The sequence below is a fragment of the Triticum aestivum genome, chromosome 6A (assembly GCF_018294505.1).
Source record: "Triticum aestivum cultivar Chinese Spring chromosome 6A, IWGSC CS RefSeq v2.1, whole genome shotgun sequence".
NCBI classification, from domain to species: Eukaryota; Viridiplantae; Streptophyta; class Magnoliopsida; order Poales; family Poaceae; genus Triticum; species Triticum aestivum.
The window spans coordinates 448,822,675-448,966,853 of record NC_057809.1 but is presented as its reverse complement, the minus strand read 5'-3'; positions in this window follow the sequence as shown (position 1 = coordinate 448,966,853).

Genomic DNA, 144,179 nt, shown 5'->3' with positions numbered 1-144,179 from the left:
AGATCCATGATCTAGCGCACAAGCTCTCAGCATATCCTCCAAAATCTGATTGACTCTCTCGGTCTGTCCATCTGTCTGCGGATGAAAAGCTGTACTGAATTCTAGCCTGGTTCCCAAAGTTTCGTGCAACTGCTTCCAGAACTTTGAGGTAAACTGGGTTCCTCTATCTGATACGATACTCCTCCGAACTCCATGTAGACATACTATTCTGGTCATGTATATTTTTGCCAACTTAGCACTGGTATAAGTGGTCTTTACTGGGATGAAATGAGCTACTTTCGTCAATCGATCGACTACAACCCAAATCGAGTCATAGCCTGAACGAGTCCTGGGCAATCCCGTAAAAAAATCCATGCCTAACTTATCCCACTTCCATTCGGGTATCGGCAATGGTTGTAACAATCCTGCTGTCTTCTGATGCTTTGCGTTTACTCTCTGGCATACATCACAAACTGCTACATACTCTGCTATTTCTTTCTTCATTCCGATCCACCAGAAAATATCCTTCAAATCCAGATACATATTGGTATTCCCTGGGTGAATCGAATAGGGTGAATCATGGGCCTCTTGCAGAATTAACTTCCTGATCTCCGGGTCATTGGGCACATAGACACGGTCTTCAAACCATAGGGTATCGTGCTCATCCTCACGAAATCCTTTAGCTTTTCCTTCTTTCATTTTCTCCTTTATGGAAGCAATCTCCTTGTCAGTCTTCTGAGCTTTCCTGATTCTGTCCATCAAAGTTGACTGAATTTCCAACATTGCTACATAGCCTCTCGGAACTATTTCCAAACATAGTTCACGAAGATTTTCTGCTAACTCCTTGGGTATTTCTCCCGTCATTAACGTATTGACATGGCTCTTGCGGCTTAATGCATCAGCTACTACATTAGCCTTCCCGGGATGATAATGCAATCTCATATCATAATCCTTGATGAGCTCCAACCATCTCCTTTGTCTGAGGTTCAACTCCTTCTGTGTGAAAATGTACTTCAAACTCTTATGATCCGTGTACACCTCACAATGATTTCCGATGAGGAAATGTCTCCATGTCTTCAAGGCATGCACTACGGCTGCTAACTGCAAATCATGCGTAGCGTAATTCAACTCATGGGGCTTCAGTTGTCTTGAGGCATATGAAACAACTCTCCCTTCCTGCATAAGCACTGCTCCAAGTCCTCGACGTGAAGCGTCGCAATACACCTCATAATCCTTGGTCTGATCTGGAAAAATCAACACTGGCGAGGTAACCAAGCGTTTCTTCAACTCCTGGAAACTAGCCTCACATTGCTCAGTCCATTTGAACTTGGTATCTTTCTTCAACAACTCCGTCATAGGCTTCGCAATCTTTGAAAAATTCTCAATAAACCTCCGGTAGTATCCTGCGAGTCCAAGAAAACTCCGGATCTCTCCAACGGTAGTTGGGGCTTCCCACTTGGTCACGGTATCAACTTTAGTGGGATCAACAGCTATACCTTCTCCATATATAACGTGTCCGAGGAATCCTACTTCCTTCAACCAAAACTCACATTTGCTGAACTTGGCATATAATTGATGTTCTCTGAGCTTTCCAAGTACCAAACGCAAATGCTCCTTATGTTCCTCTTCATTCTTTGAATAAACCAGGATATCATCAATGAACACTACGACGAACTTATCCAAAAACTCCATAAACACTTTGTTCATCATGTTCATAAAATAGGCAGGCGCGTTAGTCAGACCAAATGACATAACGGTATACTCATACAGCCCATACCTGGTGGTAAAAGCTGTCTTCGGAATATCCTGTTCTCGAATCTTCAACTGGTGGTACCCTGATCGCAAATCGATCTTGGAAAACACTTTAGCTCCTTGCAATCGATCAAATAGATCATTGATCATTGGTAGCGGGTACTTGTTCTTGATTGTTACTTCATTCAATCCTCGATAATCAACAACCATCCTTAACGATCCATCCTTCTTCTCTACTAATAGTACTGGTGATCCCCAAGGTGAAGAACTTGGGCGAATGTAACATTTATCCAGTAACTCCTTAATCTGTTTCTTAATTTCCACCAAATCCTTTGCTGGCATCCTATATGGTCTCTTTGATATTGGCCCTGTGCCTGGCAATAGCTCAATCAAGAACTCGATATCTCTATCCGGTGGCATGCCTGGCAACTCCTCTGGAAATACATCAGGGAATTCCCTTACCACTCGTACTTCCTCCTGCACAACTCCTGTTAATGAATTTACTTGTGTCTTGTTTGGCGCATGCCGGGATACATACTTGATCCTTCTCCCTTCTGGGGTGGTAAGCAAAATTGACTTACTAGCACAATCGATGTTTCCTCCATACATCGACAGCCAATCCATACCAAGAATCACATCCAGACCTTGAGATTCCAGAATAATTAAATCTGTTGGGAAAACATGCTGTCCTATACTTAATGGCACTTGAAAACATCCTTGACTGGCCATGTACTCTGCTCCTGGTGAGCTTACTAGCATAGGTGTTTTGAGAACCCTAGTGGGTAGGCTATACTTTTCCACAAATCCCCTTGATATGTATGAATGCAATGCACCAGTATCAAAAAGAACGAGTGCAGTAAATGACTTAACCAAAACTTACCTATTACTGCATCGAGCTGAGCTTCAACCTCCTCCACATTAACGTGGTTCACCTGTCCCCTGTTGAAAGGGTTCGGCTTCTTCCCAGAACTTCCATTGCCGTTTTGGCCTTCAGGACATTCATTGGCATAATGTCCGGTCTTGGAACACTTGAAACAGGTGACTTGACTCAGATCTCTCTTGGCTGGGGTTGATGGGGTGTTGCGGTTCTGGCCATTGCTTCCTCCATTTCCATTACCATTCTTGGTGCCATTGTGATTGTATGAGCTACCTACTCCATGGGTATGCTGAAAATGTCCTCCCGGTCTAGGGGTAAAACGTGGCTTCTGCTGAGCTCCTGAATTATACTTTCCTTGTCCATACTTCCTCTTGCGGTTCTCAATTTGCTGCTGCTTCCCTTCAATCATAAGAGCACGGTCTACCAACTCCTGGTAGTTGTTGAAGGTGGCTACCATCAACTGCATACTCAACTCATCATTCAGTCATTCCAGGAACTTCTCCTGCTTAGCTGCATTCGTAGCAACGTCGTCTGGGGCATAACGTGCTAGCTTACTAAACTCCTCCACATACTGGCCAATTGTCCGTCCTCCTTGGAGCAAGTTATGAAACTCACGCTTCTTCATGGCCATAGCTCCTGCTGAAACATGGGCAGTACGGAAAGCCTGCTGAAATTGATCCCATGTGACAGTGTCAACTAGAAAGGTGGCTGTGAAATTCTCCCACCATGATGCTGCGGGTCCTTCTAACTGATGTGCGGCAAACTTCACCTTCTTCGCATATGTGCATCCTGCTGTGGTCAACTCCCTAGCTGTCTTGCGGAGCCAATCATCTGCTACTATCGGCTCGGTGCTACTGGAAAACACCGGCGGATTCAGCCTAAGAAAGCGGGCTAAGTGGTCAACAGGTGGTGGTGGTGGTGGGATGTTATCGTTGTTCCCCTGATTCTGATTCTGGACTAGCAACTGCATCAAGGTGTTCTGCTGCTGGATCAACTGGGTGAGCTCCGGCGGAAAGGCAAATCCGGGGTCACGTCTCGGAGGCATCTGAGGTTTAGAAGAGATGAGATATAAGAATAGAGGGGGTCTAAAGAGAAAACACTACCCATATGCACATGAGGCAAAAGCAAACAATTCACTTCATTCAAACAAACAAAGGCATACAATCGATCTAACTGTCGCAAAGTCTCAGACTACTATATTTACATGGTGGACTACTACTACTGATGAGGTGGTCTACTAGAAATATTCTATGGTTGTAGACTCCATGATATCTGCTCCTGCTTCATCAACATAATCATCATCGCTACTATCTGCTTCCGAGTCGGTGCCGTCGATGATGATGTAGTCTTCCGGGCTAATCTCCTTGGGTTCTTCGTCATTCTTCTTGATCAGGTCGTCATTCTTCTCCACCAATACTTCAATTTCTTCATCATAATCTTCGCGTGTAGCCTTGAGTTCTTCCTCTAGTTCCTTGATTCTAGTCTTAGCCTTCTTCAGATCTATCATGTCAGCGCACATCTAATTCTCCTGTCGTCGAATGTGCTGTTTTAACTCTTGGATAAAAGCTGCAATTGATCTATCTTTCCTGGTGTTAATCATCTCCCAGTGTTCATCTCGGCGCCCGCAAATCTGGTAGATAGTATCCTTGAGATCCTTGTGGTAGACTTCTCCAATGCGTCCCATGGCGATGTGAGCTGCCATGCTCTTTCCTAGACTCCAAGTTGGTGCATCAAAAGAAAACTCTATGGGCTCAGTGACTGGCATGAACGTCCTTCCTGGGATTTGAACTTGAATCATCCAGCGCTCTTCTTCAGGTAAAGTGGCGTTGTAGGTTCCTCTGAAGCTTGGTACTCCTATGTTCAGGTATCTAGTGACTTCCTTTAAGTGGCGTCCAAAGGGTGTATCTTCATCCGGTTGGGTGAACTTGCTCCTTGCATCCGCCATCCTAAAGAGTAGAAAGGATGAGAGGTCAGAAGAGAAGAGAGTGAGTAGTGATCTAGGTCTTTAGCTTAGTGGTCGTGTCCTACAGTCAACGTGTGCTCTGATACCATCTCTATAGCGACCAGACCTCAAACAGTCTGATCTCTGTGCTCCGGTGTCATCCCCGTATCAGTAATGCTGACACCACACACTACTCGGAGGATTTATAGCAGAGTAGCAATCACACACTTATTACATCGAGTGTCTCAAAAGAGAACTTATTACAATAAATATGGCTTAAGGCCATCTAATAATAATAACAGCGGAAGGCTTGGAAGATAAGTGAGTCCATCAACTCCAACGGCATCACTGAGTATAGAACCACGACCTAAAACTCCTTAATCGTCGTCTGAAAAGTCTGCAACATTAACGTTGCGGCCCGAAAACGGGTCAGCACATGGAATATGCTGGCAAGGTAACACATAGAGAGTAATGGAATGCAACAACTATACTATATGCATATTTGGCTGGTGGAAAGCTCTATGGTTACAGTTTTGCATAAAGCCAATTTTCCCTACTTCACAAGGAATAAATTTAATTATTATCATGGTGGTTGTTAAACATTGAGAATGGTTGACAACATTCTCAATCCCAATTAAGCATCATCATTAACCCAACAACATTAATTTTAGAGTAACATGTTGAGATTCAGATGATAATCCAGATACTAGATACTCAAGATGTCCATAACCGGGGACACGGCTAATCATGATTAGTTTATTACACTCTGCAGAGGTTTGCGCACTTTTCTCCACAAGACTCGATCGCCTCCGTTGGATTTCTCGCACTACATGGTGTTTGAGAAACGGATGACCGAGACACAGTCTTTCAGAAGCGCTAGCACCATACGATGGATAGACCGGTACACCTACTTTCCCCTACATCTGCTAGTCTACCCTGTAAGAGTTCGCATGACTTAGTCAACTATGCCAGAGCCCATAATGGCTTGTGGCTGCACACTGAAGTTTCTAGTTTGAAAAGTCTCATGATCCCTTTGAGCCTGGGTGGCGGTCCAAAAGAAAACAGGCAGGTCCTGAAATACCCAGGTGCCTCAATCCACCCAGATGTGTGTTTAAGTTGCCACCTTAGATAAACCATTAATTATCAATCTCACATCTATCATGGATTTCACTCACCCAATCCACGTCTACTAGCATAGCATGGCATAATAAGCAAACGTAGAAGTAACTCCCAAAGGTTTGATAATAAACAGGTAATAGGTACTACCTCATCTACTTCCCATCTCACAGTTTAATTAGATCCTAATCATGCAATGTGTGAAGATTGATCTAATGCAAAAAAACTGGGTTGTAGAAAAGGTATGATCAAAGTGTTACTTGCCTTGCTGATGATCCGTGAAACCTAATGATTCGAAGTAACAGGCGGCACACTCCGGGTACTCTATCGCAGGCAAACAAACAAGCATACAATAAGTACTCATCTAATGCACAGGTAAAACTCAAATAAGAGATCTAACCAGAAGGTTCAACTTAAGAACTCCGGTTGGCAAAAAGAATCAAATCGAACGAAGCAAAGAAAGTCAAACGACGAAAGAAAACAACTTCGTTCTAGTAATCTGAACCTAAGTCAAATTTTACAGTAGCAAAACTTGTTTAAGTTGATTATTCGGATAGAGGGTTTCGAGATGAAACTCCAGGCGCTTGAATCGCCTGATTCCGATAAACGAGCGAAAAGTTAAACTAAAATGAAAATCGGATCAGAAATCGCGATCAGAAAAATAACCGCGGAAAAATCCGACGAAAAAGAAAAACAACGAACGGAATTTTTTTTAAACGACACAGATTTCGAGGTGCGGCGAACCTCGGGTGACGCGCGGCTCCGGCGGATCGGCGGCGGGGCGGCGGCGGCTGGTGGCTAGGGTTAGGGTTCGGCTAGGGTTTTGGGGCGGCTGGGCCTTCGGGCTTGCTTGCCCCGGCTTATAAAGGCCCCGGCCAGGAGGAGTCCTGGCCGATTACGGCCCATAGTCGGTTCCGCTTTTTTTTCGCTCGGAAGAATTAAAAAAATACTAAACGGACTCCAAAAATACCGAAATAATTTTTCCCGGGCTTCTAAAATCAAGCCCGACAAAGTGAACATTTATTTGGGCCCTAAATGCAATTTTTTTAAACGCGCATTTTTCCTAATTCAAATAAAAACAACAACAAAAAAAACTCCAAAATAAAACTATGTGATTTTTTTATTAAATCCTCAATATTTCTATATTTTGGGAAAGTCATTTTATTCCCTCTCTCATATTTTTGTAATAGAAATAATTGATGATAAAATAAATAAAATCAAATGATCCTATTCTCAAAATTTGAGAAAAACTCAAATATGAAAATACCAAAATCCCCAACTCTCTCCGTGGGTCCTTGAGTTGCTTAGAATTTTCTAGGATCAAAACCCAAAGCAAATAAAATATGATATGCATGATGATCTAATGTATAACATTCCAAATTGAAAATTTGGGATGTTACAATTTTTTACGGAATATATGTGATTCTTGGGAGAAAGAATCAATGCAAGACGGTGCCCGAGGGCCCCACAAGGCAACGGGGCGCATCCTACCCTGTGGGTGCACCCTGATGTCTTTTGGGCACCTCATAGGTCGGTTGATGCCCTTCTTTCACCTCAAGAAAGATAATTTCCGGATAAAAATCACCTCAAAATTTCAGCCCAATCGAAGTTACGAATCTCGAGGAATATAAGAAACGATGAAGGGCTCCGAAAACAGTAGTGACAAACAGAATACAACAGGGAGATCCAATCTAGGGGAGAACTCCCTCTCTCCCTGGAGGGGCAAGGAAAAAGAAGAAGAAGTATGGGGCCCCTTCCCCCTCTCCTCCGGTAGCACCGGGACGCCGCCGTGCACATCTCCTCCATCACCATCACCACCAACTTCTCCTCTGTTCTCATGGTGATGTGTGATTGGGTCATCCTCGAGGCTGAGGGTATGTACTAGTAGCTATGTGTTTGATCTCTCTTTCTCTCCCCCCCCTCTCTCTCTCGCGTGTTCTTGATATGGCACGATCTTGATGTATCATTATCTTTGTTAATATAGTTGGATCCTATGGTGTTCTTACCTCTATATCTTTGTTGTGATGAATCGAGTCTTGCTCTTTGAGGTTCCTTTATGTTGGATTGAATATTGGATTTGAGATCACTTGATATATGTCTTGCATGTGGATACCCGTGGTGACAATGGGATATTCTATTGAGTCACTTGATATACTAGTAAGGTACACGTGCATTGCACGCATGAGATTTGGCAACCAAATTATGAATAAATACCACACTATAGCATGTAAGCTTTGAGTCATATATGCATGATGTAGATGTTCGTTTAATTCTTATAGTTCATCTTATTCAAAATCAATTATTTTTATAAAAAAATCTATTTTAAGATTCATGGAATTGTGCATGTAAAACATAAAGTAAAACCAAATAATGGAAATTCATTTAGAAAAAAGGAAATTATGATACGGCTTGTGTTTTGAGGTTTGAGCATTATGCTTTAGTTCAACCATGGAGTCTTCTAGATTATACATGTGGCAGAATCTGGTGGAGTGTAGATGATATCCAATGGCCAGTAGTGCTCGGATCTGCCATCTCTGCACCATCGGATTGCCTTCATCCAACGACCATTTTTCAAAGTTATTCGCACACTATATAGGGGGATAGATGTTTCGGTAATCAACATAAGGATTCCCCGTGGTGACATTGGGGTAATCTAGGCATAGAGGTTGATGCACGTTTTTGACCTTGTTTCTCTAAGAGGAACTTTGGAGTGATTCTTTGTCGCACATTGAGGGATTGTTATATAATTCAATTATGTTAGCACTATTGATATATTCCACTAGTGAAAGTATGAACCCTAGGCCTTGTTTCTAAACATTGAGACACTATTTTTATTCACTTTTGCTACTTGTTACCTTGATGTTTTTAGTTGTTCAGATTACAAAAACTAATTTCTACCATCCATATTACATTTGTACCACCATCTCTTCGTTGAACTAGTGCACCTATACAATTGACAATTGTATTGTATGTGTTGGGGACACAAGAGATTGCTTGTATTTGATTGTAGGGTTGTTTGAGAGAGACCAACTTCATCCTACACCTCTCATGGATTGATAAACCTTAGGTCATCCACTTGAGGGAAATTTTTTGTTGTCCTACAAATCTCTGCGCTTGGAGGCCCAACAGAATCTACAGGAATAAAGTTGCATAGTAGAAATTAAGCTATTTTTGGCCCCGTTGCTGGGGAGGTGAGTTGCTTGAAGGTATATCTTTAAATCTTTCAATTGAAGTTTTTAGTTTCTTGATAATATCAAGTTTCCTCTCTATGCGTTGAAATTTTTGAAGTTACACATGGTTTACCTTCCTATGCTAGTTGACTCTTGCTCCAATAAAAAATTGCTTACAAAATCCATATGCATAGTAAGTGGGGTAGGCTTAAATATGCTTGACATATGATTCATGATGCTCTCTTATATTTTTCAGTTACTATTCTCACGTGAGCTTCATTAAACTAATCATGCCTAGCTACAAAGGCATTAACAAGCTTCAAAATATCGGATACCGGGTTCGTATCAGTTTGGCTGCGAAATATCGGATGTCGGATATCGGGTGATATATCGGACGATATGTAGATATTCCAGAGAAAATACATGTAGTTTTTTTCATTATTCTTGTTAAAAACAATTATTTATAGTAACACAAACTGTATGATGTCAATACTTGAACATAACACTTCCAAATTCCTAGTTTATTAAATTGTTGATTAAGAAACTATTAAAGAAATATTCGTAAAATATGTACTCTATGAATTAAAAAATACGATCTATATGCCTTTGTACGAAACATTGTGCATGACTTTGATAATATATCATGAAGTCATAAATTCCTAATCTTATTTCACTATTTTCTAATAAAGAATTGTTGTCATGTACATATCATCATATATCAGTCGGCATATCGGGCTAGATATCGGCCATATCTGTAACACCCCAAAAATTTAAACATGATATGTTTATTAAAATTTTGCCAAGAAATTAAATCTTTCATTTTCTGGATTTTCTTTGATTTCAGAACCATTCTTTTCTTTGATATTGTGGAGTTTCTACCAAGTGGAAACTTTCCAAATGTATTGTTGGGCTTGTAAACCCTCTCAAGAAAAAACATTTCCTTTATCAGTAGAATTATTTATACAATTATTTCCCCCTGAGTTTTATTTCTTTAAAAATGACTTTTCATAAGTTTTAGAGCCTCTTTTGCACTGCAACCCTATGATAAATTTATTTAAAATTCCAACCAAAATTTGGGGATGTCATGTGATGTTTTTAAATCACTTTTATGCAAAAATATCTTCTATTCATTGGAGATTTTTAGCTCTACACCAAATTTTCAAATCTGGTCCAGTTTGCAATTTTGCACTACAACCTATTTAAATAATTCTGTAAATTTCTTTCTTAATGTTTGGAGATGACAATAGATACATATAATTCATATTTATGCAAAAACCCACTGATGTTCTTTGTAAAATTTGAGTAAATCATCCTCATCTTCATTCTGGTCCAGCTTGGTGATTTGTACTGCAACCATATTTTAACTTGCCCTTTTTGCTGTGATTCCTTTTCCTGCTTATAGACCACCCTACCAAACCCTGAAGTCCAAGAGGTTGGACCCATTGAAGCATTTTTGGTACATGAAATAATACCATTTTCTTTCTGTCCAGATTTGATTTTCTCAAGAACTTGCACTAACAAGTTTCTAGCTTTGACCAACTAACCTTGCCACCATCACCTACATCTAAAGAGACCCCAGTCTGGAGATTTTGCCCACCCCAAGAGATGCCTAGATGCCCTTGGCATTTCATCGAACAGGTTAGGAGCATGGCCAGTTTTGGCATGCTTTTAGACTTGCATTAGGATGATGCTCTAATGACCTTACCAACATGTCTATTAGCTACCTTGTGATCAATAACCTAGTTTTGTTTAGTTGCAGGGGCATCAGAGAGGCCTAGGGCGCGTTGGCATAGCGTCGAGCACCTGGCGTGCGTGCTCTAGGCGCGCCCAGAGCACACGTTTTGCACGCGCGCGCACCGGGCCGCCGCGTCTTGCCCCTGGCCTTCGCGCGCCCGCAGAGCCACGCCTCATTCCCGTCCACTCACCAGAACCCTCCAGGCCACCCTGGCGCCCTACAGTGTCGCCGTTAGAGCCCCCTTGGCGGCACGCCGGAGTCCACAGCACACCCCTGCCGTGGACGGCGCCGCCCGAGCCATACACGCGCGCCAGCTCGCCCCCTTGAGCAGTAGGGAGCTCGTCAGGATGCGCCGACCAGCCCCAACCGCCTCCACGTCGCCCTGCTGCAACAGAACGGCGGTTTGCTGGCGTTCTTATCCACGGCCACGGGAACCGACCTCTCCGGGCTATATATAGCCCTCCCAATCATGCCTAAGCTCGTCAGCATCCTCGTTCGAGCAGCAGGAAGCCTCCCCTCCTCCCCAGCTGGTCAGAGGCCCCTCCCTTCCCCATCTCCGGCAGGTTCGGCCGCCGCCACACTCTGGTTCAATTAGTCGCAAGCAGAGCCTCCCCCGCCCATCCAGTGCCACCATCCTCTTCCCCTGGACCTTGCGGAGCCGCCCAACCTCTCAAACGCGATCGGGAACCACCGTAGTTCAAACCCCCAATCCCTCCCGAAGCCATCTCCGTCGCGAAGCTCGCCGCCGGCGACTCCCTCCGTCCCCGCCGACAAGTCGACCACCGGAAGGACCGCCCTGAACCAGCAGATCCATCCCCGCCCTCAGAACCCCGCGGGGAGCCGCCGTTCGTCGACGGCGATCGCCGGAGCTCCGCCTCGGCTCGGCTAGAGGAGAAAGAGGGCGCGGGCGACTGGTCAAACCTGACCAGTGGGCCCAAGGGACCCACTGTCAGTGACCCCGAGCCGGCCCGCGCTGTTTTAAGTGGAGGCGCATTTCACCAAATACGCCTTCGCTAAGAGAGAAGCGTAAGCCCCCCCGATACGTTTTCTTTTCTGAGTTTTATTAAAAACTGATTTTGACTAAACTTTGACTGGCTATAACTTTTTAAATATAAATCCAATTGACTTGATTCTTTTTCTGTTGACCCTCAAATTTGATCTAGTTTATTCTCATATTTATTTGAAAAATTTCTAAACAACTTTTTTGTACTGTTTTGAAACTATGTGTTGATTTCAAATTTTCTTAAATTGGATTTTTGAAGAAGGAAGAAAACTTTCAAAAGTTTTGGAATGCACCCTGCCTATCCACAACTTGAAGGCAAGCATCCTGAACCCTGGCATAATATGTTGTGTGTTGTTTGGCAACGGTTATACACCACCTTGACATGGAGCATTCATCATTTGTTTTGTGATGATATAATCATACGCATGGGTTCATAATGTAGATCCTTTGCTGTTGGAAATGGATATGCTTGTGATAGTAATCACCCTCGTGTGCCTCTCATGCCTACCGGAAGGAAGCCGAGAGAGTCTCTGTCTTGGGTAGACACGAGCTTATCCCTAGTTCCCAGTCGAGACGGTTGTGTTCGATATGGCATGATGAGGTATGCGGACCGGTGACTCTGTCTGTTGGTTGATATATATATTTGCTATGCTAATCATGCATGGAATACCTAAACCTCCTGAGTCGACCATAGATCGAGTCTTGTTCCAGTAACCCCCATACTTGTTTCGTACTGCCACTTGTCCCTGCCACAGGTAGGGTACAGTTTAGTAATTTGTCAACCCCTTCCTAGCACACACTGTACAGAGAGGTCATGGTGGAAGATACCGGCTGCATCCAGTAGGCATGCCACCTGGTCCGGGGGCATGGGTGTTTCGGTTGGAGCCAAAGGGGGTAGCTCCCCTAGTTTGCGCGCGTTATAAATTTTGTGATCCCATGCTAGTCGAGGTTGTAGCCTCCCCACTTAGAGTTTCGCTTAATGGGTGTCGTGGGTGATTCCAGACACCGGTAACTTAATTAGGCTGGTGTGTGCAGTCAGGTGTGTTTTCAATTAAAAATCCGTAGACGGAATTAGTCCCAATGGACTAAAGGAATCAGTTACTCGTGGGTAAAGAGTACACCCTCTGCAGAGATTATATCTATTCGAATAGTCGTGTCCATGGTTAAGGACTACAGTCTGGGATGGGTCAAGTGTTGGTCTTAGTGTCAGTCTTCGGAGGAAAGATGGCTAAATGAAAACATTGATCATGACTGGTGACTTATGATGGTTATGATTATGATTACTGTGGACTAACCATTTGTATTATTTGGATTATTGAGTATCCCTGGGATGGTTCTACCTCCTGGATATTCACTGTAACTATTCTTATATAAGCCCTTTATGTGGTGTCGCTCAGACGCCCGACTGGGGCATGCTTGTTATTTAATTTACTTATGAGCCCTTTATGTGGTGTCGCTCAGACGCCCGACTGTGGCATGCTTGTCATTTAATTTACTTATAAGCCCTTTATGTGGTGTCGCTCAGACGCCCGACTGTGGCATGCTTGTTATTTAATTTACTTATAAGCCCTTTATGTGGTGTCGCTCAGACGCCCGACTGTGACATGCTTGTTATTTAATTTACTTATAAGCCCTTTATGTGGTGTCGCTCAGACTCCCGACTGTGGCATGCTTGTCGTTTAGTTTACTTATAAGCCCTTTATGTGGTGTCGCTCAGACGCCCGACTGAGGCATGCTTTATATTACTATCCTTTCGGGGCATCACTTCAGACACCTGATCGATGCATTCTATTTCTACTCTCTGATTGCATAGTCATATTTGACATGAATAACCTGCTTGCATGCATCATGATTTCTATTTATGACTGACGTTGTGATCATAGAGAATTTCAGAGCATGTTTGTCTTTTGCTATATTATACCCGTGTTCATGATGTTTGCGAGTACATTCAAAGTACTCACTGGCTAGTCCCTGGCTATTGTCTTGGCCAGATTTCTTGCCTGGAGAGGAGCGTTGCGATGACAGCCCCGGAACATGCGCAATGGTGATAGCAGCCTCGTGAAGATAGGAGTTATCCTGGTCAGCTGTTCTTGTGGGAAATGGAGTGTTGGAAATATGCCCTAGAGGCAATAATAAAAGTATTATTATTATATTTCTTTGTTCATGATAATTGTCTTTATTCATGCTATAACTGTATTATCCGGAAATCGTAATACACGTGTGAATACATAGACCATAATATGTCCCTAGTAAGCCTCTAGTTGACTAGCTCGTTGATCAACAGATAGTCATGGTTTCCTGGCTATGGACATTGGATGTCATTGATAACAGGATCACGTCATTAGGAGAATGATGTGATGGACAAGACACAATCCTAAGCATAGCGCAAGATCGTGTAGTTCGTTTGCTAGAGCTTTTCCAATGTCAAGTATCTTTTCCTTTGACCATGAGATCGTGTAACTCCCGGATACCGTAGGAGTGCTTTGGGTGTACCAAACGTCACAACGTAACTGGGTGACTATAAAGGTGCACTACAGGTATCTCCGAAAGTGTCTGTTGGGTTGACACGGATCGAGACTGGGATTTGTCACTCCGTATGATGGAGTGGTATCACTGGGCCCACTCGGTAATGCGTCATCATCATGAGCTCAAAGTGACCAAGTGTCTGGTCACGGGATCATGCATTATAGTACGAGTAAAGTGACTTGCCGGTAATGAGATTGAACGAGGTATTGGGATACCGACGATCGAATCTCGGGCAAGTAACATACCGATTGACAAAGGGAATTGCATACGGGGTTGCTTGAATCCTCAACATCGTGGTTCATCCGATGAGATCATCGTGGAGTATGTGGGAGCCAACATGGGTATCCAGATCCCGCTGTTGGTTATTGACCGGAGAGTCGTCTCGGTCATGTCTACATATCTCCCGAACCCGTAGGGTCTACACACTTAAGGTTCGGTGACGCTAGGGTTGTAGGGATATGTATATGCAGTAACCTGAATGTTGTTCGGAGTCCCGGATGAGATCCCGGACGTTGCGAGGAGTTCTGGAATAGTCCGGAGGTAAAGAATTATATATAGAAAGTGCTATTTCGGCCATCGGGACAACTTTTGGGGTTATCGGTATTGTACCGGGACCACCGGAAGGGTCCCGGGGGCCCACTGGGTGGGGCCACCTGCCCCGGGGGGTCCACATGGGCTGTAGGGGGTGCGCCTTGGCCTACATGGGCCAAGGGCACCAGCCCCAATAGGCCCATGCGCCTAGGGTTTCCAAAGGGGAGGAGTCCCACTAGTGGAAGGCACCCCTAGGTGCCTTGGGGGGAGGGAAACCTCCCTTGGCCGCTGCCCCCCTAGGAGATTGGATCTCCTAGGGCCGGCGCCCCCCCTTGGCCCTCCTATATATAGTGGGGGAAGGAGGGCTTTTGAGCTATGCCTTTGGTTGCCTCCTTCTCCCTCTCCAACACCTCCTCCTCCTCCATAGTGCTTGGCGAAGCCCTGCCGGAGTACTGCAGCTCCATCACCACCACGCCGTCGTGCTGCTGCTGGAGCCATCTTCCTCAACCTCTCCTCTCCCCTTGCTGGATCAAGAAGAAGGAGACGTTACGCTGACCGTACGTGTGTTGAACGCGGAGGTGCCGTCCGTTCGGTGCTAGGATCTCCGGTGATTTGGATCACGTCGTGTTCGACTACATCATCCCCGTTCTTTGAACGCTTCCGCTCGCGATCTACAAAGGTATGTAGATGCATCCAATCACTCGTTTCTAGATGAACTCATAGATGGATCTTGGTGAAACCGTAGGAAAAATTTTGTTTTCTGCTACGTTACCCAACAGTGGCATCATGAGCTAGGTCTATACGTAGTTTTTCTTGCGCGAGTAGAAGACAATTTGTTGTGGGCGTAGATGTCGTCAACTTTCTTGCCGCTACTAGTCTTATCTTGCTTCAACGGTATTGTGGGATGAAGCTGCCCGGACCAACCTTACACGTATGCTTACGTGAGACCGGTTCCACCGACTAACATGCACTATTTGCATAAGGTGGCTGGCGGGTGTCTGTCTCTCCTACTTTAGTTGGAGCGGATTCGATGAAAAGGGTCCTTATGAAGGGTAAATAGAAGTTGACAAATCACATTGTGGCTTGAACGTAGGTAAGAAAACGTTCTTGCTAGAACCCTAATTCAGCCACGTAAAACTTGCAACAACAATTAGAGGACGTCTAACTTGTTTTGCAGCAAGTGCTTTGTGATATGATATGGCCAAAGTTGTGATGAATGATGAATGATCTATATGTGATGTATGAGTTGTTCATGCTATTGTAAAAGGAATCACGACTTGCATGTCGATGAGTATGACAATCGGCAGGAGCCATAGGAGTTGTCTTTATTTTTTGTATGACCTGCGTGTCATTGAGAAACGCCATGTGAATTACTTTACTTTATTGCTAAACGCGTTAGCCATAGTAGTAGAAGTAATAGTTGGCGAGCAACTTCATGGAGACACGATGATGGAGATCATGATGATGGAGATCATGGTGTCAAGCCGGTGACAAGATGATCATGGAGCCCCAAGATGGAGATCAAAGGAGCTATGTGATATTGGCCATATCATGTCACGTTTATTATTTGATTGCATGTGATGTTTATCATGTTTTGCATCTTGTTTACTTAGAACGACGGTAGTAAATAAGATGATCCCTTACAACAATTTCAAGAAGTGTTCTCCCCTAACTGTGCACCGTTGCTAAAGTTCGTCGTTTTGAAGCACCACGTGATGATCAGGTGTGATAGATCCTTACGTTCACATACAACGGGTGTAAGACAGTTTTACACATGCAAAACACTTAGGGTTAACTTGACGAGCCTAGCATGTACAGACATGGCCTCGGAACACAGAGACCGAAAGGTCGAACACGAGTCGTATGGAAGATACGATCAACATGAAGATGTTCACCGACGATGACTAGTCCGTCTCACGTGACGATCAAACACGGCCTAGTCGACTCGGATCGTGTAACACATAGATGACTAGAGGGATGTCTAATCTGAGTGGGAGTTCATTAATAATTTGATTAGATGAACTTAATTATCATGAACTTAGTCTAAAAACTTTACAATATGTCTTGTAGATCAAATGGACAACGTAGTCCTCAACTTCAACGCGTTCCTAGAGAAAACCAAGCTGAAAGATGATGGGAGCAAGTACACGGACTGGGTCCGGAACCTGAGGATCATCCTCATAGCTGCCAAGAAAGATTATGTCCTACAAGAACCGCTAGGTGATCCACCCGTCCCACAGAACCAAGACGTTATGAACGCTTGGCAGACACATGCTGATGACTACTCCCTCGTTCAGTGCGGCATGCTTTACAGCCTAGAGCCGGGGCTCCAAAAGCGTTTTGAGAGACATGGAGCATATGAGATGTTCGAAGAGCTGAAAATGGTTTTTCAAGCTCATGCCCGGATCGAGAGATATGAAGTCTCCGACAAATTCTTCAGCTGTAAGATGGAGGAAAATAGTTCTGTCAGTGAGCACATACTCACTATGTCTGGGTTACATAACCACTTGACTCAGCTGGGAGTTAATCTCCCGGATGATGCGGTCATTGACAGAATCCTCCAGTCGCTTCCACCAAGCTACAAGAGCTTTGTGATGAACTTCAATATGCAGGGGATGGAAAAGACCATTCCTGAAGTATTTGCTATGCTGAAATCAGCAGAGGTAGAAGTCAAGAAGGAACATCAAGTGTTGATGGTGAATAAACCACTAAGTTCAAGAAGGGCAAGGGTAAAAAGAACTTCAAGAAGGACGGCAAGGAATTTGCCGCGCCCGGCAAGCAAGCTGCCGGGAAGAAGTCAAAGAATGGACCCAAGCCTGAGACGGAGTGCTTTTATTACAAAGGGAAGGGTCACTGGAAACGGAACTGCCCCAAATACTTAGCGGACAAGAAGGCCGGCAACACCAAGGTATATTTGATATACATGTAATTGATGTGTACCTTACCAGTACTCGTAGTAACTCCTGGGTATTTGATACCGGTGCCGTTGCTCATATTTGTAACTCACAGCAGGAGTTGCGGAATAAACGGAGACTGGCGAAGGACGAGGTGACGATGCGCGTCGGGAATGGTTCCAAGGTCGATGTGATCGCCGTCGGCACGCTACCTCTACATTTACCTACGGGATTAGTTATAAACCTCAATAATTGTTATTTAGTGCCAAGTTTGAGCATGAACATTGTATCAGGATCTCGTTTAATACGAGATGGCTACTCATTTAAATCCGAGAATAATGGTTGTTCTATTTATATGAGAGATATGTTTTATGGTCATGCTCCGATGGTCAATGGTTTATTCTTAATGAATCTCGAACGTAATATTACACATATTCATAGTGTAAATACCAAAAGATGTAAAGTTGATAACGATAGTCCCACATACTTGTGGCACTGCCGCCTTGGTCACATTGGTGTCAAGCGCATGAAGAAGCTCCATGCTGATGGACTTTTAGAGTCTCTAGATTATGAATCGTTTGATACATGCGAGCCATGCCTCATGGGCAAAATGACCAAGACTCCATTCTCCGGAACAATGGAGCGAGCGACCAACTTGTTGGAAATCATACATACTGATGTGTGCGGTCCAATGAGCGTTGAGGCTCGCGGAGGATATCGTTATGTTCTCACTCTCACTGATGACTTGAGTAGATATGGGTATGTCTACTTAATGAAACACAAGTCTGAGACCTTTGAAAAGTTCAAGGAATTTCAGAATGAGGTAGAGAATCAACGTGACCGAAAGATAAAGTTCCTACGATCAGATCGTGGGGGAGAATATTTAAGTCACGAATTTGGTACACACTTAAGGAGATGTGGAATCGTTTCACAACTCACACCGCCTGGAACACCTCAGCGTAACGGTGTGTCCGAACGTCGTAAACGCACTCTATTGGATATGGTGCGGTCTATGATGTCTCTTACCGGTTTACCGCTATCATTTTGGGGATACGCTCTAGAGACAGCTACATTCACTTTAAATAGGGCTCCGTCTAAATCCGTTGAGACGACACCGTATGAATTATGGTTTGGGAAGAAACCTAAGCTGTCGTTTCTAAAAGTTTGGGGATGCGATGCTTATGTCAAGAAACTTCAACCTGAGAAGCTCGAACCCAAGTCGAAAAAATGCGTCTTCATAGGATACCCTAAGGAAACCATTGGGTATACCTTCTACCTAAGATCCGAAGGCAAGATCTTTGTTGCCAAGAACGGACTCTTTCTGGAGAAAGAGTTTCTCTCGAAAGAAGTAAGTGGGAGGAAAGTAGAACTTGATGAAGTATTACCTCTTGAACCGGAAAAGGGCACAACTCAAGAAAATGTTCCTGAGGTGCCTGCACCAACTAAAGAGGAAGTTAATGATGATACTTCTGATCAAGCTCCTGCTGAAATTCGAAGGTCCACAAGGACACGTTCCGCACCAGAGTGGTACGACAACCCTGTCTTGGAAATCATGTTGTTAGACAACGGTGAACCTTCGAACTATGAAGAAGCGATGGCGGGCCCGGATTCCGACAAATGGCTAGAAGCCATGAAATCCGAGATAGGATCCATGTATGAAAACGAAGTATGGACTTTGACTGACTTGCCCGTTGAACGGCGAGCCATAGAAAATAAATGGATCTTTAAGAAGAAGACAGACGCGGATGGTAATGTGACCATCTATAAAGCTCGGCTTGTCGCTAAGGGTTATCGACAAGTTCAAGGGGTTGACTATGATGAGACTTTCTCACTGGTAGCGAAGCTGAAGTCTGTCCGAATTATGTTAGCAGTTGCCGCATTCTTCGATTATGAGATATGGCAAATGGATGTCAAAAACGGCATTCCTTAATGGTTTCCTTAAGGAAGAATTGTATATGATGCAGCCGGAAGGTTTTGTCGATCCTAAGAATGCTGACAAGGTGTGCAAGCTCCAACGCTCGATTTATGGGCTGGTGCAAGCATCTCGGAGTTGGAACATTCGCTTTGATGAGATGATCAAAGCGTTTGGGTTTATGCAGACTTATGGAGAAGCCTGCGTTTACAAGAAAGTGAGTGGGAGCTCCGTAGCATTTCTCATATTATATGTAGATGACATACTTTTGATGGGAAATGATATAGAACTTTTGGACAGCATTAAGGCCTACTTGAATAAGAGTTTTTCAATGAAGGACCTTGGAGAAGCTGCTTATATATTAGGCATCAAGATCTATAGGGATAGATCGAGATGCCTCATAGGTCTTTCACAAAGCACATACCTTGATAAGATTTTGAAGAAGTTCAAAATGGATCAGTCCAAGAAAGGGTTCTTGCCTGTTTTGCAAGGTATGAAATTGAGCTCAGCTCAATGTCCGACCACGACAAAAGATAAAGAAGAGATGAGTGTCATCCCCTATGCTTCAGCCATAGGATCTATTATGTATGCCATGCTGTGTACCAGACCTGATGTAAACCTTGCCGTAAGTTTGGTAGGAAGGTACCAAAGTAATCCCGGCAAGGAACACTGGACAGCGGTCAAGAATATCCTGAAGTACCTGAAAAGGACAAAGGACATGTTTCTCGTTTATGGAGGTGACGAAGAGCTCGTCGTAAAGGGTTACGTCGATGCTAGCTTCAACACAGATCTGGATGACTCTAAGTCACAAACCGGATACGTGTATATGTTGAATGGTGGAGCAGTGAGTTGGTGGAGCTACAAGCAGAGCGTCATGGCGGGATCTACATGTGAAGCGGAGTGCATGGCAGCCTCGGAGGCAGCACATGAAGCAATATGGGTGAAGGAGTTCATCACCGACCTAGGAGTCATAACCAATGCGTCGGGGCCAATCAAACTCTTTTGTGACAACACTGGAGCTATTGCACTTGCCAAGGAGCCCAGGTTTCACAAGAAGACAAGGCACATCAAGCATCGCTTCAACTCCATTCGTGAAAATGTTCAAGATGGAGACATAGAGATTTGTAAAGTACATACGGACCTGAATGTAGCAGATCCGTTGACTAAACCTCTCCCTAGGGCAAAACATGATCAACACCAGAATTCCATGGGTGTTCGATTCATAACAATGTAACTAGATTATTGACTCTAGTGCAAGTGGGAGACTGTTGGAAATATGCCCTAGAGGCAATAATAAAAGTATTATTATTATATTTCTTTGTTCATGATAATTGTCTTTATTCATGCTATAACTGTATTATCCGGAAATCATAATACACGTGTGAATACATAGACCATAATATGTCCCTAGTAAGCCTCTAGTTGACTAGCTCGTTGATCAACAGATAGTCATGGTTTCCTGGCTATGGACATTGGATGTCATTGATAACGGGATCACATCATTAGGAGAATGATGTGATGGACAAGACCCAATCCTAAGCATAGCGCAAGATCGTGTAGTTCGTTTGCTAGAGCTTTTCCAATGTCAAGTATCTTTTCCTTTGACCATGAGATCGTGTAACTCCCGGATACCGTAGGAGTGCTTTGGGTGTACCAAACGTCACAACGTAACTGGGTGACTATAAAGGTGCACTACAGGTATCTCCGAAAGTGTCTGTTGGGTTGACACGGATCGAGACTGGGATTTGTCACTCCGTATGACGAAGAGGTATCACTGGGCCCACTCGGTAATGCGTCATCATAATGAGCTCAAAGTGACCAAGTGTCTGGTCACGGGATCATGCATTACGGTACGAGTAAAGTGACTTGCCGGTAACGGGATTGAACGAGGTATTGGGATACCGACGATCGAATCTCGGGCAAGTAACATACCGATTGACAAAGGGAATTGCATACGGGGTTGCTTGAATCCTCGACATCGTGGTTCATCCGATGAGATCATCGTGGAGTATGTGGGAGCCAACATGGGTATCCAGATCCCGCTGTTGGTTATTGACCGGAGAGTCGTCTCGGTCATGTCTACATATCTCCCGAACCCGTAAGGTCTACACACTTAAGGTTCAGTGACGCTAGGGTTGTAGGGATATGTATATGCAGTAACCCGAATGTTGTTCGGAGTCCGGGATGAGATCCCGGACGTCGCGAGGAGTTCTGGAATAGTCCGGAGGTAAAGAATTATATATAGGAAGTGCTATTTCGGCCATCGGGACAAGTTTCGGGCTTATCGGTATTGTACCGGGACCACCGGAAGGGTCCCGGGGGCCCACCGGGTGGGGCCACCTGCCCCGGGGGCCCACATGGGCTGTAGGGGGTGCGCCTTGGCCTACATGGGCCAAGGGCACCAGCCCAAATAGGCCCATGCGCCTAGGGTTTCCAAAGGGGAGGAGTCCCATTAGTGGAAGGCACCCCTAGGTGCCTTGGGGGGAGGGAAACCTCCCTTGGCCGCCGCCCCCCTAGGAGATTAGATCTCCTAGGGCCGGTGCCCCCCCCTTGGCCCTCCTATATATAGTGGGGGAAGGAGGGCTTTTGAGCTATGCCTTTGGTTGCCTCCTTCTCCCTCTCCAACACCTCCTCCTCCTCCATAGTGCTTGGCGAAGCCCTGCCGGAGTACTGCAGCTCCATCACCACCACGCCGTCGTGCTGCTGCTGGAGCCATCTTCCTCAACATCTCCTCTCCCCTTGCTGTATCAAGAAGAAGGAGACGTTACGCTGACCGTACGTGTGTTGAACGCGGAGGTGCCGTCCGTTCGGTGCTAGGATCTCCGGTGATTTGGATCACGTCGTGTTCGACTACATCATCCCCGTTCTTTGAACGCTTCCGCTCGCGATCTACAAAGGTATGTAGATGCATCCAATCACTCGTTGCTAGATGAACTCATAGATGGATCTTGGTGAAACCGTAGGAAAAATTTTGTTTTCTGCTACGTTACCCAACATGGAGTCCCATGGCCACTGATGAACCTCAAACGCTTCCGCCATCAACCACCAGAAACCATCTGTCGTATTCATAGGCTAGAATATCCTTGTACTTCAAACTCTATACTTTGCTTGGAGTTTCTGTATCAAGTTGGTGCCTCATCAGCTAACAGTAATCCTGGGGCTGGTGAGCACAAGGGCCATTTTCTGGGAAATTAATATCCCGAAAATCCGGTCCTGACAATATCAGGCTAGATATCGGTCCATATCAGATGATATGTTTAATCGGTCCATATCAGATGATATGTTTGAAAATGATATTTATAAAATGATATGTTATGCTTATATCAGCACAGGCCCAAAAGTGATATATCGGCCTATATATCGGTCGTATCAGCCTATATTTAAAAGCTTGGGCATTCAAGAAAAGCGCTTGTTGGGAGACAACCCAATATTTATCCCTACTGATTTTGTGTGTCAACATGATTAAGCTACTTTAGTAATCAAGTTTTGTATATTTTATTTCAATAATGTGCCAAGTAAAGCCTTTGGGATTGTGTGGATACTAGTTGAATTGATTCTGTGCAAAAACAGAAACTTTTGTGCCTAGTGCAGGAATTTTCATTTTTACTGGAACATAATGTTGGTCAGAAATTTTTACACGGTATTTATATACAAATTACCTATGTTGTCCTAATTTTCAGAATTGTTGGAGTTGCAAAAGTATGGTTTTAATTCAGATCATTACAGACTGTTTTGTTTTTGACTGATTTTGTTTTCAATGCATAATTTGATTGTTTTATAGTTTCTGTGACTTATATTGGTCAATACAAATTGTAGAAATAATAGAGTACAGTAGGCATTATGTAAGAACAATTATGAATAGAGTACAATAGGCATTATGTAAGAACAATTATGAATCTTGTCTTGATAGTATCAAAGTGAATAATTTATTCTTTATCATACTAACCTATCTCACGAGTTCCGTTAAGTTTTGTGTGATTGATGCTTTCAAGTTTTGGGTGAGATATTGATACGAGGAGAATAAGAGGTGGCAGGACCCTAAGATTGGGGTTGCCCAAGGCACCCCAAGGTAATATTCAAGAAAGACTCAAGCGTCTAAGCTTGGGTATGCCCTGAGGCATCCCCTCTTTCGTCTTCAATCTATCGATATACCTCACTTGGAGCTATATTTTTATTTGTCACATAATATGTGTTTTTCTTGGAGGTGTTTTTGTGTGTGCTGTTTAATAAGCTCATTAGATCTTAAAAAATAGTCGGAGCAAGTCTTTACATAACTACCTATTTACTTTAACTACTCATTGAACTTCAATTCTATCTTTTTGGGAGTAGTTTGTCATTTACTCTCGTGCTTCACTTATATCCTAAGAGTAAATGTTTGAATGAATTGAATATCATAAATCTAAAATTATACATGCTTCATATGCTTAGTGGTAGCTTCACACTGGGTTTAGTAAGTAAAATCTATTGAAGTTTTTTTTGCGGGTGAAAATCTATTGAAGTTTGACAACACAATATTGGTCATACAAGCAATTCATGAAAGATTAGTATAGGAAGAGAAATTTCACATACAAATATATTATCTTGGAAATATTTTATGGTTGTGAATACCCATTAACTATTTTCAAACTTGATCAAATAAGTTGAAGTTGGACAAGGAAGAGAACGTAATGAGTTATGTTTGGGTGTATTTGCATAGAAGTTATATTGTCATAGATCCTCCAACATGTGGTGCTTGTTTATAATCTTGGCTAGCCAAAAAAATTGTACTAAGCGTGACTACTGCTTGTGCATCCAAATACACTTAAACCAAGTTTCTTCCACAAGTGTCCACCATATTTACATATATACGGTATTGCCTTGTTGGTCCAAGTAAATTTGCATGTGCCATCTTTAAAATCTTCAAATGAACATCTATTTTGTGTACCCGTACCGCTCATGGAGCAATGGGGTAGTCAATATCTTCCATGCTAAGTGTGTTTTACTCACCGACGAGAGTTTATTTACTCATTAAATTTGAGGGAGGCTGGTAAAAAGGATGCCCACTCCGGAATTATTTATAAAAATACTCCTCTTGGAATGTTTAAAGTTGGAGGCACCCTTGGATTTGGCTAGCCATGGTTTGTGTTGGTATGGTGAAGAAGAGAGTAAAACTTTTGCATGGGAACCTCCATTAACATGTTTAGCATGGAAGATATTGGAAACTTTGTTGTAAAACTATTGAAGCAAAATTACACCTCTTAAATGAAATTATCTCTGTTTTAAGCAATGAGCTCTAGCACATTAGCAAATCCATGCTTCCCTCTGTGAAGGGCATATATATTTACTTTTCATGTTGAGTCAACTTATTGTTCCAACCTCAGCTATTCTCCACTTGGCAAGCATCATGTGGTGGGGAAAGATCCAGGCACATATATCTAGTCAAATATATTTGATCATGAGTTATTATTGTTGACAATTATCTGTATGATAAGTAAGTTGGGAGGCGAAACACTAAGCCCCTATCTTCCTCTGTGTTCGATGGATGTTGTTTGTTACAAACATATACTTTGAGTACTAGCTATCATAGAAGACTATATTATAATTGTGTGTGTGGAGCTCTTACTTAGACTTTTCTAAAATAAGTTGAATTGTGATTGGCTGATGACTAAGGACATGGGTTGTTAAGTTTCAAGAGAATGCATTGTTTAGACCATAACATGTGAATTGGTTGCTACTTTATCGTGATGAGTTTTATGAGAATGAACTATTGTTTATGATATATAATGATGCTAGAAAAGGTGATTAGATTTATCACTGGTCAAACTTGTGCACTATTCTAGCATTCACACTTCATAAATATTTCTTTTATCATTCACCTACTTGAGGACGAGCAGGAATTAAGGTTGGGAATGTTGATACGTATCCAACGTATCTATAATTTATGAAGTATTCATGCTATATTTATATCAATCTTGTATGGTTTTGGTGCACTTTTATATTATTTTATGGACTAACATATTAATCTAGTGCTCAATGCCAGTTCATGTTTTGTATGTTTTTTGTTTCGCAGAAAAACAATACCAAATAGATTCCAAACGCAAAAAAATACAAAGATTTTTTATGGAATATATGTGATTTTTGGAAGAAAGAATCAACGCAAGACGGTGCCCGGGGCCCCACAAGGCAACATGGCATGCCCTACCCCCTGGGTGTGCCCTGATGTCTTGTGGGCACCTCGTAGGTTGATTGATGCCCTTCTTTCACCGCAACAAAGATAATTTCCGAACGAAAATCCGCTCAAAATTCTAGCCCAATCGGAGTTAGGATCTCCGGGAATATAAGAAACGGTGAAGGGCTCCAAAAACAGTAGCGAGAAACAATAGACAACATAGAGATCCAATCTATGGGAGAGCTCTCTCTCTCTCTCTCTCTCTCTCTCTCTCTCCTTGGAGGGCCAAGGACGAAGAATAAGGATGCGGCCCCTTACCCCTTTCCTCTGGTGGTGCCAGGACGCCGTCGGGCACATCTCCTCCATCACCATCACCACCAACTTCTCCTTCGTTCTCATGGTGATGTGTGAATAGTTCATCCTCGAGGTCGAGGGTATGTGCTAGTAGCTATGTGTTTGATCTCTCTCTCTCTCTCCCTCTCCCTCTCTCTCTCTCTCTCTCTCGTGTTCTTGCCATGGCATTATCTTGGTGTATCATGAGCTTTGTTAATATAGTTGGATCATATGGTATTCTTCCCTTTCTATCTTTGTTGTGATGAATTGAGTCTTGCTCTCTGAGGTTTCGTTATGTTGGAGTGAATATTGGATTTGAGATCCCTTGATGTATGTCTTGCATGTAGATAACTTTGGTGACAATGGGGTATTCTATCGAGTCACTTGATATATGTTTTGGTAATCCACTTGCGGATTCCCGTGCTGAAATTAGGGTAATCTAGGCATAGAGGTTGATACATGTTTTTGTCCTATTTTATCTGATAGGAACTTTGGGATGATTCTTTGTCACATGCCGAGGGATAGTTATATGATTGAATTATGTTAGAATTGTTGATAGCTTGCACCAGTGAAAGTATGAACCCTAGGCCTTGTTTCTGAGCATTGACTGTTTTGATTCACTTTTGCTACTTGTTACCTGATACGTCTCCAACGTATCTATACTTTTTTTATTGTTACATGCTATTATATTATCAATCTTGGATATTTTATATGCAATTATATATCATTTTTTAGGACTAACCTATTAACCCAGCCAAGTGCCGCTTGCTGTTTTTTGCCTGTTTTTGGTTTTCCAGGAAATCAGTAGCAAATGAAGTCCAAACGCTATGAAACTTTTTGACGATTTTTGTCTTCATCCCCTGGAAACGCTATGAAACGTATTTGTATTGTTGCTATTAAGGGGGAAATGACAGGGTTTATACACATTGATTGGATTTACTTTATCTACGTCATGTCATCTTGCTTAAGGTGTTACTCCGTTGTTATTAACTTAATACTCTAGGTGCATGCTGGATAGCGGTTGATGGGTGGAGTAATAGTAGTAGATGCAGGAAGGAGTTGGTCTACTTATCTCGGATGTGATGCCTATATACATGATCATTGCCTTGAATATCGTCATAACTATGCGCTTTTCTATCAATTGCCCAACAGTAATTTGTTTACCCACCGTATGCTTTTTGTTCGAGAGAGAAGCCTCTAGTGAAAACTATGCCCCCCGGGTCTACTTTTATCATATATAAATCCAAAAATACCATGTTGTAATTTTATTATTGTTATTTTATTTTTCATTTTATTTTATCTATATATCACTACAAGATTTGATCCTTGCAAATAACCGCCGAGGGGATTGACAACCCCCTTGATCGCGTTTGGGTCAAGTATTTGCTTTTGTGTCTATAGGTGTTGTTAACAAGGTTTCATGTGGTTCTCCTATTGGATTGATAACCTTGGTTCTTAACTAAGACAAATACGTATCTTGATTGGACTGCAACATCCTCTCCTCTTGGAGGAAATCCCAACACATCTCACAAGTAGAATTACCTTGCTGTTTTTAATTGTTCAGATTAAAAAACCTATTTCTACCATCCATATTACACTTGTATCACCATCCCTTTGCCGAACAAGTGCACTCATACAATTAACAACTGTATTGGGTGTGTTGGGACACAAGAGATTGCTTGTATTTGATTGTGGGGTTGTTTGAGAGAGACCATTTTCATCCTATGCCTCCCACGGATTGATAAATCTTAGGTCATCCACTAGAGGGAGATTTGATGCTGTCCTACAAAACTCCGCGCTTGGAGGCCCAACAAAGTCTATATGAATAAAGTTGCATAATAGACATCAAGCTATTTCTGGAGCCGTTATCGGGAAGGTGAGTGCTTGAAGGTATATCTTTAGATCTTGCAATTGAATCTTTAGTTTCCTGTTTTTCACTAGTTTGCTTTTATAAAATAAAACTACAAAAAATGGAATTGAAGTTGTGCCAAATTGCTTATCTTTATAAAGTATTTCTTGAAATGATGGATTGGAAAATTGTGCCAAATTTTTAGAATAAGAATTTAATAAAATGTATGGCATGAAATCTTTTAATGATAAGCATGATTTCAATGATATTATTATGAATTCTTTGAATATCTATGATGCTAATGATATGCAAAGTCATAAGCTTGGGGATGTTATGTTTGATGAAGTTGATCTTTTTACTGCCCCTACTTTTGATGAGCAAATTTATTATGATGATTGGATGCCTCCTATTTATGATGATTACAATGATGAAAGTGGGTTTGAAAGAGTGTCAACTTTATGTAATAATGATCCCACTATTTTGGAGGGTGTTGAATCTTATTGTAATAAGAGGTCATGACTTTATTTAGTGATGATTCCACTATTTTGGAAGAGCTTTCAATTGATTATGACAACAAAGTTGTTATCTATGATGATTATTGTGATGACATGTATGTTATTAAGATTAATAATAACCATGAAACGTGTTATTATGATTTTAGTCAAGTATCATATTATAGTTATTTCATTGAATTTTCTCCCACTAATATTGATGAGAATAATTTGCTTACATGGAGAGTAATAAAAATTCTATGCTTATGGCTCATGGAAAGAATGCTTTATGCGATAGTTATATTGTTGAATTTGTTCATGATGCCATTGAGCATTATTTGAGAGAGGAACATATGCTTGTAGGTATCTCAATAATATCAAGTTTCCTCTCTACGCATCAATTTTTTTTGAAGTTATGCTTGTTTTGCCTTCCTATGCTAGTTGATTATTGTTGCAATAAATTATTGGCTTACAGAATCCCAATGCATAGGTGATACATCTCCCACATATCTATAATTTTTTTATTGTTCCATGCTATTATATTATCAATCTTGGATGCTTTATATGCATTTATATGCTATTTTTTTGGGACTAACCTATTAACCTAGTGCCCAATGCTAGTTCCTGTTTTCTTGCGTGTTTTACCTTTTCAAAAAACCAGTACCAAACGAAGTCCAAACAAGATGAAACTTTATGATGTTTTTTTCTAGACCAGAAGGGATCCTAGAAGGTTTGGGAGGAGGCCAGAAGAGTTACAGGAGAGCCACAAGCTCACAGGGCGCGCGCCCCGAGCTTGTGGGCCCCCTGTAGCACCCCTTGACCTAATTACACCTTTATAAATTCAGAAATATTTCCAAACCGACACAGAGCCACCCGAAACACTTTTTCCGCTGCCTCAAGCATCTATTCTTCCCTGATCTCATTTGGTGGCCTTTTTTGGTACTCTGTTGGAGGGGGAATTGATCATGAAGGGCTTTTACATCACCCTTGCTGCCTTCCAATGATGCATGAGTATTTCACCACAGACCTACGGGTCTATAGCTAGTAGCTAGATGGCTTCTTCTCCCTCTTTGACATTCAACACAATGCTCTCCTTGGTTTTCTTCGAGTTCTATCCGATGCAATATTCTTTTGTGGTGTGTTTGTTTGGATCCGATGAATTATGGGTTTATGATCTGAATATTCATGAGAAGTAATTAAGTCTTTTCTAAACTTTATTATGCATGATTGTTATAGCTTTTTATTTCTCTCCAGTCTATCTATTTGGTTTGGCCAACTAGATTGATTTATCTTCAACGGGAGATGTGCTTTGTGATGGGTTCAATCTTGCGGTGCTCTATATCCCAGTGATAGAAGGGACAAGACACATATTTTTATTGTTGCCATAAAGGGTAAAATGATGGGGTTTATTCATATTGATTGGGTTTACTTTGTCTGCATCATGTCATCTTGCGTAAGGCGTTACTCTATTTTTTATGAACTTAATACCATAGATTCATGCTGGATAGCGGTAGATTGGTGAAGTAATAGTAGTAGATGCAAGCATGAGTCGGTCTACTTGTCTCGAACGTGATGCCTATATACATGATCATTGCCTTGAATGTTGTCATAACTATGAGATTTTCTATCAATTACCCAACAGTAATTTGTTCACCCACCATATGCTATGTGTTCGAGAGAGAAGACTCTAGTGAATACTATTCCCCCCGGGTCTACTTTAATCATATTGTAAAATCCAAAATACCTTCGCTGCAATTTTATTCCTTTTATTTTACTTTGCAATTGATAGCTTCTACTTCTTGAGCTTGCATTGGTTTTTCCCTTGAAGAGGAAAGGGTGATGCATCAAAGTAGAGATAAGTATTTCCCTTAGTTAAGAACCAAGGCATCAATCCAGTAGGAGAAGAACGCACAAATCACCAATACCTACACAAACAAACAAACAAACAAACACTTGCACCTAATGCGATAAAGGGTTATCAATCCCTTCACAGTCACTTGCAAAGGTGAGATCTAGAAGAGATAGATAATTAAAACTAAACAAAAGATAAACTATTTTTGGGTTTTTTGGTTTACAGATCTGAAAATGAAATATTGCAAAATAGTAGATCGGAAACTAATATGAAGGAAAATAGACCCGGGGGCCATAGGTTTCACTAGAGGCTTCTCTCTTGAAGGCAAATAATACGGTGGGTGAACAAATTAGTGTCAAGCAATTGATAGAAAAGTGCAAAGTTATGACGATATCCAAGGCAATGATTATGTAATATAGGCATCACGTACGTGTCAAGTAGACCGACTCCTGCATGCATCTATTACTATTACTCCACACATGGACCGACTCCTACCTGCATCTAGAGTATTAAGTTCATGAAAAATAGAGTAACGCTTTAAGTAAGATGACATGATGTAGAGGAATAAACTCAAGCAATATGATGTAAACCCTATCTGTTTATCCTCGATGGTAACAATACAATACGTGCCTCGCTACCCCTACTTTGTCACTGGGTGAGGACGCCGCAAGATTGAACCCAAAGTTAAGCACTTATCCCACTGCAAGAAAAACCAATCTAGTTGGCCAAACTAAACCGATGGTTCAAAGAGAATCACAAAGATATCAAATCATGCATATAAGAATTCAGAGAAGATTCAAATAATATTCATAGATAATCTGATCGTAAATCCACAATTCATTTGATCTCGACAAACATACCGCAAAAGAAGATTACATCAGATAGATCTCCAAGAACATCGAGGAGAGCATGGTATTGAGAATCAAAGAGAAAGAATAAGCCATCTAGCTACTAGCTATGGACTCGTAGGTCTGGGGTAAACTACTCACGCTTCATCGGAAGGGCAATAGAGTTGATGTAGATGCCCTCCATGATCGAATCCCCCTCCGACAGGATGCCAGAAAAGGCCCCAAGATGGGATCTCACTGGAACAGAAGGTTGCGGCGGTGGAAAATTGTTTTCGTGGGTGCTTCTGGAGGTTCAGGAATATATGTGAATATATAGGAGGAAGAAGTAGGTTAGGGGAATCACGGGGGCCCACAAGGTAGGGGGGGCGCCCTCCACCCTTGTCGCCCCCTTGTGGCTCTTCTGACTTGCACCCCAAGTCTCCTGGGTGTCTTTTTGTCCAAGAAAAATCATCGCGGAAGTTTTATTCCGTTTGGACTCAATTTGATATTCCTTTTCCGCGAAGCTAAAAACAAGGAAAAAATAGAAACTGACACTGGGCTCTAGGTTAATAGGTTAGTCCCCAAAATAATATAAAATAGCATATTAATGCTTATTAAACAGACAAAACAGATAATATAATAGCATGGAACAATCAAAGATATGGATACATTGGAGATGCATCAAGCATCCCCAAGCTTAATTCCCGCTCGTCATCGAGTAGGTAAATGATAAAAATAGAATTTATGATGTGGAATGCTACCTAACATAGTTATCCATGCAATTTTCTTTATCGTGGCATGAATGTTTAGATCCATAAGATTCAAAACAAAAGTTTAATATTGACATAAAAATAACAATACTTTAAGCATACTAACAAGGCAATTATGTCTTCTCAAAATAACATGGCCAAGAAAGTTATCCCTGCAAAATCATATAGTCTGGCATGCTCCATCTTCATCACACAAAATATTCAAACCATGCACAACCTCAATGACAAGCCAAACAATTGTTTCATACTTTTGGTGTTCCCAATCCTTTTCAACTTTCACGCAATACATGAGTGTGAGCCATGGACATAACACTATAGGTGGAATAGAATATGGTGGTTGTGGAGAAGACAAAAAAAGAAGGAGATAGTCTCACATCAACTAGGCGTATCAACGAGCTATGGAGATGCCCATCAATAGATATCAATGTGAGTGAGTAGGGATTACCATGCAACGGATACACTAGAGTATAAGTGTATGAAAGATCAAAAAGAAACTAAGTGGGTGTGCATCCAACTTGCTTGCTCATGAAGACCTAGGGCAATTAGAGGTAGCCCATCATTGGAATATACACGCAAAGTTCTATAATGAAAAATTCCCACTAGTATATGAAAGTGACAACATAGGAGACTCTCTATCATGAAGATCATGGTGCTACTTTGAAGCATAGGTGTGGAAAAGGGATAGTAACATTGCCCCTTCTCTCTTTTCTCTTATTTTTTATGGTGGGCTTCTTTCACCTCTTTTATTTTTTGTAAAGTCTGGAGACTCATCCCAACTTGTGAGGGAATCATAGCTTCCACCATCCTTTTCTCACATGGGACAATGCTCTAATAATGATGATCATCACACTTTTATTTACTTACAACTCAAGAATTACAACACAATTGGTTCGGGAATATATGTGAATATATAGGAGGAAGAAGTAGGTCAGGGGAGTCATGGGGGCCCACAAGGTAGGGGGCGCCCCCCTAGGCCACGCTCACCACCCTTGTCGTCGCCTCGTGGCTCTTCTGACTTGGACTCCAAGTCTCCTAGGTGTCTTTTTGTCCAAGAAAAAATATCGCGAAAGTTTTATTCCATTTGGAATCCATTTGATATTCCTTTTCCGCGAAGCTAAGAAACAAGGAAAAACAAAAACTGACACTAGGCTCTAGGTTAATAGGTTAGTCCCAAAAATAATATAAAATAGCATATTAATGCTTATTAAACATCCAAAACAGATAATATAATAGCATGGAACAATAAAAAATTATAGATACGTTGGAGACGTATCAATAACCCACAAGTATAGGGGATCGCGATGATTCTGAGGGTAGTATGTCACCCAAATTTATTGATTCGACACAAGGGGAGCCAAAGAATATTTAAAAGTACTAGAAGTTGAGTTGTTAATTCAACCACACCTTGAGAACTAAATATCTGCATCAAAGTGATCAGTGGCACTGAAGTAGGATAGTTTGATAGTAGTGGCTATAGTAGCAATAGTAACTGTAGCGGTTTTGTAGTGATTGTAACATCGGCAGCAACGATAATAACTTAGCAAAGATAAATATGCGAATAGCGTAGGAATTGGATTAGTAATGGATATTTGTGTTGGATGATATTCATCATAACAGGCACAACATAGAGCGATACATGGTAGCTCCAATTCATCAATGTAATGTAGGCATGTATTCCTTATATAGTCATACGTGTTTATAACAGGAACTTGCATGACATCTTTTGTCCTACCTTCCTGTGGCAGTAGGGTCCATATGGAAAGTAAGGGATATTAATATCTCCTTTTAATAGAGAACTGGAACAAAGCATTAACACATAGAGAGTACATGAACTCCTCAAACTATGATAATCATCGAAAGAATCCCAATCATTGTCACCTTGGGGTATGCGGATCATAACACATAATAGGTGCATACAACTTGCAAGATAGAATCAAGAACTCAAATATATTCATGAAAACATAAAGGATTCAGATCTAAAATCATGACACTCAAGCCCTAGGAAAAGCATTAAGCATAGCAAAGGCGTAACAACATTAATCTCAGAACATTTTGGATACCAGGGATCAAGCCCTGACAAATTGACTTCATTACATAACAAATCTCATACAAGTCCATCTACTAAGGAATTACTCACTCCTGGTGGTGAGCATCATTAAATTGTTGATAGAGAAGGGTTGATGATGACGATGGCCACAAATTCCACCCTTTGGAGCCCTGAACAGACTCCAGATCAGCCCTCCCGGTGAAGAACAGAAGGTGGTGGCGGCTCCGTGTCGTAAAACGCGATGATTACTTCTCTCTAGTTCCCCCCACAAGCTTGCTAGGCATGCCCTGGGGCAGTGGGCGCGCCCCCTAGGCTTATGGCGCCTGGGTAGCCCCCCTCTGATAATTTTTCCTCAATATTTTTTATATATTCTAAATACATTCTTCGTAAATTTTCAGCTCAATCCGAGAACTTTTATTTCTGAACAAAAATAACACCATGATAATTTTGCTGAAAACAGTGTCAGTCCGGGTTAGTTCCATTCAAATCATGCAAATTCAAGTCCAAAACAAGAGCAAAAGTGTTTGGAAAAGTGGATACGTTCGGAACGTATCAACTCCCCCAAGCTTAACTCATTGCTTGTCCTCAAGCAATTTAGTTGACAAACTAAAAGTGATAAAGTAAAACTTTTACAAACTCATTTGTTCTTGTTGTTGTATATATGCTTAACTAACATTCAAGTTTACAGCAAAGATTATGAACTAACCATGTGCATGATAACACTTAGGTATCAAATTTACTCATACCAATGTCATAACCAACTAGCGAGCAATAATAAGATATCTCAGATGCCAACAATTTGTCAAAACAATCATCTATAATATGATAACATGGTATCTCGCTAGCCCTTCCAGAGATCGCAAAACATAAATGCAGAGCACCTCTAAAGTTCAAGCAGTGACTAAACATTATAATTCGTGGTAAAAGAGATCCAGTCATGTCACACTCAACATTAAATATACTAAGAATGAAAATAGTGCTCTTTAATTGGTGCTGGAATGAGAAGTTGATGACTCAATAATAGAAGTAAAATAACATAAAAGTAATATATATATGCCCTTCGCAGAGGGAAGCATGGATTTGTAGAGGTGCCAGAGCTCAAAGTCTAAAATAGAGAGAAATATAATTTTGGGAGGTATGCCTTTCCCGTCAACGTCACGACTGAGAGTTTTCAATATCTTCCATGCTAAACACATTATTGACAGTTCCCAAGCGGAAAGGTAAAGTTTTCTCCCCCTCAACCAACGAACACAATCCATGGCTACCCGAATTCACGAGTGCGCTCTGTACCAACAACTTTCTGGGGGAGTTTGTTTCATTATATATATTTTCAATTTTGATTATAGGACTGGGCATACCAATTACCAGCCTCTCTGGTGCAATGACAAGCGAATAAACACCCATTGTGACAATAACCCACTTAGCATGGAAGGAAGATACTGACTTCCCCCTGTCACTCCTTGAGCGGTACGAGAACATAAAACAGATGCTTATTTGAATATTTAGAGGTGGCACATGCAAATTTACTTGGAACGATAGGGTAATACCACATATAGGTAGATATAGTGGACTCGTCTCGAACAACTTTGGGTTTAAGGAGTTGGATGCACAAGCAGTATTCCCTCTTAGTACAGTCAAAGGCTAGCAAATAGATTGAGAACCGGAGAGCAAAAATGTTCATAAGCATGCATCGAGAATAATTAACGTTGAATACGAGCATGTGTAGGATATCAAACACCATGAACATAAATATAATGGAGGCTATGTTGGTTTTGAATCAACTACATATATGAACATGTGCCAAGTCAAGCCACTCGAATCATTCAGAGGGAGATACCACACTATCATACTACATCATAACCATTTTAATGCATGTTGACACTCAAGATAAACCATTATACACTCCTAGTTGTTTAAGCATGGCATTTGCAACTATAATCTCTAATTGTCAACACAAACATGTTTACTCATAATATGCTGAATCAGGAACGATGAGCTAAACATATTTACAAAAACAAGAGGAGTTCATACCAACTTTCCTTTACCGCAATCACTTCATCAAAATCATCGTCATTATTGCCTTTCACTTGCACGACCAAATGATATGAAAATAATAATAGTGCAATATGTCATGGACTAAGCTGGAATCTGCAAACATTTTATTCAAAGGAGAAGACAAGGTAATATGAGCTATTTGTTATATCAACAATAATGCATATGAGAGCCACTCAGCATGTTCATCGTGGTCTTCTCCTTAAGAGAACTCAAAGAAAAGAATTTCAGAGAAACACACTAAAATGTTTTTAGAGTTTTTAGTTTTTCTAAAGAAAGGAAATTAACGAAGGAAAAACAAAAATGAGAAAAACTATTTACATGGGAAAGCTCCCAACAAACAAAAGAAGAGTGAGAAATCTTTTGGGGTTTTCTTTTTAATACCACAAACTAATTAAACATGAAAGAAAACTGAAAATAAGTGAGAAATATTTTTGTTTTTTCGAAGTTTTTCAAACTCACAAGAAGAAAACGGAAATAAAACTAACATGGATATGCAATGAAAAAGGATGAACACTGACAACTGGAATGAATGTGTGGTACATGAATGTAATGTCGGTGAGAAATATGTACTCCCTCAAGCTTAGTATTTTGGCCTAAGATGGTCTACAACCACGGGTCAAAATATCCTCCTCCGGGATAATACTGGGGCTCCTAAGGTTCCATTGATAGACAGGGTCCTACGGATCCCACTGGTAAACAAGCTTTGTGGCCGGCTTGGGCTCAGGTGTTGGGGGATATGCCAGGCCCCAATAGGCATAAATGTCCTCTGGCATAATATTGTACCTGCCTGAGGAGAGATCAAAAAAAGAAGGTGTGGGCAGGGTAATAATCTCATGGGTGCCCTGACTAAATACTAAGTTATAATGAAATCACGCGGGCTCTTCATTATCAAGAAAGTTATGCCCAACCATGCTATCATAATCAAGGTGTCTAACGGGTAAAAGTTTCTCATCCACCTCCTCATGTCTAATCAGAATCTCAAAGTGTTTAGCGAGGCGAGATGCATTAATACCATCGTAGATAACGCCCTTCGGATGATTTGTGTGCAACCGTCGGGCAATCATAGCACCCAAACTAAAAGTTCTATCATGATAAAGAGCATGGTGCAAAATAGCAAGGTCAGGTGAGCTGAGCGTTCCACTCTCCCATCGTCCAGTCAAACATCTCCCCACAAATAATGAGTAATAACACAAAACATGAAAAATGTAAACTAGCGACTCTAGCCTTGGAAACTCCTCTCGACTCCCCCACAATTACTTCGAATATGAAATCCGCAACATCACTAGGATGTGGCTCTAGGGGTGCTGCCCTCATAAGGAATCATGCAAAATTCACAAAAATGATCAAGCATCATCTCTCTAGGGATATCATATAGGTTGAATGAAACCGTAGGTGTGTCTCTCCTAGGATAGAAATAAAAGTTTTGCACAAAAGTATTTGTGAGGAGGAGGTACTGGTCAACTTATCTTCGGGGAAGGGAATGATGCCGGCATTGTTTGCCAAATGATAGAAATCGTTAAAAATTCCAGCATCCCTCAAAAACTTGTTACATGACCATTCACACGGCCGTACCTTGGCCGCTCGAGGAAGGTTGTACTTGGGCTTTAGAGCTTCCTTAGGACTCCGGCTCGAAGAACCTCTCAACCTCCACTTGAGCATTTTATTTTTATGAAATTTTCTGAAATTTTTAGTGACTCAAAATAAAAGTGAACAAAACTCAACAAATGCATGGACAACACAGCAGCAAAAATTTGCAAAACATAAAGCACATATACGTCTCCAACGTATCTATAACTTATGATTGTTCCATGCTATTATATTATCTGTTTTGGATGTTTTATATGCATTAATATGCTATTTTATATTATTTTTCGGACTAACCTATTAACCTAGAGCCCAGTGCCAGTTTCTGTTCTTTCCTTGTTTTTGAGTATAACAGAAAAGAAATATCAAATGGAGTCCAACGGAATAAAACTTTCACAATGATTTTTCGTGGACCAGAAGACATCCACGAAGCTTCGAGAGGGGGTCAAAAGCTTCCCGAGGGGGCCACAAGCCTCCTATGCGCACCCATGGGGGTGCCTTGAGGGCTTGTGGGCCCCTCGGGAGTGCTCCAAGCCTAGTTCTTGCGTTATAAATTCCCAAATATTCCCAAACCACCAGAGGCATCCACCAAGATAATTTTCCGCCGCTGCAAGCCTCTATTCTCGTGAGATCTCATCTTGGGGCCATTTCCGGCACCCTGCCGGAGGGGGATTCAATCACGAAGGGCGTCTACATCAACCTTGCTGCCCTTTCGATGAAGCGTGAGTCGTTTACCACGGACCTAAGGGTCCATAGCTAGTAGCTAGATGGCTTCTTCTTCTTCTTCTCTCTCTCTATGATATTCAATACCATGTTCTCCTCGATGTTCTTAGAGTTCTATTTGATGTAATATTCTTTTGCGGTGTGTTTGTCGAGATCCGATTAATTGTGGATTTATGATCAGATTATCTATGAATATTATTTGAGTCTTCTCTGAACTCTTTTATATCTAGACCCGCGGGCCATGGGTTTCACTAGAGGATTCTCTCATGATAGCAAACTAATATGGTGGGTGAACAAATTACTGCCTAGCAATTGATAGAACAACGCAAAGTTATGACGATATCTAAGGCAATGATCATGAATATAGGCATCACGTCCGTGTCAAGTAAAACAAAACGATTCTGCATCTACTACTATTACTCCACACATCGACCACTATCCAGCATGCATCTAGAGTATTAAGTTAATAATGAACAGAGTAATGCATTAAGAAAGATGACATGATGTAGAGGAATTAACTCAAGCAGTATGATGAAAACCCCATATTTTTATCCTAGATGGCAACAATACAATACGTGCCTTGCTGCCACTACTGTCACTAGAAAGGACACTGCAAGATTGAACCCAAAGCTAAGCACTTCTCCCATTGCAAGATAAACCAATCTAGTTGGCCAAACCAAACCGATAGTTTGAAGAGAATTACAATGATATCAAATCATGCATAAAATAATTCAGAGGAGATTAAAATACTATTCATAGATTAGCTGATCATAAATCCACAATTCATCGGATCTCGACAAACACACCGCAAAAAATATTACATTGAATAGATCTCCAAGAACATCGAGGAAAACATGGTATTGAGAATTAAAGAGAGAGAAGAAGCCATCTAGCTACTAGCTATGGACCCATAGGTCTGAGGTAAACTACTCACGCTTCACCGGAAGGGCAATAGAGTTGATGTAGAAGTCCTCCGTGATCGAATACCCCTCCGGCAGGGTGTCGGAAAAGGTCCCTAGATGGGATCTCACGGGTACAGAAGGTTGCGGTGGTGGAAAAGTGTTTTCGTGGATGCCTCTGTTGGTATGGGGATATATGGGAATATATAGGCGAAAGAATTAGGTCAGGAGGTGCACGAGGAGCCCACAAGGGTGGGGGCGTGCCCTACCCCCTAGGTGCGCCCTCCATCCTTGTGGCCTCCTCGTGGCTCCTCTGAATTCATCTCCAAGTCTCCTGGTTGTCTTTTGGTCCAAGAAAGGTCATCGCAAAGGTTTTATTCCGTTTGGACTCTGTTTGGTATTCCTTTTCGGTGAAACTCAAAAACAGGAACTAGCACTAGGCTCTAGGTTAATAGGTTAGTCCCAAAAATAATATAAAACAGCATATTAATGCATATAAACCATCCAAAACAGATAATATAATGGCGTGGAACAATAAAAAATTATAGATACGTTGGAGATGTATCAGTGATTTGGGTGCTAGTGTTTCCACTATCCTAAAAACTTTATGTGATGTGCTAGGTTTCCATAAATTTGATGATTGTTCTTTGAATTTGCATCTAGCGGATTCCACTATTAAGAAACCTATGTGAAGGATTAATGATGTTCTTATTATTGCAAATAGGAATTATGTGCCCGTAGATTTTATTGTGCTTGATATACATTGCAATCCTACATTCCTATTATTCTTGGTATACCTTTTCTAATAACGATTGGTGCAATTATTGATATGAAAGAAGGGATCATTAGATTTCTGAAGGAAATATGCCCCTAGAGGCAATAATAAAGTTGTTATTTATATTTCCTTATATCATGATAAATGTTTATTATTCATGTTAGAATTGCATTAACCGGAAACTTAGTACATGTGTGAATACATAGACAATCAGAGTGTCCCTAGTATGCCTCTACTTGACTAGCTCGTTAATCAAAGATGGTTAAGTTTCCTAGCCATGGACATGTGTTGTCATTTCATGAACGGGATCACATCATTAGAGAATGATGTGATGGCCTAGACCCATCCGTTAGCTTCACACTATGATCATTTAGTTTATTGCTATTGCTTTCTTCATGACTTATACATGTTCCTATGACTATGAGATTATGCAACTCCCGAATACCGGAGAAACACTTAGTGTGCTATCAAACGTCACAATGTAACTGGGTAACAAGATTGAACTACGTATGATGATACCGACGATTGAATCTCGGGCAAGTAACATACCGGTGACTAAGGGAACAACGTATGTTGTTATGCGATTTGACCGATAAAGATCTTCGTAGAATATGTAGGAACCAATATGAGCATCCAGGTTCCACTATTGGTTATTACCCGGAGATGTGTCTCAATCATGTCTACATAGTTCTCGAACCCGTAGGGTCCGCACGCTTCATGTTTGATGACGATTTGTATTATGAGTTATGTGATTTGATGTACCGAAGAATAGTTTGGAGTCGCTGATGAGATCAAGGACATGACGAGGAGTCTCAAAATGGCCGAGACATAAAGATTGATATATTGGACCATGTTATTTGGACACCGGAAGTGTTCCGAATGGTTTCGGATAGAACCGGAGTGGCGGAGGGGTTACCGGAACCCCCTGCGGAAGTAATGGGCCTTAGTGGGCCTTAGGGGAGAGAGAGGGCAGCAGACAGGAGGTGGCGCCCCAAGGGGAGTCCGAATAGGACTAGTGGAGGGGGCGCGACCCCTCTTTCCCTCTCCCCTCCCTCTCCTTCCTTCTTCTCCTACTTGGACTAGGAAAGGGGGGGGGGCGATTCCTACCTGGAGTATGATTCCCCCCTTGGGCGCGCCCCTTGTGGCCGGCCGGCCTCCTCCTCCCCTCCTTTATGTACGGGAGAGGGGGGAACCCCATAGACACACAAGTTGATCTTTAGCCATGTGCGGTGCCCCTCTCCATAGTTTTACACCTCGGTCATATTGTCGTAGTGCTTAGGCGAAGCCCTGTGTCGGTAACTTCATCATCACCGTCGACACACCATCGTGCTGACGGAACTCACCCTCGGCCTTAGCTGGATCGAGAGTACGAGGGACGTCACCGAGCTGAACGTGTGCAGATCACGGAGGTGCCGTGCGTTCGGTACTTGATCAGTTGGATCGCGAAGACGTTCGACTACATCAACCGCGTTACTAAACGCTTCCGCTTTAGGTCTACGAGGGTACGTAGACACACTCTCCCCTCTCGTTGCTATGCATCTCCTAGATAGATCTTGCGTGATCGTAGGGAATTTTTTGAAATACTGCGTTCCCCAACAATGGCATCCGAGCCAGGTCTATGCGTAGATGCTATATGCACGAGTAGAACACAAACAATTGTGGGCGATAATAGTAATACTGCTTACCAACATGTCATACATTGATTCGGCAGTATTGTTGGATGAAGCGGCCTAGACCGACATTACATGACCGCGTTCATGAGACTGGTTCTATCGACGTTCTTCCCACACAGGTGGCTAGTGGGTGTCTGTTTCTCCAACTTTAGTTGAATCGAGTGTGACTACGCCTGGTCCTTGTTGAAGGTTAAAACATCACACTTGATGAAAAATCGTTGTGGTTTTTGATGCATACGTAAGAACGTTTCTTGCTAAGCCCGTAGCAGCCATGTAAAACTTGCAACACCAAAGTAGAGGACGTCTAACTTGTTTTTGCAGGGCATGTTGTGATGTGATATGGTCAAGACGTGATTATATAAATTGTTGTATGAGATGATCATGTTTTGTAACAAAGATATCGGCAACTCGCAAGAGCCATATGGTTGTCGCTCTATTGTATGAAATGCAACCGCCATGTAATTGCTTTACTTTATTACTAAGCAGTAGCGATAGTCGTGGAAGCAATAGTTGGCGAGACAACAACGATGCTACGATGGAGATCAAGGTGTCAAGCCGATGACGATGGTGATCATGACGGTGCTTTGGAGATGGAGATCAAAGGCACAAGATGATGATGGCCATATCATATGACTTATATTCAATGCATGTGATGTTTATCTTTTATGCATCTTATTTTGCTTAGTACGGCGGTAGCATTATAAGATGATCACTCACTAAATTTCAATGTATAAGTGTTCTCCCTGAGTATGCACTGTTGCTACAGTTCGTCGTGTCGAGACACCACGTGATGATCGGGTGTGATAAGCTCAACATTCACATACAACGAGTGCAAGCCAGTTTCGCACAAGCAGAATACTTTGGTTAAACTTGACGAGCCTAGCATATGCAGATATGGCCTCAGAACACTGAGACCGAAAGGTCGAACGTGAATCATATAGTAATATGATCAACGTATTGATGTTCACCATTGAAAACTTCTCCATCTCACGTGATGATCGGACATGGTTTAGTTGATATGGATCACGTGATCATTTAGATGACTAGAGGGATGTCTATCTACGTGGGAGTTCTTAAGTAATATGATTAATTGAACTTTAATTTATCATGAACTTAGTACCTCATAGTATTTTGCATGTCTATGTTGTTGTTGATAAATGGCCCGTGCTACTGTTCCTTTGAATTTTAATGCATTCCTAGAGAAAGCTAAGTTGAAAGACGATGGTAGCAACTACACGGACTGGGTCCGTAACTTGAGGATTTTCCTCATTGTTGCACAAAAGAATTATGTCCTGGAAGCACCGCTAGGTGCAAAGCCCGCTGCAGGAACAACACCAGATGTTATGAATGTCTGGCAAAGCAAAGCTGATGACTACTCGATAGTTTAGTGTACCATGCTTTATGGCTTAGAATCGGTACTTCAACAATGTTTTGAACATCATGGATCATATGATATGTTCTAGGAGTTGAATTTAATATTTCAAGGAAATGCCCGAATTGAGAGGTATGAAGTCTCCAACAAGTTCTATAGCTGCAAGATGGAGGAGAATAGTTCTGTCTGTGAACATATACTCAGAATGTCTGGGTACCACAACCACTTGACTCAACTGGGAGTTAATGTTCCTGATTATAGTGTCATTGACAGAGTTCTTCAATCACTGCCACCAAGCTACAAAAGCTTCATGATGAACTATAATATGCAAGGGATGGATAAGACAATTCCCGAGCTCTTCGCAATGCTAAAGGCTGCGGAGGTAGAAATCAAGAAGGAGCATCAACTGTTGATGGTCAACAAGACCACCAGTTTCAAGAAGAAGGGCAAAGGGAAGAAGGGGAACTTCTGGAAGAGCAGCAAACAAGTTGCTGTTCAAGTGAAGAAGCCCAAGTCTAGACCTAAGCCTAAGACTGAGTGCTTCTACTGCAAAGGGACTGGTCACTGGAAGCGAAATTGCCCCAAGTATTTGGCGGATAAGAAGGATGGCAAAGTGAAAGGTATATTTAATATACCTGTTATTAATGTGTACCTTACTAATGCTCGCAGTAGCGCCTGGGTATTTTATATTGGTTCTGTTGCTCATATTTGCAACTCGAAACAGGGGCTACAGATTAAGCGAAGATTGGCTAAGGACGAAGTGACGATGCGCGTGGGAAATGGTTCCAAAGTTGTTGTGATCGCGGTCGGCACGCTACCTCTACATCTACCTTTGCGATTAGTATTAGACCTGAATAATTGTTATTTGGTGCCAGCGTTAAGCATGCACATTATACCTGGATCTTGTTTGATGCGAGACGGTTATTCATTTAAATCAGAGAATAATGGTTGTTCTATTTATATGAGTAATATCTTTCATGGTCATGCACCCTTGATGAGTGGTCTATTTTTATTGAATCTCGATAGTAGTGACACTGGTGCGCGTCGGTCCTAAACAACCGGTTTTTAACCCCTTTCCATGACAGCATTTGGAACCGTCGCCAAGTGAGTGTGGGCGATAGGGGGGCCTTCCCACATGACCCAGAAACCGTCGGGGATATGCCCTCCTGGCACGCACGCTCGGCAAAATGAGATCGTGTGCAACCGACGAGCGCTCAAATATGAAAATACATACAGTACAGCTAAAAAATACAATTATCTGGCGAAATTGTTTCCGGTCGCAAGTACATCCCACACAGTCAGTCCCCGCCAATTGTTTTTGTTCGTATGTACATCCCACACAGTCGCTCCAAGAAAAACGTTTCCGTTCACAGGTACATCACAAACATGTTTTCCTGTTAAATCGTTTGCGTTATTGAATGTATCACACACGGTCCGTAGAAGAAGCTGTGTGGCAAAGGCTCTCCATCACACACAATTTTTATGAGGTAAACGTTTGCGCATGGTGGCCTAACGCAAACAGTTTTCAAGAGAAATTCGTGTGTGATTGTTCATTGATCCAACACGGTTTATTCCTAGAAACTGTGTGCGTTGCCTGAGGTCATCACCCACGGTATTTTTTCAACAACCGTTTGCAATAGCAAAACCCAATTAGCAGGCTGATTATCCGATTATTCATAATCCATTTATTAATCTAGTTAACATTTCATATTGAGCACACAATATATTTCATTTCCATATTAAGGAAGCAGTATTTCATAATTGAAATACATCAGAGTACAACATGATATAGCTTCAGCACTCAGCTACCCCATTATACAACTGCACCAGCAGAAAGTTCCACATGCAACATGTAGAATCTTTCGAAATTAGCATCATAGATGGTATATAGACAGATGCATCTCATTTGGAAAACTGCTGAAGCAGAAGGCGAATATTGAGCCTTCATTCATGTTGAAGGTCTTTGCAACTTTAGGCCAGTGCCCATGGATGATTGACCGCCCGTCCTTCGTCCTCTTCAGGAACACTTCAATATTGAACCGTGTGTGTTGTATGAATACTTTCCTCGCCTCCTGACCATAGAGGTGATTTGAGAGGTAATCATCAGTGAACTGCTTTGGAAAGGCCTAAAAACAAGGATGTGCATAAATATCTTCTCTATATTGGAAATGGGGCAAATGGATAAAAAAGGCAAGGTATAATAGTTAGTACCATCTTGTAGTGAACTGATGTCTTCTTCATTGTGCTGACAAAGATCTTGTTGTTTTTTGTCGCTAATTTCTTTATCCTAACAATCTTTCTGAGTTTCTTGATTTGATTGATATTCATGGACAACTCGTTTCCCCATATGCAAAAAGGGTCGAACAGTGGGTCAAAACCTCTGACAGCAGGACCTACATGTGCAAGACCGAATTGTTAAAAACCAAAATATTAGAGTGGTTCCTGCAATTGCCCAATAATGTGCTATTAGAGTATGGACCATGCACATGCTAACCTCGATTGTAATCCTCAGTGCTTCTCATTGTTTCCCTGCAACACATATAAGGTAGTTAGTCATCGGGTTAAGTAAGGGTTCACATGATATCAGTAAAATATGTTCATGAAAAATAAGCACATTGCAGATTCATCAAATTAATTCAAGCCACACGGAAAACCCATTTACCCAAACCAAGCATGATTAAGAACTAGGAAAAGTAGCACTTGTATATGTTTCTCATGTATTAAGTGCATCCAAATTTGATTTATTCCTCACATGCACAACAATACAAAATTCTACCCACGACAATTGGACATCGCATTGCAGAATTGAACCAAGCAGTTAACTAAACATCACAACAAGTGAACCAAACATTAACTAAGCACCACATTGCACAAAATAACATACTCCTAATAGAAGATCAGACAGTTAACCAAACAGTTAACTACAGCCAATTGTAGCAATTGTATTTGTTTCTCATGTATTTACTACAGCCAAATTCAATTTATTCCTCACATGGTATACAATAACAGAATGGACCCACAACTATTGAACATCGCATTGCCGAATTGAACCAAACAGTTAACTAAACACCACTACCCAAATGAACCAAACGTTAACTAAGCACCACTTTGCACAATGTATAACAAAACCAAGCATGATTGGCAACTTGGAAATATAGCAATTGCATTCGTTTCTCATGTATTTTGTAAAGATAAATTTGATTTATTTCGCACATGGAAGACAATACAAAATTGCAGCCTGAAGAATTGAACATCACATTTGCAGAATTGAATCAAACAGTTAACTGAAGACGACAACTAATTAACTAAACAGTTAATAAGTGAGCACCACATTGCACGACATATAGAACATATAACACTAGAGCAACAGATTGCATGGTAAAATTAGATAGCACAATTCACTAGAATTTGTGAAGGAAAGGCAGGAGAAGCACACACAACAGGTAAACTGAGCATGCTTAACAGGCGTAGCTAGCAAATGGCAAGGTGCTCCTCCAAGATCTGGGGGGCGGCACGAATGGCAGCCATCGCGACCTCATTCGCGCGTGCGGCCGCGATTTGCTTCCCCGCTACCAAATGCTCCTTGAGATCCTGGCTATACTACGTGCACCATGGCTTAGGGCGGCGCGTATTTGGTGGAGGGGTCAGTGATTTGGGTGGAAGGTGTCGCGCAAAGTGTCATCAGACACGGTCCCTTATTCAGAACTGTGTACGATATGGGGGAGGGGGCGGGGAGGTAGATATTTCCGCGGAAGCTGAAAATTTGGAATCACTTCAGCCAAAAAACTAGCACGCAAAGTGTCACCAGACACGGTCCCTTATTCAGAACTGTGTACAATATGTGGACATCACAAACTATTCAGATAGCTTCACCCGTGTGTGATGAGTTTGAACGTTAAAAGTTTTGGTTCGAATTTCCATGGTTACAGTGGTCATCCACGTCATTGCATAATTTGGGTACACAAAGGAGACTACAACACACCTACACTTCTTAATCAAGCAAGTTCAGCAATTAAACAAAGCTAGCTGACCTAAACATTACTCTAACAAATTAAAGACCGACGCTCTTAATTAAACAAAACAAAGGGTACTACTACGGCTGGTGCTCGTCGATCTCCTCCGCCGCCTCCATGTCCAGCTCGCGCCCGACGGTCTCATGGGGTAGGGGCTCCATGGCATCCATCGCACCATACTCGGCAAGCATCTCGCTATCTGTGTCCACCATCTTTTTGGAAAAGGCCGCCACGAGCTGGGCATGGGCGGACGCAATCTGGGCTTGGATGTGCTCCATCATCGCAAGGTATGCGGTGGAGGAACAGAGGGCTGCTCGAACGCTCTCGGCGATTGCCAGCTCTTCGGCCGTGGGTTGCCGACCGTTGTCGGAGAAGCTTCGTTCGATTGGTGCGGTGACCGCCAGGAGCTGGGCATGGGCAGCCTAGGCATGGTCGTGGGCGGCCTCCATTAGGGCTAAGGCCGCCGCTGCGGAACGGATAGCTGCTGTGCCGCTCTCACCAGTTGCTATCCCCGAGGCAGATGTTGATGCCACCACCTGAGAAGCAACAGCGGCCATTTGGGTTGCCTTTGCTGCCTGGTCATAGATTGCGGCCGCGCTCATGCACCTTGTTAGCACGCGGATGGCGGCTGCGGCCGCGCTCTCATGGTAGTGGGCTACCAAAGTTGCCCTCACGACGCGGATCCACGTGCCCATCTTTCACCGACGATGATGGAACAGTGAAATTATATTTGGGGAGCGAGCTAGTGTGCTTGAGACACCAGCTGTGGACTGTAGCCGATGCACCTGCTCGCGTAAGCCATCGGCGTACTAGACCTTTTATCTGGAGTGACCATGCAACTATATGTGTGTCGCAAAATAATTGGAATTATTCAGGGTTCGTTTGAACATTTTATACATTAAATAGGTTTTCTAGCCATTTCAGGTGCATAATTCAAATTTGAACTACATGCACATGCTCCGGTGCATATAAATTGGTTGAAAAATCAAATATGTGTCCTTGGGTGCATGCTTAGGTCCCATGCAAGAAATGGGAATGAATTTCAAACACCAGGGCACCATTGATTGCCGGAAAAAATTGAGATGCCTGGTTTTTAAATTCTAGTAAATACAAAACCCGTCTGAAATTCATGAAACTTGGCATGCTATCATGGAGCGGCATCAACATGCCGTGGTAAAATTTTTGTCCCGTTCAGGGCAGGTTTGGGTATATGTTTCTCACAAACCAGAGCTTCTCACAACAAGCATCATGGTTTCGGTAGGGAACGTCCCACCTTTGGAGACGAAACGATATCCACTGCTTCTTATTGCTTCCAAAAAATTTCTCGTGTCAACATAGAACAACAAGAGTGTTGTGTCAATTTTTTTGTGATTTTTCAGGGTTCCTTTGGACATTTTTATGTATTAACTGAGTTTTCAATGCATTTACGTGCATAATTCAAATTTTAACTACGTGCACATGCTCCAGTGCATATAAATTGGTTGAAAAATCAAATCTTTGTCCTTGGGTGCATGCTTAGGTCCCATGCAAGAAACGGGAATGAATTTCAAACTCTAGGACACCGTTGATTACGACAAAACATTGAGTCACCTGGTTTTTAAATTCTAGTAAATCCAAAACCCGTCTGAAATTAATGAAACTTGGCATGCTATCATGGAGCAGCATCAACATGCCGTGGTAAAATTTTTGTCCCATTTGGGGCAGGTTTGGGTATATGCTTCTCACAAACCGGAGCTTCTCACAACAAGCATGATGGTTTTCGGTAGGGAACGTCCCACCTTTGGGGACAAAATGATATCCATTGCCTCTTATTGCTTCCAAATTTTTTCTCCTGTCAACATAGAACAACAGGAGTGTTGTGTGAATTTCTGTGATTTTTCGGGGTTTGTTTGGAGATTTTTATGCATCAAGTGAGTTTTCAATGCATTTATGTGCATACTTCAAATTTGAACTACATGCACATGATCCAGTGCATATAAATTGGTTGAAAATCAAATCTGTGTCCTTGGGTGCATGCCTAGGTCCCATGCAAGAAATGGGAACGAATTTCAAACACCAGGGCATCATTGATTGCCGGCAAAACATTGAGATGCCTGGTTTTTAAATTCTAGTAAATCCAAAACTCGTCTGAAATTCATGAAACTTGGCATGCTATCATGGAATGGCACCCGACATGTTGTGGTATTTTTTGTGTCCATTTTGAGAGAAGGTGCACTTGAATAATGACAGCCAACAAAGGCATTTTGAAAAAATAGCTGCCACTTTAATATCTCAAATGTTTGTATAATACAAACCGTGTGCATTCTGTTAACCATTCATGTGATGCCACGTGTCTTTGTTTCAATGGCTGTAGGAGGTGTCGTGCGGACAACTGCTTGACCTTGACTGAATGGGAGGCGTGCGAGCGCCGTCCGGTGTGCAGGCTAACCGAGAGACGTGCAAGCTGTCCTCGAACGCGCAGGCTCACCGGGAAGTGTGCAAGCTGTACGCTGCATAGGCTCACTAGGAAGTGAGCCCTATGACTTCCATGGCCGGCCGCCTTGCTCGCATCCTCTCCATTAATGGCGCCCAAGCCACAGTTTAATTCACTTTTTAAATATAAAACAATCATCGCAAACATTTTAGTTAGAACACCCGTATGCAAACCGATAGCTTCCCCAAGAAGCCAAATGAAAATGTACCGAGCAGGATTTCTCCTGCTCTTGATCGCAAACGTTTTAGATAGAACACCCCTATGCAAAGTGAGAGCAGCATAGGATTTGTGCATCCCTTCAACGCAAACGGTTGTTTTGGATGACCCGTGTGCAACCACGTACAAATAATTCGGTAAGTACTACTGCGGCATGTGCCGCGGCCATGGCGGCGGTAAGGCTCTTTGCGTGCTCGATGAGGCGCTCCTCCTCCTCCCGCAGGAACTCAGTGTAGCGCGCAAGGCCGCTGATGCACATGCGGGCATCCACCTCCGCCTCCCACATTCGGGCGGCGGTGGCGGAGCGAGTGATGACCCCGGCGGTCAACGGTGGGCTGGCGGCCACGACGGCCGATGATGGGGTGGCGGCCACGGCCACCACCTCCCGCCTTCGGGCCGCGGTGGCGGAGCGGGTGATGGCCATGGTAGCTAGCAGTGGGGTGGAGGCCTCGACGGCCACCTCCTGCCATCGGGCCGCGGTGGCGGAGCGCACGATGGCCCTGGCTTTCGACGGTGGTGTGGAAGCAACGACGGCCAGCAACAGATGCCGACGGGCACCGGCGGCGGAGCGTGTGGTGGGTCTTCCACGCACATCCAACAGGGACGCCACATGCACTACACTACTCCGGGGATTACGCTGCCGTCGTGGTGTAGCTGGAGCTGTCCTCTGATGATGGTGGAGTGGCTGAGCGACATCGACAGACCGGTGCCATTGGCGATTGTGGGAGAAGCAGATGAGATAAGCTACAGGGAGGGAGGGGAAAATGCGACGCGGGACTCGCCGGCCATGACGGTTTCTATAGCAGGCCGGTAAGCATTGGGATTTTGGGGGATTTCACCGAGTCGGGAGGGAAGCTTGCGCGGGAACCTACGAGGTTGCGCGGGAATGGGCTCACCGACGATTCATTGGCGCCACCGTTTGGCCAAAAGAACGCCCACGCGCCCTGCGCAAGCTTGCGCTGTAAGCCGTCTGCGGCAGCGGGGTGACAAGACATGCGAGAGGAGGACGAAAGGCCACATACAATACCGGTGTGCTCAACCTCTGGGCAGTCTGCTGAGATTTTTGGAAGTGGAACCCGGTCACGAGTGTACACATTCACAAGTTCCCACTCGTAGTTGGACCCAATGTAAACAACCCAATCTCCATTTGCGCCCGCCCAAGCCTTGCCCTCAAGTGATGGCATCTTAACATCATACGTATCATTATCAAGCGGCATCAACTGGCACAGGGCGAGGCCTCCGTCGTGCCGGCGCCAGTCATCAGGGTCACGGCGAAGAAGATAGGGGAGATCAGACCGTTCCTTGACTCTTGGGTTCTTTGTAATGATGTTATTAGTTGAGTCGAGAATGGGCTTGAACGAACCTGCCATGCTAGCCGAGGTGATGACGTCATCTTTCAGATCGGGGCAAGAATAACTGGGTTGTTTCCGGCCTGTTCCCTCCATGGAGAAGACGATCGAACAATGGCAGAAGAAAGGGTGAAGGGCCGAAGGAAAATGGAGGAGGGAGAGGAAGAGCATGCGACAGCAGTTCCAAATCGAGAGGGAAAGGCGAAGAGTCGGTGGACGGTTGCGAGTTTGCCACGGTTCACGAAGAGGCGCCCCGGCCTACATGTCCGTTCGGAAATACTCCTACTACTCGCCGTCGTCTCACTGATATGTTGGAACGGGACCACATGTCAACTAAACATGGTGTGTAATTTCTCATGCAAAATGCGATCTGGTCGTGTTGGCCTGAGGTGCCGCATTAGTTATCGACTTATTTTTTAATGGTGTGCCGATCAGTTTTGAAGCACAACTAACTGGTACTGTACGCAGAGAAAATATAAACTAGTCTACCACTACTCCACCTCCAGTACTAGTAGTATAAAAAAGATATATAGGCTGGAGCTTGAGCGCTTTCTTGCTAAGGGCTGCCCACTTGCTTCTCACACTACCACCCTCTCTCCAGATCTAAAAAAGACGGCCCCACTCTCCCTCCTCACCGGTGGTCACAGATCCGCCGGGGAAGAAAAGGACGTGCAGCATTGACACACTCGTCGTCGGCGAGCGAGGTCACACACTGACGACAAGGCCGTCCTCTCAGACCTAGCGCCCGCGCGGGATGGCCTCCGTCCCCAAGCTCGCTGCCATAGTGTGTGCGGAGGACGACGACCACGAGTGAAGCCACTTCCCGCCAACCCTCAGGTACGCTACCTCTTTTCGAACCATAACCTTGTTCTATTACCCCATCTGCCACGTCGTTGCATGTGGATCTTTTTCCACTCCACCATCTTCCCAATTTGCTATCCTTTGCTCTGCTGGCCACGCAGACGAAAACCATAATTTGCACTATTAAAGGAAACCCTACTTCATGCAGACTAATCCATGTCTGGGTTGAATAAGGAAAGGAAGGGAGACTGTATTGTCCAAGAGAGTAGGCATCGAACCCGCATCTAGGTTTAAAAGGGGAAAATCAGTAGCTAAGGAACGAGTCTCGTGTCTCTTGGTTGAAGAAGGGTAGAAAGGCATGACAACGCAATAGATAATGACCAGGTCGATTGGTTTGTTGTCCTCGCATAGGAAAAAGGTGGCTAAAGAGAACAAAAATGGGACTTAATCCACATATGCTGCCTGGATATTTGTTGCTCTGGGCAACTTTATCTCCCTCACCACTCTGCGTCCGTGGAGGTACATCGTACTGGTGCGCCCACTGTTCGAATGGGCCTCCCATGCTCTTATTGCCACTTTTTTTGCTGTTAGTATAACGCCAGCAGTCAAGTCAAGCAATGCTACTGCTAAAGTGATGCCACATTTAACTAATGCCACTCTCAGTCTAATGCCACCGATAAATTTAAGCAATGCCATTTAATGTCACTGGATTATTTCAGGGTTCGCTGTTGATTGTGGATGTATTAAAGATTTTTCAGCTAAGGCATTCTAATGCTGTTGCACGGCCAGTATACCAACAATTAAAACTTTTTACTACCTTCAGATTTTTGCAGTGTTAATGCTTATAGATTACATACCTCACTTTTATGAGATAAGTTAATTTTTTTGTACAGTGTCACCAAAATGCCAAGGCGCTGATGTCATTTTATTTGGTTAAACTGCATAGACAATTATGAAGACAAGAGGAAAGGTCAAGAGTGGGCACCTCCTTCTCCGGCTGTTCTCTTGATTCGTTCGATCAAGTTTTTATGTTTGATCGATTATCAAGATTGGGATATCAATTTTTAAGGTCCCCCAACTTCGAAATGATATTTACCTTGGAGGTACATGGTTTGAATTTTTTTATACTGTCATTAGTTAATAATGCTAGTTACCTTCAGACTTTTGTATTTGGTTTAATGCTCATGCACATCTAGTATACCAATGCTGAAACTGGTTACCTTTACATTTTGTATTGTTAATTCTTATAGAAACCTTCCAGTGCTAGAGTTTATTGAAATCTGTTCAGTAAAACCATTGTATTGTACCCTGTAATAAACTAACTACTCTACTGTTGCATTAGCCACTGGATTAGTGTATATTTGTAGTATTCGAATGGTGTTGCATTAGTGTATGGACATAAATAAAGTGTGGCAAGCTTTCCCGGATATGTGCTGAAGAAAACTACTACCTGTTTTTCTAAATACTAGACATTTGGGTACTTTAAATTGAACCGCGAAAACATCTTATATTAAGGAACAAAGGGTGTAGAGTTCACTCAAATTATCCCGGTAAAGCTAGTCACACCTTTGTTAAAATTAATGTTCATTATGTTATCGGAGGAGGTCTGTATGTTTGTCTCTAATGCCTGTCGACTACATACCTGACATCATGATGTAATGTTAAGTCATTTCCTTTTGTACAGTGTCACTGAATTGTCAAGGCGGTGATGGCATTTTATTTTAGTAGAACTGCACAAAATTTGCTTAAAAGAAGAGGAAAGGTCAGGAATGGCTTAGTTTTTCAGAAAAAACTATGTATGCCTTCCTGACATCAGCCGTTGTTGCTTTATTTATTCCTTCAAACAGGTGGTTAGAAACGGTCTTGCTACCTTTTCGCATTAAGAAATTAGAATGCTTATATTTGTGAGTCTATGGTTCAACTAGTGCCACTTTTAGCGTAATCACACTTTCAATATCTATGCAAACAGGGATGCTCGATTTTAGTGGAACTGCACAAAAAGTCCAACTGGTTCAACATTAGGAGCATGTTTTTTTCCAAACCTTTATATCCAATTGGTGGCACTATGAGCTGTTCATTATGAAGGTACATGGTTTGCTACTATCTTTCTACTCTTTTTGTACTGCCATTAGATAGTAATACTACTGGTTTGCATGTGAATTTATTGGCAGGGTGGACCTACATTGGAGGTGCAGGACAGGATTCAATGATTGGATGCTCAATTTCGGTTGTATCGATTTCACCTCTTCCATCACTGTGAACATGGATATCATTGCTCTGATGAAGAATAGGCGCTATATTTCTGCTCTGAACCAGCAAATCAATTCAGTATGAAATTGTCCAGGGCAAAACATAACTGTATCAGATTGTCCAGTGCAGAACATGATAGTTGCTAAGCGGAAGAGACATGTTTAAACCGAAAATACAAGGTGTGGTATATGTTTACTAGCTGCTTCATATTTGTATAGACAGAGATGTCTGCTCGTTGCTATTTGGCAAACAAACAAAGTGTCCACAATTTTGGTTGAACTGCACAAGTGAATAGTATAGTCACTGCATGCAGTGCCATTTGAAAATAGACACAGAAAGATTGGATAGTCACTTCATGGACTGCAGAAAAGTAGTATTGTACTATTTATTGGCCAACACTAGGTGCTTCATTGCTTTGGTCTGATTATACAATGGGCATCATTTTGCCGAAGTTAAAGTTTGTATTCCGAAAATAGTCTCGCGGTGTGATCGAGAGAAGACCAAATCATATTGCAGTGGATGTTCCTCCATCATGTGTGGTTCATTCTCATGGTTCCAGCTGTTGGTGAAACCACTTACGTTTGCAAGAGGAATTGTAGACTTCACAAACAAATTTGTCTTTCAGTCTGTACTGAATGTTGGCCAAGAGAAGCATCCATGTTAGTAGGAAGAACGGATGTTTTTTCTAGATCTTTGCTTTTGGAGCTACATATTTGTATATGATATGTGAATCATTGAGATGCATTAACATGTTGATCTTATGTATGGGAATCATACTGGTTAGTTTTAGTTGCGATGCAAGATCCGAAGTGGCTGATCTTTGCTTTTGGAGCTACAGATTTGTATACGATCTGTGAATCATTGAGATGTATTAAAACTTACTTATTTATGTTCGCTCAGTGTTTACAAGTTACTGATCGATCACTAGCTAGCCTACAAATGCACTCCTGGCAGTTTTATTTGCGATGCAAGATGCAAAGTGGCAGTTTTTTGAATAAAAATGCCTACCTCTGAAGAAACTGACAAGCTACACTATCGATCCTACACGGATAAAAATGCCTACCTCTAAAGAAGTTTAAGCCTAATTAATTCTGTGAGCAAAGCAGCAAGACCAAGGCATGGCAATAATTAAGGGCATGCAGAAGTTTAAGCCTAATTAATTCCAGCAATTTAAGTGGCTGCATGCGTGCCCTCGGCTGCGACTCGTTGCATGCCGCTTCGCGTACTGCCTGCGAGCGATTCTGAGTGCCTGCATGCAGCCAGCCGTAATTAAGGCAGCTAACTGATGCGAAAAAAGATACGCTTTAATTGTTGCAGACTTTTTAAATCCGTGGAATCATTATTGACAAAGAGGGAGATGATTCGAGTGCACTCGTTTGACCGCCATGCCGGCATGCGACCCAGACGGGACGGGACGACACAGTCATAATATCAGTTTCTCTAGTTTTCCACGGCAAGCTGGCGCGCTAAGCCATTATGCATTGAATTCCGATGACCATCGCGCTACCTTCCGCCTATAAGTACTGCTTCCCGGCCTTCTCTGGTGCCACCGTGACCCAACCCGACGTCGTTCGCCATGTCCGCCATGCCCCCGCCCGTCCGCGGTAGGCGACACCGGAGGCGGTCACCGCCGGAACTAGTGTTCGGGTTTTCACCGAAAAGCAGACAGAGGGAGGAGGCATTCTATTTGTCTTTAGATGGCAATGCGAAGATCGAGGAGTTGTTGGAGCGCGACCGCATGGCGGAGGAGCAGGAGTTGTTGGAGCGCGACCGCCTGGCGGAGGAGCAGCGTATCGCCAATTTGCGCCGCCAGTGGGACATGGAGCAGCAGCGCACCGATGCTCTGAGTCACGAGCAGAGCACCCGCAACTGGGCCGACTACGTGGAGGCCGGTGCTCGGCAAATAGCCCTGGAGGCTGTCGGGCACGCACATGTTCACGACGCCGATTTTTACTACAAGCTCGTCAAGTGGGTTTTCCGCTTGGAAGCCGAAGCTTCGATGGACCACGCCGGCATGGAAAGGGCCAACGCGCGCGAGCAACGCGCCCTATCGCACCTCTTGCAAGTCTGAGGCGAGGCACACGATGCCGGTGCCGGCGTTTAGCATGTACCACAGATGGCGGTCGGCATCGTCTAGTTAGCTAAGAGTAAGTTAGTACCTGTACGCTACTAGAGTATTAGTGGGAGTAGATAGTTAACTTGGCTATGATGGTTGTCAACGTGGAAGTTCAGTAGTCTATATGTGGATCAGACCTGTTACTTTGCTCTGAATGTCGAACTTTCTGTTTGAACGTATGGAATGGGCTGTTATTTTTTTAAATGGGTTGTATTTGTCCTCCACGGGTTTAGAGGCTGACTTGTGGGCCTAGCAAATTGACGCGTACACAATCAGGAGATGATTGTGCGTGGAGAGGATGACAGCAGGGAACTGCCAAGGTCATGGCAGTACGCAAGCACGTGCCTCCTTATTTCAAGCCAATAAAAAAATATCGGAGTTAGTGGCTTTTTCCTTTTTGTTCCTTTTTGTTCCAGGGAGGCGACTCGGAGGTGACTCGGAGGCGATGCCGCACGAGCGGGGTAGCGCGGCGCCTGCCGTCCCCGCCCCCGGGGAGGACGCGCTGATGGACGCGAGGTGTCCGATGGAGTGCTCTGGTTCCGACGGGAGGTGTTGCGCATCGTGCTTCTAGACGAGTGTGGATGCACCGTCGATGCTCGCTTTCTCCGAGAAGGTGAGTCCGTAGACATCAGAGATATCATCTCGTTCCCGTGCCACTTCGCTAGGGTTCGAGACCGAATTCCGGCGCCGGTCGCCGGCGTCGTTCGCACGGTGGAAGAGACTCGTGTAGAGAGGCCCGTGGCGCGCGGCGTGGGTACGCTTCATCCGCCCCTGGCAGGAGGGCCAGGGCTGCTGCGCCGTGGACCCGTCCACCATGGCCCTGATGGTCGACACGTGGGGCAGACGAGATCGGACCGCCATGAAACACCCGACCCTAGGGTTTCCCTATGCGCCGCGAGTATAAAACCAAATCCTGCGCCCCATCCCCTCACTTTCGATCTGAGCGAGTTCTTGTCTCACTTCTGGGACGCGCCGCCAGGGGCTAGATCTAGGGTTCCTCAATCTTTTGGCTGGTGGGAAGGAAAAATTCGTGGAGACATTCGCTCTTTTTCCCAAGTTGTGGCATCCCCCCACTGATTCCACCACTCGATCCGGTTGACAAGAGCAAAATCACCATGAGGGAAGAGGGATTTGGTGCGGGGCGACATGGTCATGGGGCTGGGCGCTTCGATCGCGGCCGGGGACGCGGCCGCGCCCTTGACAACCACGTCTGGAAGCGCAAGACGGAGATGGGAGACTCGTCGACACAGAGAGCTTCGGGATCTCGAGATGCTGGATCGGAGAAGTGGGACAAGGTGGCCGGAGGCAACCAGGCTGAGCTACTGCACCGGGAGCGGTGGGGAGCGGACGAGGGGGACACGAGCATGGTCCGCAACCATGGGAAGAACACCACCCTACTCGCGCGCAAGATCCTCCTGCACACCCTGGTAACATTGCTCCTCGCCCTGAACCATGTCAGATCTGTAATCTGACTGGTCATGTTACTGCTAGATGCCCGCAAGCTGTGTGTGATAGATGTAAGAAGAAAGGTCATTTGCACATGGTGTGTGCTGAATTCCTGCTGTGGGAGTGTTTTCCTATGATGTGTGCGTTCCAAGGCAAGGGGCATGGTTTCTTCTATATTCCTGATTTTAGCATTGATAGGCAAGCCAGGGAGAGGATCTTTAACGTGATTGTTACCATCACTGAGGGGGCTGCTCCGACCAAAGATATAGAACATGAATTAAGTATCTATGTGGGGCAGGGTTGGAGATGTTCTGCTAGGTTTTTTGCACCTCAAAAATTTGTGATGAGGATGCCTAACCCTAGGGAAGTGGATCGTGCATTATTTGTGGAAAATGTGAGACTGAAGCAGTGTGGAGTTTTGGTTAAGTTCTCTCCATGGTCTGAAGATATTGAATCTGAGGGCCTGTTGGAAATTGCTTGGGTTCGGATTGGGAAGATCCCTCCGAACAAGAGATGTGATAGGACTGTGGCCTATGCGGGTGGATTAGTGGGCATTACCCTTGAGGTAGATATGTCTACTATAAATCGCTCCTCCTCTGTTAGAGCCAAAATTGGATGTCGCTCTATTGATCAGTTGCCTGCTACGTCAGAAGGTGTCCTGGGGGGTGTTTTTATAAGTTTACTTATGAGGTGGAAGAAGTTCTTGTCAGGGATCCTGCGAAAAAAGACGCTAAAGGTGTGGAAGTGCAAAATGCACCTGCTAAACCTGATCAGACTCCTAAACGTAAACGAGCTCATCAGGAAAAAGAAGAAAAGCAAGCTGATTTTCCTGAGAGTAGCAGAACTGGTGCTGGTGCTCGTGGGGGCAAGACCTGTCATCTGTCACCACAAGACCATGACCTCTCAGAATCGTCTAATAGTGAAAATGATACATCTTTGCTTATTGAAACACTAGCAAAAGAACATGAGATGGCTGGAGGAGGAGCAACTCTGGATACTTCACGCTGGATAGTGGCTATAAAAACTGATATACACAAGGCCCCGCTGGAACATGAAATTGAGTCTAAAGATGTGCAGGTAAATGATGTATTTGTAACTCGTCGTTCGCTGTCTTTTGATGTTACGGGGGATAACTCTGCTCAGGTTGTGGAGGTGGACGATGATGTGTATCCAGATCTGAAGACCTCAAGTGACTATATGGTACAACTTCCTCTTTCTGATCACAACGATGAGATCATTCTCACACCTCCCCTTGCACCTGAAGTGAAACTAAGATTCAGCAAGCGCAATGCGCAGGGGGGACAGGAGCACATGGAGGCCAAAGCCATTAATCTGGCTCAAAAGAAGAACCTGGAAGGTAACATCAATCTCCCCTGCAATAATTCTTTCGATGCTCTTTCAGATAAAGAATTAATGTATAGAGCCACTTGTATGGGGGTCAAAATACCTGATAATGATTTTGCTTGTGTGAATGTTCTTAGAGAGCTTGATAGGGTGAAAGAAAATCTAGATAGTAAAAAGAACATTGGGGACAGTAATACTGATATTGAGGATGATATTTTAGTCACCAATGGGCTAGGAAAATCTATTCCTGTTAATTTGACTTGGCTTGACCAAGATGAGTCTGTCTTTGAACAAAAGTTTATGGTAAACAGAAGAATAGCAGATCAAGAAAGAAATCTGCCGTTAAGCTCTCTAGGCCTGTGACTAGGAGCCAGAATAAGGCAGTATCCTCTGAAGATGTGTGCTGTAGTTCTGCATTGCTTCCTGGCAGGACTACTAGACCTTATTTTCACAAAAAACGTTCCAAATGAGAAGGCTCATTTGGAACTGTAGAGGGGTAGGCAAGAAAGGAATGGCCACCTGCCTCTCAGACATGATTAGTGACCATTCTCTAGATTTTATTGGTTTGCGAGAAACTATGAAGAATTTTTTTTACTCCTAAATGCATTAGGATAATTGACCCTTTTGGTCTATTCCATTGGGAATGGATTCCATCTGTTGGGAAGTCTGGTGGCATTTTAGGAGGAGTGAGGCAAGATACTATGGAAATCACTTCTTGTACCAAAAGGAAATATGTTTTGCAGTTAAACCTGCATGATAAAAGAAGAAAGCTGACTGGGGCCTGCTGGTGGTCTATGGGCAGCCCATGAGGAGTTTAAAGAGGAATTCTTAATAGAGCTTGCTGCTAGTTGTAGTAGCATGATTGTACCTTATATTGTGGGGGGTGATTTCAATGTCTTGCGCCATGGTGATGAGAAAAACAAAAAGATGCAGAATAATAGAGCTACTGACATCTTCAACTCCATCATCAATGCTTTGGCCCTTAGAGAGATATATATCAGTGGGGGGAAATACACTTGGACTAACAACAAAGCCCATCCTACCCTAGAAAAACTGGACCGCATCTTGATGTCTGAAGGTTGGGAGGATCTTTTTCCTATGGTCTCTGTCGGGAAATTGGTTCGGGAAATTTCAGACCACAACCCTTTGCTTGTCTCTGACGGGGAAGAGGGGCATGAAGCTCCTAAGCCCCGTGAGTTTCGTTTCAACCTATCCTGGGTTAAAGATAAAGATTTCCTTCCCACCGTGAGTACGATCTGGTTGAGGAAAGTGCATTCCTCGGACCCTATTGATATCCTAAATATCAAACTTAAGAGATTTAAGACCTACTTTAAAGGGTGGGGGTCCAATAAATATGGTCATGACAAGAGAAGGAAAGAAGAGCTCAGGTTGGAGTTAGCCTTGCTAGAAGAATTAGAAGAAAATGGCCCCCTGTCCCCTGAGATGTATAGCATCAAAGTGGATGTTAGTGCGGAATTGCATAAGATTTTGGTGAACGAAGAGATCTTTTGGTTGCAGCAGTCTCATGAAAGATGGCTGCTGAAAGGGGATCTTAATACTGACTACTATCATAAGATTGTGAGCGGGCGTAAGAGGAAAAACACGATCCATTCTCTGAAAGCTGGGGATGTGGAAATAGAAGGGACTAGTAATCTGATTGCCCATGCGACAGAGTATTACAAAAACCTTTTCGGTCCTGCACCCGGCAATGAGTTCCATATGGATCCTGATACTTGGACCACTAATGGAAAACTTGATGAAGAGGATAATGCTAATCTGTGTCGGGCCTTTACGGAGATAGAAGTTAAGGAAGCTCTGTTTGCTATGGCACACAATAGAGCGCCTGGGCCGGACAACATTCCTATAGAGTTCTATCAGGTGTGTTGGGATATCGTGAAGGATGATATTATGCTCCTATTTGAACACTTTCATAAAGGGGAATTGGATGTACAACGTCTCAATTATGGAGTGATTACTCTCCTCCCCAAATCCGCGGACGCAGACAAGCTTCAGCAATTCCGGCTGATTTGCCTCCTGAGATGTCCATACAAACTTATTACTAAGGTCCTAGATAGGCGAGTTGAAAAATATGCTGATAAGCTCATAAATAGGGCCCAGAACGCTTTCGTGAAAAAAAGGAACATCATGGATGGTGTGATGTCTTTGCATGAGACCCTTAACAACACTCATGTGAAAAAGTGGGTGGGTGTAGTTCTCAAACTTGATTTTGAGAAGGCTTATGACAAAGTCAACTGGGACTTTATTCTTGAATGTCATAAGCTTCGAGGCTTTAATGAAAAATGGTGCGGGTGGATTAGAAATATCTTGCATAATGGGACTGTGAGCATTAAGTTGAATAACCAAGTTGGCCCCTACTTCCAAAGTGCGAAAGGGGTTCGGCAAGGTGATCCCCATTCCCCTTTCCTGTTCAATCTAGCTGTGGATTGTTTAGCAAAACTGATTACAAATGCCCAAAAAAGTGGCCTGATAGTGGGTCTAGCCTCTGATCTAATCCCTAATGTAGTAGCAGTTCTCCAATATGCGGACGATACCATCATATGCCTGGAGCATGACATCGACAAAGTTGTTAACTTGAAAATGCTTCTTTATATGTTTGAATTGATGTCAGGACTTAAGGTGAATTTCCAGAAAAGTGAGATTCTCACCGTGGGAGGTGATGATGATGTGGTGAATATGTATGCAGACTTATTCCATTGCGAAGTGGGTAGCTTTCCCACTAAACATCTAGGGATGCATGTCAGCTACACCAAACACAGAAACTCAGATTGGGAATTCATCATTGCTAAATATCTGAATTTTTTTGAAGCTTGGATCGGTAATGCAGCCTCGATGGGGGGAGGCTGACCTTGCTAGATTCGGTAGTCACCCAACTATCCTTATATCATATGTCTATGTGGCTCATGAATAAAACTTTCATCGAGCATTTATACAAACATAGAAGAAAGTTTTTCTGGCAAGGGTGCAATAAGAAGAGGAGGTACCATCTGGTTAGATGGGATAGGATCTACAGATCTAGAGATAAGGGTGGCCTGGGTGTTAAAGATTTACACAAGCAGAATGTTAGTTCGATGGTCAAGTGGTGGTGGAAACTAGAGACCCAAACGGGTATGTGGCAAGATATTGTTCGGGCGCGCTACCTGACTAACAAATCTGTGACGTCGGTTAAGCCCAGATTTTCTGATTCCCCTTGTTGGAAAGCCCTGCTTAAAGTCAAAGATATCTACTTGGTAGGTAGAAAAATCCATTTGGAATCTGGCGACCTCGTTAGAGTCTGGATAGATTCCATAAACGGGCTGAGTCCTTTTCAGACCCTTTACCCTTCGTTGTTTGAGATCTGTAATAATCAGGATTGCACTATTGACAGATTCAAGTTTGTGGATGTCCACTCTTTCTTCAGAAGGAGACTCACCCCTGAAATGTCCCACCAATGGGGGAAATGAGTAATACGATTAATAATATTCAGCTGAGTTGGGTGGGGACCGGGTCTACCGGGGGCTTAATAGTAATGGCAAATTCTCCACTAAATCTGTGTATAAATGGCTTGAAAACCCTCTTAGTGGTTGCCATTATAGATGGATTTGGAGAGCTAAGATCCCTCTCAAAATCAAAATCTTCCTGTGGCAGCTGTCTCAGGACGCAGTGCTCACTAGGCAAGTAATGAGAGCGAGGAAATGGACTGGGAATCCCACATGTTCTTTCTGTAACGAGTTGGAAACCTCCCAACATCTGTTTTTTACTTGCCCTGTGGCTAAAGTGATCTGGAGATGCGTTGGGGTAGTACTGGGTACTGAGATGTGCCCGAATAGTTACTGGCAATATTTTGTTTGGTGCCACACTTTTCTCCCTGATGGACAAAAGTACTATACTGTGGGATTGGCTGCTGCTTGTTGGGCCATTTGGCTAGCTCGAAACCGAGCTACGTTCGAAAAGAAGCTTATCAAAACGCGTTTTGAGATTGTTTTCTCCATGTGTTCTTTCCTATTGTACTGGACAGGGCTGCAGGAGGAGGAGGGCACCAAGGAGCTGCGAAGCAGTGCTGAGATGATCAGGTCGAGCACGATGCACATGATGGAAATGTGCAATGCGGTGAGGGTGTCGATCGGGGGAGATTGAAGGTCTACAAAAATCTCGTTGGCTGGAGCTGGGCAATCCTACGATCCTGTGACGGCATTTTGGTTCTTTTGTGGATGTCTCATGTCTTTGCGTGTAGTAAAAACTTAAGGGTGTTTGCTATGGATATTCGGTGCTGTCTAGGTTTTCGCCCCATGGCATTCGTTTCGATGGCGAGCGAATGCAGTGGGTTTCCTGGGAGTGCCCGGACTCGCTTTACTTCTTTCCCTTCTCCTGTCATGTTTCTGAACTTTGTATATCCGTTCATTTGCAATGGAAAGGGGTATAGCCCGGTTCGGAAAAAATGGCTCCTCCTAATGGATTTCTGACATCTGGGTCCCATGCCATTGTCAATGTAGTCAATAAACGAGAGAATTGCACAACGGGCGGCTGACACCAGGGACCCAGCAGCTCACCCAGTTATTTTTGTTTTGGGTTAATTTGATAAATGCCAATCCTAATCTGGTGTATCCGAGAAATGCCACTGCAATTTCCAAACTTTGAAAAATTCCATTTCATGCCATTTCTAGTGGCATTTTTCGAAGTCCGGAGTGGCGTTTTTCAAAGTTTGCAAACTGTAGTGGTGTTTTTCAAAGTTTGCAAAAATTGCAGTGGCATTTTCCAAAGTTTGGAAATTGTAGTGGCATTTTGATGAATCGCCATAATTGGAGTGGCATTTATCTAATTTGTTTTTGAGACAGAAGCAGGGTGTCAACTGGGCTCTGCGGACACTCTGACCTGTCTAGACAGCCTTTTCTTTTATGTTTACCACAGACCAGCCCAGTAGTTTTTTTCTTTCTGAAAATGGTAGCCCAGTTTTTTTGTGATTTGTCAAGTAAGTTGCTTTATCAGGCCTATTGGACTGGAAATCTTTCAAGACGAGGAGAGCTTCATTCGGCTGGCCGAGAAAATGGCCTATCAGTAATGAGAAATGGGTTGTACATTTTTAAAACACATCAAACCGGCAATTAGTTTCAAATATCTTTTTTCATTTCGAGATTTTAAATTTCATTAATTTTTATGCGTGGACAATTTATTAGATTTTATATTGATATACATTTATTTTTAAAATCAGTCTGAATGTGACTCGAAATTTCGGGATTAAAAACAGTTCAGACCGCACCGACATATGCAAAATTTCGTATAATTTTTTAACCGTGGCCACAATATGGGCTGAAATGCTAACAAAAAGAATATGGGCTCCAAAAAACCCCGTAAGAATTACAAATGAGCTGTAAATTATTTGAAATACTGGCAGATGGGCTGTATGCTGTTTTCCACAGATTTGAGGCTTTCCACAGATGGCATGTATACTATTGGATGTCCATCCAACGGCCGTCGTGCTTCTTCAATCTCTGCTCTTCCTGCTCCAGCCGCTCAAACAAGCGTCGGCGGGACTGCCTGCTCCCTCCTCCCTGCGGCTGGCTGTGCTGCCGCGCAGGCCTCACCGCCCCATCATACTCCCATCGCTGGCCTAGCCATCCCTCTACTCACCCACACCTGCTCTTATTCTCTGGCGATGGCAGACGAACCAGTAAACCCTCGTACAGTCGTACTCCCCTCCACGTGGGAAACAAAAACAACTGCCGAGTCTTCCCTGCCTCAGTGTCGTTCCCTTCCTAGGCCTCGCCATTTTCCACCGCCCTTGTGCTCTCGGTGTGGCATGGTCAACGTGGTCAACGACTGACATGCATCTGAAGTGGACTGTACGTGGAGAGGCTGACAGCTGGGTCCACGGCCGCACGCAAGGAAATGCCTCCTTATTACGCGCAAAATAATGATTCCTCCACCTGACATCTGGGACCCACCGAAAGGGCCTCTTTATTTCGCAATAAAAACGTTACCGCCGCTGACAGCTCGGACCCACCAGCTATATCTTTGCACACAAGGAAGTGCCTCCTTATTACGCACAAAAAAAGAATACTCCCCCTGCTAGCTGGGACCCAGTATAGTGGCCCTACTAAGTTGACGGGGACGAAGGGCTTTGTCAACTTAGTCAATATGCACGATTCTAGCTCGACTGACCATACGATGTCCATCCAACGGCCGTAGTGCTTCTTCAACCTCTGGTCTTCTTGCTCCAGCCGCCCAAAGCAGCGCCGGTCGTGCCGCCTGCTCCTGCCTCCCGTGGCCGGCTGTGCTGCCGCGGAGGCCTCACCGCCCCCATACTACTCCCACCGCTGGCCAGGCCATCCCTCCACTCCACTCACCCACACCCTCTGTTATTCTGCGGTGATGGCAGTGCAGCCAAACCAGTGAACCCTCGTAATCCTCTCCGCGTGGGCATCCACTGCCGCGTTTTCCCCGGCTCCGGGTCATCCCCTTCCTAGGCCTCACGTCGTCCACTGCCGTGCTGCTCTCGGCGCGGCGTGGTCATTGTGCTCAATGACCGAATTCCATCGGAAGAATACTGTACGTGGAGAGGCTGACAGCTGGGTCCATGGCAGCCGCAAGGAAGTGCCTCCTTATTACGCGGAAAATAATTATTCCTCCACCTGATAGCAGGGACCCACCGGACGCCCACCAGTATTTTGTGAAAAAAACGTTTGCCCCTGACTTCTGGGACCCACCCGAGGGCCACCGTATTTCGCGAAAAAAACGTTCCCCCTGCAGTCAGCTCGGACCCACCGGAAGTGCCTCCTTATTACGCACAAAAAAATGAATACCCCCTGCTAGCTGGGACCCACCTTGGTGGGAGGCTGACTTGTGGGCCTACTAAGTTGACGGGGACAGAGGGCTTTGTCAACTTAGTCAATATAAACGATTCTAGCTCCAGTGACCGTACGATGTCCATCCAATGGCCGTAGTGCTTCTTCAACCTCTGGTCTTCTTGCTCTAGCCTCCCAAAGCACCGCCGGTCGTGTCGCATGCTCCTGCCTCCCGTGGCTGGCTGTGCTGCCGCGGAGGCCTCACCGCCCCCTACTATTCCCACCACTGGCCAGGCCTTGTGGCGACGGCAGCCTCACACCACAGCCGAACCAATGAACCCTCATACTCCTCTCCGCGCGGGCTTCCGCTGCTGCGTCTTCCCCGGCTCCCCGTCGTCCCCTTCCTAGGCCTCGCCGTCATCCACCGCCCTGGTGCTCTCGGCGCGGCATGGTCAACGTGGTCAAGGAACGACTTTCATCGGACGTGGACTGTACGTGGAGAGGCTGACAGCTGGGTCCACGGCCGCAGCAAGGAAGTGCCTCCTTATTACGCGGAAAATAATGATTCGTCCACCTGACAGCTGGGATCCACCGGACGGGCCACTGTATTTCATGAAAAAAACGTTTCCCCCTGACTACTGGGACCCACCATCTACATCTTCGCATGCAAGGAAGTGCATCCGGGCAAAAAAACAATTCGCCCCCTGACTGCTGGGACCCACCAGCTACATCTTCGCACGCAAGGAAGTGCCTGACAGTCGAGACCCACCTGGCCGAAGCGTACGTAGCGTTGTCATTCTGGTCGTGAACGTGTACGTACATATATACTGGTGGATGCAGAGGCGCGCATGTGTTATAGTAGAGGCGCGTATGTGTCGTAGTAGAGGCGCGCACGTAGCATGTACACGTACGTATAGCGACCAGGGTGCAAGAAAGAAAATACGGCCATGTATGTGTACATATGGGCAGGGTCTCGAACGCCTACTCGCGCATACGTATGGCCAGGCCTCATGTACATGGCTGGGTCAGAACGGAGAAACAGCATCGTCGTCGTGTTCAGGGGAGGCAACGGAATGCGTCGTGTTCATTAGGAGGCAACAGAACGCGTGGGAGTCAACCGGCTAGGTCGGAACGGAATGCGTGGTCGTGTTCATCAGGAGGGCTTGGACGGAACAGGCGATGGAAACGAGGCCTGGCATACCGCACAACGGAGGAAATGGACCTCCTACATTCGAAACGGGGTCCTATTGATCGGGAGGGGTCTGGCGTACCACAAAACGGAGGAAACGAACCTCCTACGGTCGAAACGGGGGTCCTGTTGATCGGGAGGGGTGTGCCGTACCGCAAAACGGACGAAACGTACCTCCTACGGTCAAAACGAGGGTCATGTTGATCGGGAGGGGTGTGGCGTACCGCAAAGCGGACGAAACGGACCTCCTACGGTCAAAATGGGGGTCCTGTTCATCGGGAGGGGTGTGGCGTACCGCAAAACGGGACTCCACGGGATACTGTTCATCTCCACCATCGACCTCCTCCAGCCTCCACGGGCTACCGTCGACCTCCTCCAGCCTCCACGGGCTCCTGTTCGTCCAGCCTCCACCGCGCGCTACTCCACTGGCTACTGTTCAACCACCCCTCCACCGTCTACTGTTCATCCAGCCCTCCACACCATGGGGTCCTGCTCAAGGCACCCCTCCACCGTCTACTGTTCATCCAGCCCTCCACCACACCACGGGGTCCTGATCATCCAGAGGCAACGCCACCACTCACTGTTCATCCAACCCCCCCCCCCCCCGCAACACTCACTGTTCATCCCAGAGGCAGCATCGATCGGCTTTAGTTAGCAGCAGTAGCGAAGGAATCGCTCGATCGGGTTTAGTTAACAGCCATCAATCGATCGCTCGGGTTCGATAACGTGTAGCCTGCAGTCAATCGCTCGGGTTCAGTTAGAGCCCAACGCCTTGCTCGGGTTCAGTTAGAGCCAACGCCTCACACACACGCGCACACGTGTACGAGAGAAACATGCATCGCTCGGCCCCCGACCTACCACCTTAACCGGGAACTCCCCAAAATTTTCCTCCCCCTCGCTTCTACCACAGTTTTTTCCGTTATGGACGGCCCAAAGAATGTAATGCAGCTGCGTCTCCGGCCCGCCCAGGACAAAAAGCCCAATTTCTGTCATGATTTTTTGTCATAGAAGTAGAGCCCACCACATCTATGATGATACCGGGTTTTCTCACAATTATCGTCGTAGAAGTGTCATATGTATGACAGAATTTTTTTTCGTTCGGCCCAAAATGTCACGGATGTGTCTTTTTTTGTAGTGGGGGGGACAGAATAACCGCACTGCGCCTGTCAAACAAGCGCACTACTGCGTTAGCGCGAGGACAAGCCGGGGGGAGGGGGTCAGGACCCCCCACCCCCATCCTGGCGGGGCCGAGCCAGGAACGAGCCGTAGTAGGCGACGACACGGCGTGCCGCAGCGTCTCATGCGGAGGCGAGTCCGTAACATGACTTGCCCCCACACCGCACCGATGGGCATAGTTGTACTGACACATCTTCCTTGTATGGACTTGCCCCCATTATCTATCTTTAGGGGTGTGTGGGTGCGTGTGGGGGCAAAACAGAATAACCGCATAGTGCATGTCAAACGAGCGCACTGCCGTGTTAGCGCGAGGCCAAGCCGGGAGGGGAGGGGGGGTCGCGACCCCCCTCTCCCATCCCGGCGAGGCCGAGCCAGGAACAAGCCGTAGCAGGCGACGATGCGGCGTGTCGCGGCATCGCATGCGGAGGCGAGTCCGTAACATGACTTGCCCTCGTACCGCACCTAGGGGCATAGTTGTACTGACACATCTTCCTTGTATGGACTTGCCCCCATTATCTATCTTTAGGGGTGTGTGGGTGCGTGTGGGGGGAAACAGAATAACCGCACTACGCCTGTCAAACGAGCACACTATCGCCTTAGTGCGAGGCCGAGCCAAGGGGAGGGGGGGTCGGGACCCCCCCCCCCATCCCGGCGAGGCCGAGCTAGGAACGAGTCGTACCAGGCGACGACGCAGCGTGCCGTGGCGTCGCATCGGAGGCGAGTCCGTAACATGACTTGCCCCCGCACCGCACCGCACCGAGGGGCATAGTTGTACTTACACATCTTCTTTGTATGGACTTGTCCTCATTATCTATCTTTTTGGGGTGTGTGGGTGCGTGTGGGGGGAACAGAATAACCGCATTGCGCCTGTCCAACGAGCGCACTGCCGCGTTAGCGCGAGGCCGAGTTGGGGAGGAGGGGGGTCAAGACCCCCCTCCCCCATCCCGGGGAGGCCAAGCCACGCATGCGGAGGCGAGTCCGTAACATGACTTGCCCCCGCACTGCACCGAGGGGCATAGTTGTACTGACACATCTTCCTGGTATGGACTTGCCCCATTATCTATCTTTTGGGTGTGTGTGGGTGCGTGTGGGGGGTGGGGAAATGGAATAACCGCACTGCGCCTGTCAAACGAGTGCAGTGCCGCGTTAGCCCGAGGCCGAGCCAGGAACGAGTCGTAGCAGGCGACGACGCGGCATGCCGCCACGTTGCATGCGGAGGCGAGTCCGCACATGACTTGCTCCCGCACCGCACCACACCGAGGGGCATAGTTGTACTGACACATCTTCCTTGTATGGACTTGCCCCCATTATCTATCTTTTAGGGGTGTGTGGGTGCGTGTGGGGGGGGGGAACAGAATAACCGCACTACGCCTGTCAAACGAGCGCACTGCCGCGTTAGAGTGAGGCCGGGCCGGGGGGGATCGGGACCCCCCTCCCGCATACCGGCGAGGCCGAGCCAGGAACGAGCCGTAGCAGGTGACGACGCGGTGTGCTGCGGCATCACATGCAGAGGCGAGTCCGTAAGATGACTTGCCCCCGCACCACACCGCACAGCACCGAGGGGCATAGTTGTACTGACAGATCTTCCTTATATGGACTTGCCCCATTATCTATCTTTTAGGGGTGTGTGGGTGTGTGTGGGGGGGACAGAATAACCGCACTATGCCCGTCAAACGAGCGCACTGCCGCATTAGCGCGAGGCCGAGTCGGGGGGGTCGGGACCCCCCTCCCCCATCCCGGCGAGGCCGAGCCAGTAATGAGCCGTAGCAGGCGATGACGCAGCGTGCCGCGGTGTCGCATACGGAGGCGAGTCCGTAACATGACTTGCCCCCGCACCGCACCGCACTGAGGGGCATAGTTGTACTAACACATCTTCCTTGTATGGACTTGCCCCCATTATCTATCTTTTAGGGGTGTGTGGGTTCGTGTGGGTGGGGAAACAGAATAACTGCACTGCGCTTGTCAAACGAGCACACTGTCGCGTTAGCGCGAGGCCGAGCCGGCCCATCCCGGCGAGGCTGAGCCAGGAACGAGCCGTAGCAGGCGAGACGCGGCGTGCCGCGGCGTCTCATGCGAAGGCGAGTCCATAACATGACTTGCCCCCGTTATCTTATCTTTATTTCTTAGGGGAAAAACCAGCACCGTGATGAATTATTATTTCATTGTACTTTTTTGATAATTTTTATTGTACTGTTGTGAGTTATTATTTATACTTTAGCTGTTTGTTTTCTCCCTCTATATTTTTTTGTATTTAATTTTTTATTGTATTTAATTTTTGCTATTATCTTTGGTAACTGCCCAGAGATAGTGGGCTTCGCCATGGTTGTTGGCTTTGGCCGTCGGTTTTCTCCCACTCACCTTTTAACCTCCTCTCTCCCCGGTTCTGCTATGCTCCCCTCCCCAAATCGATTCCTTCTTCGTTCCCCTCTTCTTCTCTTCTCGCAGAGAAGGTGCTTCTCCCGTTTCGCCGCGAGAGCGTCGGCTGGTGGGTTGAACCCCAGGGGTGGAGATCTGGGTGCTCTATTTTCTCCTTTTGCTCTGCCATCGACTTCCCTTGCGTCCTGTTATGTGCAGATTTTCCCTCTATTTCTAAGCTATTTCTCTCTTGCTATCTCAGCCTGGATTCGCTAGGGTTCTTTTGGTCATGAACGAGCGGTTGGCGACGGTGATACTGGATTTCGTGGTGGATTATGTGTTTTGCTGGTAAGAGTTTTGCTTTTGTATGGCGTGCTTCGTTTCTGAAATAGGTCAGAGCCCTAATTTTTCTTCATGTGTCTTGCAGTTCTAGTTCGGCAGATTTTAGGTCTGTAGATCTCAATGGGTACATCATCCAGCCCGGACAAGTTGAATGCAGGTGATTTCCCCTGTAATTTGGATGATGCTTTAACATATCTAGTTTTTATGTTGTATAGGTGTTGTCGTATCGACTTTATAAGTTGTGTGTATTTTGATAGCTGTTAATTTTGCCCTAGAATGTGTGATGTGTATAGTTTTTGTGGTTGGTGTGACATGCAGACAGGTTGTAGTACTAATCACCATGTGTAGTTTGAACTGATGTCCTGGCATTTGAATAGGTTGTAGTGGTCAGTGAAGAACTATTATGATGTTGAAAGAGTTGTCATTCTGAAGTTTGTTGTGCGAGTGGTGGGTTGATATTGTTTTGTTGAGTGCACTTGTAGTGTTCATATAGTTGAACTGATTGCTTGCTCATGTACTTTTTGCTAACTATGATGTTGTTGCAGATGTTGGAGTGCCGGTGCCTCCTGATTCTGACAAATCAGAATGCTTTCAAGATCTTGTGAATGTTATTTTTGATACACCAAATCCTCTAGAAGAACTTGCGAATGTTGTTGGTGTTTCCCTTATGTTTGCTCTTTTTTATCGGCCTTGAATACATAAATATGCTTAGCTACATCAGTTGTTCCTTTTCTTTTGTGTCTAATGCTATGCACTTTATTTATCTTGTCTCTGCAATGTTAATTGTGTTTTAATTTTATATGTGCGTGCTTATGTTATTTGTTTATGCAGTTAATGACAGTCATCGTGCTCCTGAGGACATTGCTAATGTTGTCAATGATATTAATGATGGAATGTATTCTCTTAACATTGATGATGGTGATGGCAGCTTGCAGTTGTCTGTTACTCAGTCGCAGAGTGTTGATGGCACTGAGCCTGTTACTCAGGCTGAGGATGTTCCTATGCAGTTACAGCTCGAGGATGAAAGGATAAGAAAGAATAAGTTTGATTTCCATAGGAGAAAGGAGTTGGAACGGCATCAAAAGGCTGGTTGTGTGCAAGGAAGTGATGGGGATGTTGCTGAAGCTCCTAAAGGTGTAGGTGATGAAGGTGGTGACACGGCTTTTTCAATTGTTGATGCTGGATCTCATGGCAGTGACATGCATGTCAAGACAAACCTGATGCAAACTCATTTGACGCAAGTGTTTACTCGTGATTCAGTTAAGGAGAAGAAAGTTGTTTTGAAGTGGAAGATGTCAGATCGAAATCCTGATGGCACACAGAAGTGTAGCCCACGTGTGAAAGCTGGTTCCCAACCTGGTAATAGCAAAGCTGATGGGGATAGTGTTGCTGTGAAGATTGGTCCAAGCACACTTGGTGGCTCCGCTGTTCATCGGAGTCCACGAGTTTTGACAAATAATAAGCCTTCTTCGTCTCCTCTTCCAAAGCGCTCTTTGTTGAAAGAAAATAAGAAGCGTAAACTTGCTCCTGCGAAGGTGAACAAAGGTGTGAAGAAGCACGCTCGTGCCGAAGCTGAAGATGTTGTATCTGAAGAAGATGATATGGAAGTTGATTCTGAAGATGAATTTGCAGTGGTACGTGTTTGTACTGTTTGTGACTTACTAGTTGTACTTGCAATGATTTAATTGTGTCTGGGCTGGTATGCTGACCAGGTGAGGCTGGTCATTGTTTTGCATCAATTGATGGTGGTACTGATGTTATTTTAAGAGTTGAACCTGTGCAATATTTTTCTTTTTTCTACTTCCCTTCATATGCTTGTTTTGTTTTCTATATTCAAAGCAACTTATTTAAGCTGTGGCTTCTTTATTTTCATTTACAGCCTATCAGCGTGTTTGTACTTTATGTGACTTACTAGTTGTACTTGCAATGATTTAATTGTGTCTGGGCTGGTATGCTGGCCAGGTGAGGCTGGTCATAGTTTTGCATCAATTGAGGGTGGTACTGATGTTTTTTTAAGAGTTGAACTTGTGCAATCTTTTTCTTTTTTCTACTTTCCTTCATATGCTTGTTTTGTTTTCTATATTGAAAGCAACTTATTTAAGTTGTGGCTTCTTTATTTTCATTTACAGCCTGTCAGCGTTATGAGTCCGGTCAAGCCAGTGGGAGGTAATGCCGGAAAAGTTGCTTTGGATGAAGGTGACCAATGGCGATTGAACTTAACTGTGCGATGTTCGTTGGGAGAGGTTGAAGCTTATGCTAAATTGCTTGAGAGTCGCCATGTGGATAGGGTTCATGCAGCTGGTTTTGGTTCTATCTTCAGGTGGAAGGTGAAGTCTAACATTTCCCGCCCTCTGATGGGAGCTTTGTACCTGAGGATAGATCCTGATACGATGACTCTTGACATGGGTGAGGCTAATAAGAAGCTTCGCATCACTAGCAATGGAATACAACAATTATTTGGGTTCCCTCGTGGTAGTCATTCTGTACCAAGGCCGTTAGAGGACGGATATGACGACACTCTGATGAAGTTAAGATCGGAGCTTGACATTAGCAGGAACAAAGATATCAAGACAAAGGATTTGAGGGATAGGCTGACGGTGCTTGTCAAGGATCCTAGCAAAGATGACCTTGCTCTGAAAGTGTCCTTCATTATTGTGTTAATGAAGGTTGTGTTGCCTGGTGCCGCCCCGCGTGTTTCCAGAGAGGCAGCAATGTTTGATGGTCTCGTCATTGAGGACATGACTAATATGGATTATTGCCAGATGATGGTTGATGAGCTTAGAAGGGCTGTTGTCAGGTACTAAGATGGTGTTACCCTTGGGAAGTCAATCACAGGCTGTGTTGTAGGGCATGTACTAATGTACCATGACTACCTTATCCATGGCAAGACTGCAGAGCCTGACATGCGAGTCCCCCGCATATGTTTCATGGATCCTGTCAAGCTTTCTGATCTGGTTGATGTTGATTTTGATAAAAAAGGCAACGCAGATCCAAAGACTTGGGTGTTTGGGAAGCTTCCGGTGAGTTTTATTTCTTTCGTGTCTTGCAGACCTTTTTTTATTTAGGTATAGCTATTTTTGCTGGAGTGAACATGTGTACTACAGAGTTACCTGTTTAGATTTTTGTCATTTCTTAAGCTTTGTGAGGTTTAAGTATGATATTTAGTACTGTTGTTTCGTGTGTGGTTGAACTGAATATCTTTGTTCAACTGGCCTGTTGGTAAATACTAACAAATTGGAACTAATAGTTAAAGATTGGTAGTGTTGTTGATTTTAATCTGTTAATATCATATTTTATTTTTCCCTGTGTGTTGCATTGATTAATTAACTCTTTTCCCCCTTGTTTGTAGTGGAAAACTCAAGAGGAGGATGTTTTTTCCGAGTGTATAAACGGCCAGTCCGGGAGATGCCGTCGTCTCAGGTTCCCAAGTTTTCATCTCTGCACGATGAGTTGAGAGATGGATGTGGTGTTGAGGGTGCTGGTTATGTTTTCCCTGGCCCTAGTAATGCTAGTACTTCACAGAGGCAGGGTTTTGGTATTGATGTTGCTGTTTCTGCATTGGAGCGCGTTGAGCATATTTTAGAAATGTGTGTTCTGAGCTGCAAAAGGTCCCAACGACAGTTGAGCGTCTGAGCTGTATCAATGGTATTCTTCCTGAAGGTCATCAATTTAACGTTGAGGAAGCAGCGAACTATATTGAGATGGAGAGAATTTTAATTGGTGATATGTGTGACGGTGCTGCTGATCTAGTTTAGAGCTCGGTTCATCTGTTGAACAACATGAAGCATTTCAAAACTATGCAAGACTCTCACTGCAAGCCATATAAAGAAAGTGCAAATGTTGTTATTAGGCAGATTGAGCAGGATGAGGCTACTGCCACTGACAGGACGGCTGGTGATGGTACTGAGGCTAATGTTTCTAATCACGATACGAATGATGTTGGCTTGGAGCGCCCTGTTGTTGATGTGAGTCAGTCCTTGGTGTTTGCAATTTTACTATGTTGTTCTGCTGTCAGTATTGTAGTTGAACTTCCTCATCTTCATCTGTTTATTAAGATTTCTTTCATGCAGATTGAGCAGGATGAGGCTGCTGCCACAGACAGCAGGGCTGATGTTTCTGATCACCATACGAATGATGTTGGCTTGGAGCGCCCTATTGTTGATGTGAGTCAGTCCTCGGTGTTTGTAATTTTTACTATGTTGTTCTGCTGTCAGTGTTGTAGTTGAACTTCCTCATCTTCATCTTTTTATTAATTTTTCTTTTCATGCAGGAGACCAGTCATAATGTTGAGGCTGTTGTTGACCGTGTAGTTAATGATCAATCTACCAATAAGTGCAATGTTATTTTTATTTTTTATTGTGTTTATACATATTTCTTGAATTTTAATGTGCACCAATGTGCCTTGCTTGTTCATTTTTCTATCCCACACCGTTAAGAGTTTGCAGGTGATACCTACCTTTTTGTTACTATGGTTTAATTCCTTGTGTTTATTATTGCTAATAATAGCATTTGTTTTTTTGCCTCATTACAGATGAATCAGGGTCCTGTTGTTGGCGACGAGCCTTGTTCAACTGTTGGTGATGTTCCTTTGAATGTTAGCAGCAGCAAGATCGATGATGTTGCTGTGAATGCTGCTAAGGTTTGTTTTTCTGTGCACCTCTAGCTAACTTATTTTTATTGTTAGTTTTGCTCATATTATTCACTTTTTCTAAAAAAAAATTCTTCAGATGACTGATGTTGAGCGTGAGGCTGTCGTTAGTGGTGGAGATGATGCTCATGGTGTTCCACTGAGTAGTGGGCGCGATGTTGGTACCAAAGCTACTGACGAGGATGTTGGTGTTGCGAGCATACTTGATGGAAAATCGTCTGGTGTTGGTATTTCTGGGAATGAAAATGTTTTTTATTATGAAGATTTGCCGTCGGAGAATTTCTCGCCTGGAGGTCTTGATTACGGTGATGCATTGGAAGATGCCTCTAGCGTGGAGGAGGTGCCATCCGAGGATGATGATTTCTTCTAGCCCCTTGACGCAGGAGGCGCTCGTGTCGTCCCAGGATTTTCTTTCTTCAGACCCTGAAAGCGCAGCGATATTGGTGTCCTCAGAAGATCTCCCATCGTCAAACCCTGAAACTGGAGGCATATTGGTGTCATCACAGGAACGCCCATCGTCAAACGCTGATAGTGCAGGTAAGGACTTGCAAATGAGGCATACTTCTCATTTATGGCATTTTGGACATGTTCACTTGTAGTGCTTGAACTAATTATTTTTCTTCTTTTTCTACAAGCAGAAGGTGCTAATGTTGTTAAGGTTGATTTGTTTTATTTCGCTGTTACAAGGTTGCGCACGAACCATCCGAAACGGTTAGTTTGTGATTTTGCCCGTATCATTTTCGTCTCTTTTTCTTTCTCTCATATGACTATTGTTGTTATTGCAGAAGTTTTAATTCATGTAATATTTTTGTGTTTTCTTAGTGACAAGCCGATGTTTCAAAATAAAGAATGTGATGCCAGTGCTGGTTCTATTGCTAAAGCGTTTGTCCCGACTGGCATGCTCAACTCAGACAGTGCTGACGTTGTTTTATATTCTCTATGTCAGAAGTACCGAGACACTGACAAGTTGATAGTTCCCAGATGGGTGACAGTCAGTATTTTGCTTTGTAGATAGGATGATAAGTTATTTTTGCAATTTTCTAACTGTTGTTGTTCTTTTTGTACAACATACCAAGATCCGTGATGCAAATATTGATTCGAATGTGCTAAATTGGTTCATGAGATCAGGGGCTAATGGTTTTGACCAAGTAGGTGAACTTGAACTTTTTGTACTCATGAACTAGAACTATCATGTTTTCTTGCAAGTTTGGGAGGTGGGGGAATGAAACTTGAGTAGCCTACTTTTTAGCCATGTACTTATGAATGATGTGTGCTTCTTTTTTTAAAGTTGCACTTATTGTCTCAAGGAAATTGAACTTATATGTTTGTTGCAAGTTTGGGCGGTGGATATAAACTTGAGTAGCATTTATTTTTTGTAGTCGGTTGCTTACTGAAATTAGAACTTATGATTATCTGATTTTTGTTTGTACTTCTGAATTCCAATTTACTTCTTTTATTTTATTATTTGGAGGCTGAATTTTTTGTTTTAGTTATGATTTGTTAAATTCATTTTTCCTCTGCGATTTTTTTGTCAGCTTCTTTTCCCTACTTTTGACCCGCCGTCATTTTCGGCTAGCATGAAGCCTAGTGAAGAATTTGGGCATTGGTGCTTGATTGTTCTGAATTTGAGGTTCCGTCATTTCGAGTGTCTTGATTCACTCCATGATGGAACCTGGAGTGATGCAGTTAGATTCTTAAGGACTATGACAGATAACATAAAGAAGCTTTGCAGGGAGTGCAGCATAGACAGGGCCAAACCGTTCTCGCCGGCGCATATTGATGGTTTCTCTTGTGAGTTTGTGAAGGTGCCGCAGCAGAAAAACACGTGAGTATCCGTTTTTAATGATTTTTGTTAGTTGTTTTTGTTGCTGGGAGGATGGTGTTCATGTATCTTTGGATTTGTGATGTACCCTTTTGTTGTTTCTTTTGTTAACAGGCATGATTGTGGATTCTTTATGCTACAAAACTGCAAGACCTATCACTGCTGGGAGGATGGTGTGATTGAAATGTTGGATTACAGCCACCAAGACATTCTTGACATTAGGAAGACTTTCTTGTATACCTGCACAACTAGCGATGTGTTTGATATGTTGACTTCCGGGGTTTGTTTGGCATCGAACCCTGTATGTATGCATGGCCTTTTGTAATTTTTTGCAGCTTGTACTCCTTGATTAGTACTGTCATGAATTATGTATTTGAACTTACCCTTGATTCGGTCTTTTTTTTGCAGGTGAGTGGATGGATCTTGGTAAGCATGACTACAGGATCTTTGGCAGCCAGTTCTCGAAGCTCGAGCGTGTAGCTATTGATCTTAGCCAGGGGCGTTCTCCCGAAAAGACAAGATCTGGTGTTATGAAGGGGCGGTTGGGAGCTTTGAAAGGTTCTATGGCTGCTTGTGCAGAGAGCCCCACTACACCCAAGAATCCCATTGTGGAATTGATAGACAGCGATGATGATGCCTTTGACAAGATTGCTGGCATGGGAAGAGTCACACGAGCGCTGCTGCCAAGGGTTTATCTCCCCTTGCTGGAATAGTGGCTTGTAGAGCTGGTGGTGCTCGGAAGGATCCTGCTTTGGATTCTGGCAATGTTGTAAGCACGAAGCGTGCACCCAGAGCTCCTATAAAGTTTTGCTCCCCTGCGCAGCAGCTTCAGCCTCATAATTTCCCTCATCTGGACAAGGCTCGCAAGTTGTATAATCTGTTGCTTAGTGATGAAACATGTGAGAAGTATGTTGAGTGAATATCTTTCATTGTGTTTCCTCTTCTTTTCTTCTATTGTTTGTAACTGCTAGATAAATATGACATGAACGGTTCCTTATTATACAACTTGAACTGCTATGAATGCCTTATCTTGCTTCCCCTGCTTCTTTGTTCTTGTGTGTGCTGCAGGAATACATTCTCAATGATACCTCAGCCTGGTGATAGTGTAACTAGCTTCACTGGGAAACACATCTGGGAAGTTTTTGCACCTGGGCAAATGATGGAGGGTGATGTAATGGACTTCCTCATTAATGATTGGAAGACAGATCCCGAGAGAAATGCTGATTTTGCGTCTGGAAAAAGGGTATTGCTGAGTCCATATTTCATCACGGTAATGAATCAGATCATTTGTTTATGTTAAACAAGACCGCCTATTGTTAACGAGTTTTAATAATACTTTGCTTGTTTATCCTTTTCCCCTGTCTATTTATTTTTTGGCTTTTTTGCAGGTTGTGCTTGATTGTATGTTTTACGGTGATGAAAATAAAGAGTTTAATGTGAAGAGTGCAATGAGAGATTTCAAGAGCTATGTTAAAGCTAATGAAGACTTGCTCAGTGCCGACCTTGTGAGATCTACTAGCTGATTTTTGGTTTTATTTGTTTGTTCTCATGCTGGTTTTTATTTTGAATATTTAATATCTCTTTTTTGGTCATCCGTTTTTACATCATGATGCCTCTATTCAAGCCTATGATTTTACCGAAGGATAAGAAAGTGAACCACTTGTCCTTATATGTCATTAATCGGTACCGAAGTAGCGTCGACATCCTTGACTCTTTACCTTATCCGAAGAATCATCGTCCTTCAAAGAACACCTATCATAAAGACTGCGAGAAGATTGTGAGTGACACTTATTATCTGTACTGGATTAATTTTTCCGCATCTTTGTTTCTGCTTTTTCTTAGAGCTGAAAATGTGTTGTTTCTTTTCTTTTTCTACAGATCTCCAGATTGGTCCATGTAATGAAGGCTGTGTATGGTGGTGCTCAGTACAAGGTGAGCAAGCAACCCAAATGGGAGGTTTTTGCAAAGAAACCATCGTTTGTCAAGGTGCCACTTCAAGGCCCGAATGAATGTGGCCATTATACTCTGAAGTATGCGGGATGCTATGATGGTGAAAAGATCATTGAGAACATTCGAGATAATGACGTGAGTTCTAGTTGAGCTTTTCACTTTTCTGTGTTTGGCTGATTGTGTATTCTTCTTTTTATGTGTCATGATTTTTGATAATTTGTTTTATTGTTTTTGCAGCCTCGTATTGTTGATTGGAACGCTGAGGATCTGTATAGAGTTGTGTTCAACTGGAATAACCAGCTTCTGGTGACGGAGCTACCCAAGGAGGTTCAGGCTTTGGCTCCTGGTGCATAGAAGAAACAAATAGTTTGTGTGATATATCTCTTGAAAGCATTGTAGGCTTTGTTTGTAGTGTTTGGATGTCTTGCCAGGTACTATGTAATAACTGGTATATTTTGTGTTGTGTTTAAGTGTGGCACAATGTTTAACAATCTTTTTTTTCCATGATGATAGTATGGTTGAATAGTTGTTTTCACTTGTGTATGTTTCATTGGGAATTCGTTTTGGTTAAGTTCTATTTTTTGTACCGAAGTCTTGTAAACTAGTTGAACTGAAAACAACCTTTTCCAAGTTCATTACGAGTTGTTGCTGGAAAAGTGAGATTTATTTTATTTTCATCTATTCCAACCTAGGTTGGACCTTTATAGTTCATGTGCCCTCTTTTCTTGTACTTATAGTATAGTTCTGTTAGTACTGAATTGTAATGTCATTCAGTGTAAGGCTTTCAAAATTTGGTGTCACAATAGCACTTGTCGATCTAGCGTGAGTGGAGCGACGCTTCTTTTGTTATGTAGAATTGATTTCATATAATGTATTAGAATTGAAGTTTTTTTTGGTATTGAAATTATTTACAACCAAGTTGCTACGTGATCTCTAGCCAGAATTTATTTATGTATAAGAAATTTAGCAAAATTCTGAGAGCCAAATTTTGGTTTGAACTTCTTGAATTTTAGTAGTTGAACTTCATATTAAAAGTTAAAGCACTGGTTTAAATTAGCTACAGTTAAGGGATAGCCGTATCAAGTTCATAATTAGTTCACTAGTCAATGTGGGTTGATGCTTCTATTTTTGTTTTTTGTTAATTTTTGTCCTTGGTTGAACTATACTCTATTTGGTTGAGTCTTGGCCTTCTTTCTCAAGGCATTAATTGGTATCATCATAGCACTTAGAGAATAAACTAAGTTGTACTCAGATTTCAATTGTGCTAGTACTTTTATCATTTTATGTTTTTTGTGTTGTTTGAAACTAGTGCCTCACTGGTCAATGTGGGCTGATGCTTCTGTTTTCTTTTCTTGTGATTTTCTCCTTGGTCGAACTGATATCTTTTTTGATTTAGTTTTGGCCTTCTTTTTTCTAGGCTGTGGTTCTTCTCAAGGCAATGTTTGGTATGATCATAGTACTTGCCGTATAGACTAAGTTGTACTGAGATTTCAGTTGTACTATTACTGTTATTCTTAGTGTGTCACTGTTTTATGGAATGCGAACTGAAACTTCCCGTTCCTTTATATATATTTTTAGAATGAATGTACCGTGTGTTCAAGTGTACCGGAACTCTCAGTCCTAGCATGCTACTGACTAGGGAATACGTACTGATGGTTCTTTGCTTTTCCTGTTGCAGTACTTAGTAAATTTCTAACTACTATTAGCATGATGCTGTTAGTACTTTATGTTGTCCTCGGTTGAAACTTTTTTAGTGTTCTTCTGAAACTAAAAACTGATTTCTAGTGTGATAGTACTACTGTACATGTCTAAGCTGTACTGAGCGTCCAAGGCTACTATATGCTGTTGTCCTTAGTTAGTCTGTCACTGTTTTTTTTGTGAAAATATCCATGTGTGATTTTGTTGCTCCATTACTAGTGTTGTGTGGCAGCCATCAAGTTTCAACTTCGACCTAGTTCAACTTGAAATGATGGATCAACAAAATAGGAAGCTAGCATACTTTTTGAATGACATAAGAAAACAATGTACTTGATAGACATAGGCAAACTTGTTCAAACGCTGACACACATAACATAAGGTAGCTGGTTCAACATAACGAAAGCAAACTACATATCTGAAACAACAAGATTAAGGACAAGCAGAAGCGTGAGCAACACGAAGGCAGACTTCAATGCATCTTCATCCCGCGAAGTTGCAGTGGTAGTAGGGGTCAACCTCCTTCTCTTTTGAAATGTCCCAACCTTTCATGATGTTTTCAATTGTCTTCCATGACTTGCACGTGGCATACGCATCTATTCCTGCGTACTCGATGAGCTTGTCTGGCAGCGGGCTGGTCCCCCACAGTTTGTGGTCTTCCTTCTTCTCGATCTTCTTCTTCATGCCTTTGTAGAATGGGTGGATGATGTCGCCCCACAACATCGGCCAAGGAGTCATAGTATTTGTTGGTGGTTGGAACTTTCCACTTGCACTGCATGTCGATGGAGTTGTTGGGATTGATCTCCAAACCAGACTTATCCAGCATCCGCTTGTCGCCTCCAATGCTAAAACTGACAAATGTGTACAATTTCTCCTCATGCAGGAATTGTTTGAGGCGCTTGGGCCTGCAAGGGGGGAGACTCACATTAAAGGGTAGTGTTCTTCTTTGAAGATTTAATTCTTCTACTTTTTACAAGTGATAATCCGTGAGGTAGATGCTTATATAGTATAAGTCATGGATGAATATAGTTTAGAAACTAGTACACAAAGTCTTGAAATTAAATTCAACTACACCATGTAATTTTTCTTTTTTTGCTATCTTTAGTGCTTCACCAAATTGAAGAATCATTTTACCAGAGTCAATGATATATGTACTGCTTGATTCAAGCTTAGTTTTCTTTTTTGTTGAATACAAGACCTATACCAGTGCTTGATACATCTTTGTGCATCAATTCTATATCAAGTTCAGAAATTAATTTGAGCAACATGTGCATCAACAGATGGACCTATACCACTTCACCAAACATCTTTTAATACATCAATTCTATAAACTATACTAGTGCATCAAGATCAGAATCTATGCTAGTACATCAAGTTCATAAATTAATTTGGTGCATCAAGTTCAGAATTCTATAAACATTTTTCAAATGCTAATCCAGTGCATCAGTTTTCAGATGCTAATTTGGTAAAACAATCCACTTCACTGTTTCACAAATGCATGTAACTTGAGAAACATGTACTCATGCATACACTTCACAAACTATAGTAGTTCATCTAGTTGGGAAACCAGTTTAATGAAGTTTTTAGGGAGTAGTACTAGTACAACAGATGAATGAACAGTAGTATGGGTTACCATTTTGTGGCTGTTGTGATGTGGTACACCAAGCAGAATTCCTCGATGCACAACTACAGGACTGCTGCCATCTGTGGAGGTTCATCTTCGCTTGTGTATTCCACATCAACTCCGATGAAGCTCGGATACAAGCTGCCGCCCTTCATCCTGAGCCTGCTCATCATATCGTCGGCCTTGTCTGGTTTGCTGGTACAGATGATCTCCAGCATCTCCTTGCCGTGGAGCTCAACCCCTATGAGGGTTCTCGTGTACTCGCGCTTCTCTCCGGGGACGTGAATGTCGACGAGGTTGCTAGTCTTGTACGACGTCTCACCATGATGTCGCTTGGCGGACGGTTCCTCCGCCATCGCCTTCCTTCTCGCGACTGTGGGCTTTGGAGAGAGAAGTTTGTGGTTTGTGTGCAGTGGAGATGGAAGCGGCAATGGTGGTTCCTGTGAATGAGGCAGAGATGGAAGACAATGGGTTATTTTGCAGTGCCTCGATGGTGATGTGCGGGAGGCGGTTCGTCGGGGCCGTGGGTGTAGTGGTCGTGGGGGTCGCCGTTTGGATTCCCTTGTGGCACCCGCCTAGTGGGTGGCGCGGGCGGTGGCCTGGAAGAACTAACCATCCAAGACAAGGGTTAATTTTGTGTCGCACTGAGTAGTCTTGTCAAGCTATACTTATGATTTGCTTATCCCACTTGCACGTCTCCTGGGTGGTGATGATGGCATTTTGCACTGTTTAGGTGATGTATGCTTTGTGATGTTTTTCCGTGTGGATGTTAAGTATTGTTTTTCCACTGAAGTCTTATACACTAGTTTATCTCAAAACATTTTTCAGTGCCCTGGGAGTTGTTGCTCAAAACCGGTACTTATTTTATTTTCATCTATACCAACCTAAGTTAGGCGTTTATAGTTTTTGTATTCTAATTTTAGTGCACTTGTGGTTTAGTGTTGTTTGAACTGAATTTTAATTTCATAGAGCATACGGTTTTGAAATTTGGTGTCATAGTTGTGTGAGTGGCCTGACTGGTCCTTCTTTTTTAGTACTGATGTCATATGTATGTTTGAACTAATTTTTTTGGGGGGGAGGGGAATTGAGATTATTTACGACCAAATCGTTTGTTGAGGTGCGGACAGATTTTATATAAATAAGAAATTTAGCATAATTGACAAAGAAAGTATATTTGAACTTTTTGCATTTTAGTAGTTGAACTTGTTAGATTTTATATAAATAAGAAATTTAGCATAATTCACAAACATTGTCTATTTGAACTTGTTGCATTTTAGTAGTTGAACTTGTCAGATTTTATATAAATAAGAAATTTAGCATAATTGACAAACATTGTCTATTTGAACTTGTTGCATTTCCTGTAGTTGAACTTGAAAGTAATATTTAATTCGATTTTTTAAATTATGTACATTTAACAGATAGGCTATTAAGTTCTCTTCTTTTTAGAGGTTCATTGTTTTTGTATCATTTTTTCCTTTTCTTATCATCTGTGGTGCAGAGCTAAAATTATTTTTATTTGTATTTTTCGTATTTAAAGTTATTGCGTGTGAACTAGTATTTGAAATTATATATTTTCAGTTTCGAACATTTTTCTTGTAGTTTATATTTCTTTGCCCCGCCCTCTGGTTTGTTTAACTGGGCTTATTGGTGGGGTGTTTGTAGACGATGGAGGCTATTCGGCCGTTTTCCGGCCCAGATAGCTCGTCCGCGCGGCTGTGCAGCGCGGAGTGCGCGTGCGCTCTGGGTTTAGTCCCACCTCGCTTGTTGAGGGGGCTCTGGACCTGTTTATAAGTGCAGTCAAGGCTCACCGACCGAACTCCTCCGAATACTTACCTGAGCGCTTATACGCGGCGCTCGCTCTCTCTCATGACCTATGAGCCCTCGACGGCAGGCCCTCGACGGCAGGCCCTATGGGCCCTCAACCATGACAAGCACAACATAATCATACTAGTTCAACCCAACAAGAGCAAACTTCTAATTTGAAACAACAATATAAAAGGCAAGCACCAGCGGAAGGAAAACGAAGGCAGGCACTGATGTATCTTCATCCCTAATAGGGGTGAAAGGGGCGGTCGTACAAGTTATCAGCCTCCCGCTCTGTTGCAAATTCCCAACCATCTGTGATGTAGTCGATCATGTTCCATGACTTGTACGCGGCGTACACATCTAGTCCTATGTACTCGATGAGCTTGTATGGCAGCGGGCTGGTCCCCCACAGTTTGTGGTCTTCCTGCGTGTCGGTGTTCTTCTTCATGCCATTGTAGAATGGGTGGATGACGCTGACTACAACATCATTCAAGGAGTCGTACTCTTTTCTGGTGTATGGAACTCTCTAGAGGCGCTGAATGTCGATGAACTTGTTGGGGTTGATCTCCAACCTAGACATCTGCAGCTTTTCTTTGTCTCTTTCAATGCTTAAACCGGCAAATGCGAACATCCTCTGATGCTGCAGCATCTCGTTCAGGCGCTTGGGCCTGCAAGGGGAGAGACATTTTGAAAATTAGCATTACTTTGATGTTTGAATTATTCATTTTTGTTTTGTTTTACAAGCAATGAATCCATGAAGTAGATGCTTATATAGCATAATTAATGGATGAATGTACTTCAGAAACTAGTAAACAAAGTTCTGAAATTAAATTCAAGTACATCATGTTATTTTTCTTTTTGGATTATACATAGTTTCAGTCAATGTTGTATGTGCTGCTTTAGTACTATTTTAGTTTACTTTTGTTGAATAGGATAACACATAACCAGTGCTTCACCAAGTCCTTAGTTTTTTTGCTTATGAAAATAACATTAGATCAAATTTAGAAAATACTTCACTACATCAAGTTCAGAAACATCTTTTTAATACATTGAGTACATAAACTACGCTATTTGATCAAGTTCAGAAACTACACTAGTCGATCAGCTTTAGAAATTAATCTTCCGCAAGATTTTCCAAATAGAAATCCAGTGCATCAGGTTCAAAAATACATTTATAGTGTATCTACTTGAGAAAATGCAGTAGTGCATCCACTTTTCACAAACCACACTAGTACATCTAGTTGGGAAACAAGTCTGATGAAATTTCCAAGATACAGTACTAATAAAATAGACGAGCCAAACAGGGCAAATGAGTAGGGTGGGTCACCATTCTGTGGCCGCTGCGATGTGGTACACCAAGCAGAGCTCATCGACGCACAACTGCGGGATTGTTGCCATCTAGGGAGGTTCATCTTCTCTGGTGTAGTGCACACCAACGCCGATGATCTTACGAATCTTGCCGCCAGCCTTCCTCCAGAGCCTGGAGATCATCTCGTCGACCTTGTCTGGTTTGCTGGTGCAGACGATCTCCAGCGTCTCCTTGCCATGGAGCTCAACCCCTGTGAGGGTTCTCGTGTACTCACGCTTCTCTCCGGGGATGTGAACGTCGACGAGGTTGCTGGTCTTGTCCGACGTCTCGCCATGATGTCGCTTGGCGGATGATTCCTTCGCCATCGCCTTCCTTCGGTGACTGTGGGCTTTGGAGAGAGAAGTTTGTGGTTTGTGTGCAGTGGAGATGGAAGCGGCAATGGTGGTTCTTGTGAATGAGGCGGAGATGGAAGACAATGTGTTATTTTGAAGTGTATCGACGGGGATGTGTGGGAGGCGGTTCGTCGGGGGCGTGCGTGAAGTGGTCGCGGGGGGTCGCCGTTTGGAGTCCCTTGTGGCAACCGCCCATTGGGTGGCGCGGGCGCTGGCCTGGAAGAACTAACCGTCCAAGACAAAGGGGTTTTAATTATGCACTGAGTAGTCTTGTCAAGCCGTACTTATCAGCTGCCTATCCCATTTGCACGTCTCAGGGGTGGTGATGATGAAGGTTTGGTACTCCTCTACTGTGGGTACTTGGACTGGTGATTGAAGTGTAACTGAACTTACCAAATACCAATCAGATTATGGGTGTCATGCTAATGTTTTTTAAAACATTTTTTGTTTTTTGAAAGGATTTGTTTATATCAAGATAATCTCTGAAAGTATTTTTATAGATAAATGAGATTTTCATCAGTGCAGGTGTATTATATTTTGCATTTTTCTTGAGGTAGTTATTTTTATGTACTGATGGTCTTTCTGAACTAGGACTGGCAGAAGCAGACATAGCTTGTTTTGACATAGCTTGTTTTTTTTCAAATGATGTTTTTTGAGGTGTTCACGGGTGTGTTTGGTTACTATGCCTTCGTACTAACGAGTGAGAATTATCAGTACTGATGTACTATAAGAGTTTAAATTTTCATTAACATATTTTTGTTGAGTTACTCGTCGACAGTAGTGTTGCCGTTACATATAATCCACATAAGATTTTTGAAATGTATTTGTGACTGCATTCAAAAGGATTATCAAATGGTTTACATAATAATGTCACTTGTCTAGCGGGCACAAATCACAAATTATATCTTAACTATAGTACTAATCGAGAAATCGATGATAAAGCTAAATAAGTTTTTGGTAACACAGTGTTTCTGATATGTTTCTTCATTGTGTACCGAGGCAACGAAGAGTACAAGCTTATTTTTCAGTTGACACAGCAGCATAACCACTATGAATTCTTCAGTCTTGAGATCCTCCTAACTGGCCCCGAATGTTATCCCTTGATGGCACCCTTTCCTGGTTGAGCCTTGGTAGCTTCATCGTCAGTTTCAGTTTCCTCGTCCCCAACACTGTCATCTTCATTGTCTTCATCTGATTGGTCGTCATTCTCGTCAAACTCTTCTTGGTCATCCTCTTCTTTTGATTTTTTGGAACTCTGTACCTTGCCCTATTTCTGTTCAGCGCCACTGACCTCCTTGCCCGCTTTGCACATGCGGGCATTATGTCCGTCAGTTCCCCCACACTTGCGGCAAGCGTAGTTGTTACATGTGTCGTCTCCATTGGTAGAAACCTGGGAAGCTCCAATCTGCTTGTGCAGTGTTTGCTTGTTGACAGTGGCATCTGTGCGGAGTGGGTATGTGCGGTAATTACGGTTGCTCATGACGTTGCAGAATCTGCATGCCCTTATCCTGAGAGGTTTGCCGTCCGGGCCAAATTGGCGTGGCGGATTTTCGGCTGCTGCTTTCGCTGCTTGCGTCTTACTCTTCCTCCCCTTTGTGTTTGAGAATATGGGTGGTTTAATCACCCTTTCCTACTATTACTGGTAGGATGTCCTGTTGTCATGTCGTTCACCTATAGCACCATCAAGCTCATGATCTTGCATCTAAGCATGTTGGTGCTCTTGAGTGTGCACATGGGCAAGCTCTGGTTGTTGTTGCTCCTCTTCATCGTTGTCGAATGGGCCAATAGCTCCCAGATGGTTCATCTCAGATAACATTGTAGCAATATCCTGCTCAATGGCTTCATTGTCTGCGACACCTCCGTTTTCAGCAGAATGCATGGCTTCGAGTTCTTTTTCAAGTTTGTCCATGACGACCCATGATCTCGCTATTTGCTCTTGGCTTCTCAAGCTTTTTCTGTGCACCCTCATGTTTAGCGTCAGCAGTGAGCTTTCAATGCAGTATTGGGATGCCTTGTTTGACGCTACTATCCTCAAGTCATTTATGTTGAATGTTGGCTGGATGTTCGGGCGTTTGGTGTATCTCCTGAGGATGTATTTCTCTGGAACGCTGTCAGTCTTAATTGTCTGCATCATGCATAGGACATGCACGCAGAAAGTACCTGCATGTTTTTTGTCATTTCATTCGAACAAAAACTTTGCAAAAAAAAGTAGTAGAGTATGTAACATCTTTTTTAGTCCTCACATGTGTGGTCCCATAGCCTGCACTCGCAGTCATATGTTTCTCCCACGGGGTCTGCAACCACCTGGAACGCATGTTGAGCCCACGCAGACAGTTTTTGCGGGTTGTTGTAGTGCACGAGGTACTTTGTGGGCTCTTCCGTCTCTGTCGCAGTGAAGAGTGTGCTTAGTTTTAGCCTTTTTCTGATCTCGCTGTACACAACTCGTGAGTAAAGCTTTTCCATCTGGGTGTCAAACCCATAGAAGGTCAGCGTGTTTTGTTCCTTCTGCCCATGCAAGAATGATGACCAAATTATTAGTTCTCTGGCAGCAAACAAATGTCTAACTAATAAAGTTTTACTTTATTAAGCATGTAATTTTTTGTCTTACGATAGATGATAGAGCTATACCCGGTTACCCATTGTCTCCTGGTTCTCTGTCTGCCTCCTTGTTTTGATGCAGGAGTTTACCGGGCTGACAAACCGGTGGAGGTTTTGTCTCTCACTTACGAAGTTCTTCTTGAGCACATAGTTCATGCTCTCACTTCCTTGTGTGGATATCATTTTGGCGCAGAAAATTTCTTTGAAGTATGCTGATATCCATCTCTCACGATCATTCCAGATGCCCACCATCATGGCATCATCATGGAGGTTGTACTTATCCATGAGTCTTTTCCAGGCAGCCTCAAACTCAGTTGGCATGAGGGGCCAGTTGAGGATTGATGTGAATTCATCCTTAAAGTCTTTGTGCAGGTTGTAGAGGTATGCGAGGTGTTCCCTGTAATTCTTCATAATGTTCCAGCGGCACAGCTTTTGTACTGTGTTCTTGAAAGCATCTGGGATCACCAAAGCCATTGTCGGGCACTGATCTGGTAATGAGAAAAGAGACATGGAGTGGTCAGAAGATGGTAGTGCATATATACAAAATAGAACTGACACAACATTTTTATTGTGTTATTTTCCTTTTTTGGATGGGGGTGGTGGTTGGGGGTGGTTTTGGCGGTTTTTGTACCTGTGAGGATGCATGTAGGAGCCTTCCCTCTCATGAACCGTAAAATGTCTTGAACATCCATCTGAATGAATCTGCATCCTCATGTCTTATCAGGGCGAAACCAAAGAATGTAGTCTGTAAGTGGTTGTTAGTGCCTACAAACACCCCAAGTGGCATATTGTACTTGTTGGTCTTATATGTGGTGTCAAACATTACACAGTCACCAAAGTCCTGATAGGCCCCTCGGCAGCTTGCGTTCGCCCAGAATATGTTCTTAACTCTGTCGGACTCATCGAGTTGCATGTCACAGAAGAATTCCCTGTTTATAGCTTTCATCTCCCTAAAGAAGTTGACAGCCTTTAGGACATCACATCATCCATCCTTGAATTCTTTGCTTTCCTGCATATTAAAAGTGAACAGTCATTCAAAAATGCATGTTGAACTGGCGTCAGGTCATACGTTGCGTAATATGTTTGTACTAACAAAGGAAAAAAGACGGAGGCGGTTTATGGGAGGAGAACAAGTTTGTACTTACAGGTTAATCAGGTCTTTGGCATTCATTTCGAGGAAGTAGCTATCCGGGTCATCGCCGCCCAATATGCTCATGATTTGCATGTGTTCAATGCCTTTGAACTGCAGGTACTTGATGTACTCCAAGATTGTTTTGTCAAAGTTTTTGTGGGAGTGCAAAAGACAAGCATTTCAGGGTTGAGCTGTAGCCTATGGTTGTGTTCCTGGACTATCTCTTTTACGACAAGTGTTCCATCCTTTTCCTTCTTCAGCCTCATTTTAGCGCTGCAGTTAGTCCTGGTTGTCGTCTTGTTCCGTTGTCTATTTGCTTCTGACACCTTCAATTCATAGACTCCATAGCACGTGCAATAAAGGTAGACTCTGGTCTTAACCTTGGAGCCTTCCCTGATAGCAAATCCCGCGTGCTTTGCATAGACATTGTAGAAGTCCCTTGCTTCTTGGAAAGTTTCAAAGCGCATCTCTAGCCTTGGCAGAATGTAAGCTTCAATGTTAGGTCGCCGCATGCAACAGTGAGCAAACAAAAACACAGTTAAGAAAATGTTAGATTGGGTGGTCACAGTACCATGGTATGGAATGTTCTTGTATGTTTTTTTTCTGAATGTGGATACTTACATGTGTATGGCTCTGTGCTGCCTCCGGTGTTTGCTGTTCACCCTAGTGTATGGGCGCGGGTGGTGTCACCGTTGGCACATGCAGCAATGCATCTCTTGGAGGGAGCAATGTTGACGAAGGTCTCCATCTCTCATTGTACGGCCGTCTCCCCTCAGATTCGTTGTGAGGTTTCTCCTATCTATATGGCTCATATCTTGTACTTTGCATCCTACTAGAGTGGCCAAAATTTCTGTTTCTTTGGCCTGGTCTTCCCGTCGCAACCGCTTTTGCAGCATGGATGATTGATGTAGACGGAGCGACTGGTGGAAGCATGTGTGTCCTCGCCTTTCTGCATGTGCTAGGGAAGGAAAACATTTGTTGTTGGGGATACTGTTGACCTTGTTGCAACCCAACAATGCCAAAGCTTGTATTCCCAGATATCGGTGTTTGCTACATATAAGAACCTGTCTGTGCTTCTGATGATTCTGGTGTAGGTTGAAATCTACCTGTATTGTTGAAGTATCCAGGTGCTATTTCTGGTGTTACCCAACCAGGCGGTGCCCCATATCTGCTTGTCTCATCAAACCCTCGGTGCGTGTGCCGCCATGCATGTTTCTCCAATGACAACGAACAGTTTTGGGATTAATCTTTTCTGCATTTTTCTCGTATACATGCTATGGGTAACATGTCATGCACTGAAGGCAATGTACAAGTTGAACTTGCATCGTTGGCCGTTATTAAACAATGTACAAGTTGAATTGATGTACTAATGTACTGATTTTTAGCACTGCTTGCAAACTGAACGTTGAACTTCATCTGTTCTGGAAAGTTTTTTTTTATCTTTTTTCCTATAACTGATGCATAAACATTTGGTGCACTGCTTGCAAACTTAACATTGAACTTCACATATGTATGGATATGCATATATATAAAACTGATGCATGTCTTCTCTTTTCTTCTTCTATAACTTATGCAACTAAACTAGAAGTACTCCTAGTTTATGTATCATTGAACTTACTGTGTAACAAGTGTATATTTTTTTCAAAAATATTCTTTTTTACTAGTTCAAACTAACGCAACTACACGGCATGCACTAGTAGAAATAACATCATAAAAACTTGCAGTGGTAGATGAACCTTATATAAAGCCTAGTAGCTGCTTGGACTGATGCATAAGTCTATGTTTTTTGGCTTGAACTGAAGCTAGCATATTCGAGCAAAAATCAATGCACCAATTGCAGTACAATAGAGTTGTAATTCACTAGTTATTCCAGATGCTCGCCAAAGCTGAAGGCAGGGGTGTAAGAACTATTGCAATCATTTTTGCAATGTACTATCTACTTCTGCATCATAGGAACATGTGTCACTGATGCAGCACACATCTAGTACTGATGAATCTGATAGTGTAACATGTATGCAGATCATATTGTGTGCAATTTTTAAACTGAATCTTCTTCATTGCAGGACTGATGAACTAATGAACTGAACACAAACATTACCTCCGGCGGCATATCCTTGGAGCTGACTTCTTCTTCCTTGTCTTGCAGGTGACGTATTGGCATGTTCTTGGGAGGCGGCGCCATTGATGCAGGCAAGGAGCTTGGGGAGACGTTGGCGCTGCTGCTTTGTGATGGATGTCCGGCGATGAGGTCCGGGGAGGCAGCTGCTTGCCGGGATCACGACCCTGATGAAGGAGCCCCGACGAGGGAGGGAGACAAGAGGCGGGGATCACGGCCCTGGCCAAGGATCCCAGCGAGGAGGGAGGCGGTTGGTGTGGATCACGACCCCGACTAAGGATCCCGACGAGGAGGGAGGCAGCTGGCGTAGATCAGGGCCCCGGCGAAGGATCCCGGCGAGGAAGGGGATGTCGGCTGGCGCGGATCACGGCCCCGATGAAGGATCCAGGCGAGGAAGGGGATGGCGGCGGTGGATCCGTCACCGCCCAGACATGGCGCCGCGGGCTCCCTTGCTCCGGCTGCCGCCGTCGCTCGCTCGCTCACCCGCAACGATGCCTCCGGCGGACGAAGGCTGGTTGGGTTCGGGCTGGCTCGGGGGGGGGGGGATTCTCGCATCGCGCCTATAAAGGGCCAGTGGGTAACAGAATAATATTCTATTGCGGGTAACAAAATAATCCAGCCCTATATATATATATATATGTGTGTGTGTGTGTGTGTGTGTGTTATTCTACTGTAGACAACGCAAATCACACAGCTTATTAGCAGCAATCATTTGTGTTATTATTGCTCTTCGCACACATTTCTGATTACGGACATGTTTGCCACATATCACACACACCTCGATCTGGCTGACCGTTTCTTTTGTGTTGCTTAATCACAAACAGTTCATCCGAGTGAACCGCATGCTCTATATCGCACACGCCTTCATCAGGCTGCCCATTTCTTTTGTCTCGCCTCATCGCAAACAGTTCATTGAGCTGAACCGTATGACCTGCATCGCACACGCAACTAAAATCTGAACCGTGTTTGATAGCTCCGCCGTCGCAAACGTTTTGCACCTTTTTTGACGGTTCTTTTACACCACCGTTTGCAATTATGGCATCACACATAGTTTCATCAAAGGGTCTCTGATCGTAGTGTCACGTTTGGACCATCCTGAAGTAGTGTGATACACATATTCATAGTATTGAAGCCAAAATATATAAGTTTAACAATGATAGTGCAACTTATTTGTGGCACTGCCGTTTAGGTCATATTGGTGTAAAGTGCATGAAGAAACTCCATGCTGATGGGCTTTTGGAATCACTTGATGCAGGCGAACCATGCCTCATGGGCAACATGACTAAGACTCCATTCTTTGGAACAATGGAACGAGCAACAGACTTATTGGGAATAATACATACTGATGTATGCGGTCCGATGAGTGTTGATGCTCGTGGCGGGTATCGTAATTTTCTGACCTTCACAGATTATTTGAGCAGATATGGGCATATCTACTTGATCAAACATAAGTCTGAAACATTTGAAAAGTTCAAAGAATTTCAGAGTGAAGTGGAAAATCATTGTAACAAGAAAATTAAGTTTCTACGATCTGATCGTGGAGGTGAATATTTGAGTTATGAGTTTGGTCTTCATTTGAAATAATGCGGAATAGTTTTGTAACTCATGCCACGTGGAACACCACATCGTAATGGTGTGTCCGAACATCGTAACCGCACTTTATTAGATATGGTGTGATCTATGATGTCTCTTACTTATTTACCTCTATCGTTTTGGGGTTATGCTTTAGAGGCGGCTGCATTCACGTTAAATAGGGCACCATCGAAATCCATTGAGACGACACCATATGAACTGTGGTTTGGCAAGATACCCAAGTTGTCGTTTCTTAAAGTTTGGGGCTGCGATGCTTATGTGAAAAAGCTTCAACCTGATAAGCTCGAACCCAAATCGGAGAAATGTGTCTTCATAGGATACCCAAAGGAAACTATTGGGTACACCTTCTATCACAGACCCGAAGGCAAGATATTCGTTGCTAAGAATGGATCCTTTCTATAGAAGGAGTTTCTCTCGAAAGAAGTGAGTGGGAGGAAAGTAGAACATGATGAGGTGACTATACCTTCTCCCTTATTGGAAACTAGTTCATCACAGAAATTAGTTCCAGTGATTCCTACACCAATTAGTGAGGAAGTTAATGATGATGATCATGGAACTTCTGATCAAGTTACTACCGAACCTCGTAGGTCAACCAGAACAAGATCTGCACCAAAGTGGTACGGTAATCCTGTTTTGGAGGTCATGTTACTTGACCATGACGAACCTACAAACTATGAGGAAGTGATGATGAGCCCAGATTCCGCAAAATGGCTTGATTCCATGAAATCTGAGATGGGATCCAGGTATGACAACAAAGTATGGACTTTGGTTGACTTGCCTGATGATCGGCAAGCCATAGAGAATAAATGGATCTTCAAGAAGGCTGACGCTCACGGTAATGTTACTGTCTACAAAGCTTGACTTGTTGCGAAAGGTTTTTGACAAGTTCAAGGAGTTGACTACGATGAGACCTTCTCACCCGTAGCGATGCTTAAGTCCGTCTGAATCATGTTAGCAATTCCCACATTTTATGATTATGAAATTTGGCAAATGGATGTCAAAACTACATTCCTTAATGGATATCTTAAAGAAGAGTTGTATATGATGCAACCGGGAGGTTTTGTCGATCCGAAAAAGTGTGCAAGCTCCAATGATCCATTTATGGACTCGTGCAAGCATCTTGGAGTTGGAATATACGCTTTGATAGTATGATCAAAGCATATGGTCTTATACAGAGTTTTGGAGAAGCCTGTATTTACAAGAAAGTGGATGGGAGCTCTGTAGCATTTCTGATATTATATGTGGATGATATATTGTTGATCGGAAATGATAATGAATTTCTGAATAGCGTAAAAGGATACTTGAATAAGAATTTTTTCAATGGAAGACATCAGTGAAGCTGCTTATATATTGGGCATCAAGATCTATAAAGATAGATCAAGACGCTTAATTGGACTTTCACAAAACACATACCTTGATAAAGTTTGAAAAAGTTCAAAATGGATCAAGCAAAGAAAGGGTTCTTGCCTGTGTTTCAAGGTGTGAAGTTGAGTAAGACTCAATGCCCGACCACTGCAGAAGATAGAGAGAAAATGAAAGTCATTCCCTATGCCTCAGCCAAAGGTTCTATCATGTATGCAATGATGTGTACCAGAGTTGATGTGTGCCTTGCTATTAGTTTAGCATGGAGGTACCAAAGTAATCCAGGAGTGGATCACTGGACAGCGGTCAAGAACATCCTGAAATACCTAAAAAGGACTAATGATATGTTTCTCGTTTATGGAGGTGACAACGAGCTCGTCGTAAATGGTTACGTCGATGCAAGATTTGACACTAATCCGGATAACTCTAAGTCTCAAACCGGATACGTATTTTTATTGAATGGTGGAGTTGTCAGTTGGTGCAGTTCTAGGCTGAGCGTCGTGGCGGGATCTACGTGTGAAGCATAATACATAGCTGCTTCAGAAGCAGCAAATGAAGGAGTCTGGATGAAGGAGTTCATATCCGATCTAGGTGTAATACCTAGTGCATCGGGTCCAATGAAAATCTTTTGTGACAATACTGGTGCAATTGCCTTGGCAAAGTAATCCAGATTTCACAAGAGAACCAAGCACATCAAGAGAAGCTTCAATTCCATCCGTGATCAACTCAAGGGGGGAGACACAGAGATTTGCAAGATACATACAGATCTGAATGTTGCAGACTCATTGACTAAGCCTCTCTCACGAGCAAAACATGATTAGCACCAAGACTCCATGGGTGTTAGAATCATTACTGTGTAATCTAGATTATTGACTCTAGTGCAAGTGGGAGACTGAAGGAAATATGCCCTAGAGGAAATAAAAAGTTGTTATTTAAATTTCCTTATATCATGATAACTGTTTATTATTCATGCTAGAATTGAATTAACCGGAAACTTAGTACATGTGTGAATACATATACAAGCAGAGTGTCCCTAGTATGCCTCTACTTGACTAGCTCATTAATCAAAGATGGTTAAGTTTCCTAACCATGGACATGTGTTGTCATTTGATGAATGCGATCACATCATTAGAGAATGATGTGATGGACTAGACCTATCCATTAGCTTAGCACTATAATTGTTTAGTTTATTGCTATTGCTTTCTTCATGACTTATACATGTTCAAATGACTATGATATTATGCAACTCCCGAATACCAGAGAAACACTTGGTGTGCTATCAAATGTCACAACATAACTAGGTGATTATAAATATGCTCTACAGGTGTCTCCGATGGTGTTTGTTGAGTTGGCATAGATCGAGATTAGGATTTGTCACTCCGATTATCGTTGAGGTATCTCTGGGCCCTCTCGGTAATGCACATCACTATAAGCATTGCAAGAAATGTGACTAATGAGTTGGTTGCGGGATGATGCATTACAAAACGAGTAAAGAGACTTGCCGGTAACGAGATTGAACTAGGTATGATGATACCGACATCGAATCTCGGGCAAGTAACATACCGATGACAAAGGGAACAACGTATGTTGTTATGCGGTTTGACCGATAAAGATCTTCGTAGAATATGTAGGAACAAATACGGGGGGTATGAACCATGGAGAAGTTGTAATACAGAATATATAGCACCAATATAAATTTAGAATGAGTTCACAACAATACCTATAGTGGTGATTTATTTCATTATACTAATGGATCTCATGAGTGTTCTGTTGAGTTTTGTGTTGTGAAGTTTTCAAGTTTTGGGTAATGATTTGATGGACTATGGAATAAGGAGTGGAAAGAGCCCAAGCTTGGGGATGCACAAGGCACCCCAAGGTAATATTCAAGGACAACCAAGCAACTAAGCTTGGGGATGCCTCGGATGGCATCCTCTCTTTTGTCTTCAATCCATCGGTAAATTTACTTGAGGCTATATTTTTATTCACCACATGATATGTGTTTTGCTTGAAGCGTATTGTATTATTTGAGTGTTTGATTTTTAGTTTGCCACAATCATCCTTGCTGTACACACCTTTTGAGAGGGACACACATTAATCATGAATTTATTAGAATACTCTATGTGCTTCACTTATATCTTTTGAGCTAGGTAGTTTGCTCTAGTGCTTCCCTTATATTCTTTTTAGAGCATGGCGGTGGTTTTGTTTTATAGAAATTTTTGAACTCTCATGCTTCACTTATATTATTTTGAGTCTTTAAATAACATGGTAATTTTCTTAGGTTGGTAATTTAGTCCTAATATGATGGGCATCTAAGAGGGATATAATAAAAACTTTCATATAAAGAGCATTGAATACTATGAGAAGTTTGATTCCTTATGATTGTTTTGAGATATAACGATGGTGATATTAGAGTCCTGCTAGTGAGTAATTGTGGATTGGTAGAAATACTTGTGTTAAAGTTTGTGATTACCGTAGCATGCATATATGGTGAGCCGTTGTGTGATGAAGTCGGAGCATGATTTATTTTTTGATTGTCTTCCTTATAAGTGGTGGTCGGGGACGAGCGATGGTCTTTTCCTACCAATCTATTCCCCTAGGAGCATGCAAGTAGTACTTTGTTTCGATGAGTAATAAAATTTTGCAATAAGTATGTGAGTTCTTTATGACTAATGTTGAGTCCATGGATTATACGCACTCTCACCCATCCACCATTGCTAGCCTCTCTAGTACCACACAACTTTCGCTGGTGCATTAAACCCACCACATACCCTTCCTCAAAGCAGCCACCATACCTACCTATTATGGCATTTCCATAGCCATTTCGAGATATATTGCCATCCAACTTCCACTGTTCCGTTTATTATGACACGCATCATCATTGTCATATTGCTTTGCATGAACGTAAGATAGCTAGCATGATATTTTCATGGCTCGTCCATTTTTTGATGTCATTCACTATGCTAGATCATTGCACAACCCGATACACCTCCAGAGGCATTCATATAGAGTCATATTTTGTTCTAGTATCGAGTTGTAATTCTTGAGTTGTAAGTAAATAAAAGTGTGATGATCATCATTATTAGAGCCTTGTCCCATGTGAGGAAAGGATGATGGAAGCTATGATTCCCTCACAAGTTGGGATGAGTCTCCGGACTTTATAAAAAATAAAAGAGGCCAAAGATGCCCAAATAAAAGAAAAGAGGACAAAGAAGCCCAAACAAAAAATGAGAGAAAAGAGAGAAAGGACAATGTTACTATCCTTTTTCCACACTTGTGCTCAAAGTAGCACCATGTTCTTCATGATAGAGAGTCTCCTATTTTGTCACTTTCACATACTAGAGGGAATTTTTCATTATAGAACTTGGCTTGTATATTCCAATGATGGCCTTCCTCAAATTGCCCTAGGTCTTTGTGAGCAAGCAAGTTGGATGCACACCCACTCAGTTTCTTTTTGAGCTTTCATACACTTATAGCTCTAGTGCATCCGTTGCATGGCAATGCCTACTCACTCACATTGATATCTATTAATGGGCATCTCCATAGCCCGTTAATACGCCTAGTTGATCTGAGACTTTCTCCTTCGTTTTTGTCTTCTCCACAACCACCATATTCTATTCCACCTATAGTGCTATATCCATGGCTCACGCTCATGTATTGCGTGAAAGTTGAAAAAGTTTGAGAAAACTAAAAGTATGAAACAATTTCTTGGCTTGTCATCGGGGTTGTGCATGATGAAATACATTGTGTGATGAAGATGGAGCATAGCCAGAATATATGATTTTGTACGGATAACTTTCTTTGGCCATGCTATTTTGAGAAGACATGATTACTTTACTAGTATGCTTGAAGTATTATCATTTTTATGTCAATAATAAACTTTAGTTTTGAATCTTATGGATATGGATATTCATGCCGCAATAAAGAAAATTACATGGATAAATATGTTTGGTAGCATTCCACATCAAAAAAAATGTTTTTATCATTTACCTACTAGAGGACGAGCAGGAATTAAGCTTGGGTATGCTTTGCACATATCCAATATATCTATAATTTTTTATTGCTCCATGCTATTATGTTATTATTTTTGGATGTTTTATATGCATTAATATGTTATTTTATATTATTTTTGGGACTAGCCTGTTAACCTCGAGACAAGTGTCAGTTTCAGTTTTTCCTTGTTTTTGAGTTTTACATAAAAGGAATATCAAACGGAGTCCAAACGGAATGAAACTTCCGCTATGATTTTTCTTGGACCAGAAGACATCCACGAAGCTTGGAGAGGGGGGCAGAAGCTTCCCGAGGAGGCGACAATCCTCCTAGGCGGGCCCCTGGGGGCGCACCCTGAGAGCTTGTGTGCCCCTCGGGATACCTCCAACCCTAATTCTTGCGCTATAAATTCCCAAACCACCAGAGGCATCCATCAAAATACTTTTCCGCCGCCGCAAGCCTCTGTTCCCATGAGATCATATCTTGGGGCCTTATCCGGGACCCTGTCGGAGGGTAATTCGATCACGGAGGGCATCTACATCAACCTTGCTGGCCTTCCGATGAAGCGTGAGTAGTTTACCATGGACCTAAGAGTCGATAGCTAGTAGCTAGATGGCTTATTCTCTCTCTATGATCTTCAAGACCCTGTTCTCCTCGATGTTCTTGGAGTTCTATCCGATGTAATATTCTTTTGTGGTGTGTTTGTCGAGATCGAATGAATTATAGATTTATGATGAGATTATCTATGAATATTATTTGAGTCTTCTTTGAACTATTTTGTTCATGATAAAATATCTTTGTATTTATCTTTGAATTATCAGTTTGGTTTGGCCAACTAGATTGGTTTTTCTTGCAATGGGAGAGGTGCTTAGTTTTCGGTTCAATCTTGCGGTGTCCTCACTAAGTGACATAGTAGGGGTAGCGAGGCACGCATTGTATTGTTGCCATCAAGGGTAAAAGGATGGGGTTTTATCATATTGCTTGAGTTTATCTCTCTACATCATGTCATCTTACTTAAGGCGTTACTCTGTTCTTATGAACTTAATACTCTAGATGCATGCTGCATAGCAGTCGATGTGTGGAGTAATAGACGTAGATGCAGGAAGGAGTCGGCCTACTTGACACGGACGTGATGCCTATATGCATGATCATTTCCTTGGATATTGTCATAACTTTGCGCTTTTCTATCAATTGCTCCACAGTAATTTGTTTACCCACCATATGTTTTCTTTCAAGAGAGAAGCTTCTAGTGAAACATATGGCCCCCGGGTATATTTTCCAATTTTCGGATCTATAAACCAAAAAACCCAAAAATACTTTGCTGCAATTTATTAGATTTATTTTAGTTTGCCTTTTTATTTATCTTTTATACCTATCTCTATTAAATCTCACTCTTGTTTGAGACCGTGAAGGGATTGACAACCCCTTTTTCGCATTGAGTGCAAGTGTTTGTTAGTTTGTGCAGGTGCATAGATTGGAGACTTGCCTGTGCCTCCTACTAGATTGATACCTTGGTTCTTATTTGAGGGAAATACTTATCTCTACTTTGCTGCATCACCCTTTCCTATTCAAGGGAAAAGTCAATGCAAGCTCAAGAAGTAGCAAGCACTAGAACAACTAATTGGACCATTGGAGGAGTCACATACCAAGGAGTAATCCCCCAAAATAGTTTCGGAAACGAAGTTCCGAGCAAGGAGATCGAAATTTGTAGGCAAATGAGCAAGAACAAGAGCCTGAAGAAGATGGTGATTATTCTAGAGGTAGAAGAAGGAAGTGGACGACTGGGATAAGTGAGTGGGTCCCTGTGGGACCCACAAGCCCACTAAGGGCACCCAGGGGGTAGGCGTGCCTTGTGAGCTCATGGCAGGCGCACCCCTGGGCTTGTGGCGCCTGGGTGGCCCCCTCTGGTAATTATTTTTGCCATTATTTTTATATATTCTAAAAATATTCTCTGTAAATTTTTATCCCAACCTAAGAACTTTTGTTCCTGCACAAAAATAACACCTTGGCAATTCTGTTGAAAACAGCGTCAGTCCGGGTTAGTTCCATTCAAAATGCAAATTAGAGTCCAAAACAAGAGCAAAAGTGTGTGGAAAAGTAGATAGGTTCTGGACATATCAACAATTTATATATCTACCACTACAAGATTTGATCCTTGCAAGTAGCAAGTTCAAGGGGATTGACAACCCTCTTGCCCGCGTTGGGTGCAAGTATTTGCTTTTGCATGTGCAAGTGTTGTTCACGAGGCTTTGCGTGATTCTCATATTGGTTCGATAAACCTTGGTTCTCACTAAGGTAAATACTTATCTCTACTATAATGTATCTCCCCTCCTCTTCGAGGAAAATCCCAAGGCAACTCACAAGTAGCACAAAGAATTTATGGTGCCATTGCTAGGGAGACATCATCAAACCTATCAACTACCTTTACACAAACTATCATCTACTTTCTCTACTTTTTATTTGCCTTTGCCTCTCATTTTGATCTCCCCCACTTATCATAAAAGTAAAAAACACAAAAATATTATTGTTTTGCTAGTTTGCTTGCAAAAATCATGTCATCACACCAAAACTGAAAGGAAAGTAAAGACATATGGATCCTCATCCACTTGCTAATCTTTTCAAATTTGCTGCATGTTGTAAACTAATAGCTAGAAGTGAAGAAGTGATAAAAGAAAATGCTATTGGGATATATTTATTGAATGAAAAGTATTATTGCAATTGTGTTATTGTAAATTGTATTAATGTCAATTGTGCTAATGATCATGATTGGGGTTATAATTATGATGTTTCTTGTGATCTTGAGAATTATGAGCCTCATAATGAGTCTATTATTGATGATAAAAATTGCATTACTATTAAAAGTGGGTTTGGAAGAGTGTGTGTCGGTGTCAAAACCGGCCAATCTCGGGTAGGGGGTCCTAACTGTGCGTCTGAGGATCGAAGGTAACAAGGGACACAGGGAACACGATGTTTACCCAGGTTCGGGCCCTCTTAATGGAGGTAAAACTCTACGTCCTGCTTGATTGTATTTGATGAGTATAGGGGTTACAAGAGTTGATCTACCTCTAGATCGTAATGGCTAAACCCTAGACGTCTAGCCTGTACGAATTCTCATGATGCCTATGGACTAAACCCTCCGGTTTCTATATACACCGGAGGGGTACATAGTCGGTTTACAAGGGAAGGAAACAGTACATCCAAACTCCAATCTTGTCGTCCACGCATCCAGGAGTCCTTCTCGAACATGGGGAATGACCTTCCGTCCTATCTACACGGCCATCAACTTTTCCCATATCGAATAGGCCGGACACCTGAGAACCCCCGAATCCAGTTCTCCCTCAGTAGCCCCCGAACTTGCCTTCAATGACGATGTAGTATCTGGCTTTTGCCTTCGGCTTTGCAAGGCGGGTTCTTCATTATACTCCGGATTTGACGACAGTCTTTCTTTGACCTCTATGTTCGTCCTTTATTATTCCTTCCTGCTATATCCTTGATTTTTCATGCGTCGGGCGAATGCGAATGGCCCATGACTTTTTTACAAATAAGCCATGTATCACGCTCAACCGGCATCTATATAAGGAGGTTAGATCTCCCAAATGCCATCTCACATCGCACAGAGAGAGAACATCAAGATTAGCTACGAAAAAGCCTCCCAACACGGCCAGTGCCCCCGGCTCTTCTTTGTGCCCCCATGGCCCTCAAGAGGGCGATTGGCAGAGCTACTCAGTGCCTCATCTTCAGTTGAGTCGACTCTAGACGCAGGGCTATCTTCCCCTCGTAGATCTAGTCTCCATTCGAGCGGGATTGGCTTCAATTGGCAACGACGAGATGGCTAAAAATTTCCCCAACCCCAATAAGGAGCAGAGGGTGTGCTTCGTCCCATTCCTGTTACGAGGCCTACGATTTCCAATCCATCCCTTTCCTAGAGGCCTGTTGGAATTTTACGGCATTCAACTGCACAACCATACCCCAGGTTCGATTCTGCACATCTCAGGTTTCGTTGCCCTCTGCGAACTGTTCTTAGGCATCGAGGCCCATTTTGAACTATGGAGGAAGTTCTTTTGCCTCGTTCCCCACCATCGAGGAGGCTCTATATTTGAAGTGGGCGGTGCCGAAGTGTGGCGTATAGCCGAATCCCGATACCTCATAGGAACCCCCAAAGAGATATACCCGCAGTGGTCTTCGGAGTGGTTCTATATGGAAGACGTCCCACTACCTGACCTAGTTCGGCGCGGCCTTCCTGAATTTTCCAGCGCTTCTCTAAGGAAGTGCATGAACTGGAGCCTCCGAAGTCGCAAGGAGGAGGACAGTGTGGAAATAAAAAGATTAGTCGGCAAGGTCAGATTGTTGGCCAATACCAAGCTCTCGATAATCGAGGTTATGGCCATTGCAATAAAAAGAAGCGTCCAGCCTCTCCAGTCCAGAGTAACTCCTTTATGGTGCTACAACAGAGAAGACGACGCGTCTCGTTACAGATGCAAGGGTCCGGATACCCCGGCCGAACTGGTCGTGATCTTGACCGATCTATATATGGGTGAAAAGGAAGACTTCCTCCACCTAAACGGTCGGGAAGGTTACTCCATGTACAACCCCATTGAATGGGTAAGATATCGATTGCATGTGCTGCCTTATCGCTACCATGGCATGCTAATCCAATTTGTTCTTTGTTAAAACAGTCATGGCGAAAGATGATCGAGGACATTCACTGTCCTGCCCCACAGCCAGAGGATCACAATTGCGCCGGAGACCCTGGCTTTCGCGAGGATCCAGACATATACATAGAGTTCAATGATGGGGTATTTTATCAAGCGAGCCTTGACAGTTCGGAGGTGGCTATCACCGCTGACTACCCCCACCCCTATCCCTTCTCCATCATAAGTATTCGGAGGGCTCTTAAAAATAAGTCCCTACTTGCACATTTGTCCATTATACTGATCCAGACTTTAATAGGATCGTTGCTCGGCGGACCATACCTCCTCAAGGGCGACTCCTACATATGGTAGTCATTCAGAACAAAAGGGAACCGGGAGCGCTGTAGAAACCTCACTGTCTTCCAAGAGGTATGTCCGCTTAATACATACCTGGGCACGAATTCGGATTGTTTAAAGATTCTTTTTATCCTTGATTTCAGGAGAAACACGCGGTAGACGGTGGGAAAATGCCCCGCTAGCCGAATGTCAGCCAATCCAGTGCCGAACTCGCCAACTAGGACGAGGGCCAATGCAATGCCAGTTCCACCGCCTTAAGAGGATTCAAACGAAGTATCTGTCAAAAATTCTGAGGCAGGGAGCATGATGAATCACCGTCGATTTAAAGAGGCCATGGGCACTCTGACCTTTTTCGAGCAAGAATTTACCGCACTCACCTCGGTGGATGCATATATCCGAGCTGCTCGAGACAGACTTGCCGGAGTCACTCAACTATTCTCAAAGGATATGCAGGTAAAAGTTTATGCAATTTTGATAGTCATATGTCAGTAGCCCCCGAAACTTAAAGCGGTGAGGCGAACCAATTTAAGGATCGATATGACCCACAGGTTCTCAAAGAGAAGAATGCTGCGCTATCCCAGGAGCTAAAGATAAACTAGACGCAGCTAAATGTCGTCACCGCCGAACTGGCGAAAATGAAAAGGGCCGCAATGAGCACATTCGAGAAGAAAAAACATGAGGAGGAAAAGGACCAACAATCCGAAGAGATGGAGAGCTTAAGGGCTCAGTTATCGGCCGCTCAGAAAGAAAATGAGAAGTTGAAGGGTGGCATGTTCGCTATGGCTTCTTCTTTGTTTTTTAAACCACTATAGGGGCTCATGTTTAGTCCATAATTCGGAATGCCATGACTCTGTTGCTGCAGGTCTGTTAACTGGTCGGCCGGAAGAAGAAGTGTCCAGAATTCAAGGTGATGTGATGAAGGAACTGTCTGTGGTACATGCTCGGGCCCGGAAAGCCATGAGGAGCATGGTCAAGGCTTTATGGCCATCTGATACCCCTCCAGAAAGTATGGAGAGCTTGACAAATTTGTTCAGAGGTGCCCGGCGCCACTTTGAGCCATGGAAGACATCCGCCTGCCGTGAAGGCGCGCGAGAGGCTTGGGCCATGGTGAAAACACGCTTCACCAAGCTAGATCCGAATCGTATGGCGCGAGTGGGACCGCAGGGACCAGACGGGAAAGAAATCCCATTGAATTTTGTGTATGACCAAGTAATGATAGCTGCGAAGTATTCACAGGAAGACTGTAGGTTAGACGTCTTATAGATGGAATAGATAAGGAACATGTATTTGATTCAATGTAGTAATGTACTTTATGATCAACTTGTGCCTTTATCCGAACATGTGGAAAGTTTGTCATGGCAGGCTTTCGCTTTAATCTCTGAACCGAAATGATGGAGTGTTTTCGGGTACTATTTTGGAATGGAAAGAAACATTCACTATGTCCGGAAACTAGGCAACCCAGTCATTGTGCTCGAACAAACAAAAAATTTATTTCGGGGTGTATGTTATATTACATATGTAAGAAACATCTTCCAAGGATAATAGTTCCATTAAGGGGTCCTTTCCTTGGGTTGGCATGCTTTAATTATGCGTGCCTGGTCTTTGGTCCGCAATAGGGAAAAAGCTGTCATGTATGTCTGAAGAGTTACCAAAATGTAATGACCCGTCGTTTGATTGCCGACCAATTATTCTCTTAAGAACGCTAGCTTTCGGCTTCACCCGTCTGAGGTACAGGTCCGGGTTACCCGGTTGTAACAATCACAGAGGTGCTCCCTTTATGCCCTAGACGAACAATCGGGAATGTAGGGCATAAACGCAGGAGCAAGACAACCCAATTTGGCAAAAACTTAAGTCATAGAGGTGCATATAATGGCAAAAGGAGTGTATAAACGACGTATACATTTGTGAGCTCCAGGCTCTGAATGATAATAAGCTTCAGTAAAAGAAGCCCCCAGTCATTTTGGGGTATATAGATTTTAGGATGTGTACCCCTCAAGTGTTCGGCATATCCAAACATATCCTGGAAATCATACAAAAACGAGGAAAGAAAAAAAGAAATGAAGAGGAGAAAAGAAACATGGCCAAACTTATGTGTAGAATCTTCGGAGTCGGGCAGCGTTCCATGGATTTAGCTCTAGGCGATTATCTGATGTATTACGAAGGCGATAGGCCCCTCCTGTAAGAATTTCATCTATAATAAAGGGGCCATCCCATTATGGTTTGAGCTTGTCGTTCTTCTTCTCTGGGAGGCGTAGAATGAGTTTTCCGACATTATAAGTCTTGGCCCGCACTTCTCTGCTTTGGTATCGCTGAGCCTGTTGTTGATAAAATGCGGAACAGGCTTTTGCAATGTCACGCTCCTCCTCCAGGCCATCTAGGTCGTCCTGACGATCGAGCTCGGCCTCTCTCTCTTCATACATGCGCACTCGAGGTGACTCATGAATAATGTCGCAGGGTAGGATAGCCTCTGCGTCGTACGCCATAAAAAATGGTGTGTAACCGGTCATGCGATTGGGCGTAGTCTGCAGTCCCCAGAGTACGGGATCGTGTTCCTCGACCCATTGTTTATTTGACTCCCGTAGGGATCGCACTAGCCTGGGTTTGATGCTGCTCATTATCAGGCCAATAGCCCGTTCGACCTGATCGTTTGTTTGAGGGTGATATATGGAGGCATAATCGAGCTTAATGCCAAGATTAGCACACCAATTTTTCACCTCACCGGCTGTGAAGTTAGAGCCATTGTCCGGGATGATGCTACGCGGGACACCGTAACGGTGTACAATGCCGGATATAAAGTCGATCATCGGCCTAGCTTCAGCTGTTTTTACTGGTTTGGCCTCTCTCCACTTAGTGAATTTATCCACCATAACCAACAAATATTTCTTCTTGTGGCTTCCCCCTTTAAGGGGCCTGACCATGTCTAGCCCCCAGAACGCAAAAGGCCAAGTAATGGGGATTATTCTTAAGGCAGTGGGTGGCTTATGACTTTGCTTGGCGAAAAGATGACATCCTACACAGCGATGTACAAGGGCCTGGGCATCTGCTTGGGCCGTTGGCCAAAAGAAACCTGTACGGAAGGCCTTGCTTACGAGGGCCCGAGCTGCAGCGTGATGGCCACCAAGACCAGCATGTATTTCAGCCAAGCGTTGTCGTCCCTCCTCTTCGGAGATGCATCTTTGAAGAACTCCGGTAGTACTTTTCTTGTAGAGTTCACCTTCGTGAACTTTGTAGGCTTTAGAGTGTCGAACTATGCGACGGGCCTCATTCTGGTCATCAGGGAGCTCCCGCCAATTAAGGTAGGCCAGGAAGGGTTCGGTCCATGGAGCAATGACAACCATGATTAAATGCGCGGAAGGTGTCATTTCGGTGCCCGAACCCCCAATGATATGAGAATTGTGTTCGGCATCTGGGGGTATGATCGGCTCCGGACTAGGATTTCCGCTCTCATCCTGCCATACCACGGATGGCTTGAAGAGCCTTTCCACAAAGGTGTTAGGCGGGACGGGGTCGTGTTTAGCGCCCATTCGAGCAAGGATGTCCGCTGCCTGATTAGTGTCTCGAGCACCGTGATGGAATTCGAGCCCCTCAAACCGAGCTGATATTTGAGTACGACATTTCGGTATGCCGCCATCTTTGGGTCTTTTGCATCGGATTCTCCATTTATTTGGGATATTGCGAGGTTCGAATCCCCATGCACCTCTAGGCATTGTATGCCCATAGAGATAGCCATTCGGAGACCATGTAGTAGTGCTTCATATTCAGCCGCGTTGTTGGAGTCTGTATACATGATTTGTAACATGTAGCGGACTGTGTCCCCTGTAGGGGATGCCAAGATGACACCAGCCCCCAATCCGACTAACATTTTAGAGATGTCCAAGTACATTACCCATTTCGAGTGTGTGTTGTACTCTTTAGGGAGTTCGGCTTCTGATACGTCTCCAATGTATCTATAATTTTTTATTGTTCCATGCTATATTATATCATGTTTTGGACATTATTGGGCTTTATTATACACTTTTATATTATTTTTGGGACTAACCTATTAACTGGAGGCCCAGCCCAGAATTGCTGTTTTTTTGCCTATTTCAGAGTTTCGCAGAAAAAGAATATCAAACGGAGTCCAAACGGAATGAAACCTTCGGGAACGTGATTTCTGGAACGAACATGATCTAGAGGACTTGGACCCTACGTCAATAAAGCTACCAGGAAGGCACGAGGTAGGGGGGTGCGCCTACCCCCCCCCCCCCGGCGCGCCCTCCACCCTCATGGGGCCCATGTTGCTCCACCGACATACTCCTTCCTCCTATATATACCTACGTACCCCCAAACTACCATATACAGAGCGAAAACCCTAATTCCACCGTCGTTAACTTTCTGTATCCGTGAGATCCCATCTTGGGGCCTTTTCCGGAGCTCCGCCAGAGGGGGCACCGATCACGGAGGGCTTCTACATCAACACCATAGCCTCTCCGATGAAGTGTGAGTAGTTTACTTCAGACCTTCGGGTCCATAGTTATTAGCTAGATGGCTTATTTTCTCTTCTTGGATCTCAATACAAAGTTCTCCCCCTCTCTTGTGGAAATCTATTCGATGTAATCTTCTTTTGCGGTGTGTTTGTTGAGACCGATGAATTATGGGTTTATGATCAAGTTTATCTATGAACAATATTTGAATCTTCTCTGAATTCTTTTATGTATGATTGGTTATCTTTGCAAGTCTCTTAGAATTATCAGTTTGGTTTGGCCTACTAGATTGATCTTTCTTGCAATGGGAGACGTGCTTAGCTTTGGGTTCAATCTTGCGGTGTCCTTTCCCAGTGACAGTAGGGGCAGCAAGGCACGTATTGTATTGTTGTCATCGAGGATAACAAGATGGGGTTTATATCATATTGCATGAGTTTATCCCTCTACATCATGTCATCTTGCTTAAAGCGTTACTCTGTTCTCTTGAACTTAATACTCTAGATGCATGCTGGATAGCGGTCGATGTGTGGAGTAATAGTAGTAGATGCAGGCAGGAGTCAGTCTACTTGTTTCGGATGTGACGCCTATATACATGATCATACCTAGGTATTCTCATAACTATGCTCAATTCTGTCAATTGCTCAACAGTAATTTGTTCACCACCGTAATACATATGCTCTCGAGAGAAGCCACTAGTGAAACCTATGGACCCCGGGTCTATTTTCCATCATATTAATCTTCCAATACTTAGTTATTTATTTTGTCTTTTATTTTACTTTGCATCTTTATTTGTCTTTATCATAAAAATACCAAAAATATTATCTTATCATATCTACCAGATCTCACACTCGTAAGTGACCGTGAAGGGATTGACAACCCCTTTATTGCATTGGTTGCGAGGAGTTTATTTGTTTGTGTAGGTGCGAGGGACTCGTGCGTGGCCTCCTACTGGATTGATACCTTGGTTCTCAAAAAGTGAGGGAAATACTTACGCTACTTTGCTGCATCACCCTTTCGTCTTCAAGGGAAAACCAACGCAGTGCTCAAGAGGTAGCAAGAAGGATTTCTGGCACCATTGCCGGGGAGTCTACGCGAAAGTCCACATACCAAGTACCCATCACAAACCCTTATCTGCCGCATTACATTATTTTCCATTTGCTTCCCGTTTTCCTCTCCCCCACTTCACCCTTGTCGTTTTCTTCGCCCTCTCTCTCTCCGTCCTCCTTCTCTTTCTCTATTTGTCGCTTTTTGCCCGTCTCTTGTTGTCTTGTGAGTTGGATTGCTTGCTTGTCACGATGGCTCAAGATAATACCAAATTGTGTGACTTTACTAATACCAACAACAATGATTTTATTAGCACTCCGATTGCTCCTCTTACCGATGTTGAATCTTGTGAAATTAATGATGCTTTGTTGAATCTTGTCATGAAAGATCCGTTTTCCGGCCTTCCTAGTGAAGATGCCGCTACCCATCTAAACAACTTTGTTGATTTGTGTGATATGCAAAAGAAGAAAGATGTGGACAATGATATTGTTAAATTGAAGCTATTTCCTTTTTCGCTTAGAGATCGTGCTAAAGCTTGGTTTTCGTCTTTGCCTAAAAATAGTATTGATTCATGGAATAAGTGCAAAGATGCTTTTATCTCTAAGTATTTTCCTCCCGCTAAGATCAACTCTCTTAGAAACGATATCATGAATTTTAAGCAACTTGATCACGAACATGTTGCACAAGCTTGGGAGAGGATGAAATTAATGATACGTAATTGCCCTACACATGGTTTGAATTTATGGATGATTATACAAAAAAATTACGCCGGATTGAACTTTGCTTCTAGAAATCTTTTAGATTCGGCCGCGGGAGGCACTTCTATGGAAATCACTTTAGGAGAAGCTACTAAACCCCTAGATAATATTATGGTTAATTATTCTCAATGGCAACTGAAAGATCTACTAATAAGAAAGTGCATGCGATAGAAGAAATTTATGTTTTGAGTGGAAAGATGGATGAACTTATGAAATTATTTGCTAATAAAAGTGTTTCTTCTGATCCTGATGATATGCCTTTGTCTACTTTGATTGAGAACAATAATGAATCTATGGATGTGAATTTTGTTGGTAGGAATAATTTTGGTAACAACGCGTATAGAGGAAACTTTAATCCTAGGCCATATCCTAGTAATTCCTCTATTAATTATGGTAATTCCTACAACAATTCTTATGGAAATTTTAATAAGATACCCTCTAATTTTGAATCTAATATTAAATAATGTATTACTTCGCAAAAGAATTTCAATGCTTTGATTGAAGAAAAATTGCTTAAGATTGATGAATTGTCTAGGAACGTTGATAGAATTTCTCTTGATGTTGATTCTTTGAAACTTAGATCTATTCCACCTAAGCATGATATCAATGAGTCTCTCAAAGCCATGAAAATTTCCATTGATGAATGCAAAGAAAAAACCGCTAGGATGCGTGCTAAGAAAGATTGTTTTGTGAAAGCGTGTTCTTCTAGTTTCCATGATAATAAAGATGAAGATCTAAAATTTATTCATGTGTCCCCTATTAAATATTTGTTTTGAAATATGAATCTTGATAATGATGGGACTGAATATGATCCACCTATACCTAGAAGGCGTTCCAAAAAATCGGAGTCTTTAGACCTTGATGCTAAAATTGTTAAAAGTGGGATTGAAGAGGTCAAAACTTTAAATATTAATGAACCCACTATTTTGGATCTCAAGGAATTTAATTATGATAATTGCTCTTTTATAGATTGTATTTCCTTGTTGCAATCCGTGCATAACTCTCCTCATGCTTATAGTCAAAATAAAGCCTTTACCAAACATATCGTTGATGCTTTGATGCAATCTTATGAAGAAAAACTAGAGTTGGAAGTTTCTATCCCTAGAAAACTTTATGATGAGTGGGAACCTACTATTAAAATTAAAATTAAAGATCATGAATGATATGCTTTGTGTGATTTGGGTGCTAGTGTTTCCATGATTCCAAAGACTTTGTGTGATTTGCTAGGTTTCCGTGATTTTGATGATTGCTCTTTAAACTTGCACCTTGCGGATTCCACTATTAAGAAACCTATGGGAAGAATTAATGATGTTCTTATTGTTGCAAATAGGAATTATGTGCCCATGGATTTTATTGTTCTTGACATAGATTGCAATCCGTCATGTCCTATTATTCTTGGTAGACCTTTCCTTAGAACGATTGGTGCAATTATTGATATGAAGGAAGGGAATATTAGATTCCAATTTCCATTAAGTAAAGGCATGGAACACTTCCCTAGAAAGAAAATTAAATTACCATATGAATCTATTATGAGAGCCACTTATGGATTGCCTACCAAAGATGGCAATACCTAGATCTATCCTTGCTTTTATGCCTAGCTAGGGGCGTTTAACGATAGCGCTTGTTGGGAGGCAACCCAATTTTATTTTTATTCCTTGTTTTTTGCTCATGTTTAGTAATAAATAATTTATGTATCCTCTGTTTTGGTTGTGTTTTTTGTGTTTAATTAGTGTTTGTGCCAAGTAGAACCGTTGGGAAGACTTGGGGGAAGTCTTTTTAATCTTGCTGTAAAAAAACAGAAACTTTAGCGCTCACGAGAATTACTGCCATTTTTATTTGGAAAGTTCTATTTAGTTAATTCTTTTTGAAGATGATTAATAGATAAATTATTCACGTCCAGAAATTTATTTTATAATTTTTTGGGTTGCAGAACTTGCGTTAGCTACAGATTACTACAGACTGTTCTGTTTTTGACAGATTCTGTTTTTTCGTGTGTTGTTTGCTTATTTTGATGAATCTATGGCTAGTAACATAGTTTATAAACCATGGGGAAGTTGGAATACAGTAGGTTTAACACCAATATAAATAAATAATGAGTTCATTACAGTACCTTGAAGTGGTGTTTTGTTTTCTTTCGCTAACGGAGCTCATGAGATTTTCTACTTTAAGTTTTGTGTTGTGAAGTTTTCAGGTTTTGGGTGAAAGATTTGATGGATTATGGACAAGGAGTGGCAAGAGAATAATCTTGAGGATGCCCATGGCACCCCAAGATAATCTAAGGACACCTGAAAGCCCAAGCTTGGGGGTGCCCCGGAAGGCATCCCCTCTTTCGTCTACTTCCATCGGCAACTTTACTTGTATTATTTGAGTATTTATTTGTTAGTTTTCCACAACCATCCTTTCTGTACACACCTTTTGAGAGAGACACACATGATTCGGAAATTGTTAGAATACTCTATGTGCTTCACTTATATCTTTTGAGTTATATAGTTTTGCTCTAGTGCTTCACTTATATCATTTAGGGCACGTGGTGGATTTGCTTTATAGAAACTACTGTTCTCTCATGCTTTAATTAGATTATTTTGAGAGTCCTACAAAACAGCGTGGTAATTTGCTTTAATTATGTTAGGCATTCAAGATTAATAAAAAAATCTTATGAGTGTGTTGAATACTATGAGAAGTTTGATACTTGATAATTGTTTTGAGATATGGAGATGGTGATATTAGAGTCGTGCTAGTTGAGTAGTTGTAAATTTGATAAATGCTTGTGTTGAAGTTTGTGAATCCCGTAGTATGCACGTATCGTGAACCGTTATGTGATGAAGTCGGAGCATGATTTATTTATTGATTGTCCTCCTTATGAGTGGCGGTCGGGGACGAGCGATGGTTTTTTCCTACCAATCTATCCCCCTAGGAGCATGCGCGTAATACTTTGTTTCGATAACTAATAGATTTTTGCAATAAGTTTGTGAGTTCTTTATGACTAATGTTGAGTCCATGGATTATACGCACTCTCACCCTTCCACCATTGCTAGCCTCTCTAATACCGCGCACCTTTCGCCGGTATCGTACACCCACCATATACCTTCCTCAAAATGGCCACCATACCTACCTATCATGGCATTTCCATAGCCATTCCGAGATATATTGCCATGTAACTTTCCACCGTTCCGTTTATTATGACACACTCCATCATTGTCATATTGCTTGCATGATCATGTAGTTGACATTGTATTTGTGGCAAAGCCACCGTTCATAATTCTTTCATACATGTCACTCATGCAACATTGCACATCCCGGTACACCGCTGGAGGCATTCACATAGAGTCATACTTTGTTCTAAGTATTGAGTTGTAATTGTTGAGTTGTAAGTAAATAAAAGTGTGATGATCATCATTTTTAGAGCATTGTCCCAAGTGAGGAAAGGATGATGGAGACTATGATTCCCCCACAAGTCGGGATGAGACTCCGGACTAAATAGAAAAGGCCATAAAAAAGAGAAAATGCCCAAATAAAAAAAATGAGAGAAAAAGAGAGAAGGGACAATGCTACTATCCTCTTACCACACTTGTGCTTCAAAGTAGCACCATGATCTTCATGATAGAGAGTCTCCTATGATATCACTTCCATATACTAGTGGGAATTTTTCATTATAGAACTTGGCTTGTATATTCCAATGATGGGCTTCCTCAAAATGCCCTAGGTCTTCATGAGCAAGCAAGTTGGATGCACACCCACTTAGTTCTTTTTGTTGAGCTTTCTTATACTTATAGCTCTAGTGTATCTATTGCATGGCAATCCCTACTCACTCATGTTGATATCTATTAATGGGCATCTCCATAGCCCGTTGATACGCCTAGTTGATGTGAGACTATCTTCTCCCTTTTTGGCTTCCCCACAACCACCATTCTATTCCACATATAGTGTTATGTCCATGGCTCACGCTCATGTATTGCGTGAAGATTGAAAAACTTTGAGAACTCCAAAAGTATGAAACAATTGCTTGGCTTGTCATCGGGGTTGTACATGATTTAAATACTTTGTGTGGTGAAGATGGAGCATAGCCAGACTATACGATTTTGTAGGGATAACTTTCTTTGGCCATGTTATTTTGAAGAGACATAATTGCTTAGTTAGTATGCTTGAAGTATTATTATTATTTCTATATCAATATTGAAGTTTTGTCTTGAATCTTTCGGATCTGAATATTCATACCACAATTAAGAGAATTATACTGAAATTATGCCAAGTAGCATTCCACATCAAAAATTCTATTTTTATCATTTATCTACTCGAGGACGAGCAGGAATTAAGCTTGGGGATGCTTGATGCGTCTCCAATGTATCTATAAATTTTTATTGTTCCATGCTATATTATATCATGTTTTGGACATTATTGGGCTTTATTATACACTTCTATATTATTTTTGGGACTAACCTATTAACCGAAGGCCTAGCCCAGAATTGCTGTTTTTTTCCTATTTCAGAGTTTCACAGAAAAAGAATATCAAACGAGTCCAAACGGAGTGAAAACTTCGGGAACGTGATTTTCGGAACGAACATGATCCAGAGGACTTGGACCCTACGTCAAGAAAGCTACCAGGAAGGCACGAGGTAGGGGGGCGCCTACCCCCCAGGCGCGCCCTCCACCCTCGTGGGGCCCACGTTGCTCCACTGACGTACTCCTTCCTCCTATATATACCTATGTACCCCCAAACTACCAGAGCCAAAACCCTATTTCCATCGCTGTAACTTTCTGTATCCGTGAGATCCCATCTTGGGGCCTTTTTCAGAGCTCCACCGGAGGTGGCATCGATCACGGAGGGCTTCTACATCAACACCATAGCCTCTCCAATGAAGTGTGAGTAGTTTACTTCAGACCTTCGTGTCCATAGTTATTAGCTAGATGGCTTATTCTCTCTTTTTGGACCTCAATACAAAGTTCTCCCCCTCTCTTGTGGAGATCTATTCGATGTAATCTTCTTTTGCAGTGTGTTTGTTGAGACCAATGAATTGTGGGTTTATGATCAAGTTTATCTATGAACAATATTTGAATCTTCTCTGAATTCTTTTATGTATGATTGGTTATCTTTGCAACTCTCTTCGAATTATCAGTTTGGTTTGGCCTACTAGATTGATCTTTCTTGCAATGGGAAAAGTGCTTAGCTTTGGGTTCAATCTTGCGGTGTCCTTTCCCAGTGACAATAGGGGCAGCAAGGCACGTATTCTATTGTTGTCATCGAGAATAACAATATGGGGTTTATATCATATTGCATGAGTTTATCCCTCTACATCATGTCATCTTGCTTAAAGCGTTACTCTGTTCTCTTGAACTAAATACTCTAGATGCATGCTGGATAGCGGTCGATGTGTGGAGTAATAGTAGTAGATGCAGGCAGGAGTCGGTCTACTTGTTTCAGACGTGATGTGTATATACATGATCATATCTAGATATTCTCATAACTATGCTCAATTCTGTCAATTGCTCAACAGTAATTTGTTCACCCACCGTAATACTTATGCTCTTGAGAGAAGCCACTAGTGAAACCTATGGCCCCCGGGTCTATTTTCCATCATATTAATCTTCCAATACTTAGTTATTTATTTTGTATTTTATTTTACTTTGCATCTTTATTTCTCTTTATCATAAAAATACCAAAAATGTTATCTTATCATATCTATCAGATCTCACTCTCGTAAGTGACCGTGAAGGGATTGACAACCCCTTTATTGCGTTGGTTGCGAGGAGTTTATTTGTTTGTTTAGGTGAGAGGGACTCATGTCTGGCCTCCTACTGGATTGATACCTTGGTTCTCAAAAACTGAGGGAAATACTTACGCTACTTGGCTGCATCACCCTTTCCTCTTCAAGGGAAAACCAACGTAGTGCTCAAGATGTAGCAGCTTCTGTCCACTCGGCGACAAAGTCGGCCAACACCTAAGATTTAATAGCTCGACGTGGCTTGTATGTCATTTCAAATGGTAAGAGCTCGATGGACCATTTGGCTATGCGGCCGGTGGCATCCCGATTATTTATGATGTCAATGAGTGGTACTTCGGATGCCACTGTGATCGAACACTCTTGAAAGTAGTACCGCAGCTTCCGGGATGCCATAAAGACTGCATACGTTATCTTTTCATAGTGTGGGTATTGAGATTTGCATGGTGTAAGGACCGCTGGTACATAGTACACTAGTTTTTGGAGTGGGAATTTGTGTCCCTCTTCCTCTCGTTCGACGACGAGTACGGTGCTCACCACCTGGTGAGTGGCAAATATGTAGAGCAACAGAGGCTCGCCAACACTTGGTGCGGCAAGGACTGGGTTGCTTGCTAATAAAGTTTTTATTTCTTTCAATCCGGCTGTAGCCGCATCCGTCCATTCAAAGTGGTCGGTGCGTTGGAGCAGTCGATAAAGTGGCAACACTTTTTCTCCTAATCCGGAGATAAAGCAACTCAGGGCTGCCATGCACCCAGCTAGTTTTTGGACCTGCTTTAAGTCTGTTGGCATTGCCAATTGTGACAGGGCTCGGATTTTTGCTGGGTTCTCTTTGATTCCTCTATTGGAAACACTGAACCCGAGTATTTTTCTGGCTGGAACACCGAAGACACATTTTTTCGGATTGAGTCGTATGTCATATGTTCGGACGTTGTCGAATGTGAGGCATAGATCGTCCACCAATGATTTGACATGTTTAGTTTTGATGACTACGTCATCCGCGTAGGCCTCCACTGTCTTGCCAATTTGCTTTTCCAGACATGTTTGAATCATGCGTTGGTAAGTGGCGCCTACGTTTTGAGCCTGAAAGGCATAGTGTTGAAGCAGAAAGGCCCGTACGGGGTGATGAATGTCGTTGCGGCCTGGTCGGACTCCTTCATCTTAATTTGATGGTATCCGGAGTATGCATTGAGGAAGCACAATGAGTCGTGTCCTGCGGTCGCATCAATGATTTGCTCAATGCGGAGCAGTGGGAAGGGGTCCTTAGGGCAAGCCTTATTGAGGTCTTTGAAATCGATGCAGAGGTGCCAGGATTTATCCTTCTTCGGTACCATGACCAGGTTGGCTAGCTAGTCCGGGTGCTTGATTTCTCTAATGAATCCGGCCTCAAGTAGTTTCGCTAGCTCTTCGCCCACAGCTTGTCGTTTGGGCTCAAAAAGTGACGCGGTGTTTGCTTGACTGGTTTGAACCCTTTTATTATGTTGAGGCTATGTTCGACCAGTCGTCGTGGGATTCCGGGCATGTCTGAAGGATGCCAAGCAAAAATGTCCCAAATTTCACGTAGGAATGCTCGTAGGGCGGCGTCGATCATTGGATCCAGTTGTGCTCCAATGGATGATGTTTTATTTGGATCTGTCGGGTGCACTTGAAATTTGACTATTTCATCTGCTGGTTTGAAAGATGTGGATTTGGGCCTCTTACCGAGGATTAAATCGTCTTTGTCCATTGTGTAATGCAGAGTGGTTAGCTCCTTGGCCGCGAGGGCCTCAGAAAGTGCCTCGAGGGCCAAGGATGCGGTTTTGTTTTCGGCGCGGAGTGCTATATCCGGATCACTAGTGGTAGTGATTACTCTGTTGTGCCCTGGCATTTTAAACTTCATGTACCCGTAATGGGGGATGGCTTGGAAGCATGTGAAGGTGTCTTGCCCCAAAAGGGCGTGATATCCTCTATTGAAAGGGACCACATGGAAGAGCAACTCTTCAGACCTGTAGTTATCAGACATGCCGAATACTATGTCGAGTGTAATTTTTCCCGAGCATCGTGCTTCTCGACTAGCGATAATACCTCAAAAGGTGGTACTGCTTTGCTCGATGCGATTTTTGTCCATTTGCATTTTGTGGAGCGTATCTTCATAGATGAGGTTAAGTCCGCTACCGCCGTCCATGAGTACTTTGGAGAGTCGAAAGCCGTCCACAATTGGGTTTAAGACCAAGGCGGCTGGTGCTCGGACAGATCGGGCCCTTGGTTCGTCGGCGGCGGTGAAAGTTGTTGCCGTGTCATTCCAAAGGTTCATTGCGGTTACTTGGTTGACTTCGGCGAGGTCGTGAAGCGCCCTTTTGCACCGATTATTTGAAGAAAAGGTCTCGAATACCGCAAAGACGTTGAGATCATCGTCCTCCGAAGAGTGCTTCTCTGGGTAGTGTTGGCGAGGATGGCCTCGCCACTCTTAGCCACCTGCCGGAGTACCCAACATGCCCGAAGGCTATGTGTTGGTTCGGTGCTCGGCGCCGTGTGTATCTGACAGGGCTTGTTGAGCAATTCATCGAGGACAGTTCTATGTCCCTGAAGGGCTTGTTTTTCTTGTCAATAGGTTGATGATCGGGTGCCCCAATAAGGGTGCATCCGTTTTGCCCGTCCGGTGGGCTGCTTAAAGGCAGGAGGTTCCCGCCGGGCTGTCTGGGCTTTCCAGGCGCTTTCCATTGCACAGTACTTCTATACTATGTGTGCCAAATCTGCAAAGTGCGGTATGCGATGACGGTTGAGGGCATTGAGAATTTCCTCGTCCGTACAGTTGCGGCAATTGAGTTCAGTGTTCAAAGAGTCTCCGAGTTCACCAGTTCAAGATTGGTAAGGTCCTGAGGACTTTCGGGCTCAATGCCTGATCCTGTGTTCGGGGGACATATAGTCTCTTCCCGGGGATGGGTATCTGTCTCACAGGGCTCGGAGATCCGAACATAGCTGGTTTTTAACTTGGGGGAAGAATTTTTCTCGGCTCGTTCCTCAACGACCACTACCAGATGGGTGATCGGCGGGGACTCGATTCCCCTCTGCTCAGGTTTAAGCCCAATCCGATCATAGTCTGTTGCGACTCCCAGGCCGACGATGCAATCTAGCAGCTTGTTTAGGGACGAGACATCTACCGGATCCATCTTTTTGGAGTGTTCGAGGCTGATGTGGAGATGATGTCTGGCGATTGTGGGGGCCGTTGTTGGCTCGATGGCCGAGCAGGCGTCCATGGTAAAACTGCCGAGCTAGAGGACATGTCCTGGAGTTAGGGCCCCTCCATAAGTGATATCGTCATTAATGACAAGACGAGCCATCAATCCTTCTGTCGACAACACAAAGGAACTCTCAATGAAAGCACCAATGTCAATGTCAAAACTGGCCGATCTCGGGTAGGGGGTTCCGAACTGTGCGTCTGAGGATCGAAGGTAACAAGGGACATAGGGAACACGATGTTTACTCAGGTTCGGGCCCTCTTAATGGAGGTAAAACCCTACATCCTGCTTGATTGTATTTGATGAGTATAGGGGTTACAAGAGTTGATCTACCTCGAGATCGTAATGGCTAAACCCTAGACGTCTAGCATGTATGAATTCTCATGATGCCTACGGACTAAACCCTTCGGTTTATATATACACGGGAGGGGTACAGAGTCGGTTTACAAGGGAAGGAAACAGTACATCTGGACTCCAATCTTGTCGTTCATGCATCTAGGAGTCCTTCCTGAACATAGGGAATGACCTTCCGTCTTATCTACATGGCCCATCAGCCCTACCCATATCGAATAGGCCAGACACCTGAGGACCCCTGAATCCAGGTCTCCCTCAACGTGAACTTTAGGTAATAATGATCCCACTAGTTTGGAGAATTATCAGTCTTGTGAATTTTTTGATAAAAGCGGGCTTGGAGAGGTCATGACTTTAGTTGATGTTAATCCCACCATCTTGGGAGATTATAAAACTTTTATGCATGTGGATCATGAAGAGATAATTTTATAAGACGGCTATATTGTCTACATGTAATTATTATGAGAGAGGAAAATATGGTTGTAGAAATTTTCATGTTACTAAATTACCTCTCGCTATGTTGAGATTATCAATGTTTTATTCTTCTCCCTTGCATATGCTAGATGTTGCTTGTCTTGATAATGTGTTTGCTTATAACATGCCTATGCATAGAAAGTATGTTAGACTTAAATGTGTTTGTCACATGTATTATGATGCTCTCTTTGTGCTTCCATTCTTGTCTTTCATGTGAGCATCATTGAAATCTCAAAGCTTGTTGACGGTGTCCTGGACTAGGGGGTACTCACCACATCATCTCCCGATCTGTTAGATTGGGTCGAGGACCCCCATGGCCGTATACTCATGGGCCAGTTCGGACAGCTTCCGCATACATGGAAGATTCCACAAGACTTGGTGATCAAGACAAGGACTCCTCCCCACCGGTGTATTTGGCTAGGACTCTTGTTATCCTAGGCCTCTGGTGCATTATATAAACCGAGGCCAGGCTAGTCGATAGATCATATACAACAATCATACCATAGGCTAGCTTCTAGGGTTTAGCCTCTACGATCTCATGGTAGATCAACTCTTGTAATACTCATATCATCAATATCAATCAAGCAAGACGTAGGGTATTACCTCCATCGAGAGGGCCCGAACCTGGGTAAACATCGTGTCCCCCGCCTCCTGTTACCATCTATCCTAGACGCATAGTTCGGGACCCCCTACCCGAGATCCGCCGGTTTTGACACCGACATTGGTGCTTTCATTGAGAGTTCCACTCTGTGATCGGCAAAAGGATCAATGGCTCGCCCGCAGGTCAATTGCGACGCCGGCATCTTCGTCGCCGACTCGATTGGTCACCTTAGCTTGACCGAGGACTGTGCTCCATCTCCGATCATCATGTTCGGACGGAGGCCTTCTTCAACATCAACTCCGATCTCTATCATGATCATAGAGGAATCATCCATGGAGCTTGAGAGCTCAACGTCAACATTGCCCTCGGGCGGCCGTGCTGTTTTTATGGACAACGAACTTGTATTCACCGTCACCGCCTCCTCGGGCGTCAGTTTGACGATTACTTCGACAGAATAGTGCGGAATTACGTCTGCAACACCCATGCAAAATTTCGTGGAGTTCCGATGGAGGAATCTCCGACAATCTAAGATATACCGGAGCCCTGTCAAATCTGGACGGGAATCTGGACGAGTTTAGGGCGTGGTCTCTAGAGCCCAGCTCGGAGGTTCTTGGGAAGATCCAACCGTTCATCTACTGCGGAATTCCCATATCTACCACCCCTCCAAATTTCAGCTCGGTCCGACGGTTCAAACTCCGGGAACCTTCCGATGAGTGGACCATTTTTTGGATCCGTTTTCTGCGCGAATACGGATCCGGCCCGAATTCATGTCTTTTATGAACGTGATATTGGACAACCTTTAGAGGAATTCTCTTCTAGGGTATTGTGTGTTGTTTTTAAACACATGCCCGTAAATTTTTAAGCCTCCCCTGAGGTCATCTTCATCATCATGCTGGTGTCAAACCAGTGTGGCAATATGGCTCCAAGGCTACCGACCTGCGCTAGACACGTCGTCACTTTGTTGAGCCGAGCTCAACTTCTTCGGATCATCATCTCGGCAAGCCGAACAAGAGTCCAGCATCGCGAAGGATAAATCATCACCAACATCGCCACCCCATGGAGGCATACCGGCATCGCCGCACGGTCACTTCATCAAGCCGGCATTGACCACGTCACGACCTGCATCGGCAGGGCCGCACTGTTGCTTCTTCAAGATGGTGTCCATCACGCCGACCTACTTCGACTCATCGGCTGACATCGAGGCTTCGACATCTCGGCTGGACCGGGGGCTTCATCATCTCTTCATCAACCTACTCTGGTGACTTTGGCTTCACCAGCCGACCAGCTTCATCACGATTAGCTGGACCGAGGGCTTTGCCTTGGCAAACCAACCTTTGCCAGCATTCCCATGCCGTTGTTTTATCGCCCATCAGGCAATGGGTGTACGGATTGGGTCCCAATTTTGGGAATCACCTTCCTTCGGATTGCTACAATAAATAAACCTGGTGCTATTAATCCTAGTATTTTTTGCTTGTTTGGGTTCATTTTCCCAAGGAATAATTACTCTAGTTTGTCCATCATATGTACACAGGTCTATCAAATGGTGGCCGCATTAATGAAGGTCGCATGGTGGTTCGGTCAGTCTCCGTACATAGTCCGGCGAACGCCGCATCCGGAATTCAGACCGACTTGTGAATTCAGGCTTTGCCACGCCTTTACTGCATCACGCCGACGCCCTGCATCGACATTGACTTTGGCGCCAGGCCATATTTCTTTTATTACTCACTTTGCATAAATTATTAATTATGCAATAATTTATTATAATTATTATCATTACTATTATCTCCGGTTCGCACTATTTTTTGTGCACATGAAAATGATCCGGGTTGGGCAGTATCGTCCACTTGACGTACTGACATACCACGTCACCTCGGCTGGACGGGGGGCTTCGTCAACACTTCATTACCCCATGCCGGGGACTTCGGCATCACTCTGCTGGCCTGCATTGATCGTGCTATGCCACCACTTCGGAGTGCCGAGCCCTTTGCTCCGCCACCTCAGGACCGGCTTGGGGGATGGAACCTTGTCCCGCATCAAGCTCGGACCGCGTCATCAATACCGAACACATTAACCAGCTAAGTTGCCTTCATGCTCAAAGTTTTAAATTTTTAACTTGTGTTCGGTTCGACCAAGCATTATACTTTTTTGGAAAAAAGTTGCTTGTAAAAAATTTCCTTGTCCAAACTTTGTTTGTGACGCACAAATTCAAATACCCCGTTTATTTGGGGGCTTCCTTTATGAAGCTTTTCCTCTTGCATATGATTATACTTGTACGGCTTCGTTCCTTGTTCGTGTATTACGCCACAATATGCACCATATTGACTTAAGCGATTGTCAAGCTGGGTTGCCTGGCTCCTGTGCTTACCCCTACGTTCCCGATTGTTCCGCCAGGGAGTAAAGGGAGCACCTCTGCGATTGTCACGACCGGGTCCTCCGAGCTCTGACCTCAGACTGGGTGAAGCCGAAAGCTAGCGCTCTTATTGTTTTCAATCATGGTCGGCACACAACGGAACTCATGAGTACAAAAAATCTATTGCACAAGTCTCATAGTAATAATGAGCACCAAAGAAAGGTATCGGTGGGGGTACTATTTTCTTCAAAGATGCTTCTTACACTTCGTCTGTAATATAGCATAAGTTCCCTGAGCGTGCTTTGTCTGTTACAGCCTTATGGCCCGGTTGCCTGGTTATCGGAAACACTGTCGATATTCTCGACAAGTGGAGTACATAACACTTTTCGGTCCTTGACCGAAGAGGGAGAAGCCGACGGTCGGTTAAGACGCGTTTAAAGTTCGGGTGAACAAAGATATGATATTAGTACTTCGGTATATACAATCATTATACATAAAAATTCTTTTACCCAAGTCACTTGGGGGCTCTTAAATTTATATGAGCCGTTTTATAATAAGTGTTCTTCTTCTTAGTTGTTGCAAAGTTTTTATTACTATTATTATTCATCACTCCTTTTTTTACACGAGTGTGTGGTCACTAGACGGGGAGCCTAATTTCTCTCTCAAAGCCGCTAGAGTTTAGTTTGCTAAACTGGCCTAATGAGAAGTATTCCGCCTTCGGGATAGGAGGTTGAAGTCGTAGGCTGACCCGCTTGAAGTCTTGAGACAGGATGTGTCATGTTAAAGCACGACAGAAGCACTCTTTTTTTCTAAGACCAATTTTTGGATTGGCACCGAACACTTGATCTTGTTCGGACGTCAAGTTTTTACTGACATTTTTTGGTTTTCCAAGCTTGTGACACTTTTAAACTATTTTGTGTGTTTCCAGCACAAGTCTCACAGTGCAATGCCGGACACCTTTATAGATTCGGCAAAAACATTCTCGGATCTCACTATATATGCATTGGTTTTGAATTGTGTCTTCGATCAATAGTTGGGTTGCCCGGCTCCTGTGCTTGCCTCCTACGTTCCGCTTTGTTCGGCTAGATGTGCAAAGGGAGAACCACTACGATTGTGCTTCCAACTCACATGGTTAAGCACCTCAGTGGAGAAAGCTGAAAACTGACTGTCACAATAAGCATAAACTGGTCAGCGATCCGATGGCGGTGTTAAATGACGGGCCATTCATAACAATGGCCGAAGTGTTTACGGCTTGACCTCGACTGTCGCCGAACACTACCGGGGGCTATTAACTGGCCTCCCAAACTAAATCCTCGATACTTTGCTCTTACATTAGAGCTGAGGTTTCATGATCATGCTTAGCATGACAACCCAAAGAAAGGAACCGATAGCGGGACTATTTTCTTTGGAAGACATTTCTTATGTTAAACAGTAATATAAGATATCTCTCTGCGTACCTTTGTTTATAAAACCGTATGGCCAGATTGCCTTGTTTGTCGTAAATCTTTGCCCTCATAAAGGCTTTATAAAGTAGGACAAACACTCCCTGGCTATTGGCCGAGGAGGTGGAAGCCGATGGTCGGTCAACAAAGTTTTGTACAAGCGGATCCGAGCATTAATGACGTAAAGTACTTGGATACATAGAGTCATTACACATAATTTGTGATTTTACTATGGATATCGATCCTTAATTCGGCAACCCGTGCCCGCATTAAGGCTCGGGGGTACTGGGCTTCGGGCTTATTATTTACAAATATTAAAGGGGCACATCGATCCCCTGATCTGGTGTTGCCACCCGACGAGTGTCTCGGGGGCTACCGCATGGCCTGTCCAATGCAGAAAATTTTATGTGCAATATAGTTTCCGAGGAGATTTTGATCCTCAGGTTGGTCGGCCGCACCCAACCTGAGTCTCGAGGACTGAGCACACTGCTTTTTGTGTCCCGAGATATTCTGCCGAGCTAGGACTTGATCCTCAGGCCAATTTTGCAAATCAACTTGAGTCTCAGCGGCTACTGGGATCAGCGGTCTTACGTCATCCTTCAGGTGCATCTCGGGTTTTAGATCGATACACACCTTGAGGGCTACTGGCTGTATATCTCGGCAGAGAATAAATTGCACCAATAAAAAATATTGACACAAAATCAGCCCACAGTCGGGGTGGTGCACCACCTCGGAAGCAGTCCAGCATAAAGTTCGGGCGCTAGTGGCTGGCTCCATAGAGGGCATTTCCGGCATTAAGCTTGGCTAAACTCCTTCAACTTTTTTGTACCAAGATGCTCTATGACATCTTGGATATAGTCCGGCGTTGGAGCTTGGACACAGTTCGGCGTTGGAGCTCGGATACATTTTGGCGTTGGAGCTTGGACACAGTGCGGCGTTGGAGCTCAGATACATTTCGGTGTTGGAGCTCGGAAGTAGTCCGACATTGGTGCTCGGCTGCAAAAGATACCTCGAATGCAGTCCGGCGTTGGAGCTCGGACGCAAGAGGACACTACCTCCCGAGAACAACTTCAAAACCCGAGGTGTGGCATAAAAATAACAAGGCATGGATAAAGGCCGGAAACTTAAAGGGGCTCCTCGGATACCCGACGTATAAACTTGTCGAATGCATTTCGGCGATCCTCAAGATCGAAGATGAGAAGATTTGTTGAACCAGTTTTCAAGACCGACAACCGAAGATGAAGAATAGTTCGGAAGAATCAAGGAGCGTCCCTAACTTGAAGACCGGTTCAGGGGGCTACTGACGGTGTCCTCAACTAGGGGGTACTCACCACGTCATCTCCCGATCTGTTAGATTGGGCCGAGGACCCCCATTGCCGTATACTCATGGGCCAGTTCGGACAGCTGTCGCATACATGGAAGATTCCACAAGACTTGGTGATCAAGACAAGGACTCCTCCCCACCGGCGTATTCGGCTAGGACTCTTGTTATCCTAGGCCTCTGGTGCATTATATAAACCGAGGCCAGGCTAGTCGATAGGTCATATACAACAATCATACCATAGGCTAGCTTCTAGGGCTTAGCCTCTACGATCTCGTGGTAGATCAACTCTTGTAATACTCATATCATCAATATCAATCAAGCAGGACGTAGGGTATTACCTCCATCGAGAGGGCCCGAACCTAGGTAAACATCGTGTCCCCCGCCTCCTGTTACCATCGATCCTAGACGCACAGTCCGGGACCCCCTACCCGAGATCCACCGATTTTGACACCGACACTTATCTTAATGGCTATATAGGAAGAGCTTGTTGGAGACAACCCAATAGTTATCATTTATATTTTTTGGTGCGTTCACACAATCATTACTGCTGTTATGATTGTGTTTTTATGTTCTAGTTAGTGCTTGCGCCAAGTAAATCCTTTGGGATGATTTGGTTGATAGTTGATTTGGTTCTGTGAAAAACAGAAACTTTTGTGCCCAGTACTAAATTATTGTATTTCACTTGAATGTGATAAATTTTTGAATCTTTTACACATTATTGATATACAAATTTCCCATGTTATACAAATTTTCCAGAATTTGTGGAGTTATAGAAGTATAGTGGTTGTTCAGATCATTACAAACTGTTTTGTTTTAGACAAATTATTTTTTCGTTGCATAGTTTGCTTGTCTTAATTAATGATGCTATGGATTATATCAGGACTTATAAGTCATGGAGAATTTAGAATACAGTAGGTTTTATGCAGTAATGAAATATCAGTGAGTTCATAATAGTACCTAAAGTTTATGATTTGCTTATTATACTAACGGATGTCACAAGGTTTCTGTTGAGTTTTGTGTGCTGAAGTTTTAAAGCTTTGGGTGAGATCACGATGGATGAAGGAATAAGGAGTGGCAAGACCCTAAGCTTGGGGATGCGCAAGGCACCCCAAGGTAATATTCAAGGAAGACCCAAGCATCTAAGCTTGGGGATGCCCCGTATGGCATCCTCTCTTTCATCTACAATCCATCGGTATACTACTTGGAGCTAAATTTTTATTCATCACATGATATGGGTTTTACTTGGAGCGTCTTATATTATGGTAGTCTTAGCTTTGTTTGCTTTTAAGTTTTCTACATTTCTGCACACACCTTTTGAGAGGGACAAACATTTATTCATGAGTTGTTAGAATACTCTATGTGCTTCGCTTATATCGTTTGAGCTAGGCAGTTGCTCTAGTGCTTCACTTATATCTTTTAGAGCATGATGGTTTGCAATATGCACGTGTTATGAAATTGGTCCTAATATGATAGGTATTCCAGAGGAATATAACAAAACTTTCATGTAGATCACTGAATATGGTAAGTTTGATTCCTTCCAATAATTTTTGCGATATTAAGATGGTAATATGCAGATGTACTAGTGAATGATTGTCGTTTAGTAAAAATATTGGTGTTAAGGTTTTTGATTCCCGACTCATGCACGTATAGTCTCTAATTATGTGATGAAGTTAGAGCATGATTTATTATTGAGTGTTTACCTTATGAGTGGCAGTCGGGGACGAGCAATGGTATTTTCCTACCAATCTATCCCCTAGGGGCATGCATGTTGTACTTTCCTTCGAGGGCTAATAAACTTTCAAAATAAGTATGTGAGTTCTTTATGACTAATGCGAGACCATGGATTATATGCACTCTTGCCTTTCCGCCATTTGCTAGCCTCTTTAGTACCGTGCATCGCCATTTCTCACCTCGAGAGTGGGTACAAACTTCCCCGGTGCATCCAAACCCCGTGATATGATACGCTCTATCACACATCAGCCTCCTTATATCTTCCTCAAAACAGCCACCATACCTACCTATTATGGCATTCCCATTGCCATTTCGAGATATATTGCCATACAACTTCCACTATTTTGTTTTATGACATACACATTCACTGTCATATTGCTTTGCATGATCAGATAGCTGACATAGTATTTGTGGCTCAGCCACCGTTCATCATTTTTTATACATGTTACACTAGATCATTGCACATCCTGGTACACTGCGAGAGGCATACATATAGAGTCATATTGTTCTAGTTATCGAGTTGTAATTAAATAAAAGTGTGATGATCGTCATTATTAGAGCATTGTCCCAGTGAGGAAAGGATGACGGACACTATGATTCCCCCACAAGTCGGGATGAGGAACCGAACGAAAAAAAGAATAGAAAAAATAAGAGAAAATAGAGAAGGGAAAATGTTACTATCCTTTTCCACACTCGTGCTTCGAAATAGCACCATGTTTTCATTTAGAGAGTCTCCTGAGTTGTTGCTTTCATATACTAGTGGGAATTTAACGTTATAGAACTTGGCTTATATATTCTCATGATGGGCTTCCTCAAATGCCCGAGGTCTTCATGAGCAAGCAAGTTGGATGCACACCCACTTAGTTTCCATTGAGATTTCATACACTTATAGCTCTTAGTGCATCCATTGCATGGCAATCCCTACTCCTCGCATTGATATCAATTGATGGGCATCTCCATAGCCCGTTGATTAGCCGCGTCGACGCGAGACTTTCTTCCTTTTTGACTTCCCCTTATTGATCTCTATCACCGCAGTCTTTTCCACCCATAGTGCTATATCCATGGGTCACGCTCATGTATTGTGTGGGGTTGAAAAAGCTGAAGCGTGTTGCTACCTCCTGAGCACTGCGTTGGATTTCCCCAAAGAGGAAGGGATGATGCAGCAAAGTAGTGTAAGTATTTCCCTCAGTTTTTGAGAACCAAGGTATCAATCCAGTAGGAGGCTACGCTTGAGTCCCTCGTACCTACACAAAAACAATAGCTCAACGCAACCAATGCGCTTAGGGGTTGTCAATCCCTTCATGGTCACTTGCGAAAGTGAGATCTGATAGAGATGATAAATAATATTTTTTGGTATTTTTGGTATAGAGATGCAAAGTAAAAAGTAAAAGCAAAGCAATAATAAAGTGATGGAGATTGATATAATGAGAAAGAGACCTGGAGGCCATAGGTTTCACTAGTGGCTTCTCTCAAGAGCATAAGTATTCTACGGTGGGTGAACAAATTACTGTTGAGTAATTGACAGAATTGAGCATAGTTATGAGAATATCTAGGTATGATCATGTATATAGGCATCATGTCGGAGACAAGTAGACCGAAATGATTCTGCATCTACTACTATTACTCCACTCATCGACCACTATCCAGCATGCATCTAGAGTATTAAGTTAAAAACAGAGTAACGCCTTAAGCAAGATGACATGATGTAGAGGGATAGTTTCATGCAATATGATAAAAAACCGATCTTGTTATCCTCGATGGCAACAATACAATACGTGCCTTGCTGCCCCTTCTGTCACTGGGAAAGGACACTGCAAGATCAAACCCAAAGCTAAGCACTTCTCCCATGGCAAGAAAAACCAATCTAGTAGGCCAAACCAAACTGATAATTCGAAGAGGCTTGCAAAGATAACCAATCATACATAAAAGAATTCACAGAAGATTCAAATATTATTCATAGATATACTTGATCATAAACCCACAATTCATCGGTCTCAACAAACACACCGCAAAAAGAAGATTACATCAAATAGATCTCCACGAGAGAGGGGGAGAACATTGTATTGAGATCCAAAAAGAGAGAAGAAGCCATCCAGCTACTAACTATGGACTTGTAGGTCTGAAGTAAACTACTCACACTTTATCGGAGGGCCTTGGATAATGATGTAGAAGCCCTCCGTGATCGATGCCCCCTCCGGCAGAGCTTCAGAACAGGCCCCAAGATGGGATCTCATGGATACAGAAAGTTGTGGCGCTGGAATTAGGGTTTTGGCTCCGTCCCTGGTCGTTTGGGGGTACGTGGATATATATAGGAGGAAGAAGTACGTCGGTGGAGCTTCGAGGGGCCCACGAGGCAGGGGCGCGCCCTAGGGGGGGCGTGCCCTCCACCCTCGTGACCACCTCGTGGCTTTCTTGACGGAGGGTCCAAGTCTCCTGGATCTTATCTGATGAGAAAATCACGTTTCCGAAGGTTTCATCCCATTGGGATTCCGTTTGATATTCCTTTTCTTCCAAACCCTAAAACAGGCAAAAAACAGCAATTCTGGGTTGGGCCTCCGGTTAATAGGTTAGTCCCAAAAATAATATAAAAGTGGATAATTAAGCCCAATAATGTCCAAAATAGTAGATAATATAGCATGAAGCAATAAAAAATTATAGATACGTTGGAGACGTATCAAGCATCCCCAAGCTTAATTCCTGCTCGTCCGCGAGTAGGTAAATGATAAAAAACAGAATTTTTGATGCGGAGTGCTACTTGGCATAATTTTAATGTAATTCTTCTTAATTGTGGTATGAATATTCAGATCCAAAAGATTCAAGACAAAAGCTCATATTGACATAAAAATGATAATACTTCAAGCATACTAACTAAGCAATTATGTCTTCTCAAAATAACATGGCCAAAGAAAGTTCATCCCTACAAAATCATATGGTTTAGTCATGTTTCATTTTCGTCACACAAGCATGCTCTCATCATGCACAACCCCGATGACAAGCCAAGCAATTGTTTCATACTTTAGTAATCTCAAACCTATAAACTTTCACGTAATATATGAGCGCGAGCCATGGACATAGCACTATGGGTGGAATAGAATATAATGAGGGGGTTATGTGGAGAAGAAAAAAAAGGAGAACGTCTCACATCAACGAGGCTAATCAATGGGCTATGGGGATGCCCACCGATTGATGTTAATGCAAGGAGTAGGGATTGCCATGCAATAGATGCACTAGAGCTATAAATGTATGAAAGCTCAACAAAAGAAACTAGTGGGTGTGCATCCAACTTGCTTGCTCACAAAGACCTAGGGCACTTGAGGAGGCCCATTGTTGGAATATAGAAGCCAAGTTCTATAATGAAAAATTCCAACTAGTATATGAAAGTGATAACATGAGAGACTCTCTACTATGAACATCATGGTGCTACTTTGAAGCACAAGTGTGGTAAAAGGATAGTAACATTGTCCCTTCTCTCTTTTTCTATCATTTTTTGGGCCTTCTTTTTTTTATGGCCTTTCTTATTTGGGGGGGGGGCTTCTCTTTTTTTATGGCCTTTCTCTTTTTTTATTCCTCACTTGGGACAATGCTCTAATAATGATGATCATCACACTTCTATTTATTTACAACTCGATACTAGAACAAAGATGACTCTATATGAATGCCTCCGGTGGTGTACCAGGATATGCAATGAACCAAGAGTGACATGTATGGAAGAATTATGAATGGTGGCTTTGCCACAAATACTATGTCAACTACATGATCATGCTAAGCAATATGACAATGATGAATGTGTCATGATGACCGGAATGATGGAAAGTTGCATGGCAATATATCTCAGAATGGCTATGGAAATGCCATAATTGGTAGCTATGGTGGCTGTTTTGAGGAAGATATAAGGAGGTTTATGTGTGAAAGAGCGTATCATATCACGGGGTTTGGATGCACCGGCGAAGTTTGCGCCAACTCTCAATGTGAGAAAGGGCAATGCATGGTACTGAAGAGGCTAGCAAGGATGGAAGGGTGAAAGTGCGTCTAATCCATGGACTCAACATTAGTCATAAAGAACTCACATACTTATTGCAAAAATCTACAAGTCATCAAAAACCTCGGCACTACGCGCATGCTCCTAGGGGGACAGATTGGTAGGAAAAGACCATCGCTCATCCCCGACCGCCACTCATAAGGAAGACAATCAAATAACACCTCATGTTTCAAATTTGTTGCATAACGTTTACCATACGTTCATGCTACGGGACTTGCAAACTTCAACACAAGTATTTCTCAATTTCACAACTACTCAACTAGCATGACTTTGATATTATTACCTCCATATCTCAAAACAATCATCAAGCATCAAACTTTTCTTAGTATTCAACACACTCATACGAAAGTTTTATTATTAATCATGCATACCAAGCATATTAGGATTTTAAGCAAATTACCATGCTATTAAGACTCTCAAAATAATCTAAGTGAAGCATGAGAGATCAATAGTTTCTATAAAACAAATCCACCACCGTGCTCTAAAAGATATAAGTGAAGCACTAGAGCAAAACTATAAAGCTCAAAAGATATAAGTGAAGCACATAGAGTATTCTATCAAATTCCAAATCATGTATGGATCTCTCAAAAGTTGTGTACAGCAAGGATGATTGTGGTTGACTAACAAGTAAATACTCAAATCATAAAAGACGCTCCAAGAAAAACACATATCATGTGGTGAATAAAAATATAGCTCCAAGTAAAGTTACCGATAGAAGTAGACGAAAGAGGGGATGCCTTCCGGGGCGTCCCCAAGTTTTGGCTTTTAGGTGTCCTTAGATTATCTTGGGGGTGCCATGGGCATCCCCAATCTTAGTCTCTTGCCACTCCTCGTTCCATAATCCATCAAATCTTTACCCAAAACTTGAAAACTTCACAACACAAAACTTAAAGTAGAAAATCTCGTGAGCTCCGTTAGCGAAAGAAAACAAAAGACCACTTCAAGGTACTGTAATGAACTCATTCTTTATTTATATTGGTGTTATACCTACTGTATTCCAACTTCTATATGGATTATAAACTATTTTACTAGCCATAGATTCATCAAAATAAGCAAACAACACACGAAAAACAGAATCTATCAAAAACAGAACAGTCTGTAGTAATCTGTAGCTAGCGCAATATCTGGAACCCAAAAAATTCTAAAATAAATTTCTGGACGTGAGGAATTTATCTATTAATCATCTTCAAAAAGAATTAACTAAATATCACTTTCCAAATAAAAATGACAGCAGTTCTCGTGAGCGCTAAAGTTTCTGTTTTTTACAGCAAGTTCAATAAGACTTTCCCCAAGTCTTCCCAACGGTTCTACTTGGCACAAACACTAATTAAACACAAAAAAACAACCAAAACAGAGGCTAAATAATTTATTTATTACTAAATAGGATCAGAAAGCAAGGAATAAAAATAAAATTGGGTTGCCTCCCAACAAGCGCTATCATTTAATGCCCCTAGCTAGGCATAACAAGCAAGAATAGATCTAGGTATTGCCATCTTTGGTAGGCAATTCTTCAATGAGGCATCTATGTCCCTTAGGAATTTATTTCTTTCTGTTGATTATCAAACTCTTAGGCATAAGATCAAAAAATTCATTTGTAGCAATTGGTTCCTTAATGATAGCAAAAAGATTGGGATGAATACTTATAGATTTAAGATCCGCAGTTTCCTTACTAGATGGTTCACCCTTATTTTTAGGGACATACATAAGCTTGGCAATTTTAGTTGGAGGACTTGGAGTATTCTTTACGGAAGAAAAAGCGGTTCCCAAGTTCGTAATGATACCCTCAAGTTTATCGATTCTAGTAGAACCTAAGTTTATTTTGTCATTAACTATGGGTTCCTTTTCCTTAATATTTTTCAAACTCATTCCTACCTTAGATCCATATTGGGTAATTTGATTGTGGATCTTTTTATCTAGATTTTCAATTAATTCAATAGTAGCAACTTTATTTTCAATAATTTCAAGTCTTTGCTTAACATGCTCCTAAGTTAACATAGTTCCATTAACCAAAAGAGGTGGTGAGCCAAATAAATCTAACATAGCATTATAAGAATCAAAAGTATGGCTACCCAAGAAATTCCCTCCGGTAATGGTATCAAGGATATATCTATACCAAGGACTAGCACCTACATAAAAATTGCGGAGAAGAACTGAAGTAGATTGCTTCCTAGTAGATCTATTTTGAGCATTGCAAATTCTATACCAAGCATCTTTTAGATTTTCTCCCTCCCTTTGTTTAAAATTTAGAACTTCATTCTCGGGAGACAATGAAGAAGATATGAGACTAGCCATGATGACAAGTGAGCAAACTAACACACACAAGCAAAACAAAAAGCAAACGGGCAAAAAAGAGGCAAATAGAGAGGGAGGATAGAGAGAGGGCGAATAAAACGGCAAGGGTGAAGTGGCGGAGAGGAAAACGAGAGGCAAATGGCAAATAATGTAATGCGGGAGATAGGGATTGTGATGGGTACTTGGTATGTTGACTTTTGCGCAGACTCCCCGGCAACGGCGCCAGAAATTCTTCTTGCTACCTCTTGAGCACTGCGTTCACTACAAAAAAAAGACACATCCGTGACATTTTTGGCCGAACAAAAAAATTTATGTCATACATATGACACTTCTATGACGATAATTGTGACAAAACCCGGTATCATCATAGATGTGGTGGGCTCCTACTTCTATGACAAAAAATCATGACAAAAAATGGGCTTTTCGTTCTGGGCGGGCCAGAGACGCAGCTGCATGACATTCTTTGGGCCGTCCATGACGGAAAAAATCGTGGTAGAAGCGAGGGGGAGGAAAACTTCGGGGAGTTCCCGGTTACGGTGGGAGGTCGGGGGCTGAGCGATGCGCGCTTCTCTCGTACACGTATGCGCGTGTGTGTGAGGCGTTGGCTCTAACTGAACCCGAGCGAGGCGTTGGGCTCTAACTGAACCCAGGCGATTGCACTGCAGGCTACGCGTTACTGAACCAGAGCGATCGATCGATGGCTATTAACTGAACCTGATCGAGCGATTCCTTCGCTACTGCTGCTAACTGAAGCCGATCGATGTTGCCTCTGGATGAACAGTGAGCGTTGCGGGGGGTTTGGATGAACAGTTCCCGGTGGGGGTGGATGAACAGGACCCTGTGGTGTTGCCTTTGGATGAACAGGACCCTGATTGATCGAGTCGGTTGGGGCTGGATGAACAGGACCCCGTGGAGGGCTGGATGAACAGGACCACCCCGTGGAGGGCAGGATGAACAGTAGATGGTGGAGGGCAGGATGAACAGTAGCCCGTGGAGGGGTGGTTGAATAGGAGCCCGTGGAGAGGGCTGGTTGAACAGTAGCTGATGGAGTAGCGCGCGGTGGAGGCTGGATGAACAAGGGCCCGTGGATGAACAGTCGCAGGTGGAGGCTGGAGGAGGTCGACGGTGGATGAACAGTAGCTCGTGGAGGCTCGAGGGGGTCGACGGTGGAGATGAACAGTATCCCGTGGAGTACCGTTTTGTGGTATGCCACACCCCTCCCGATGAACAGGACCCCCGTTTCGACCGTAGCGCTCCAACACAAGTCCGTTTCGTCAGTTTTGCGGTACGCCACACCCCTCCCGATCAACAGGACCCCCGTTTCGACCGTAGGAGGTCTGTTTCCTCCGTTTTGCGGTATGCCAGACCCCTCCCAATGAACAGGATCCTGTTTCGAACGTGGCCGGTTGAATACAAGGCCGTTTCCTCTGTTTTGCGGTACGCCAGGCCTCGTTTCCATCGCCTGTTACGTCCAAGCCCTCCCGATGAACACGACTCATTCCATTGCCTCCCCATGAACATGACGCATTCTGTTGCCTCCCCATGAACACGACGACGACGATGTTTCTCCGTTCCGACCCAGGCATGTACACGAGCCCTGGTCGTACGTATGCGTGAGTAGGCGTTCGAGACCCCGCCCGTATGTACACATACGTGGCCGTATTTTTCTTTCTTGCACCATGGCCGTTGTACGTACGTGTACATGCTACGTGCGTGCCTCTACTACGTCACGTGCGCGCCTCTACATCGACCAGTATATATGTACATACATGTTCGTGAGCAGAATGACAACGCTGCATACGCTTCGACCAGGTGGGTCCCGACTGTCAGGCACTTCCTTGCGTGCGAAGATGTAGCTGGTAGGTCCCAGCAGTCAGGGGCAAACATTTTTTTCGCGAAATACGGTGGCCCGTCCGATGGGTCCCCGCTGTCAGGTGGAGGAATAATTATTTTGCGCGTAATAAGGAGGCACTTCCTTGTTGCGGCAGTGGACCCAGCTGTCAGCGTCTCGACGCACAGTACTCTTCCGATGGAAGTCGGTCGTTGACCACATTGACCACGCCACGCCGAGAGCACCACGGCGGTGGACGACGGCGAGGCCTAGGAAGGGGACGACGTGGAGCCGGGGAAGATGCGGCAGTGGAAGCCCGTGCGGAGAGGAGTATGAGGGTTCACTGGTTCGGTTGCGGTGTGAGGCTGCCGTCGCCGCAGGGCCTGGCCAGTGGTGGGAATAGTAGGGGGCGGTGAGGCCTCCGCGGCAGCACAGCCGGCCACGGGAGGCAGGAGCATGCGGCACGACCAGTGTTGCTTTGGGCGGCTGGAGCAAGAAGACCAGAGGTTGAAGAAGCACTACGGTCGTTGGATGGACATCGTACAGTTAGTGGAGCTAGAATCGTTCATATTGACTAAGTTGACAAAGCCCTTCATCCCCGTCAACTTAGTAGGCCCACAAGTCAGCCTCCCAGCAAGGTGGGTCCCAGCTAGCCGGGGGAGTATTCATTTTTTAGTGCGTAATAAGGAGGCACTTCCGGTGGGTCCGAGCTGACAGCGGGGGACGTTTTTTTCGCAAAATATGGTGGCCCGTCCGGTGGGTCCCAGCAGTCAGGGGAAACGTTTTTTTCACAAAATACTGGTGGCCCGTCCGGTGGGTCCCCGCTGTCAGGTGGAGGAATAATTATTTTCCATGCAATAAGGAGGCACTTCCTTGCGGCTGCCATGGACCCAGCTGTCAGCCTCTCCACACACAGTACTCTTCTGATGGAAGTCGGTCGTTGACCACATTGACCACGCCGCGCCGAGAGCACCACGGCTGGTGGACGATGGTGAGGCATAGGAAGGGGACGACGCGGAGCCGGGGAAGACGTGGCAGTGGATGCCCACGCGGAGAGGAGTACAAGCGTTCACCAGTTCGGCTGCGGTGTGAGGCTGCCGTCGCCGCAGAATAACAGGGGGTGTGGGTGAGTAGAGGGATGCCCTGGCCAGCGGTGGGAGTATTAGGGGGCGCTGAGGCCTGCGCGGCAGCACAGCCGGCCACGGGAGGCAGGAGTAGGCGGTCCCGCCGGCGCTGCTTTGGCGGCTGGAGCAAGAGGATCAGAGATTGAAGACACACGACGGCTGTTGGATTGACATCCAACGGTTACGTCTGCTAGAATCGTTTGTTGATGTATATAATAACTAAAAAAATCTTGCATACGCGTCAACTAAACAGGCCCACAAGTCAAACACCTCCCTCTTTTTTAATAATTTATATATAGCTCATGGCAACTTCTTATGCAATTTATTGCAGTCGTTTTTTTGGTTGGCCAGGGCCAATTTCGCATATTTCTGTGGGTTCCAAACTATTTTTAATACCGAAATGTCCAGCCAGATTTAAAGTACTTTGAAGATATATTTAAATTAGGTTAATGCCCAGTGAAATAGGAATCTGAAAATGTAATAAAATTTAGAAATTATGAAGTAATTGCCAATTTGTCATCTGTTTTTATATTTACAACCCATTTCATATTACTTTCAAGATTTGTAGACGTCTTGAAAGAGTTGCAGCCCATCAGGGCGTAGAAAAATAAGTAGGCCTGGATTGGGTATTCTTCAGAAAAAATAACTGGGCTCATTTTCGCAAAGAAAAAATAGCTGGGCTGGTCACATGGTGAACATAAAATATAAGCCTGGGCTAGACGGGCCACAGCCCAGTTCAAACCCTGCTCCGTCTCAACAATACCAAACAAAAAAATACTGCTCGAGTAGCTACGTCCTAGGTGTCAGCCGATCTTGTGTTGTTCTCTTGTCTATGGACTATATACGCTCACAATGTCGTGGGTCCCAGATGTCAGGAAAACACTAGGAGGAAGCATTTTATTTTTCCATACGCTGACGTGGTGGGCCCCTACTGTCATCCTCTCCACGTACTTCTGTCGATTCCTGTTGTTTGTAGACCATGTTGACAACGCGAGAGTGCAGCGCCGTGGCGAGCGCACCAAATCGCGCGGAGGACATCGGCGTTAACGATTTAGGAGACGGTGGGGCAGCGATGCGTGCGCTGAGGTGCAGCCAGCCGTGGGAGGCGGAAGCAGGCGGCCCCGCCGGTGCTGGTTTGGCTTTGGCGGCTGGAGGAAGACAGGACTGAAGAAACACGACAGAATGTAAAAGCAGCAGGAGTACTTAACAACCTTAACTGAAACCAGCAGGGGCACTTAACAACCAAAGCTTAAAGCGGGGTATGAGTACTTATACAGGTTCAACCGTACAAAGCACGCCTCGAACAGTGCTACTTTGACTATAGTTAACCAAGGGTGAGGCCGCCAAGCCCCAAGACAAGGCCCAGGTGCCACCCCGCGCATCCACAACCTTCTGAAAGCGGCTTCATCTCGCAACGTGGTCAATAAACAGGATATTCGCTTTAGAGCCACGGAAAGCATGAACATAATCTTCTGTCCTATTCTCCAAGATGGACGGGCCTTCATTATTTGAGACCACCCATGAATAAGTATCTTTTCACCTCCAAGGGGAATTGAGTAGGTCGACATAAACATCATGTTGTGACCAAGCGCAAGTCTGACCCGACCATGGTCAGGCATCTGTATGACCTGTTCAACGAGTGCAGCAGTGGCACACATATCCCACGTGGCCTTCCACCATTGAAACGCCCCACAAGGACCTCAAGACGATCAATAAAGTGTAGGAACTTGTGGATGTCGATCCAGTCAACTTCAGTTCCGTTAGTAACAGCCGAGTTATTACAGGGTAATAAACGAGCAGACTGCTTAACTCTGAAAAAACCTACACGTGCCACCAATTATAAGAAAATATTAGTTAGAAGTAGCATCTTCGTGAGAGATTCGTTGCTACCTCTAAAGTTAAATTGTGATTAGTTAGACAGAATAGGTGGATTAAGAAGTAATCGAGGCAACAAGCAAGAACCAGATACAAAACTAACATGGATGAACAATTGGAACGACGGGGGGGTGGAAGATCGCAGTGAAGATGAGACCAGGTTCTGCTATTTCCATCAACATTCGTGCACCAACTTTCAGTCTGTAACACTTGAGAAAGTTTATCCAAGTTCGGCCATAAAAAAAGCAGCGGTCTTCTTGGTTCATGAACCCAACTCGAAACTTATATCCATGGCTTGTCTTCACTGTGACCATTAAACTAGTGTATTTAGTTATGGCAAGGCCAAGCATCTTGAGTACATGTGTTCTGGCAGAGCAAATAATACACTACAGGAAAAATAATATGAGAACACATCATGTTCAAAAAAAACCCACCCTCCCAGATAGAAAAGAGGATTCTAGGAACATACTGTGTGCGTTTCAAAATGTTGTGTTAGGATGAGAAGGAACAAGTGTGGCATCTCGCCGAGGGCGAAGAAACCTGTAGGGTACTCGCACTTCGGGCACTGCAAATGAAACACACTAGATTCAGTAGGAAGAAAAATGCATCAACGGCGGCGGCTGCCATCCTAGGATTACCTGCGACCAAGGGACTTGGGTTTATTGGGGATGGATGAAGAATTCATACCTGGTTCTCCATGAGAAAACCCTATGCAATCGCCGAGAGGGGGTTTTCTCTAAACAAGCAGACGAGAGAGAAGGGTGAAATATTGCCGCTTCATCCGTCCAGCTTACTGCTAAAGCTGGAAAGGGGGGTTGTGATTTGATGGCTCAATGGGCATTACTGTGGCGCTACGACCGGGGTGTGTCTACCGTGAAGTTGTGCACTCTAATTTGTGCATATGGCACGTGGACCCCGTTGCCGGTTGCCCCACATATCAGCGAAAGGAAGTAGAAAGACAGGAGTAACTAGTTACACATCAATATATATTTTGACAGAGAGATACTCCCTCTATAAAGAAATATACAAATCTTTTATATCATAGGCTCACCTTGCCAAGAAATATACTCCCTCTGCAACGCACGGGCATTGTGGGGGTTCAGCTGAGAATATAATACTCAGATTTTTTTTGAGGGATAAAAGCTGCTTTATTGAAGATTAACAGTCATAGGTATACAAATAATTTCGGGGGTTCCTGTGAGCCAAAGATGGCGTCCACAGGGCAAAGAAGTAGCAGCTTTTGCGAGCACATGCACTTCAACATTACACTCGCGGTTTTCATGTATGATCTCCATGGTTTGGAACATATTCTTCTTCATCTTGATCTCGTCCATAATAACTTTGCTGGGCCCCAAGTATGCCTCTCCGATATGCTTGACTGTTGCTGAACAATCAGTGCTAATCTGAACTTATTGCAGGTTTAAGTCAAGAGCCAGAGATAGCCCCTCGCAACATGCCATTGCCTCTAGGATCTCTGGATCAGTAACACTTTCGCACACCAGTGCCGATGCTCCAAGGAAGAAGCCTATATGATCCCGACTCACAACTGCCAGGGCTTCCCTTTCACCATTGCGAGATAACGTAGCATCAACATTCATCTTCGCCCAACCCACAGCAGGAGGAGGACGCCACTTCTGCACTGAGCTAGTGCTTCTCGAAACCAGGTTCTGGACTTTGGGCCGCAGGCCGACCCTGCATGTTTGGGGGGCCATGTGTTCTACCTCAGCGCTTTTCATATTGCAAGTGATCGGTACGGCGCTGGTTTTAGATGATGTCACAAGGTGAATACACAAAATTGAATAAAGCACGGCAGCTGTTGGAATGAAATCGAACGACAGTTCCTAACCAGCAATCAGAGTTGCAATTCTATCAACGATATACCATGTGATAAATAATACTATCGTACTACTTATACACACAGGACACTTGTTTCACCATGCCAGATTATTACATCAAAATCTCTCGGAGGATAGATCATTTAGGCAGTTGCGTGCTACTACTGAAGAATTTCAAAGTTGATTTGGACCAGCTCTCCTTGCCGAGAAAGTTCGATTTTGACATCATCCCCTACCGCAAGATATGATTTAGATTTGAACCTTGACCATCCTTTAGCATCAATCATCATGCGACCATCCTATGTACTTACGATATATTGAGCAGGTTCATTCACACCAAGGATGCGCATGGTAAGAGAAACTTGGCCGCGGTCGCCCGGATTGTTGAACGACTCCCTCATTGCTCCAGTATTTCTCTGTTTGCAAACAAGAAGACATACCCAAACAGTTAGATCAACACAGTGAATCATGTGAAACAACATGCAAAGAAAAAAGAACGAAGCACTTGGGCGGCCAATGCTTACCAAGAAGGTGGACATGTCGGTTTTTGTAAGGACTTTGGTATATGAAGTGTGAACTGCAGCCCAGTCTGTTGCCGGTGCAACTGCACGGGCCGGAGCAGATGCAAGTGCAAGTGTTGGTGCAGGTGCCGAAGCCGCTGCTGCTGCCGGAGATGGTGCTCCTTGTAGAGCTGGTGCCGGTGTCGGAGCAGGTGCCGGTGTCGATGCCCGATCCTCCGGTAGATCAGACTGATCCGCTGACGTGGTCAGTGCCCAATCCTCAGCTGGATCAGACTGAGTTGCTGCCGCTGTCAGTGCTAGAGCAACTGTCGGTGCTCGATCTGTGCGAGACAGCGGCGATCATGTCTGGTCTGCTATGATCAACTTTCTAACTTGACTAGGATCCGTGACCATGATCCAGTTTTTTTCTTCATTTCTTTTAAACGCGAGAAGGATTAATTGTGGCGTTTTTGTTAAACCAAACTACAGTTCATCATAGGGATTCAGCTTGTACTCAGACAACAGACTGATCCAATTTTTTCCAGTAATATAAGTGATGGACAGTGCCTTCGTTACTGACACGACATAAGAAGTGAAACCTGCAAAAATAGCCATCGTACAGCAAACAAAACGGTTTATTCTGTGATGAATGTCACATGGCAAAACCGGCATCGTAAAATTGCAGGAAAAGAAAGAAAACATGACATTAAATCAATAAGATTTAGACAGTAAATCAATAAGATTTACTTGATGTGACACGAGTGAATCCTTACCAGGAAATCACTATGTTCAAGTACTAAACAGAAGATTGATCGTCCAACTACGCGTGGCATGCACGAGCCCCGCCTACTCCCACAAGCAGGACAGTCCAAAGGTCGTGACAAATCGTATGGACCGAACATCCATGGGGCTGGAAATCCTGGTGGGTGCGATAAACCCTGCAATGCATACAGATAATGGAGTGTAACCATAATTGATAGACCATCCTCACAAAAAATATGATATGGATACTTCAAAATATACAGACTGAATTGAGTGGACAGACATTAACATAGACCGTTCTCAGGACTGACCACACACCAAAAGCGGCAGTACTAATAAACGATACAGGGTTCACAAACACAAATCAAGTACTGAACAATAGTACTTACTACAGACAAGCAAAGTTGCACTAACTAAACTCTGCAGATTTTTTTTTGCCGCCGACCTACGGGATGAACCCCGCATAACTGACTAGGCCATGGACTTCGTGTGAGATGTCTACATGCACCATCACCATCTTGTCAACCTTGGAGAACCTAATAGAGTGGTCTTTCCACTCATAAACATGATGATGAAGATAGGCTGCATCAGATTTGTTGGGAAGCTTTACAAGAACCACACCCTTCATAAGCGAAGGCACAACGAGGAAATTGTTGTGGTCAAGTACAGCCTCGAGAACATGCCTGACAACAATGCTACAGGAAAACACTAGTTCAAGACACATGGCAACAAGGACACAACAGCTGGATAGTTCAGCAGTAGAACTCATCATCGGGTCTTCCAGTTCACACGGCATGACTTTGAGAACTTCATCTCCACCATGGACTTGGTTCTAATTCAAACGGAAACCATATTTTATTACTACCTCCGTTCAGAAATATAAGATGATTTTCGATATTATACTCCATATATGACTACATATACGCACAGAAATGAGTGAACAAAGACACTAGAACATGTCTTCAAAGGCATGAGAGCAGAGGGATTACATGCAATATCCATAACACAAGTTACTGAGGCAAATATACCCTCTTAAAAGGTAGCATTGATGTTCATAAAGTACTCCCTCCGTCCCAAAATTCTTGTCTTAGATTTGTCTAGATACGGATGTATCAAGTCACATTTTAGTATTAGATACATCCATATCTAGACAAATCTAAGACAAGAAATTTGGGATAGAGGGAGTAGTTGAAAGTAATCTATAAGAAATCAGTGTCAACCTCTCGCATGTTTTGGTCAAAAGAGGAATTTAGAACCGTCATTTGGCACACAAAAATCACATGCAAGATCACCCACAAAGTTGTACTACTAGTACTAGTACTGCGTGTTAGATGAAAAAACACGATCAAGATCGAGAAAAAGATCGTCAAGAAGAGATATTATCTGGACTTGCTTAATGAGGGATCCCGGAGAGGGGGGCTTGGATAGGGCGATGGCTTTGAGCTTGTCTGCGGTAGTCTCGGCGGGGTGCTTGCGCTTCTTCGTACCATGAACCTCGAAAGTTTTGGCCGGAGCCATAGACATCACTTCGGCCGGTGCTCCAGCGTCCATCAAGAAACTGCCAAATGGAAATAAAAGAAAAGAAACCATAATCACAAACCCAAAAGAAGAAAAGAGAGGGAGTTATAGGATCAGTCTTGGGGTTGCAAGACCGGGCCTTGGCCAGAATCAACACCATTGATGCGCTCACCTTTCCTTCTTTGGGAGAGAAGAACAATGGCAGAAGCAGGTCGGGGTTTTCTTGAAGAAATGAGGAACAAGATGAGGCAGAAACAGGGTTGGGTAGAGAGGAAGCTGAGAGTGAAGAGTGAAATGATGGTTGCTTCGTCCGTCCAACTTACTGGTGGAAAGGAGGGGGTTTCGTGATTTGACGGCTCATTGGGCATTACTGCGGCGCTTCGATCGGGGTAGTCTACCGTCACTCTACTACGGAGTAATTTAGTGCATGGCTGGTGGACCCCGATGCTGGCTGGCCCACACGTCAGTGAAAGTGAGTAATTTAGTGCATGGCTGGAGGAGGATCTGCACGGTAGAGCGTGTCCATTGTTTTTCGGAAGAAAAAAATGATTACAGCAAGCGTTTCCACTCTTACGACGGAGTAGTGTGAAACACGGCAGCCACTTGAACATACACAATGCTCCTACTACTAGGCATGTGCAGTGGTTCATATGTCAGTACTACACAATCTTGTTGCTAGTGTAGTAAGATATGACGATAACAAATGATGTTGTGCGCATGTCAAATACTCCTATATGTAACATAGTACCGCTTTTTCGACTGTCCGGTCGAGAATGGACGGTGAGATCAATGTTAACAGAACTAGGTCCACAGCGCACGGAGAGTACAGCGCTACAGTACTCCATGAAACATGAACCATATGAAGCACGAATAGTGTTAGGCAGGGTGTATGAAGGGTGCACGGGATGGGAGCAAAAGTTCCCTTCTCGACCCACTTTTGGGTGTTTGGCAGAGTGCATGAAGGGTGCATGAGTCCACACTAGTAGGTTGACAAAAATACACGAAGAGGAAACAACTATATTGAGATGAGAATGCAACCAAACACACCCACACGCTTTGTGCTACAGTGACTGATCTGCACCGTCTGAGTTTGATCCAACTGTCATGTTGCGCCGAGACATGGACATGCCCATGCAGAGGGCGCCTAAACACCACCGAAGTCCCTCTACTTCTCGAGGCGCACGACGTTGGTGACAAAAGGTGCAACCGCCCGCAGAGCCTGCTACC